The sequence below is a fragment of the Platichthys flesus genome, chromosome 14 (assembly GCF_949316205.1).
Source record: "Platichthys flesus chromosome 14, fPlaFle2.1, whole genome shotgun sequence".
NCBI classification, from domain to species: domain Eukaryota; kingdom Metazoa; phylum Chordata; class Actinopteri; order Pleuronectiformes; family Pleuronectidae; genus Platichthys; species Platichthys flesus.
The window spans coordinates 22000237-22143966 of record NC_084958.1 but is presented as its reverse complement, the minus strand read 5'-3'; the positions used below and the strand labels follow the sequence as shown (position 1 = coordinate 22143966).

Here is a 143730-nt window from a genome sequence, read left to right as displayed (position 1 = left end):
TCACACCACGAAACAAGCACTTTGAGAGAGCATCTTACTTAAGGTTGAGTACATCTCATTTCATCACATCCAAGATAAATCATCCTGTCAAGATCCTCTTGTATTATAGATTATTCATCCTTTATTCAGTGAAACTGTTCTTGATTTGTCTTGGATGGATGATTGATCTGATGTTCTCTGGGAAATGAACCGACCGACCAACGAACTGGGGTGGAAACATAATCTAAATGTTATTCTGAACTTCTGGTAGTTTTTAAGAAACAGTAAAGGATTCAGAACATTACATTCAGGTTTATTTATTGCATTGAATCATGTGTCCAGGACACTGCCTGAAAGAAAACTACTGAAAGTGACACTGCTGCTATCTGAAACTGAACTGTTGAAATAGTAGAACATTTCGGGAGAGTCTTGATTAACCAGCCGTTCTTACACTCTGTTCAAATTACAGAACTCCAGCTAAACTTTAATTCCACCTTCAAATCTCCGTCCTAATAATGTGGCACAATAATTCCTTTTATGTTAATTTCAATGTAATTGCAGCAGCGTCACTGATAACGGTCAGTGACCAAAGAAAAAGTTTAAACATGGAGGCTGCTATTAACGTTTTGTGAGAAGAGCGAGCTCACTGGATTAATTCTCACCGGCGAAAAGGGAAATTGCATGGCAGAGTGAAACTGATGATTATAACCAAAGTCAGATTGTACAGAGGACAGGTGGACGGCTGGAGACAGATACAGGACGAGAGGAAGTGGAGAAATGAAGTTGAGAGAGAGAGAGCGAGAGGGGGAATTCAATAGAGGAAGATGAAAAGTGAGAGGGTTAATATGAGCAGAAGAAAAGAAGGAGCCATTGAGGAGAATGAAAGAGTTGAGTCATTCATCCTCCAGCTTCCTGATAAAAGACCATTCATCTCCAACCACCAGACTATCACGGCTTTTCATTGGCTTCTATTGTCAGACTGAAGCCGTCAGAGCTGCACAGGGATCAGCTTCGTCAGGTTAAAGGCTGAAGAACAGAGTTACACACATTACACAACTCCTGCTGGGTTTTGTCAAATGTCTCCAGGCTATTGAGAGAATAAAAGAGGTTCTGGTTTCCCTCAAAATGGTACGTGGACGTTTACTATGCTGGTTTTCTGGAGGGTAAAGTCAGGATGTCTGTCCACCACTTTAATCCAGATGGAAAGTTCTCATCAGCTTATTGTTCGTTTTCTATGAAATATTGACATTAATGGCTCCAACAACACACGCAAATTACCACAAAAATAATCTCTATAGTCAAAACTACACACAAGCCAAGTGAAAAAGGACAAAATTTGTACCTAATAAGCTAAATATCTCAAAATATACTTATTAAATTCTCCTCCAGATGAAGTGGATATATGCATGGTTTCCAGAGGATAAATCTAAATCAAGTTACTGATCCCCTGGCTTCTCTTCAGCTGTGGATATTTGTTTAGTTTAGATTGAAATGAGTCAACAATTGTTTTCATTACAAACTTCTTTTCTTGAATTCATGCCCCTCTAAGGATGAGCTGTAAACACCGTGAAGGTTTCATCTGCACCATCATCCAGAGCGTTATTACCTTGTTGAGATGATTAATGTCCACAACAGTCTCCTCCATTATCCAGCTCCAGAAGCACATGTTTTATATCATGAGTTACAGCTCTATAATGTGTCGCTGCACTCATCTGAAGTGAATAACATGTTAACGTTCACAGCACCTTGGACGATTCTTCAGATTTCAATAACCACCGGGTCTGAACATGTGTAGAGTTACAGGAGATCCCAGCTACACGCCCGGCTCATTAAACCCAGTGTAGAAGACGCTGTGTAGGTGGAATTCCCAGACTCTGATAAGCTTTGTTCACTCGGTGGGTAAATGAATAGAGAGCAAAGTTGATCCTCAGAGAACCAGAGGATGCCGAGTGATATGAGCAGGAGCAGCGAGAGATGGAAACGAGCGGCAGACGTTCATTTATTCATCACAAGATCAGGAGAATATATGAATATTACAGATGTGCGGTGAATGTTATACGACTTCTTGTGGTGATGAATCAAAGTAATGTAGTTATTGACCATTTTCTGTCACATTGAAATTATGTTCTAATAAATGAATCCTTTGTATTCTATTAATCCTTTAACCTCCGCTCCTCTGGAGACAGCAAAGTTCAAGCCAGTGAGCTCTTACATTCTCTAATGGTCTAGTATCACTGTGACCTCTGACCCCGTCACTTCTCAGTACTGACAGAGTGTCATGTTGGTCATGTTTGAAGTAAATGGATTCATTCTACTACACCTAAAGAGGATCATAAATCAGTAAATCTGCATTTTCAAAAGTGTCATTCATGCTGTTTCAGGCCTGTGAAAGCAAAGAGTCAGATCTGCAAACAAGGGGAGAGACGCCTGGCAGCAAAGAGACGGGAGCTTTAAACTGCAGCGCTCTGCTTTAGTTTCCCAGGTGGAGAGAATCTCTCCCGTCTCTGCCTCCCAGCTGATCTGGGTTTAGATGTCAGGATGAAGCAGCGGAGCCTGGTCCCTGCAGAACGCTCCACAACAAAACATGCTCTTCATTTAGTCAGAGCCTCTCATCAGCAGCCAGCACAGGACTCCCTGCTGAGTTCTCACGCTGGACCAGGAAACTAATTCACATTTATCCTTCTGGCATAAACTCTCAAAACAAATAGCAGCCAAAGAGAAAAAGGGCTGTCTCGTCTCGGGGAAATTGTTTTGATCCTCCGTCTCCTCTGTCACCAGCGAGTTACCTGTCAGTGGAAAACTTTCCTGTTTGTTGTGTTTTGTGTTTTGAGCTCAAACAAAGTTCCTCCTCCACTGGCAGAGGAGCGATTTGGCTCTGCCTTCTCTCTGTTGTCTCTTTCACACGTGAACATCATCACGTCTCTCTGAGTCAAACCTGCTCCTCACCTTCTCTCCTGTTGAGTTTGGCGAAGCCCGGTGCGTGGCTGCTGGACAGCTGGGAGGAGCTCCGGAAGGAGGAGGGCGGCAGGTTGGACACCAGCGCGCTGTCACACACGTCTGTGAACCAATAAGAAAGCAGAAAGAAAATTATTAGAAATGTGCTATTTAAATTCATTTAACCAATCAAAATCACTTGATTCCTCAGTGAAATGTCAAAAATAAATAGACAATCACAACTCTCTAGAATCCCTTATGACATTTCCGTTGTTTTATCTTCAGGTAAAATCACAATCACACAATTTAGCTGAGATGTTTCCAGGACTTTATCATTAAATAAGCCTCCAGAGCTTCTCTTCAGGGGTAAACTCTTCTGCATTCAAATAAGAAACTTGGCTTGCAGAGATTTCATTCCCATCATTGAGAAGGAACACACACACACACACACACACACACACATACAGGCAAACACACTTTAGTATCCACAGATAACCTCACAGGAACACCCATTCAGAGTGAAAGAAACTAATTTAAGTGCCACAGAAGTGCACAAGTGCCACAAAACTAATTCTGAGCGCTGCAGCACCTGGAGGGTCGGAGGAGCAGAACCACAGGAGGAGACTCAGGAGCTATCAGGCTGGAGCATCCTATTATTTTAGCTTCAGTAAACCGGGGGGTGCATTTTGGGTAATTCACATTAGTGAAAAACAAGTGGGTTTATACGGTGAGACAATCATGAGTCATGAAAGCAAACTTTTAGTTCTTCAGAGATCAACAGTGAAAACCACACTGAGGAAATCAGACGCTGCAGGAGATGGATGATTCTCCGTCTCTTTCACCCTCAGTGGAAAACTGTTGAATTGTAAATGAAACCCTCGGACTGGAGATCAGCGATGCTTCCAGATGAAAGCCTCTTATCTCCAAATCATCAGAACTCTGCAGGACCAAAGCTTCAGAGTATTTCAAGTCAGGTTCTCAAAGATTCATGAGACCAAAAGGCTGCGATTTAAAAAAAAGCCTTAAGTGATTTTAAAGCTGCAGTCGGCGCTGTTTTGAAAAATAGAGTCAAGAGAAAAAGAGAATGTGAGAATTTGTACAAATTCCGTCTGAGCTCCAAACCCCTCATCACGTACATGATGGAAAAAACAACATGGAGTCGGCCTGGACATTTTCAGCAACCTTTTTTATAGAATCAAATAACTTGATAAGTAATGCACCAATGGAAAATGACAGAAACCGTCTTTCAGAAGGAGTTAATGTGTATTTTGACTTTGTAGTTGATCCGATCTATTGAGATAGAGCAAGGCAGGTTTATGACCTATGCAGCAGCCAGCCAGCAGGGGGAGATTGAGATGTTCTGGCTTCACTTTTGGAGAGCTGTCACTTTGTCCTCTTTATACAGAGACTCAACCTAAATGGTTCCTGCTGCACCTGTAAAGACATAAACCAGTTTCTGACAATTATTAAAACACAAGCGTCAGAGCGGAGCCTTGTCTGTGAGAAGAAGGTTTAATGTCCCCCAGGTGGAATCAGGTCTCTGAGCTGTAACGTGTTAAATGACTGAACAGTGTAATAATGTCCAGTTTGATGAATGAGCAGTGTGAGTCTCTCTGGATGGATGAATGGAAGCTGTGATCGTGTGGAGTTGTGGAGATGAACGGTGTTTGGACTGGTTCCTACCGGCTGGATACTGACGGGTCGGAGGAAACCTTCACTTTAATGGTTTATGGATGATCGACTGCAATAAAAGCTTCATATATTCCACAAGCTGCCATAATTAACAGTGATGGAGCTGGTTTTAATCGGCTTCTCCTCCACGTTCTCCCAGAGACATGAGTTATAAACAGGAGTTATCACAATGCTCTTTAGTCTTTCTGCAGATATTTCACTTGTTTGTTGAATTTACATCCCACTGAGGAAAGAGAGTTGAATGTGTGTTCAGTGAGAAGCTCTGTGGTCGGCCCAGTGTAATTACATCTCACACAGAAACACACAGAGACTCATGAACATCAGCTCCGTAAATATTCATCATTTTCCTCGGGAGCTGCAAACTCTAAAGTGTGAAGCCTCTCTGTTAATGGATGTTGTTCTCCGCCGCAGAGACAAGAGCCAATTACTGTGATTCACGCCCCCCCCCCCCCCCCCCCCCCCCACACACACACACACACACACACAGCTCTGACAATAGGGCTCCGGCTTCGATTACTCTGTCAACACTAATGTTCTTCATCTCAACATCACCAGGTCTTCATCTGCCTCTGGGATTTTTGTGTAACTTTTCAAACTTGAGCATTTGAACCCGGGTCTTTAACCAGCTGATTAGACAGATTCCACAACAACAGGGTTATTTATCCACAGCCAAATTAACTGGCATGAAATTAAAATTAAGCATTTTTAGATTTTAATCATTAATAAGGCTTCACAAGCTGAAGTGGGATATCTTCGTATAATTACAGTGTTCAAAGGAGTGTGAAATTCTGTCCCCATTTAGGGACCAAGCAGCCGGTTTCCTGCCAAATATCAAGGCAACCAAATACAATATATAGACCAGAGGTGGCAGCCTGCCCTCAGAATGATGGTCTTCTGTATTTTCACTAATGTCTCAGTATTGATTGACTTAAGTTAACATGAAATATAAAATTTAAAGGTATAAATCCTCCTCTTTCACAATGCATTGATTTAAAAAAGTAACTGAGTACTGAGTGATGAACAGTCCCCCCCCCCCCCCCCCCCCCCCCCCCAGCCAAAGGTAGAGGAGCTTCAGCAGTGAACATTAGGAAAATGTAGATGTGGCGACTGTTGCTCAGGCGGTAGAGCTCATTAACTAAAAGGTCGGAGGTTCGATAACAGCCTCCACCGTTCTGCATGCCAAAGTGTCCTTGGGCAAGACACTGAACCCCAAATTGCCCCCCCGACGGCCTCTCAGGCAGTGTGTGATCGAGAAGGAGCTGCACAGGGATGTAGTGTATAAATGGGAATGGGTGAAAATGCAAATGCACTGAAAAGCACAAGAAAAACACGATATGAATACAGAATATTTACCATTTAAACCTTTTCTTGGGTTATTTTGTCCTAACCCAGCTTAGAATGATGAACCTGAGTAGGAGCAGAAGATTTCTCCTTCAACTGAGTCTAATCTCAGAGGTTCTGGAGCAGGTATCATTAAAAAATCTCTTATAGTCAAACTTTAAGTATATTTATAATTAGAAAGTGGTTTTGAGCTTCATACATATTTAATTTTCCTGTTTTAAATGCGATCTGACAACTTGACAATCAGCAGGAGGCCTCTCGGGCTCGGGGCTCCTGTGGAACTCCTCCTGGTCGTATTTATCCCTGCAGGCCTTGGACTGACAGACACTTGCTAGTGTGGATGTTGAGTGAGCCCTCAGCATGAGAAGCAGGTGAATTACAGTTGTCTGAAGAGGAGGAACGAGAGGCTCGGCTCTCCAGTGCAGAGAGCTGTAATTCCCAGAGGTGATTACGTGCGGTGGGAGCGCAACCTCGCTCTGGTAACACTCGACACAGAGAGAGAGAGAGGGAGAGAGAGAAAGAGAGAGAGAGAGAGAGAGAGAAAGTGAGAGAGAGAGAGAGAGAGAGAGAGAGAGAGAGAGAGAGAGAGGGAGCAGCAGGAGTTTAAAAAACACTTTTTTAAGAGTGGGCGTCGCTGCCAGTGTGACCAGTGGAGCACAAACAGACGGCTCCCAGCTAAATGGAGCTAAGTGTTGAAACACCTGCCGGACACTGCAGCCGCTGAACCTCCACACTGACCCTGACTGGGTGGGACCGCTACTGGATATCTAAACTAAACTCATTTATTATCTGACTTTTAAATTTGAATCATAAATTAATCATCAAACTGCAATTCCCAAATAAACGGCACTACTTTGTACTTAAAGACAAGGTGACCTCTGAAAAGTTGGTGCCACACTAGGAAGAGATGAGAGAAAATATTGAATACTTCTCATTTCTACTCTGGTGCGTTACAGCAGCTTTAACTGGTCTTATACTGGCCCGGGAACAAATACACGTTTCCACCTGAGGTGAAAGAACAAATGATGGGAAGTGGCACAAACCTCAGCAGGGCCGGGAAACCGTTATGTGACAAGAAATATCTTTTCATTTCAAATCAAACATCCTTGTGGGCAGCCATTCATCACCTTCCGGCCAATCCATCCATCCATGAAGCACCGGGTGACAAATGGTGAGTTTGACAGCACGGAAAAAAACTCAACACATACACACACCAATGCATTTAATCACCAGTGACACAGCAGACTAATGCCAGAGACAGGGAGGGAGGCCACGGCTCATTCACCTGCATTGTCCACTTCTTTACTGTTCTGCCAAATAACAAAGTGGCCACACCGGAGACCCTGAATACCGATGAGCTCCATCCATCACCTCAACAAACAGCAGCGCACGGGAGGTCCCGCTCTTCAGAGCTCTATAAGCCACTCAAACCCCGAGTTCAGTGATTCTGAGAAGGAGCCCGGCTGAATCACTTCTCCATTCGGAGCACATCGCAGGAGGCCGGATAATGAGGCTGGTTGGTTTTGCACCGGAGAACTAACAATCATCCTCAAGCAGAAACAACCTCAACGTCCATTTTACTAATGTGCAGAGCCGCTGCCTCCAGGTTTGACCCCCGAGGGTTTAAAGCCGGGTCCTGATGTACAGAGAGAGAACATTGAAAATAGAACGATTACACTTTGAGTTCACAGCTTCATTGGCTCAACACGGCTGGTTTTCAGAGAGTCAGAGAGAAGAGATGTGAAATGTTTCTCAGTATTTCTTTGATAAAGTTCACTACATGAAGTCTAATAGGTCGGTTTAGTAAAAGTGAGATAAAGTCCAGTCTGCAGCTGTGATCGATAAAACAACAACAAAAGAAAATACAGCAGATGAAACTCAAACGCTGGTGTAAACAAACGAACCGGTCGATACAGGCGATATGTTTATACATGTGAATCTTGTGTTTGATTATTTTAATAGTTTTAATTTAATTGTTGATTGTTTTCTGTATGTTTGGATGTTCAAAAGAACAATAAGTGGATGGAAGATAATCTGTAATTGTAGTGTTTTTCATTACAAAGCTACAAAGTGCTTGAAGGACTCTGCACTCGTCTCTGCTTCAGCTGCACGTCTCTCCGGCTCGTGGAGACTCTGCTCAGTGAGAGCATGGGCAGTTAGTGACAGCCACTCATTCCATTCATTACTTCAGTCCTTATTTCGTTTTCTTCTTTTAGACAACTTCATTTGATGTCTATCGTGTCGTGAGGAGGATTTCAACAAGCAGCAGCTTATCGACTCTCCCTCTGACCACAATGAACCACAACCCAGAAAGTCCTCATGTCCACTTGCTATGTCTTCACTCTTACACTAAACTCATCCATCCCACGTTTATCCTTTAGGGTCAGAGGATGGAGGCCATGGCAGCGAGAGGCAGGTCACCAGGACTGTCACGGGGCTGACGCTCACACTCACACCTACAGGCATTCATCAGCCTCTCATTAATCTGAGCTGCGTATGTTTGGACTGTGGGAGAAACGAGGAGAACATGCAAATTCCACACTGAACAAGGGAAGAGGTAAAACTCAGAACCTTCTTCCTGCTCAAGCCCGACTTCCTCAGTTACTACACAGTGTGTCAGCTGCTAAAAGTGAAACGCTCAGCTTGTTGTTGATCCGTCAAACACACTCCTGCATGATTTTGATTCATTCTGGCCTTTTAGACATTATCCAGATAGAGAAGCACCAGATAATCAGCTCATTATGTTCGTCACAATCCGTGCATGCAAGAATTCAGCCCACACACAAATCCATACAAGCAGCTTCCTAATGCTCCCGGCGCGCTGCACAGCACTAATGTCGCTGAGGCTCGTCACACCGAGCAGCGATGTGGGCGGCCGAGTGGGACACGGGCATCGACCAATCAAGTGATCAAAACAGCCACGAGCGGCTTCATCACAGCAGCGTTTCAAATCTCTACATCTTCTAAGTGTCAGGTTTAAACACAGACAGGAGGTGAAGTGAGTTTCAAACGCTGCTGAAACCCCAAAACATCCACTTTGAATCACAAAGCCAGAATTATGCAGATTCACAGGCTTCATCCCTCCGACCAGTGGCTCCACAGGGAGACATGCATCATGGAATATCTACTAATCCACCAGCTGCACTAAGTAAATAACCTGAATATATTTGCCTGTAAATGTCTCTCAATAAAGAGCAGCAGGCCACTAAGTCTCCGTAGAGTAAAAACTGCCAAAAAGTATAATTCTGTTCCATCATTCAAATAAAATTGGAGGCATAAGGACATTTGCATCATCCGCACAACTCTGCAAATCTAATTTATTTCAAAAAATGAAAAGCTGAATTAGACACAGGGGATTCATAAAACTCCAAACTCTGCATTGCACCAGGAGAGGAGCTTTTACCACAAACTGTTTTTATGTGTATGAGTCGTAGAGCAGCCAGAGCAACACAGTGCACCTTCTGCTGTGTGTGGTCCTTTGTAAAGGGGCAGTGGGCGGCAGGAGTTGAGTAATTTATCAACACAATAGCTGCTGCATGTGTTGGTGTAAGACCACATGTCCTCTGGGAGTTGTTAGTGTTTTATGACACGGTATCAGTTTGATCTTTTATTGTTCTTAAGATGTTCTCACACTCAAACTCTTCAGTTCCGTTCCAAACGGATTCTGATGTCATTTATTTGTCTGACGTGGAAGCTGTCACTCAAAGTCTGCTGCGAGACGAGAACCTGCACCTCCAGGCTGCGGCTCAGGAGGCAGAACAGATCGGCCATTAATCAGAGGGTTGGTGGTTCGATCCCCAGCTCCTCCAGGCTGCATTTCAAAGTTTACTTGGGCAAGAAACTCAACCTTAAATCACCTGTGACGGCTCTGTTGTTGGAATGTGATTTAATGTATAGAAGCGCTGTGTGACTGTGAAGGGGTCAGTGTGAGTTGTAGTCCACAGCACTTTGAGTGGTCAAAATAAATAATGATCATTTACCACCTACACCTCCAGAAAACAGGGTTTCAGAGCACAGGATGGTGACTTTAGCCAAAATCAAACTGCCATTAAATTCATCTGCTGAAAGATGTTACACAGATGTATGTGTCTGTTGTATACAGTATATTACTGGACCATAAATACTGTTGTTCATAGTCATACTTGGCAGAAGTTTCTTTCTCTAACAGGAACTGCCGTCTCCACAAACAAAGTATCCTCTAGAGATTGAATCAGTTTTTTAAGATAAATTACAGTTTTGGTAAAAGCCATCAGATTTAAGATGGAGTGGTTCTGCAGGAACACAAACCTGACTTCTAGCAAAGTAAATAATTATCATTTGGAGGGACACCAGGAACGCTCCCTTCAGGTCAAAGTTTGATGAATCATCAGTTGTGAAACCTTCAGGTGACTGAGATAGTTCAAGTCAGTGTTTCCTGCAGATTAGATCAATAAGAGAGATTGAGTGAACATGAGTGAAGGAAGGAGCGCAGAACGTTTAAGTAAGACATATATTTAACAGTAGCCATTTGACATGAATCAGTAGGTAAAGATAGGTCCTACCAATCACATTAGTTAAAGCTCTTTCTAAATAGTCGTACAGTGGTGTCGGGGGAACATTGCAAAAAAACACTAAATTAATCTATTGCAAATAAACTTCTCTTCACTTTTTAAAACACGTTAGATGAGAACCTGTCACTGGCTGAGTAGGAAGAAGAGATGTACCTGAGAGATGTTGTTAAAGTGAAGTGAAACGTGTGTCCTGTGAAATGAGGCCAGATGCAACCACTGGAACAGCAAAGCCGTGAAGATCACACCCCCACCTAAGAGAGACACCTTCACTGTAACAGCTGGTCTACAGAGACCACAAATCCTCCCTGTAACAACACACACACACACATCACACACACACACACACACACAACACACGCTCAAACACACGCGGCACCAAAGATAGAAACTAGAGGTTGTGACAAAAGACAATCTCTCTTTCTAAGTGTGTGTGTTTGTGTGTAGCTCAATAAACCACACCAGAAGCCGCAGTCACAGCATCTACTTAGTTTGACTTTACAGCCGTCCTCCCTCAGGAGACATTAGAAGACAAATGCTCCTTTAAAGAAATCTTCTCTGCAGTGAATTTGATGCTCTCCATCTTCCTCTGCCGCTCACACACTCACAGCTCAGCTTTTTACTGAGGCTGGAAACACAAACGCTGCTGAGATTTCTTTAAAAAGCCCAAGAGAAGAGTTTACGTCCTTTAGAAAAGTTGTCGAGACAAGAACAGACACTGAACTTCTGACCTGAGCTGCTGAACCTTCGTAAGCTCTGAATAATTGGGGGTAAAACTCAAAAGAGACCTTAATTAATGCGCAGCTCGGAAACATGGAGCTGATGGTTGGTCACATTCTTCTCAGCACACTCTGAAGAGAGAGATCTCATCCCTGACAGCAGATATCACATACAACTGATAAACCCTCCTCTCCACTGCACCTCCTCCTCAGAAAGCTGCTGGTTCTGGAGATAGTGGTGGTTTGGGAGCAGAGGACTGGTGGTAGCAGTGTTCCAGACCAGTATTACACACATTTGTTCCCTGCCTGCCTCAAATTTAATCTTTCTCTGGAGCCTCGAGGGTTTTTTATCTCTGCAGTGATAATGCACTTCACAGAAATTTCATTTTTTTGTTGTCAGGTTACGGGGGGGGTTAAAATTTATCAGAGTGGCACGATGTGACCGTGGTGATATGACTCCACCCAACCATAACCAACCACCATCATAATATGTATGTAGGGAAAAGTTTGAAGGGATTTACTGAACAGTTTCAAGTGTAGTTTGACATAATTAGTGAAAAACTTCTTTAGTCAACATCTCATTAAAATGTAATTAATATTTTTCAGAAAATAAAAAGCATCAGAGCATCAACTGCAGATCCCCTCCCATGTCAGTGGCCTGTTAAAACATCATAGAGGTTTTTACAATCCTCTGCAGGCCGGCAGGATTCTGCATGAGATCATCATCATCAAATCAAGATCATTAAGTGTAGAGCAGTCTTCTGTGTTGATGGTGTGAAAGAAACAATGGTGTGTTTACCCTCATATTTCATCAAATCAAGCACTTAAATTAAAATATCAATCCATTTAACTTCTTTAATAATTTTACATGGTAATTAAATCTATAAATGTGATTTATTACTCAAATCGTTTTATCCAAATATTGTGATAAAAATCCCCGTAACACTTTCAACTAACTTGTTCTACTACTCTGACACTACGCAGGTCTTTGTATTCACCAGTATGATGCAGTGTCCTCAGCGTCCCTGTAAGCCAGTAAACTGGTTCCACTGCATTTGGGCTGCAGCTTGGAAACAAGCCCCAGGCTTCTCCTCGCAGCACTGACACCAAAGAAGACGGCTCCAGCCAAGAGAGAAAAGATGTTTCTTAAACTTTTAAGTTGGGAAGGACATTAATATTTATACCAGTGCTGTGTTGTAGAAACCCAGAACTACAGGACTCCACAAAGCTGAACATGAACACTCAGAACTTCCTTTCATAGCCAGCGGGGGTGAAATTGTAGAGGCAGTTGAGACTGTCACAGCAGGGGAAACTATTAGCGAGAGACGCTCTCTTATCATCTGTCTCTCCTCCTCTTCCTCGTTCCTCCTCTCACTCTAATCCTCATCTTCTACCTGTCTGTTTCCTTCCCCTCGACCCCCCCCCCCCCCCTTATTTCTGTCCCGGTCTACATTTCATCAAACCTGTCCCCCCCCCCTGTCATCGTCCTCCTCCTCCTCCTCTGTCTCCTGCAGACGGTGGCCCGTGCACAGACAGCAGAGGCAGTGAGGGATAAAATGGGAAGGGAAGTTGAAAATGTCACTGCAGTTGTGAGGAACACAGAGGGAATACTACCAGACAGCCTCCAGACTCCTGACCCCTAAAACTTTATGCCCTCATACTTTATATTCCCCCTCACTCTTCCTCCCTCTCTCCCTCACTGTCCACCCTCCTCCTCCTCCTCCTCGGTTTCACCTCAGAGTGCTTAGCTCTGATTTAGCTCTGTCTTGTTGTGTTGAAATACAGCCTTACCCTTCCGCCTTTAATGGCCACTGACTCTGCTCCGTCCTCCGCTCAAATACAAACCGACCGGCCCTGCTTCTTCTCATCAGCAGCGGCTGCAGACCACCGGAGCACCGGGCGGCACAGCTGTGGTCGCCAGCTTCATAAAGAACACACCGTGGAGGTAACATTAAACTGTGATCAGCATATATCTCCATGTGTGAAGTGGACACCTTAAGAGTCTTGGCTGGACTTCTAGTGATGCAGCAGTTAGAGTTTTATTCACTGATAACCGGCATTAAGAGGGAGAACAGGGCGGAAACGTGAATAAGAAGGTTTTCATTGATGCTAAATGTCTGATGGGGAAGACATGTCATAATAAGCCATTAATCTCAATATATTCCAGACACCCCCTGGTTCTGGAAGTTAAAATCCAGTTAATATTTCATGACTCTCAGCTGGAGAACTCAGATTGGAATGAAACTCTCCCATTTGACTCTTCAGTGGAAACGATTGAGAAGTGTGTCAGAAAATATATCTGCAAAAGTCGAACGGCATATTCCTGGGGAAACAAAAAAACTTTTAGGAAGAGGTCAACTGAAGCCACTGCGGCAGGAGATATCCAATCAGGGAGCTCAGAGTTCTGTTAATATTGAATTCTTAAGATAACTGTTCAGAAAATGGAATCGTGGAATGTCACAAGAAAAATCTGAATGATCAGAGTTTCAACCAAGGAAGAAAATCAGGAACCACTTTTCTCACCGATAAACCCTCAAGAATAAAATCTACTATTTAGAAAGGACGTGTTTCATACATAAGAAAAAATACAATGGACATTTTTATAATAAGAGGTTCACTTCAACGTTTGCAAAACTGCAGCTTAACCAACAAAACATGAGAATTCATGAATCCTCACATTCAGTAGCTGCAACTGTCGCAAAGTTTTGACCCTCCTCAGCACGTGGGCAGAAGTTGTTGTAACTTTAATTGTCCCTCCTGAGATTTAACTGTGTTCATGTTCAGAGGAGATAAACAATAATCAACCCTCATTAACAGACCAGGTAAAAATCAATCGTTATCAGACTGGTGCCACATGGTGTGAAGGTTTGTAAACTGGGAGAACTGCAGAGGAGGATACTTGCTCCTATGGTACCAATGCTCCAGGAGGGAGGAGACAGAGTTTTGATAATGGACAGAATTAGGAGGCATAACTCATTAATAAATAAATATTATCAAATGTTTTACTGTTTCATTTGTCATGTATTTGTTGCCACTTAAAGGTCAAACAGGTTATTATGTGCATCCCTAGTTGCAACTCTTGATACAAGCCGTGTTACACACAGCTTGACACGAGCACATCCATGATCCCCATGTTTCCTTTTTACAACGTAATTCTGGTTTGTTTGGTTTTATTTGGAATAATCGTCTTTGTCTCTGAAGAAAATCAAAGTGTCTCTCCTCTGTGTGGAGAATCTGTCTGGACTGAGGCTGATCTCCACTGTAATAGAGACTGAAAGAGCATGGTGACCTTGGTAACTAATGCAGCCACAGTTGGTAAGTTTAATGCCCCCCCGGTATAATATGGAATTATGGCTGTCATAACCACTCCTGCAAATAGAGTTGTAAGTGTAAAATCCATTTGTTGTGAGAGTTTAGTGCCTGAAAGTGATGGAGTATCACGACCTCTGCAGCAGGGAGCTGATATTTGAGGCAACAACAAGTCATCACTGATGACGACAGCTCCACATGATGGATGTCTTCATATTTTTGGGAGCCCGACTTGTTCCGGGGCCGTGAACAAATACCTCGGGTCCTGATATGGAATGGATGGAGTGCAGTCGTCTGTCAGAGCTTCATTTAACTACCTGTTCCTGGGTTAGTTAACACAGATTCATGACTGCCGGCTGCACGTTAGTTCTGTAACCTTGAATTCATCAGATCCCATTCACGGCTCCACTTCGCCTGCACACATTTCCATAAATGACACTTAGGAAGAAAGATGAAGGGGGACTAATCCTCAGTTTTCCTCATCCTGACTCACGCTGACGGTTCCTCATCATGAATCGTTTGACAGAGTTTCACCACAGAGTCAAACAGAACCGTGATGGCTTTGTTCTCCTCGCTGCAAAAACAACAGATCACAGAACGGTGATAAATCTCCACCAGGCACTTGAAACAGGCTCGTCAGCAACTTATTTACCGGATTAATCCTGGAGGAGATGAGGGATTCTTCATGAGCTCTGATATTTAAACAAGCGCTCCTAATATTCCCCTGGAGCTCCCACATCTTAAATAACCAGCTTATTTCTAAAGGCACCCACTCACATTCATTGGCTGAGTAATAACGCCCCTGACTTTGACATTCAGCCCCCAGCATCTCAGTAATTTACTGTAACTCATATTAAAATCCCCCCACAGCCGGCAGTGGACTAATAATCAAAGCGTTCCTTCAGCACGGAGCGTATGAAGAACCGAACCGTGCAGATCTCACCGCCTCATTAGCTGAGACGCTGGTCACAGAGTTCACGGCAAAGAAAATGTGATTACCTGTCCGTGATGGAGGTTCAGAGTTTAATCACAACAACTGGGCAGCTGCACCGAATTCTACAGAGTTAAGTTGATCTGCTGGGCGGTACATTTTCAGTTCTCCTCTCAGCAGGTTAGGACACTGATAACTTCTATATTTTACTTTTAAAAAACTGTACAAATATAAAGAGATATAGATATATACTCACCTCTATGTATAAAGAATCTGAACTAAAGAAAATACTAAATCTCATCACTGTAACATAATGACTACATCTGATCATTATGGGGTTTACATAATTTTCACTTTACATCAATGGTCAGAAGATTATATTATTTTAATCAAGTCAATGATTCCTAACATGTTGTTAACAAAGACAAAGACATTTAGTTGATGCTTGATAGTCGACCTCTTTAATTATAGAATTTATCATAAATAACTATAAACAAACAGAAAAGCCGAATAACTAGTTTTTTGCATAAAATGTAAATATAAATGCGCATCTTTTCTGCAAAGTTTATTATGTAAAATCAAAGTTTTCACATCAGCAAACAAACAAAACAGATTTTGATGTCTGTGAAACGCTCGTTCGGATGAAGGGGCAGAACTCCTCTCTCAACATCCTTATATAAATATTCTAACTTTCATATCTGTAAAAGTCTGCATAAAAGTCAGGAGGCTACATGGTGAGAATCCAATTACCTCCCTCGCTGTAACCGCGCCCGTCCGTCCAGAACATCTACTGTTTGCAGTTTGGTAATGGACTTTAAACTATAGCCATTCTCCCCTCTTGTCACTATAGGGTGAACAGAGGGCTGGAAAATACAGGTGCAGCCATTAGAGCCAAGATGGAAGGGTTAGGGTTAGGGGAATCAGAAAAAAACAACAGGACGACTAGAAACTTTAAATTAAAGTCTAGAGAAAAACAGGAGAGAGACACTGACACGCAGCCTGGTTTCTCCATTTCACGTGATGAACACATACCAGCCTCATTATCAGGCTTTTACATAATGAGGGTGGGAAAAATCAACGCTAATGAAAAGACGCAGGCAACTAAAGAGCAGAATCTTCAGCAGTGTGGGCATATGTGGGACAACACACAGTCCAGAGACTGTAAATATTTCATCAGTTACACATTTTCCAAGCTTTCAGCACAGTGAGAGAAACAAATGAATAGATACGACCTTAAAGTGCCAAGTCTCAGCTTTAGTCTGAGTTGATTTACATAAGTATTGAAAGAACTGTGTGTGCGAGATGCTTTTTTGTGTATCCTGTTTGTGTGTCGTCAACAAGGTGGTGAAGAAAGGTTGTGTTATTTATTGTGCATAAATGCAGTTAACCCACTGGAGTCTCTGCCATGGTTGGCCTGGTTTCCTGAAACGATTGTATGACCTCAACCCTGTGATGCGTAACAGGATGGGTTCAAATCTCATGTTTTTCAATTGAGCGACCACACACATGCTCAGTGAGAAACACAGGCTCACGCGGTGAAATGGATAAATACTCACAGGAAACGTCCGGTGTTGGATTTGTCATTATGGATTTACGTCTCAACAAAGAGATGTTTAGTCTTTCATGTTCTGTGTCCTATGATGTCATATAGAGCATCGTAAACCTGCGAAGGTTCAGGAGAAACTTTATATTTCACCGTTGAGTTCTGATTTAGTCTTCAACCGTCCACACTTGATTTCAGTGTCTCCATTAAACAGATAAAGCAGTTTGACTTGAATCACGTCTGCGGCTTGGAAGCTGAATTACTGCGAGGCCGGGGAACACAAATATGAAACCTCTCAGGACGTATTTATATCCCTCCTTAAATTTACCCTGATAAACAGCTTTAAGCTCGACCTTGCCCCCGGCGCTGGCACAGCTCCGAGACAAATGACATGTGGAGAGAAAAAGTTGTGAACGATTATTAAGTGAAGTGAGGTAGCAGAGGTGGGCTCGCTGGGGAGGGAACGGGTGAAGGACAACTTATTGGTTCCAGGGAGCTGTGGTTTAATTCTTTTGTTTCTGTTTATGGATTTTTAAATGGCAGAGATTCCTCTGGGTCCAAAAGCTTTCACAACAAAGTGAAGAGTTCTTCAGTTTTAATTTGGCTCAATGCTGCGTCGACTGACAGCACTCCTCAATCATCTGTCCCTTTCAATCCAACCTTGACTGTAATTTAGTTTTTAAAGCAGAATATCGCTCTATCATCTAAAAGGTTTATTCGTCACCTTTAGAAAAAGTCCCTGTTGATCTGATGAGCATTGATTTAACCAAAGTTTGAGTAAATACCAGGGAATCTCACCCGTCCAGTCGTTATCCTTTAAGGGTGAAAGTTCCCTTCACCACTCACTGATCCAGAACTTGTAAATCCAGCTTTGAGGATCATCGTCATCACTACCATGTGACATCAGACACCCGGACAAAGAGAAGTGTCTCCTGTTGAGAGGTGAGTGAGACGTCTTCAATAACTCAGTTCGACCCCCTTCATTTAAAGACTCACACGGAACCATCCATCCCTCACCTTTTAGAAATGAAATCTGACATCATTCAAACCCAGCTGGACGCCTCTTCTGCTCCCAGCGATGATGATTTCCTCGTATTTGATTCATATCTACAGTATATCGTTTTGGGGGTTTGTTTGTTTGACCCACTTCCCCCAATGAGGAACATTAAAGTTTCATCTCTTCACAGCTTTTCTTGCCTCCCAGGGAGAAACACACCAGTTCCTCTCCTTATTGATCCGAACCACAATCCTCCTCCGTCAAGATCACCGGAAGTTTCCATGTTACCACCTCAAGTTCTTACATGTATATGACCTAATTTCTTATATCACAAGCTAAATGTGACTGCAGGACGTAAAGACTCCGTGTATAATGGCTTCAGTAAGAAGATCAATGGACTGAATTAATTGTTTCCTGGGAGAGTTTTATCTCTTTTCCTCTGGGTACAGTGTGGTGCACAACATGCAGGACTGGGAAGTCTCCTTTCCTTTTTAAAGCTGCACAACTCAGCACTTTTAGATTAACAATTGGTCCGATGAATCACAATGTGAGAGGAGTAGCTTCACCACGGTGAGCTCGCAGAGGCTCCTCAGCCCAGTCTCTGCTTCCTCTGAGCATCAATGAACGGTCTATATTCTTTTTTCTTTTGTTTTAGAAAACTTGTCACAGTTAATTCCCCCTCACTGCTTCCGTCAGTGTCACCTCCAGCTGCAGAGGCTCGGAGTACACAAGAGTAAAAACAGACAGAACATAGAGTGTAAAAAAGGATTGGAAGATCCACTTCCTCCTACTTTCAAGAAATCAAGTATCCTACAAACAAAACATTCAAACTTACTTCAGTGTGATAACTTAAATTACAGAAAACACGGTCGAGAAAAAATTATTTGAGCTGCACCTTGACTTTTATTTTTGGCCACGTCCCAACTGTTAACATAGAGGAGACAGGGTTTATGACCTAGCCACAAGGGGGCGTCACTATTGAGAAGCAGTCCTGTCATACATCTTTATATACAGTCTATGCATTAGGTATGACCCTACCCCCCTCCCCCCAACGTACTGAGGCTCTAGTTCGATTCTGACCGTGCTGCATTTCCTTTAATTCTGCTGAAAACAACAACAGCTGCTTTGAGGAGTCGACATTTAGCACACACACACACACACAGACACACACACACACAAACTCATCACAGGAGAAGCAGGAGACCAATTTTACACCAAAGTCTCTTCATCAAAAGACAAGAAGAAGATTTGAGGGAACAGCGTGTAGTGACAGTGTTCTCTCTGCCTTCTCTCTTTCTCTGACTCCACTGGAAGCTCATTACTTCATCATCATCCCTCCACCCACCTCCACCCACAGAAAACAGGCTCCGCAGACAGATCTCCAAAGTGACTGAGTTTAAGTCACAATTGGGAAAAATTATGGTTTAACATTGCAAGAATTCTGAAAACTGGGCCATAATCTGGGGTTCTGCTGAATCGCCAAAAATCAATGTCGTTATGTAGGTTTATTATACAAGCTGACAATCCTGTGTATGTGTGTGTGTGTGTGTGTGGGGGGGGGGGGGGGGGGGGGGGGGGGCTCCAACTTTCTCAGAGTTTACAGTCAAAAGTTCATGAAGCTGTTTCAGCTGCTGGACCTGCGTCTCCGAGCAGACAGACAAGTCAACGCGTCTCTTTACAGGAGCAACAAATCCACCATGACATTCTGTTCCTATACAACATGCACACGGGGGATTACTCTGAAAATAGTTCCCTCTCACCATGCATCAACTCCAGAGCAGAGATATGCATCTTCAACTGGTAACTTACTGGATTCTAAATCCTGGTGGTGTGGCAGGCAAAGTTCAGGAAAATGTTCCGGAGCAAATGAAGTCTTTGTGTTCTCGCTGGTGATTCGATCGACTACAGGTTTGAGGCCCTGTTACATTGCCTTCACTTCCTGGAGCTACAGTCTACATCCATTTTTATATATATAGAATTGTTAGACTCTGAGTTGCTTCTCACGGTGTTGTTTTCGGCTGATGCTTGTTTTTTGGGGGGAATAATTTAAGGGCCAGGATCTTGTTCAAGGACACATCACACAGCAGCTGGGGCTTGAACCACCGGCACTTTGATTAATGGCCAAAACCTTTTCTTCACCTGAGCTGCAGCTGCACAACCCCTGCTTGAATAAAATGTACTGGATCTAGGGAAATATTTCTAACAGACAATCAAAGTAAACTATCACAACAAACAAACTGCTGAAAGCTTTTTCTCTTAAAAAACACCTCACACTCTCTGACACTTAAACAAACCTGCAGCACCAGTAACTGAGGGGTAAATCACTGTTTCACTGCAAAGTACACATTTCCATTTTATTCATTTGGCTGCTACTCTCCGTGTTGCTCTAGTATTTAAAGTTGTTTCACTCGCTGGCTTCCTCGAACCTCATCAAGTCGACTCCATTTACTCACTCACCCGCTCAATGCTCCGGCTAACCAGCCATCAGACCCAGTATTTCCACTCTGCTGTCATTTTGTACCAGTGAGCCGTCTCCAGTGAGGATGGAGACGAGAAGCTGTTTTAAAACCTGCAGCTGAGATTCATCCACGGCTGCAGACTTTACTTATTATGCTGCCGCGGGTTATGGTCCGTGCATGATGAGTGCTGCTGGGTCAGGACGGGCGAGATACACAGAGAGAGAGAGAGAAATACTGAGAGTTTCCATGTAAAGAAATTGATAAAACACTGACTACAACTAAAACAATCATTTTGATGATTGCCAACCTATAATATGATAATACCTGCAGTTTTTGTGTCTTAATTATTAATTTACATATTTCATTCAGATTGAATCATTTTATTTTCCATTTCTTCAACATGGTGAGATAGAGCTTTTCTTTATATATTTTCACAGATTTCCAAGGGAATAATTCATGGATTTTGATGAAAGGAATCTGACATATTTAGGGGGAACTGATTTCTATGAATATGTGCAATTTGTGCAGAGAAGAGAGAGAGAGAGATGCTGCAAACAACGCCCAGCTCTTATTTATTTCATATGACCGTCAAATTCTATTTCAGGAAAATACCGGCTGCTATAAATTCAACAGTTTCAAAGTATAGCACCAAATCCTATTAGCTGAAACCGAATACAACCACCTTCAGATGGAAAGTATTAAACTGCAGGAATGAGCAGCAGGAGAGAGAATCTGGAGAGAGAGAGAGGTGGACAGAAAGGATGAGACTGAAGGAAGAGAAGACCAGGGAAGACAAAGCAGCGGTGCATCAGGAGACATGACATCCAGGTAGAAGACAGATAAAGCAAGAAGGGAGAGAACAATCAAAGAATGAGAAAGGGAGTGTGTTGATGTGTTGGGCGGACAAAGGAGGAGGAAAGAAGCTGGCAGCGAACAGCAGGAAGAGAAAAGAGCAGCGAGGAGAAAGACAAGTCGGGGGGGGGGGGTGAGGACAGAGAGTTATCAGAACATCTGAGTCGGGAGCAGCAGGAAAGAAGAGAAGCAGCTGCAGGAGAGATGTGATCGGAGGGAAGAGAGGAAGAGATTCAGATACGCTGCTGGTGAAGCTGGGGATGTTAAAACACAGAAGTGGAAGAGGAGGAAGGAAGGATGAAGAACAACACATCTCCTGTATCTTCTCTTCACAGTGTTCCTCCTCTTTCCCTCCTTTATATCCACTTATATCTGTCACTCTCAAGGTCGACAGGAAACTCAGAATCCAGCACCGACACAAAAACATGTTGCGTATGATGAGGCCTAGAGTTGCTTTGGATAAATCCTCAATAAAGTAGAATATCAAGATTCCTTCACATGCACATGTAATTTGCCTTGAAAGCAACACTTAGCAGATTCACAAACTTGGAATTAGGAGAATGTTTCCTCGTAATCTACAAAATTAGCGCCGAAAATCTTCGATACACGTGTTGTAGAGTTACTGGCGTCATCAATTATAAACCAATTACCATGATTTTACAGTCAGCTCTAAATAGAAGCTTCTCCTGTGAGCTTGTTAAACTTGCTTCACTTGCAAACTGCACGTTCTATATTTTATGATTAACATTAAATGATTTCAAGGTGTTGTTTAGAAACACAAAAACAACACATTCTGTCTACAGCGTTTTCTGCACATTCTGAATTCAAAGCACATTAACGCACATCCACAGGAAAATCACTTCATCGCTCTGACACGGAGCCCTGACCATGTGTGGCTGCAGGGGGCGCTGCTGCTCAGTGAAAGTTGCATAGCGTTGCTTTAAGTAGCGTCAAGGTTGGAGATCCACAGAATCATTTTTGCACCAGTTTGTTGCAAATCTTCATTGAATCTATATGACATATACATCGGGAGAAGAATTCAGAAGTTTGAAATGACCATGAGGTTTTATAGACAGAACAGTGAAGAAGAGGAGATGTGCGAGGACGAAGAAAGGTGGGAACCAGTCACAGGTTAAAAGAATCACTTGACAGTTTTCTGCAGTCGAGCAACAGCAAAGGCAGGAAAGTCCAGAAAGAGGCTGAAGAAAATAAGACGGGGGACGAGATGATTGCGTCGGGGAAGAGGATGGACGACTTCTGCAATCTCTCTGGATCAGGCACAAGCATATACGTCATCTCCATTTCTCTCCTCACTTTGTCCTGTTTCTCTCCATCTCCGTCTTTCCCTCCCTTCCTCTCCTCCTCCTCCTCCTCTCTAAAGCAGGAGACGGGGACAGCAACGCCCCCACTTCACATTCACACAGGAAAACGATCTGGTGCTTTTGGCACAGAATGCAACAGCAATTACAGAGGAAAGAAAGGAGACCGATTTCTCTTTATCTCCACAAATTCCGGAATCAAACCAACAACCTCTCAGTCCCAAGCCCCACCTCCCCGTCCTCCTCCTCTCACACCTTCACCCTCCTGCTGCTCTCTGGAGGATGAAAACATGGCTCAGGCTTCATTCTGCCCGGAGCACCAAATTAACCAGAAAACACAGAAACAGCAGCGCAGTGAGTCCACTGGATTCCAACAGTGGCCATGAGCAGAATCCTTCAGGAACAGCTGAGACGTTTCACTGGAACATTTAGCTCTGAGGATCAGAAACATCTGGAACCAACACACACTGGATCAACATTTAAAACAGGTATGGACTGTGCGTAAAAGTTGGCTCCAGAGATTACGCAGGCGTAGCATGAGCGTTAATTCTGTATTCAAATGAAATAATGACACCGCTTCACCTCCACTGGCGCGTGACCAGTGCGCATGAACTCCCACAGGAGAGTAATACCTGTGGCTCACTTTGTCTAATTCAACATCACAAGCACAGGGAGCAGCTCCGCGGGTCCGGGGTCTGTGCAGCCCGGACCCGCTGCGTCTCCTCCGGGGGGAAGTAGGAGAGCGCACGGCCACGCATTCTCACCTTCTGCTCCCGTTGTCCCGCACGAGCTGGAGAGAAGCACGAGGACCTGAGAGATAATCCAAGCGAGTGATTTAGTCCACAGATCCATGGTGAAGCGACGGGAGGCTACAGGGGAGAAGAGAGGAGGAGAGAGGAGGAGAGAGGAGAAGAGAAGCCCGGCGGTACCTGGAGGAGAGAGAGAGACAGAGAGAGAGAGACGAGCGACCTCTCCTCATCAGCTCCAAGAGAGATCTGCTCAGAGAGAGAGAGGGAGGGGGAGAGAGGGAGAGAGAGAGAGGGAGAGAGACAGAGGGGGAGAGAGAGAGGGAGGGAGGGAGGGAGATCTGCTCATAGAGAGGGAGAGCGAAAGAGGAAGAGAGAGAGAGGGAGAGAGATGTGAGTTCTCGCCTCTCCAGCTCCGAGATCTGCTCCAAGAGAGGGAGAGATCCCATCAAACACAGAGGAAGAGCGAGAGAGGGAGAGGTGAGTTTGTCACAGCCTCCTCTTCTTCCTCTTCCTCCTCCTCCTCTTCCTCCTCCTCTGCCACCGCTCTTCCTCCTCCCCGTCCTCCTCTTCCTCTGCTTCAGTCTGTCCATGTTCAGTAAAGAGCTGTTTCTAAGATTCTTCATCAGACCAGAATCCTTCAAACACTGAGCTCAACAGTTTCTTAGATTCAATCAATTTATTAATTTAGATCCATTAATTGTTCTCTGGGAAAACGTCTGAGATCACAACATTCTGCACTTACCAAACAGTTTCACCTCCGAGGGAAGTTTAATTGATTTCACTTAATATCTTTGTTTTTGTTTAATCCTTATTTGAAACTGACAGAGATCAATTATAATGTGTGTGTCAGTAAAAAGTGAAACGTGGAAACCAGTTGAGTTTGTTGTGATGTTTGTCAAAGAAAAACCATAAAATTCAAGAAGTTGGAACCAGCCACTGTGAAAATCCTTCAATTTAATAAACAGCTGCAGATGAATCTTCAGTGGAAAGTGTCAAACTTCTCTGTGACCTCATGACCTTCAACCCAAACAGGCTTCTTAAAGGTGCCTGATTACCGACCCCGGTTCAGCTCCGTGGAGCAAGGAGGACGACATCTGTGAGTTCCTGGTCGGGCTGAAAGAAACAGAGCTCCTCAACGTGATAGAAGAGACGTCTGTGCTGCTTTTAGTCTCTATTAAGCCACTTAAGAGGCAGGAAAATCATCCGTGTTGTTCAGTCTTAGTATCATTAATGGAATTAGAGGGTTTTGAAGTCTCCTCAGCTTCACCTGATTGAGCTTCTGAGGCAGATTTGAATCCACAGGAGATCCGGGAAGTGGGACAAAAGAAGTGATCATTACGTAAACAACTTTTTATTTTATTTTTGTCAGTGGGACGAGCTCTTGCTCTATTTCAGAAACATTTTCTGAAGAAGGTTGAGTTCTGAGGAGGAGAAAACGGACATGGACCAAAACAAGATTCAACTAAATGATCTTTTTTTCATGCATCACAATATATTAAACATCATCTAACTTTCTATAAACCTGAATGTGAATATGAATAATCATTCACAAACAATTTTTTGTCCTTTGAATTTATGTTACTTAAAATCTCACAATGCATGTATGACTAAATATACAAATTGCCTAGTTCCAGACGCCTGAATGTTTCACATCCACGTGAAAATAATGACCAGAAAAATCTAAAATGTGTTTTCGTCCACAGATTTATTCAGAACTCATGTTTCCACTCTATTTGGATGGTTAGGGTTAGGGTTAGGGTTTCCCTCGACTCGTGTGCACGTTGCATTTGGCTGTAATTAGAACAGGTGGGTCCAAGCAGCAGGAGGTTCAGACCAATTTGTGGAGCTCAGAGCAGCCTGGAGCTGAGGGGATGGAGCCGCATCCAACACAGCAGGTCGAGCGCTGCATATCAAGTCAATACAGTTACAAGAGAGAAGCTTTGGGTTTGCACGGTCAAGTGAAAGGCCTGAAAACAGAGCTGGGGGGGGGGGGGGTATGATAATAAAAAACCCACTGAGAACACAGACAGCAGGGAATCAGATGATGAAAAAAAACTGTTGAGAGCAAACACAGTAGGGGGGGGAATCAGATAACGCCGAAGCCAGGAGTCTGTGAAACAAGGACTCACACTGTGCACTAACAGTCACACACAACATGAGCGTCACACACCTGCAGCCTGCGGACACGCCGCACACAGAGGGAGCGGCTGACGGGTTACAGGATTCTGAGGCCGGTTTGTGAAAGTGTGAAACTCAACAACAGCCGAAAGTCAAACACAAACAGCGAGAAAGCGTCAGGTTAAATGGAAAACGAGTTCTGAACATATAGATACAGAGAAGAGGGCGGGGGGGGGGGGGGGGGGGTTCTGGATGCTCGACACACTTCTCTCTCTCTCGACCGGCCACTTCTGCACTAGTTCTATATTTTCACTACACAACTATTTTCACTTTTTCAGATAAATGAATATAAAGGCTTCTACATCTTAAAGGTTTGAGTCGGACCCATGAGGACTATACTGGTCCCACAACAAGGTCAGCGTCTGTACTGGAACCACACGATACGTTGCCCCTGAGTTAAATCTGAACCTGGCACGTTGTGTTTGCTTCCCACAGTTTGTTCATATCACTGCACTCTGTTGTTGGAAGGGAACCCGAACACTGAATATTTTTTCAGGTTCATCAGTTGATCAGAGCCGGAGTCCAGATGGCATCGCTCTCTCTCTGAGCCAAATCAACCACACTGAAGTCGTGAAGGGTTCAGAGATTGAATAAACTGTTCAATGCCTCGTCTCATTTGATTAAACACCCATTCACCCCCCCCCAACACCACCACTACCCCTCCCTCGCTCCACAACACGAGGAATTTCTCCTCTGACCTGCCAAGGTATAGCTGCTTCCACAGATCCCCTGTGAGGAAGCGACACGCTACTCCCACGGCACATAGTCATCAATGGAGGGTTTCTTCCTTCCCCATGGCAACTTCTAAAACATCTAAGCTGAGGCTGAAAGGAGATTTAAAAACCAGAGAGGAGAGAAGCATGAGAATGAGCAGGGGGGGGGGGGGGTAGAGGGAGGCTGGTGGAAGAGCGAGTGGAAGCAGAGGGTGAGTGATATCATGGGAATCTAATGAGCTCCAGTTAGAGCCTCCTTTCAGTTAAATTTGGAAAACATGTTCAAAGCATACAAACAAAGAAAGGAGCTTTACTAACTGATCCCAGGTCATTGTGAGATCTTATCATGCATGTTAATATGATAAATTGTCGTGTTGTCACTGTGATTTTAAAACAAATTAGTCTGAATCTTTTTCTTCTAAATTCTGCAAAACACTGAAATCAGGATGGATAAATTCACTCACACACTCAGATTATTTGCACGGACGCCAATTTCAGTTTCTCTGACCCTCTAATTCCTGTCGGCAAATGAAGAGAGAGGTTTTTCCATTTAAACTCTGCCCCCGTGTAAATGTTTGATAAAAGAGGAAACAGTTTCCAGACAGCTCTGTGCACAGAGAGCTGCAGCACATCCCAGGATGCAAAGCACAGCTGGATGAAGGAGATAAAGACGGATGTCGGGCTCAGACTTGCAGAGAACACCTGGTGGTCGGTTCAGAGGGGAGGTCTCTGTGTTCACCGAACCAACTGCACCAAACAGGAAGAGGAACCAAAGAGCAACTGGATTCAAACATGCAGGAGGGAAAACTAGTCTCAGCCCTGATGAGTCAGTTCACTGCTGAATGGTGAAAGTTGCTCCTCATCTTTCTTATTGACAGTATGTTGAATATCGATGCCCGTTGCATTGCATTCTGGGTAGTGATGGTTGGAAAAGATGGGTTTTCTTCTTGATCTGCTTTTAAATAAATATGCATTTAATTCAGATAACACTCAGAGTTACGTATATTTCTGTCATTATTCATTTTAGCTGCATTACCAAGAATACCTCAGAAACTGCTTCTTATCACGTTTCACTCATTCAAATATTTTTTGAAGCCGTTCCCAGTTCCTGTCATTGAAGAGAATTCCGCAGATTTAAACATTAAAGTGTGTTTACAGTTCTACAGAGTGTGTGGATCAGGCTGTAGAAGCCTTCTGCTGGGGCTCCAGAGGAAGTCGTGCAAAGGCTGACAAATCGCCTCCAGTGATGTTCCTCGAGTCGGCGTCACTCGGGTCTAAAGACGATAAGTCTGAAACTGAGAGAGGAAAGAAGAAATTGGGGATGTGGAGTTAAGAAAGAGGAAGAGGAGAAACCTGCTCCTCATCTGCGCCTGAGGCTAGAAGAGCTGCTGCTCGAATAACACAACAGAATCACCAGCCTAACTGTCAGGGGGTTCAGCTGCATTGTGGGTAATGCAAGCGCCAGGTTTTGACAGGGAAGAAGAATGTGTGGAATAAAAAAGACGATATCTCTGCTTGTGCTGCTGCATGAATTCTGAATGCTTTAGAAACAATAATAAATCATAAAAAAGGAGCTCTCCTGTATTTTCTACTGTGTCTATTTTGTTGCTGACATTTTGGAACTAGTGTATTTGATTGATTGATTGACAGCTCGGTGCAGCAGTGAAGGGATCAGAGTTCATAACATCCATAATTCAAGAGCCAATAATCACAAGTTCTGTTTCTGTCGTCGGGAAAAGTTTGTGCAACTCGTGTTTCTGGTGGATTTTTAGAGGTGAAAAGTTTGAAATACAAAACCAGCAAATAGTTGAATATGCTAAATATGAGCTGTTTAGGAAATCAAATATCAAAAATTGCTCACATAAAAAGACCTCAGTTCAATAAATATGATATTTCTCCTCAAGATTCATGAAATATTAGCTTAATTTTTTTATAAAACATACAATTTACCCATCGGTGTCCAAACTGTGCTAACAGCTGTGTGCAGTGTAAATTGTCATTGATTGATATTTATCTATATAAAATCATATATACTTTAAAATCAGGCCCAAAATATTGTGATTTTCTCAGCAGATTAAGCTCAGTGTCATGCAGGAGAAGGAGTGTGTGTGAGTGTGTGTATGAGTGTGTGTGTGTGTGTGTGTGTGTCAGTATATCATATACACTGACTACTGCTTTAATAACCTTCAGAATGCCAGAGGTGGGGCTTTGCCCTGCAGCCTTATCAATAACTCATGGTGGTCGAGGCGCTGACGGCAGCGAGGCTGTGACATCTCACAAGGTCGATTCCAGTTCACCTCAGTAACGTGTGTGTTGGACAATATCTGATAACTTCATCACTGACAAAAGAATTTAAAATAAAAACTTTACTGCTTCACTCCACAACTGAAAACATCGTCTTGTCCTGCTTCCTATACTGAGCAGACCCCAAATGATGCGTCGTCCATCTTTATTTATCACTTTCTCTGACATCATGAGGTTTTTCTTTTTCACTGATTTCTCAAAGTATAAATTATTGATCTCGATGAAAAACAAATCTGACGTATTTAAGAGATATTTATGGAGGAATGAGGTCTACAATGTGTTCTGGTTCTCCATGGTGTGTTTTATTTAGTAGTCTGACATGATAAAGATGATATAAGAACTTATATTAGATGATAAAAGAACTTGACCGGGACAAACACGACTCAACGACTTGTTGAAAACAAATGAAGAGCTCTTAAATTACCTCCTGACATCAATCCTCAGAAGATCAATGATTAATCAAGTCTCCATCTGAACACATTAAATCTCAAATTATGAAATATTAATCAGGGATTCACAAAAAAAAAGAACTAGCAGCCCTGCAATTTAACGACTCTTATAATTACCTCTGCTGTCTGGATCTAATGAACTTTACTAAGAATTAATGACTGAATTTGTCTGCCTTTACTCTCTGCTGGGTGAGAAGGTGAGAGTGTTGGTGAGAGTCTGGTTCACGTTGGTGAATCCAGACCTGACAGATGGTGTGAGACGTCCTCAGGCCGCCGCTCAGAGGACGGACGCAGCGGCAGGTTTCCTCCGAGACGACCGATTCCTGTCTCCGGCAGCTTCACGTCTTTAGAAATAAGACATATCAATATCTGGAGGTATCTGAGTGTAATTGTGACCAGAATCGAAGACTCGCTAATCCATTTTTACTCGTCTATCGTTTTTGTCGTTTTCCAACACAAGGAAATATCAATGTGCCGTGTTACAAAAACATCCGTCTATTCAATCCCAAAAGACAAGAGGAGAAAGAAAGATCAATATAGATCCTGATTGGAAAATGTTCTGTTCAACTTTTCATTTCTTTTTTTATTCTTCTTTTTAAAAAGGTTCATTTCTGACATTCGTGAGCTTCATTTGACAGTTTGTCTAAATGTGAACATCAAAAGATCAAAGGCAACAAAAACAAGGTAAAAGTTTTAAGAATTAAAAAAAATAGGTTTTTACCAACAGGATATTTTATAGAACAGTGTTTTAACAAAAGTAGTACATATTATTCAAGAGAAAAAGTTATTTTGGGACATTTTGGGAAGTAAGTTTTTTCCCCTCTAAAGCAATTAGTGAGCGATTCTTTCACAAAGATCTAATTATTATTATTTTCATGACTGAATAATGAGGAGTTCACCGTTTATGTTTATGTTTTTTATGCAACATTCTTTCCTGGAGTTGTGTTGTCTGATCTCTCACATTGTATTGACTCCTGTCTGATGCTCTAAATATGAAAGTTGTTTTCAAACAACCTGCTTTGGTTCAATAATGGTTAGATAAAGCCTCAAGGTGTTATAATTAATAATTCATGAACCCAGGTCAGAAAGAAAAGATAATCTGACTCTTCCTCTGTTTTATCCTTGAAACGCTGACGTTCAGTTAATTTCACGTTCAGAGAAACTCAGGTGTTGTTGTTGTTTGTTGTTGTTTTGGGACTGAAGATTCAATCAGTCCAGTGATTGGTCGGTTCAACGCTGTCCGTCTCTGTCAGGAATCAACACGATTACAGTCGGATTACACAGCGGCCGGACAGCACCCCCGAAAGTCAATAAGACGTTTAAATAAGAGAGTGGAAACAAGTCACACAGATCATTACATTAAACTGTAAACAGCGTTTCCCATTTTCCTCTGAATCATAACGATTCTTTAATTAGGCTGGAGGCACTTATGAAAAATGGAAGCCATTTAGCAAGTTAATCTACAGAGCGAAGAAATAGTGTTTAGTGTTTACAGGACAAAACAACCATCCACCTGTTATCCTTCCCTCCATCCCTCCATCCCTCCATCCAATTAAAGTCTATATAACTTATCTTTTTAAGGGTCCAAGGGGGCTGGAGCCAAATCAGCTGACATCGGGTGAGAGGAGGGGTTCGCCTTGAACGGGTCGTAAGAATAGACTTTTTATAAAGATGGACACAGCAGGCTGCAGTATAGGTCACGAGTCTCCTCCATGTTAGTTGCTGGGATATGGACCATATTTAAAAATTTTGCTACCACAACTCCATCCCTGATAGCTAGTGCTCAGACTCTGGCCCCAAATGATGTCATCAGGGCAAGATGGCTTCTAATCTGGGATATTTTGGCTTCATTTCTGGATAGTGGGAGGAAATGTAGATGTGTCGTCCATTTTTATTCATATTCTACACCTGCTGGTGTACAGAAGAGAAGCCACGCAGATGAGAGAGGCACCAGCTGCCGTCAGATTCAAACCCAGAACCTGGTGAGGAGACACCACGATGAAATAAAAGAGCAGAAATCTGAACCAGTAGAAACCAGTGCTCCAGATGGATTTTGGGTATTGATCGCAGGTGGAAAGGCTCTGATCATCCTCTTAGTGGTTGGCAGCTCTCTTTTGATTTTAGAGGTATTAATTACACATCCTGCATTTACTCTACTGAGACGTCAGTGATACACATCACATCCATTTACTGCAGTAAGACGATATCCTCACGACTCCATGGCACTGGGCAGTTACTGGAAGACACGTGTGTTTACCTTGAATGAAAGTTTCTATGTCGGCGTTACTCTAAACACAGACGTCTGGGAATCTTTTCAACTTTAAAGATAAAGCATCAAATTCTAATTATGAAAAGGAATTAATCAAGCCGTCAATCAGAGCTCCGTGGACAAATCCAGTGTAAATGAATTCCACCGGAGCTTCACTGTTCTCGTGCATTAATAGTCTCATTAAGGAAAAAGAGAGAAAGGGTTTTCATTAAACCTGAAAATAGCATTTCAATTCAACTCCTTCATTAAAAATGTTTTTGAGAGGAAATTTGTCCGAGAGCAAATCATCCCTTCAAATTACGCAGAGAAAATGAATCACGTCGTTCATAAGTTACTTATGCACCGAAGTTTATCATGGATTGACACGGGTTGCTTCTTTCTTTCAGTCGTGAGTCACTGCTGCCAGTTGATCCTCACTATCAGCACGACTAATGTAGGCTGTAGTGCGGAGAATAAAAAAGAGAGGGCTTTATCCGAAATAGCTCAATTATCCAGAATATTGGCTGGTTAATGTGGTGTGCAGGCAGGGAGGAGGACGGGGGGGGGGGGGGGGGGTCACCAGAGTCAGGGGGAGATGGAATTATTCTGGAGGAATTATTCTCACTGCAGTTTAATTTCAGGCCAAAAATCGTATATTTTGACACTGACTATTTTAAGCAGAAACCTTGAAATAAAGAGAAAGTAAAGAACCTGAGCTGCTGGATAATGAAGGTTGATGAACATGTTCTGTGGAACCAGCTGGATAACTGCGGGCCCCGCCTGCAGCAGAGGCTCCGGACTCGGGAGGATAAGTCTGCTGAGGCCCCCGGAGTCGGCCCCGGAGCCAGGGCTCTGTACGATCACCTGATGAACACCCGGAGGCACAGTGACGAGTCCTGCTTCCTCCAAACACCTGGCAGCCATGATTACAAACAGGAAACAGAACTCAACTGAGAAATCAGACCGGACAATATTTATTTTACATCCATTATCTAAGGGGGGGGGGGGGGCAATCCCAGCTGACACTGGGACACATGAGGGGGGGGATCCACACTACAAGCATCGAGTCTGATAATGGACTTTGTAAAGGAACGTAGTCTACATAAGGTTTTTGATGTGTATCTCATTTGATTTTATGTCAGAGCTGTAAATGTTCTGTTCTTCATTGCTGTGCTTCACCTCTCTGCTCACTTGTCTTGGGTTTGTAAACGTGAAGATCGAGCGACTTCTCTGAACTCTGGTTCATCTCGACTGATTCAGTAACAGCCTCAGAAGTGGAACAGTCTTTTCTTTAAGATAAGAGACGGCAGAAATATGTGAGGGATATAAAATTAGACTTTATCTCGGATCAGGTTATGAGAGGTGGGACAGAGTGACTCGTGAACATTTAAACGTCATCTTGATTTAAACACTTTGCTCAAAATGTTCATTAACCTTCATTCAAGAAGAAAAACAAAACTCAAAGTCTCGCTATTCTTCTCTTTCTCCAACTGGGAGAATTGACCTCTGTGGATCTGAGAACAAGTTACAAATCCATCAGGCTTCTTCTGATTATCTCTGTCTTTTCAAGCAAATAAAGAATCTGACAACTGTCTTGTTTTTTGTTTTTTTTTATAAAAACGAGAAACAGAGTCGGTAAAGCTTGGATATTTTCCTCTGACTTTAGGACAGATATTTCTTTTTTAGAGAGATTTACGAAAACATGATATAAATATTCATCCACAATATCTTAAATACAATTTTCATCAGCACTTGAAATCCAAAAGATGGAGGACGAGGGTGTTTTGACCTTGTCGAGCTGTTGGAGCCGACCTGCATGTTTTGTTCTAATAGACCCCAGGGGGAAAACCAGCTTGGCACTGGTATTAAGCCACAAAATATCCAGGAGCCCAGTTTGAGTCGCCTGGATGACCTGATAAGAGCAAAGGATCCATTTCTCCACTAAAGCGTGAATTGATAGAGATTCGCTCGGCCGCTCAGAGACAGGAAGCTGTGAAACTGCAGCGTCACCTATTTTGTTCTAAAGCCAAGATCACCCAGAGACGCAGGAATCCATTTAGCTGGAAAATCAAAGAGCATCTGTCAGCCCCCCCCCTGTGAAAAACGCTCTCACACCAGATGATGGAGGAAATAGGCACAAGACAACAACTCAAATGAGTCTTTGTTCCTGTAACTGCGTTAAAAACACGTCTTTCTCCACGGATGAAGCAGAAGCTGCTCCAGGTGATACTGGAAAGGTATCATCTGTCTGTGGTTGTAGATGTGCCGATAGGTTTCCAAATGCCTTTGCTGTCGACTTCCCCACTTTGAAGATCCTGAGGAGATTGAGAAGAGACGAGTCCCTGAAGCTGCCATGAGCTGTTCAACATGACAACTGAGCTGTGACTGAGATTTACTGCCACTATCTGCTGCAGGAGGGATTCGCTGCTTTGTGTGTTTGCAGTGGAGGAGCTGTGAATCCTTTAGTTAGTGCATCCAGCTGAAAGGAACTTGCTAATATTCAGAAGTCAGAAGGAACGTCTCATTGAGAATAACACAATAAAATGCATTGGGGCATGTTTGCATGATCCAAAGTTCTGTGTGCAGATTAAGTTATCATACATTATTTATGATTTTACTGCTCTCTGGTTTATTATTCAAATTTCAATTTACAATTATTCTGCCTCAGGGTTTAAAAGTTGTAAGTAGCTGTAGCTGAGAAGGTCTGAAGAGAAGCAGAGACTGAAACGTCACAATAAGTCAAAAATAAATCAGTTTATGTTAACTTGAGACTTATGAATAACTCCTATATGGATATATACTCTGCTTTATCATTGTTTCCCACAGATTTCCTTTATTCATTCCCTTCCATCATAGACTCTAAAGCTATTAAAGCGATTTAATATTTCATTAACTACCGACCGAACCACGCTTCTCCCTCGCAGCTCTTCTGGCTCTCTCTGTGTTTTCATTCACAGATCTTTTGTTTTATTTCATTGCTGTCAGACCGACTTCTTCCCATCTCGCTCTCAACACCCGGCTGCAGCAGTAAAAGCTCGACTCTTGTGGGTGTATCCAGCTGAGAGGCCCTGTGGGGGGGGCTGTGAAGCGTGATATTAGACCCTGAGCTTCGCAGCGGGAGGCTTCAGAGCCTCGACAACCTCAGAGCATCTCCGATCCATCACGGGTGACTGACAGATGCTCTCTCCTGGAACAAAACTCACCCCGACACTGTGAAAGGCTCACGAGCAAGTCGGCGACTGAACCTGCTATCAGGACGGAGCGACTGCAGAGCCCCGGATTAGTGAACGCTTTGAGAACACGGATCAGAAGAGGGGAGCGAGTCCTGCTAATGGGACAGAGGACAGCTCGGGGACTGCAGGTTCAGGCCGAGAGGGAAGATGTTAAGTGAAAGGTCGAGAGCTTAATCCCCCGTAACAGCTCCATCATGGGATTTGACCGAGAGACCGAATCCCTGTCTGGTCAATCGGGTTCACTACACATTAAAATAGACCTTTTATATGTACCTGATGTTTCATCGTCTCTGAACTCTCTGGGAAGGTAGAACAATGATTTAATATATATTTATGGTTCTGAGTTGATGTGAAAGCTTAAAAAAAAACTGTTTCTTATTTTAAATCTTCACCACAGACTGAGTAGTTGTGGCTTCAGACACGTTTTCTGTCCTTACGAGCAAAAAAAAAACAATTAGTGCAGCACGAGTGTCACTGGAATCTGAACTTCACACGATCAATAGCCTCGTCTTGTCCAGGGAACTTCAATTTGCGGATATTATTATACTCAGGGCCACGGATGACATTTTACAGTTTCCACATTATAAGTGCATTAGCTGTGACACACAACCGGCAAAGTGACCCTTTCAAATTAAAATGCAGGATGAGAAAGGTGGTCTCAAGGTTTTTTTGACATCACAGGATGGTTGGAGGCATTTTAATGAAATAAAGCAGTTCTGCTCTACTGGTTCAACCCAGTAAAAAGTACATTATCCATGTAAACATTTGGATGATTATTCATTTCTAATAACCTGCTTCATTCCTCTCGGTAATAACGTTATTTCCTGCTCGTCACTGACTCTAAATGCGTTTAGATCTGCCTCGGGCTACATCCTCCTTTCAGATTAAGATTCTGCTTCCCATGTGAAATTGTCCTCCTCCGGGCTGTCTCCGTCCATCTGTCTTTCTGTTTTTCATCTCTCTCTCTCTCTCTCTCTCTCTCTCTCTTCTCCTCCGTCTCTCACTCTGCTTTCTCTCTGTTTGTAAGTGTCGGACATTTTTCTCTGCAGGGATTCCTCCTGTCACAAACTGACACTTGTTTCCCTTCCAACAATCTCCTGCTGAGAGCGGCGGGGCCGATGAGAGCGAGCTGCGTCTCCTCCCATGTAAACATCCATTACTGAACACAGAGGGAAAGGGGGGGGGGGGGGGGGGGGCATCTGCAGCTGATGTGTTTCTGGTGTCGTCAACAAAACAAACCTTATGAAAGATCTGACCTCAATTTCCACAACAGGTGATGATGTTTCCACACAGCAATTCCATTACAAAGAGCTGCACTGGTTTCCAGCAGCCGCTCATCACAGACAAACACATCGACACCAGTGCTGCAGATGTGAGGCGCCTGTGAAACTCAACCCACAACTTCTGCTACACAATATAATTTGCAAACACTAATTAATTGCATCTTTGTCAGCTGCTCATTCAGATGTAGAATCAGCAGTAAATGTGACTGGATGATATTTAACTATAACAATGCTATTCTCAAAGCAATAAAAGTAATTCCTAATAAAGCTCTGTTAAATATTTCTTTGCCACTAGGGGGCAGAAAAACGCAAAGCTTCTAAAAAGTGTCCCATTTACTAGACAATCACTTATATACAGTTTCCTGCCATGTGGTGGCGACAGTGTATAAAAACTTTGTCATAAAACCGTCTGGTCCTTTTTTAAACTTCAGTCTCACTCTACACAGAATCCTATAGACTCCTCATTTCCCACCAAAGATCAAAAGGTCATCAGACCATTCGGACTAACTGGGCGAGTTACATCGTTTACCAGAGCTCACGACCGTCTCGGTGCTCACCATCAAAATGTGACCAATCATTGGATGATTCAGTAACTTCACGTTTCTTGAATTGTCAAGATGATGACTCCCCCCAGTAAAGGGGGGTTGATTTAAATGCTCTCTGTTTGTCTGTCAGCTGGATTACACAAAAGGTGTTGAACCGATTTTCTTAAAACACAATAGTGTGCACAACTTGGTGCAGCTTGAGTGAACATAAGGGGACAGTCGGGCGTCTGCAGAGGTTTGCTCTCGACTCCAGTTTGGAAGAAGTTCTGTTCTCTACTCTCCAACGATCGTCCTCAGTAATTGCAGCCATGTTTGTTTAGTCCACAGGCTGTTTGATTTGTTGCCTCCAGGAGCTGAACTGCTGAGTGTGGAATTAATGGAGACGCTAATGACCCTGCTGGATCAGAGCGGAGCAGTTGGTGCTTCAGCGGCTGCAGGTTCGAAGGGTTAATGGATTATTTCTGCTTCAGGGGCAAGAGGGAAAGTAACGTGGTGACATGGAAACACGGGAGCCAAGAGGAGATGGGATTTCCTCCTGGTATTTAAACGTTCTCTCTTGTCGCTCCATCTGAAGGTGGAACCTGTAAACACATTTTAAACCACAGCACTGATTCAGCAGATCTATCCATTCATAGCTGAGCTCATTTCTTTTCTGCCAAGTCTAATTAGCTGCTTAATATTCTCTTTTTGTCGCGGTGGAAATAATTAATGCCCTGACCCGACCAAGTAGGAAGAATATCTCTCACTACATCATCAGCGGTTTTTTTCACCCTCTCTTGAGTAAATATTGAACTGACCCGACACTGCTCAGTTGACATTTAGTAGTTAAGGGTCTTTGTGTTCAACAATCAGAATCTAATTAAATGAAAATAAACTCTGGCCCCTTATGAACTCAACGGATAATTACAGTGCCAAGCTAAATTAAACACAGAATGAATTAATGAACTATTTGTTTTTTTTAAAGCTCTGAATTCATCATTCATGAATTAAACTCTGAGATTGTTTCCAACATGACCTGAGATTTTCTTTCCCTCGAGAAGAAAGTCAGAAGTGAGAAAAGGTTTTTTTCTTATACTCTGCATCTCGTGACTGGTAATGTTTTCTTAGCTTCTGGCAGAAGAAACCTTACATACGTACAAGGGAAATGTACACGGCCTTAAATCAGAAGTATCCTTTCCTTTCGTCCGTATTTGTGCAGGTACGAAATAAATGATATGGCGCAGTACCACCATAAAATGTAGGGGGCGATGTGGCATGAAGTTCCAGCAAGGACGATCTTAGGACACGAGGAAGACATTTTCACAACAGAGGAGAGACTTTAACAGCAACGCCAATTAAAACCTTTCCGTACATAATCACAAACATCTCAACTATCGCAAATTGTTTGTTTTTGTTATAAGCGGGTTTGACTCTGTGCTGCCCTCTAGTGGCAGAGAAGGTTACATCGTGTGAAACTGAAGTAAGGTGTTTAAAGAACAGTCAGAGGAGCTTCACTTATCAACAGAAACAACGTCTGTTAAGAGCAGTGACGACGACTCACAGAGATAAATGGTTCAGAGCCTGAAACCGGCCAATTGCAACATGCCAATTATAATAAAACAGAGCAGAGGATTGTGGGTCGCTGGAGTCCAACCAGACATCCCATCAGCAGATCTGGACTGGGCTCAGTCACATCCCACTGCCTGTATAAGTGGGAGTCCTTCTGTGTAATTATCGCCCGTTTGACACAGTCTGAGCGTCTCGTCTGGAATATGAATGAAAGACAGAAAAAAGAAAAGATCAAAGTCTCGTACCTGAAAGAATTATCAACGCCTCGACTCCCACAATTATCTGGTTCGTGGACGCTCGGCTTCCAAACGTCTTCAGGAAGATAATTCACTTTCTTTGAGACGTGGATTCCTGCTGTAAAATCCAACACATCAGCCGGCGTGTCACAGGTTTATAGAGGATATATATATCTATATATATATATTTATATAAATACATCTATATGGCACAAAGCCCAGACTTTCTATTGATGTTTGAAGCTTTTAGTTGTGCAGCTATTAAAAGCTCAATGATTTGTGTGTTTGTGGCTTTTTAATCCTTATTCCACGGGGGATGGATTTCCCAGATCTCAGGCTCGGGTCCAGGCAGTTTGTCGTCACGTCACCGTTCACTGACCTTTGTTACCGTAAAAAATAAAACCAACTTTTTTCAAACATCCTCATTAACCTTGAACGAGCCCTGGTCATTAAGCTACAGACCCCAGGGCACAGACGCTTGATGGGCTCCCGGGCAAGTTTCCTTTTTTATTTATTTATGAATAAATCAGGCGCAGCGTTCAGGGCATGTATAGAACACATTTGATTTCTTGTGGAGAGCAAAGTGCGTCACTGGGAAAGGAAAAGAAACCATTCAAATACAACTGGACTGAAAGGCTTAAAGCATCTTATATTACATGGAAAATAAAGCAGCCGGGGCTTTTAAATACCTGACTGTCTGTCTCCTGCTGCTCCTCCACTGCTCCCCAGGGGGTCGGATCAGAGTCTGTCTCCTCCTCCTCTCTCCTGTTCCTCCATCACTCTCCTCCTTCCTCCTGTTCTGTTTAGGAAAACAGGATGCAAACGTCAAAAGTCAAAGTGAGTCCAACCTAATAATCTTCCATTCTGTGATGTGATGGTTCTATGTTTAAAAACCCAATTAAATACTAGAAAGAAAATTGTTTTTATTTGCTTCTGAAAACAGCCAATAATCACCAGGATGGCCGAGTGGTTAAGGCGTTGCACTCAAGATGCAATGGACTCAAATCCTCGTGGGTTCAAATCCCACTCCTGGTAGAGATGGATTTCCTCGTTGGGAGCTTACACAGGACTGTACCTTAAATTGGATGAAAATACAAAGAGCTGCCCCTTACTCTTTGGCAAGGACAGGATTGAACACAGCGATGACTTCTGGGATTTCAAAAACGTTAGGCTTGTAATTCATCACAACAGATAAAAGCACCTTTCTCCAGCTGTTGCTTTAGTTCACAGACCAAGTGGACATCTTTCAGCGTTTCTTATGATTTGAAGTCAGAAAAGCACAAGTTTCTCTCTCTTGAACAAAGCAGGGAAAGACATTTATTCCACGTGGAATGCAAATAATGTTTATGATTTGAGGGAGGACAGGTCTGGAGATCGTTTATGAGGGAGCGTAACCTTTCCAAGGTTCAAGGTTGAGCCCGGACACTATTTTCTTGTGGTTGTGCAGAGGGAGAAGACGGGAGCATCTAGACGACCTTGCATTTCATTTTGATGAACGTTTTCCTTTAGTCCAAAGTGTTTTGATGTGAATTTTGGGAAGAAACATGTCAATTCATGAGCTTTATCGTTGCAGCCTGAAACGTCCTGGTCCCAAGATGCCTGTTGACGTAAACTGCTTTGTAAATGAATTAAAGATTAAAAACCTAATTTACTTTTTTGGCCACTCTGTGTCTGCTTGAATCTCAGTTCGGAGGTTATAATGTCTCCATTCAGGACAAATCGCAGACCTCAAAAAGACGGAATAGAAATTCACCTCTTTCAAACTGCTTTCAGGTCTGGCCTGCCTGTTCAGGTGCAGTGATGGATTTTCAGCCGAGAGCAAGAGAGGCAGAGAAATAAAGCATTAGCGAACTGAGTGCAAGGTAATGAGAGACAGACACGGTGAGAAGAGAGACGGAGACGTTTGGAAGATTCAGGCATATTTCCTGCAGCGTCCTCCAACATGGACGAGATGAAAGAGTAACAGAGAGAGAGAAGATGGAGGGAGAAGAATACGGGTCGTCTCTGTGGGACACACCGGCCTTCAAGGTGTCTGCGTGGGGACAAAAGACGGAGCAGAGGGGACACTGGGGCTTTGTGTTCAGCAGGTAAATGAGGGATTCCTCAGGGAGATCAGACACAGAAAGCTCATCTATTCCCTCTCTGGCTTCCATCAAGGTCAAATCTCCCCCCCGTCCCGTCCTCAGAGACGCTGCTGACGAGCCCACGAGCAAGGCAGTCATTGTGTCAGAGCAAAAGAGCCAGAGATCCAACCCCAGTCAACAACAGACTGCATTCAGCAGGAAGGACAATAACCAGGAAACCGTGAGGTCATTCTCAACCAATAGGAGACAATACGTATGAGTTTAAAGTTCAATTTAGAAGCTGACTTCTGATCATTTGTGTTTCTATGAGATATACAATATATTCCATCTCTTATTATTATTTATTCCCTATTCATTTCGCTTCTAACTTATTTTGACAAACATCAGGGATCTGCCTATTCCCAGAAAAATAAAGTTACAATATTCCTCAGGTGTAACTTTCTCTTCTGTGTTATTTCCGTTTGTGTTTTCTTGCACCTGTTTTAATGTTATAAAAGTAATTTTAACATCTTATTTAAGTTGTATATTATATATAGATAATTGATAATTGATTTATGTTTCTCAGCTCAGTAATGATGAGTGGTGTCGAAGCTCTACAGCCCTAAAGGAAATGAGTGTTTGACGACAACAGAAATCTTAGTTTTAGTTGAATTTCAGACAATGATCCAAAAAGCCCGATTGGAGGAAGTCGTCAGTTTCTTTCATAAGAACCAGAGGAGTCAGACGATCGGCTCAATCACAGCTTTGATCGATCTTCACCCACAAACTGAACTGTGCTAAATGTCTGAGTCAGAGAGGATCCGAGTCACTGGAGGAGTTTCTTCACATAGAAGTCTGTGATAGGGAAGATTTCCTCTCATCATCATCATCATCATTTCCACACACACAGACTTCACTGCAGCCCTCGATTATGGCTGTGAACTGGAATATTACAGAGTCAGACTGTGAAACATGGACAGTAATGTCTGTTCTATACAGAGCTCTGCTACATCGAGATGATTCACACCTTCAACACAAACCTTCATCACTTTAGACTCTGGCCAACAGTGTCCATTTTTAATGCTTTCAGCTTTTTCATCTTTTCCTGCACAGTGTCAGCTTTTTGGAGGTGAGCTAATAAACCAGGGATCTTGGAAGAGGAAATCATTCTCTCCCACAGAAAAGAGATTAAAAGAGTAAAACACAATGGTGAAACAACCTCAGTCAGGAAGTGATCAGAATAAATCAAATGTTTGCATTGTTTTTCCATAGAGACGTGCAGGATGCCTGTTGTGTTTAATTTAGTGGCAAATTCTGACATTTCCCCTGTGGAGACGTTAACACACAGAATAACATGATGACCTCTGTTCATATCCGCATCTCAAACATAGCCGGCGTACACACAAGCACACACACACACACACACACAAAGACACACACACACACACATGGCTCTGTGGGAGTAGATTTGATTCAGGCTTAATTAATGATTTGATGTCTGTGCTGGGCCGTTGAAAGGAGCTCGGGGGAAAGGAGAATACCAGATGTTTATATGTGATGAATTTTTCCACCTGCTACATGTTAGGAACACAAGCCCCCCCCCTCACACACACACACACACTTTGTCGACCTATAGAAACACACGTGCGTCCTTCTCCAGCAGAATAACAGAGAGAAACTGTTAAAGTATCCTTATAGAGAACACTCTTCTCAATGTTTTACGGTAGCAGTATTGCCCGTTTTATTAGAGGTGTAAAGGTTTCTGTGTATATGACCGATGTTGTCAGTTCCCTTGTTACCTGTTCATGAGACGGATGAAAAGAGCCGGTGCACATGAGAATAAAAAACTTAAACAGACGCTACGCTCATACTTTTTAGTTACACTGCGCGAGTCAAGACAACTTAACAGAAGAGACCAGACGCGCACGAGAAGCAGGTGAGTGCACGTGTGTCCTTTCTGTCGGGATCAGGGACATTTGGTCCTCACACGTTCAACGGACTGAGTCAGAGTTAGAGTTTGTTAGTTTAGTTTAGTTTAGTTTAGTTTAGTATAGTTTAGTTTAGTTTAGTTTAGTTTAGTTTAGTTTAGTTTAGATTAGTTAGTTTAAAGTTTATACTAGTTAGGTTGGGGGCAGTCAAACGCATTATTTGTGTGCTCACTACTATAGAGAGACAAGAGTGTGTTGAGCTCAATCGATTCTTTAAATTATATTTAACGATTGTTTGATATTTACAGTTTATTAATGATTATGTTGAACATATTTATCTGACTCAGAAACTGCAGCTGGGTTTCTGAGAAGTCACGTGACTGAGAGAAAGAGAGAGAGGGAGGAAGGGAGAGAGGAAGGGAGGGGCGGAGAGAGAGAGATAAAGAGAGAGAGAGAGAGAGAGAGAGAGGCAGCAGGAAAAGAGGATAAGATAAAAAGTCCTTTATTAGTCCAACAGTGAGGACAGGAGCAGTTTTACGGCAGCAGAAGACATTACATAAGTAGCAGGACTTGGGTGAAGGGAGATAATGACATAGAACGGGGATGTCCAAACTACGGCCCGCGGGGCCATTTGCGGCCCGCCATCCATTTTCAAGTGGCCCGCCTCCAAAAAAAACTAACAATTTAATAGCACTTAAATGGAACTTAATTATAGCACTATTGTACTTACTATTGTATGTCGCTTTGGATAAAAGCGTCAGCTAAATTAAATGTAATATGATGGACTATGGTCCACTGTAGTGCAGCTGTCCCTCAGAACACCACCACTTGGCGGCGTGAGTGGCCCAGACCTTAGTATTTTTTTCTATATGTGGCCTTCAGGACAAAAAGTTTGGACACCCCTGACATAGAAGAACCAGAGGGAGGGGGTAGGGAGACAGAGTTTATAAACAAACTTGACATTTGATCTCATATATAATAATATCATATATATAGTATGGAAGATATGTATAATTACATGCATGATCAATACAGAAATGCACAAATCAGTCAGCAGGAAGTAGTAAAACTGGATCATCACACTGCTGTGACCAATCCTGCGTGAGACTGTCTTATTAGCATACCGACACACAAAGACAGAAGTAATCAACTTCAATATCCACTCGTTCGTCTCTTTAACGTCAAACATCCTCTCTTTGACCTGACCTCTGACCTTTGTCTTCCAGCCTCACGTTCATCTCACTGACAAACTCCAGGAAACATCATGACCACCGCTGACAGGCTGCTGGAGCAGATGTTCTCCTGGATCGACCAGAGGAGTCGCTGTGCGGACCAACTGGTCAAACTGGCCCAGGAGCTTGAGTCCCTCAGGCAGAAATGCAAAGGCGGTGAATGTGTGGGCAGCTCGGTGGCTGTGGTGGGGGCTGCGTGTGTGATCGGTGCTGGCGTCACCTTCCTCACCGGGGGAGCAGCTGCTCCATTTTTAGGTTTGTTGGGAGGAACATATTTAGGAGCAGGTGCCGTCATCTCTGTGGCCACGAAACTCCTCGAGCACTTCCTGTCCAGCAGCACCATGAAAGACGCAAAGGAAATCGAAGAGAAAAGCAACAAATTAGCAAAAGACATTCAGCGACTGTTCGAGAAACTAAAGTCTGACAAGAAGGAGGCAAACAGTTTCGCCGACCCGGACGATTTGGACAGACACATCCTGACGGACATCATGAGAGCTGTGGCAAGACGAAGTGGAGTGAAGGTGAACATCAACTTCAGAATGATCGCAGACGAGCCGAATTGGTCTACTGGTGGAGGACTACATAACACAAGGTTCGGTCCCGGCCTCAACCTCCCGATTCTGGTGAGCGTGACTGGAGTTTTAGCGTTTTTCACGCTCAAGTCAATCGGGACGAAATCTAAGTTTCTATTTGATAAAGGAAGTCAGCAGCTGATCACGAAAATATCTGTGACTGGAATGAAAACAGTGCTCAAAGGAGGCGGCATGGTGAGATCGTCTTCCTGTACACACACACATTTCTTATTTGATTCTTAATTGATCATCTGATAATTTATCCTTTTTGATCTGTTTCGGTCAATCATCAGCTGGTGGGAGGAGCTATTGGAATGGCGTTTGCGCTTAATGAGGCGATCGACAGCTGGACAGATCTGATCAAGAACAACAATGTGACTGAAGCCAGCCAATCCCTGCGAGACACAGCCGAAGCAATCCGAAAGATCTCGAAGGCCCTGAGGGATCAGTTTAAAGATATGAAGTAAGTGATTCTCAGTTTCTGCTCCTGCAGGTTTGTCTCCTCGGGTAAACAGTTACACGTCCAAACCACTTCTACAACGTGACCTTCACTTCAATTTAATGAGAGGTTAAACAGTTTGACGTTTCTAATATTTACATCTGCAAACTAGGAACCACAGAGCAACACCTTAATGCAGCCTGTTAGCAGCTGTTCCTGACATCTTCCTGACCTGTTCCTGACATGTTCTGCAGGTTCTGTATGTCTGAACAATTGTCTGAGTCTGTGTCTCTGGACATTTTCTGGAACTTTTCCTACAGGTTCTTCGCAAAATGTTCGTCCAGAACCTCTACCAACTTCCCCTGGTGTTAAAGGGGACATATTATGAAAATTCCGCTTTTGTAGTGCTTTTACACGTTAATTTGGGGAACTGGCATGTCTACCGTCCCAAAATCTCTGGAAAATAACAATTCCGCGATTTGCTGTGGTTCCTCTACGCCAGAAACGATACGCTAGAGGGCGTAGAATGGGATTATTACCCGAATAGATGTCATAGCCCCCTCCTCAGCTCAGGGCGTTCCTGTCACGGTGCTCGAGCTCGCTTGGTGCTGTCCTTGGGCTGCCGGCTCCACGTCAGCGGCTTGCTGCTGGTGGACGTGTCGTGTTTGCTCCGGGGACGTGCCGGTGAGGGGACCGTGTCTCTGACGATGAGGCCACTTAGATGTTACGGGTAGCAGCAGCGAGCTAACGCTACCTTGCTGCTAGTTTGTGTTTAAAGTTGCAGCACTTTCTGGAATGGTTGCTTTGTGCACATGTTAACAACAGTATTGCAGGGATATGTGGCACCCCACCTGGGGAGCATCGGACTGGGATGTGGGGGGAGAGATCCCATTTCAGGTCCGGTGTGGAGGAACAATGCTCTTGGAGGCTAACCTGAGTCGTAGCTTCTGTGTGTGTGTGTGTCGCCCCGGTTGAAGCAGCAGGTATAAACACAAAACAGCTGTTTGTGGGGAGCTTTGTTAGAAAACAGCACCAGAACGTGTTCCAGGTCCTGGAACAGAAGTACTAGGCCGCAGTGTTGGAGCAGCAGCCATCAGCCATGCGACACCACCTGGTAGCTAAACTCAACACCTGGGAGCAACAAGCTTGTGACCAGTCAGGTGACTCAAGTCCCTGCAGAGCAACGTCCTGGACACATCCAGCTCGTACGAGTTCCAACACTATCAACACAAAGAGTCCTAACTGCATCGTTGTCAACTAGTCATGTATAAGTGGGTTCAGCCTGGTGCAGTAATACAGCACTGGTACCTACAGCAGATATGCAGCAGGGGGCACTGTTGTTAGACACAGAGCCAGAAGGAAACATGGTCAAACAACCAGATTCAGATGCTCGAATAAAACTAACCCAGAGTAAATAGAAACGTCAAACGTAAAGTAACGCAACAGTAACACAACAATATGTATAAACATCTGTAGCTGCATACGCTTATGGCTAAAACTAGCAACGATACAGTGGACTAGGAAGGCAGATGACAATCAGAGACTTCTTTAAACATCTGATCTCTCTGACACAAATTGACACGGGTTGGAAAAAACATGTCCCCTTCATTAACGGACTAGTTGACTACTTGGTAGGAATAGTCGACACTTACTAAAATGCAGTGATCAGGAATGCCCTTGCTCTTACTACCCACTGATGATGGACAACCATCATCTCAATTCACCGTGCTTAAACAATCCTTTAGACACCAGAACAGCAAACACACATTTGAAAAATCCACTGGGAGTTTCAACTTCCCATTTCAGTGTGTTTGAAGTCGTGCTAACTGGACCTTCTGCTGTTTTGTTCACAGGCAGATGCTCGAGAAGATGGAAGAAGAACAGTGCGAGCAGGCAAAGGTTAAACGCATTATTGAAAACCCAAACAGAAGCTCTGAAGACGAGAGAGAATTATTAAGGTATGCCATTGAAGCATGCCAGATCAAAGAGGTGCAACAATGGCTGAGGGAGAATCAAGGGATGGAGACTTTCATCAAACTTGTGGAGTTGTTTCGATTAATGAAAAATCAAATCATCAAGAAGTCAAACGAGGACGAGTCTAATTACGAAGATATTGAAGTGGACATTATCTTTCTGGCTCACGGAAAGATCACAGAACCCCTGATTCCAGCTTCCTGTCTCCGGTCCTGGTCCAACATCCAAGATGTGCTCCTCTATTCCCCGTGGAACTGTCTCCTCAATGCTGATGCAGCCTACGGCATCGCTACAGGTCTCATGCAGCCTTGGCACAGAAGCTTTACCTGTGCTTCAGGAAGTGGCTGTAAAAATTGTTATGAAGGACACCGGCCCATGAAACCGCCACTTGGCTGGAACTCAATGAAGGAAGCAGGACTGATTCCCAACATCATGGTCAGTACTATCACGGATCCAAAAGATGGTGCATGGACGACTTTTGTCGATCTAACAGCAGAATATGGTACACCACGGAGAGGCCGCATCCTCGTCCCGTTCATCCTTGGTGGTCAGAAGGTAACCATCCCGTTCTACATCGTCACCTGGGTCATGTCTCTGGTGCTGTTTATCTTCGGGATCAAAGCCACCGTCCATCTCGCCGCATGTCTGGGTGATCAATCTACCTGGTGCAAGTTTCCCAGAGAGTTCCTGGAGCATCAGTACTCCTACACTGTCGACGGGACCGTGATGACAGCGCAGTCCATGTGGCCCATCACCCGACCCGACCTGCACAGGAAGCTACGGGCCATGTTCGATTAGACAGACAAAACTTCAACATTATCTGGAGCTGTAAAGTTCTGTTCCAGTGAAAGTTTTGCCCATGCCTCAAGCTGAACTGATTTCCCAGCTTGATACATCTCTGAGTGTTTCAACACGTCGGTATCAACAAACAATCCCATTTTAATCTGATCACTTTGAGAACTTCTCAGTCGATTCTTTTCCCCGCTCGACACAGATGAGTCATGAACGTTAGAAATCATATTTACTGTGATCTAACCCTGAAGTAGGGCGGCTGTGGCTGAGTGGTCGAGTGGATCGTCCTCCAACCAGATGGTCGGCTGATTGGATCAAATGTAATATAATGATGTGGAGGAGTCGGGTGTCCGACATGGTCGCACCTGTAATTGGAAATTATATAATCATACTATACTATGCATTATGAATGCTTATGTAACCACACTTATCTGTGCTTATGCATATCACGTGTGACAAGTTGTCTGTTGGTGACTCACTAGGTGCCGGTCTCTGGGAATCCAGACATCGGAGCCACTGATCACTTTGCTGTCTCCTCCAGTCTTATCTTCTGGGGTGTACTTCGCATTTACACACACACACAATTTACCTTATACGCAAACACATCACCTCTTTTTGTTTGAAAGAGCACAACTGACAATGTTCCGTGGTCTTCCCCAGCTTCACGTCGGCATGCTGTCAGATCGCTTGAACGTCTCTGCCAAAGAATAAACCTGCACTTGAAAGACAATTAGGGTCTTTATTTCAGAAACTGATTTCCTCCACACACCTGAGCAACAGGTCCCTGGTTCAATTCCCAACTGGACGGACCAGCGTTTCATTTCTCTGACCTCAGTCAAATAAACTCAACAGCCAATGCTAGGATCACCTCCAGCAACCAACTCTGTGTCCCTGTGACCTTTTACCACTGAGAATCATCAGTTCATCCGAGTCTAAATGGACATTTGTACCAATTTTGAAAGGATTTTCTGATCTCCTGCCAAAAAGAAATAATTGAAGTAAGTCCCCAAAAAATACCTGTATGTACACGTACACTGTAATCTGATTACTTTCTGGCACGCAGACCCTGACGTATTTGTTTTCAAGCTGAACTGGTCCAATCAGACAGTTGATCAGACACCTGCACGATGAAGAGGTGAGGAAGACGTGCTCGCCACATGTTCACGTGTCACACGGACTCAATCACCTCTGAAACTCAAAAGCAGAATGGAAACACTGTTCTTACCCTGAAGATTAAGATTAAGATCCATTTATTTATCCCAAACACATGCACAGAAATGCACAGACACACTCATGCAGTTTCAGGAATTGTAGCCTCTGCTTTTGACCCATCTGGTGCAGGACACACAGAGCAGTGAGCAGCCATGTACAGTGCCCGGGGAGCAGACGTTGAGGGAGTAAGGTGCCTTGCTCAGGGGCACTAGACAGGGTAGGGAGAATCCTCTTGGATTTTTGGACAGATCAATCCAGGTTCGTCTTTTGTTTTCACTCCATTGAGTTGAACCAGAGTCGAACCAGAGACCTTTTCTGCCCATAGTCCAAGTTTCTGCCACTGGTCCACTAAACCATCAGTAATCACTTATATTGTTATACAATTTAATAATGATCAATTATGAAATCTGTTCAACCAATGAAGATCTGATAATAAACATGAAATTAAAACCATGAACCTGTTTGATCAGTTTACAGCTGAAAAACATGTGTGTTCATTTCATTTGTGTCATTTTACTGGATGTGGACTAACAGGATGCAGTTTCCACTGCAGCTCTGTGAACTTATATATATTTATATATTTAATTAAAACAGTCAGTCCTTTTGTCATTTTTTCTGGATTATTGACTTACAGAGCATTACATTATTATTATTATCAACACAGCTTTAGGTCCTTCACATGTAAACAGCACATTGGCTCAGATCCAAACTCACGTTGATGACGTACCGATCAGGGACGAGAGTGATGAGAGTTTGGTCGTATCACACAGGCCCAATCAGGCTGCAGCTGTTTCCTGCTCTGAGCTGCAGGCGTCCTCAGTCAGTAAAGAAACCAGACAATCACAGACACTTAATGAACACTGCCCGAGAGGACGAATGAAACATGTAACTGATCCAGGTGCAGAACGAGCGAGGGAAGCAAATGTGCCGCGAGGTTTCGTGGAATTAGACGACAAGAGGAGACGGTGGAGCTGAGTGAAGAATCAAACAGAATCCAGGGGAGAGTTAGTCGGACTCATTTGAGTTGAGCCGAGGTTTCTCTTCATCTGCTCCTGAGGTTTATCAGCTTCGATGATACAATGCAGAGACACTTTGATATTTAAGCTCCATATTCAGACAGAGTTGTACAGTTTTCACTGCAGCATGGCCCTTCGCCCTCTGATGACCTTGTTTTCTCTAAACTCAGAGTTAGAGGTCTTGAGTTCAGAGGATTTTCATCTAAATAATGTCATGAATCAGACCCAGAGGAGCAGAACCACTAATGACCTTTATAATGAGAGGCCTGGAGTCCACCTGCCTCTCCTCACCTCCTGCTTTGACCTCTGCCCTTTCACTGTTCATCCTTTTGTCTTCCGCTCTCACTTTCCTTTTTCAACAGATTTATTTCTCTACGTCCTCCAGGCGCTCCGCAGCCTCCTCTCCCGTCTTTCTTTTCATGCTCTTCAATTATTTTCTTATGCGTAAATCTGCTTTGGGGGGTAATTGAAAGAGTGAGAACAAAATATCGGCCTCGAAGGAGAATAAAGAACTTCTCTTTCTCCTCCATTTAAGCTGCTAAGTGGCTGCTTTCATCCAAAGTTACCCCACATACTGGGAGTGTGTACATTTTGTAGAACATGTATTTACACCAGGATGTAACTTCTTCTAACTATTCTTGAACAGACATTCTGGATTCACCTGGTTTGTTGACAAAGGGGTCCGACAAATTGCGTGTGTGTTTGTGTTTAGCGAAAAATTCACGTGACCGAGACAAGCGTCTTGACATGCATAAAGCATGAGTCATAACGGAGAGGATCCGGTCATTTTTCAAAATAAAATACCTTTCGGGAATCAGATAATAAATAAAACAGAAATAATGTAAGTTGTTTATTCTTTCTGTGCGGCAATGTACCACATGACCCACGGCCCGATACCGGTCCACGGCCCGGGGGTTGGGGACCCCTGGTCCTGAGGACATTGTGGGCGGAGCCTCATTGGAAACACCAGTTTCACTTTAACTTTGTCGACCTATAGAACCACACGTACTTCCTTCTCCAGCAGAATAACAGCGAAACATCAGAAGAGACGAGACGCGCACGAGAAGCAGGTAAGTGCGCGTGTGTCCTTCTGTCGGGATCAGGAACATTTTGTCCTCACACGTTCTACGGACTCAGATAGAGTTAGAGTTAGTTTAAAGTTTAGACTAGTTAGGTTCGGGGCAGTCAAACGCATTATTTGTGTGCTCACAACTATAGAGAGACAAGAGTGTGTTGAGCTCATTCGATTCTTTAAATTATAGTTTAAAGATAGTTTTTGAGTCCATTTTATTTATTTAATTGTCCTTGTCTGTGTGAATGAGTGGCTGTTCGAGGGGATATAAATGAAAATGTTTGTAAATTCGTCATAAAGTTTGATATGCACTTGAAACTTCAATAAAAAATATTGTAAAAAAAAGATAGTTTTTGATTGTTTGATATTTACAGTTTATTAATGATTATTCTGAACATATTTGTCTGACTCAGAAACTGCAGCTGAGTTTCTGAGAAGTCACGTGACTCAGAGAAAGAGAGAGAGGGAGGGGCGGAGAGAGAGAGAAAAAACAGAGGGAGGGGGAGGAAGGGGGTAGGGAGACAGAGTTTATAAACAAACTTGACATTTAACCCTGTAAGACCCAAATATAGAAAAACCTAAAAAAAAAATTATTTGACCTTTCAGATCATGTTGTATGAGGCCTTTGATGCAGAAATGAAAGATTTAACGTTTTTAGAGAAATGTTGTTATATTGCAACATTGGGCTTAGTTGGGAGCAGGATTTCTGTATTTGTACACATACTTGTTGTGTGAACAATTCAGAACAACTAAGGGTTCATTTGCAGGGTTGATTGCTTACTTATTCCCATAATGGTATATAACATTAATAATAATCACACATTAGTCATATTTTTATGAAGTCATTTATTAAAATTATTAAAAATATTAAACAAGATAAAACTCTTAAAAAGCGCGTTTTTTCCCTCTTTTTTTCTTTTTATGTCATTGGTCATGAAGACTTTCATTGGTGGTGAAAGTCCCAAAAACAGTCCCTGTTGTCTAAAAAGCAAAGGCGAACATCACACTTTCTGCATTGCGTGTTGGTGCATCCTTTATTGCACTGTCTGCAGCGTCCTCTCCCTGTCTTCCTTGGGAAATTACCAACTAGGTCCTTGCGTACATCCAATGGGAGGTTTGCACATCTCTTGGATGGCCTCTTCTGAGCATTCAGAGGGCTTCCTGATATCCAGACCAGAAAAATCTGTGTTGGGACTGATGAAATCTTTTTTTCAGCCAGCGATACCTGTCACGGGGCATCGTGTGTTTCCTTGTTTTTGGCTCGATGTCCACGTAATTATCAGCTGGACAGACCATGGGTGGTTGGTTTTCTTTGTCCACTTTTTTACAGACATCTTCATCGGAGTCTTCATCACTCTCATCTGTGTCACTGATTTCAATCTCAACCTCACTCTCTCCATTTTGGACCAGGTCAATAACATCCTGCACCGTGTATCGCGGCTCTCTCCTTGCTGGTGGCATTCTGAAAATAAAATATCAATTAATTAACATGAATATATGTTTTATATATTGTAGTACATAACCTGAAGGAATAGATAGGGTGGTGGACCAAGTGCTCAGGGTAGAAATGTTTTCCATGCATACAATACTGTCTGCCTGGTAAGTCGCTTTGGACAAAAGCGTCTGCTAAATTCCCTAAATGTAAATGTAAATGGTTTAATGGCTCAATTATCATAATGAATTAACTTAATGGTTTAATTATCATACTAAAAGGAAAACATGCATCCCCCCACTTACATCCACACCCCACATTCAGGAACATTCCTGTCCCCAGAACTGAATTGTTCCATGGACAAAGTCATGGAATTTTAGGTCAGGCTGATCAAATTAATTACATTTTTTAGAGATAAAACTTTTAAATCAGTCAAATTTGAACAGAACACAACACAAGGGTAGAATGTATACTATCCATGTATAAAGAAAATACTCTGTTTCAGGCAGTGGTGTAGTGGAGGGAACACAACCTGTTTGAGCCCACTGCAACAAGCCAGCTATTTTGACTACCACATTCACCCAGTGTTGTATAATTGCAACAATTATATAATAAGCTCTAAAAGAAATTTGATGCATCTATTCCACACTAACTACATATGTACATGCTCTAGACATTATAATAACAACCAAAAAAAATATAAAAGACATTTTACTTACAGTCATCTGATGAATCCAGTCCAATGAAACCAATAGATGTTGTTCGAAGGAAACCTTGAGAGGTTGTGTGAGTTCATGGCCAGAAGGCATGACTTATAAACAAATGTACGATCCAATAACATTGTGAGACTGAACAATAGGACCCAATGACTATGTAAATGTGGTAAAAAAACAAGAAAAAAAAAGCCAGGTTGTTTTTTAGGATGGTTAAAGGTAACGTTGTAATTTTACAACAAGGGGTGCTACAGGGTTAATCTCAAACGTCTTTATAATATATAATATGGAGGATATGTATAAATAAATGCATGAATATATACAGAAATCCACAAATCAGTAAGCATTGAAAGGCAGAAGTAGTAGAACTGGATCATCACACTGCTGTGACCAATCCTGCGTGAGACTGAGGTTAGGACCGTCTTTCTCATTAGCATTCGGACACAGAAAGACTGAAGTAATCAACTTCAATATCAAGTTGTTCGTCTCTTTAACGTCAAACATCCTCTCTCTGACCCGACTTCTGACCTTTGTCTTCCAGCCTCACGTTCATCTCACTGACAAACTCCAGGAAACATCATGACCACCGCTGACAAGCTGCTGGAGCAGATGTTCTCCTGGATCGACCAGAGGAGTCGCTGTGCGGACCAACTGGTCAAACTGGCCCAGGAGCTTGAGTCCCTCAGGCAGAAATGCAAAGGCGGTGAATGTGTGGGCAGCTCGGTGGCTGTGGTGGGGGCTGCGTGTGTGATCGGCGCCGGCGTCACCTTCCTCACCGGGGGAGCAGCTGCTCCATTTTTAGGTTTGTTGGGAGGAACATATTTAGGAGCAGGTGCCGTCATCTCTGTGGCCACGAAACTCCTCGAGCACTTCCTGTCCAGCAGCACCATGAAAGACGCAAAGGAAATCGAAGAGAAAAGCAACAAATTAGCAAAAGACATTCAGCGACTGTTCGAGAAACTAAAGTCGGAGAAGAAGGAGGCGAACAGATTCGCCGACCCGGACGATTTGGACAGACACATCCTGACGGACATCATGAGAGCTGTGGCAAGACGAAGTGGAGTGAAGGTGAACATCAACTTCAGAATGATCGCAGACGAGCCGAATTGGTCTACTGGTGGAGGACTACATAACACAAGGTTCAGTCCCGGCCTCAACCTCCCGATTCTGGTGAGCGTGACTGGAGTTTTAGCGTTTTTCACGCTCAAGTCAATCGGGACGAAATCTAAGTTTCTATTTGATAAAGGAAGTCAGCAGCTGATCACGAAAATATCTGTGACTGGAATGAAAACAGTGCTCAAAGGAGGCGGCATGGTGAGATCGTCTTCCTGTACACACACACATTTCTTATTTGATTCTTAATTGATCATCTGATAATTTATCCTTTTTGATCTGTTTCGGTCAATCATCAGCTGGTGGGAGGAGCTATTGGAATGGCGTTTGCGCTTAATGAGGCGATCGACAGCTGGACAGATCTGATCAAGAACAACAATGTGACTGAAGCCAGCCAATCCCTGCGAGACACAGCCGAAGCAATCCGAAAGATCTCGAAGGCCCTGAGGGATCAGTTTAAAGATATGAAGTAAGTGATTCTCAGTTTCTGCTCCTGCAGGTTTGTCTCCTCAGGTAAACAGTTACACGTCCAAACTTCTACAACGTGACCTTCACTTCAATTTAATGAGAGGTTAAACAGTTTGACGTTTCTAATATTTACATCTGCAAACTAGGAACCACAGAGCAACACCTTAATGCAGCCTGTTAGCAGCTGTTCCTGACATGTTCCTGACCTGTTCCTGACATGTTCTGCAGGTTCTGTATGTCTGAACAATTGTCTGAGTCTGTGTCTCTGGACATTTTCTGGAACTTTTCCTACAGGTTCTTCGTAAAATGTTCGTCCAGAACCTCTACCCACTTCCCCTGGTGTTAAAGGGAAAATTCCACTTTTGTAGTGCTTCTACACGTTAATTTGGGTATCTGGCATGTCTACCGTCCCAAAATCTCTGGAAAATAACAATTCCGCGATTTGCTGTGGTTCCTCTACGCCAGAAACGATACGCTAGAGGGCGTAGAATGGGATTATTACCCGAATAGATGTCATAGCCCCCTCCTCAGCTCAGGGCGTTCCTGTCACGGTGCTTGTGCTCGCTTGGTGCTCGAGCTCGCTTGGTGCTGTCCTTGGGCTGCCGGCTCCACGTCAGCGGCTTGCTGCTGGTGGACGTGTCGTGTTTGCTCCGGGGACGTGCCGGTGAGGGGACCGTGTCTCTGACGATGACGCCACTTAGATGTTACGGGTAGCAGCAGCGAGCTAACGCTAGCTTGCTGCTAGATTGTGTTTAAAGTTGCAGCACTTTCTGGAATGGTTGCTTTGTGCACATGTTAACAACAGTATTGCAGGGATATGTGGCACCCCACCATGGGAGCATCGGACTGGGATGTGGGGGGAGAGATCCCATTTCAGGTCCGGTGTGGAGGAACAATGCTCTTGGAGGCTAACCTGAGTCGTAGCTTCTGTGTGTGTGTGTGTGTCGCCCCGGTTGAAGCAGCAGGTATAAACACAAAACAGCTGTTTGTGGGGAGCTTTGTTAGAAAACAGCACCAGAACGTGTTCCAGGTCCTGGAACAGAAGTACTAGGCCGCAATGTTGGAGCAGCAGCCATCAGCCATGCGACACCACCTGGTAGCTAAACTCAACACCTGGGAGCAACAAGCTTGTGACCAGTCAGGTGACTCAAGTCCCTGCAGAGCAACGTCCTGGACACATCCAGCTCGTACGAGTTCCAACACTATCAACACAAAGAGTCATAACTGCATCGTTGTCAACTAGTCATGTATAAGTGGGTTCAGCCTGGTGCAGTAATACAGCACTGGTACCTACAGCAGATATGCAGCAGGGGGATCTGTTGTTAGACACAGAGCCAGAAGGAAACATGGTCAAACAACCAGATTCAGATGCTCGAATAAAACTAACCCAGAGTAAATAGAAACGTCAAACGTAAAGTAACGCAACAGTAACACAACAATATGTATAAACATCTGTAGCTGCATACGCTTATGGCTAAAACTAGCAACGATACAGTGGACTAGGAAGGCAGACGACAATCAGAGACTTCTTTAAACATCTGATCTCTATGACACAAATTGACACGAGTTGGAAAAAACATGTCCCCTTCATTAACGGACTAGTTGACTACTTGGTAGGAATAGTCGACACTTACTAAAATGCAGTGATCAGGAATGCCCTTGCTCTTACTACCCACTGATGATGGACAACCATCATCTCAATTCACCGTGCTTAAACAATCCTTTAGACACCAGAACAGTAAACACACATTTGAAAAATCCACTGGGAGTTTCAACTTCCCATTTCAGTGTGTTTGAAGTCGTGCTAACTGGACCTTCTGCTGTTTTATTCACAGGCAGATGCTCGAGAAGATGGAAGAAGAACAGTGCGAGCAGGCAAAGGTTAAACGCATTATTGAAAACCCAAACAGAAGCTCTGAAGACGAGAGAGAATTATTAAGGTATGCCATTGAAGCATGCCAGATCAAAGAGGTGCAACAATGGCTGAGGGAGAATCAAGGGATGGAGACTTTCATCAAACTTGTGGAGTTGTTTCGATTAATGAAAAATCAAATCATCAAGAAGTCAAACGAGGACGAGTCTAATTACGAAGATATTGAAGTGGACATTATCTTTCTGGCTCACGGAATGATCACACAACCCCCGATTCCAGCTTCCTGTCTCCGGTCCTGGTCCAACATCCAAGATGTGCTCCTCTATTCCCCGTGGAACTGTCTCCTCAATGCTGATGCAGCCTACGGCATCGCTACAGGTCTCATGCAGCCTTGGCACAGAAGCTTTATCTGTGCTTCAGGAAGTGGCTGTAAAAATTGTTATGAAGGACACCGGCCCATGAAACCGCCACTTGGCTGGAACTCAATGAAGGAAGCAGGACTGATTCCCAACATCATGGTCAGTACTATCACGGATCCAAAAGATGGTGCATGGACGACTTTTGTCGATCTAACAGCAGAATATGGTACACCGCGGAGAGGCCGCATCCTCGTCCCGTTCATCCTTGGTGGTCAGAAGGTAACCATCCCGTTCTACATCGTCACCTGGGTCATGTCTCTGGTGCTGTTTATCTTCGGGATCAAAGCCACCGTCCATCTCGCCGCCTGTCTGGGTGATCGATCTACCTGGTTGAAGTTTCCCAGAGAGTTCCTGGAGCATCAGTACTCCTACACTGTCGACAACACCGTGATGACAGTGCAGTCCATGTGGCCCATCACCCGACCCGACCTGCACAGGAAGCTACGGGCCATGTTCGATTAGACGGACAAAACTTCAACATTATCTGGAGCTGTAAAGTTCTGTTCCAGTGAAAGTTTTGCCCATGCCTCAAGCTGAACTGATTTCCCAGCTTGATACATCTCTGAGTGTTTCAACACGTCGGTATCAACAAACAATCCCATTTTAATCTGAGAGATGATTTTCAGTACCCGGAATTGTGTTCACGATCAACGATCACTTTGAGAACCACACAATAGATTATTTCCCCCCCTCGACACAGATGAATTATGAATGTTAGAAATCATATTTAATGTGATCTAGCCCTGAAGTAGGGCGGCTGTGGCTGAGTGGTCGAGTGGTCGTCTTCCAACCAGATGGTCGGCTGATTGGATCAATGGATTATAATGATGTGAAGGAGTCGGGTGTCCGACATGGTCGCAACTGTAATTGGAAATTATATAATCTTCCCATACTATGTATTATACATGCTTATGTAACCACACTTATCTGTGTTTATGCATATCATTTGTGACAAGTTGTCTGTTGGTGACTCACTAGGTGCCGGTCTCTGGGAATCTGGACATCGAAGCCACTGATCACTGTGCTGTCTCCTCCAGTCTTATCTTCTGGGGTTTACTTTTACTTTTACATTTTCACTCACACAATTTACCCTATACGCAAACACATCACCTTTATGTTTGAAAGAGCACAACTGACTATGTTTCTTGGATTTCCCCACGTTCGCATGCTGTAAGATCGGTTTGAACGTCGTTGCCAAAAAATAAACGTGCACTTGAAAGACAATTAGGGTCTTTATTTCAGAAAATGATTTCCTCCACACTCCTGAGCAACAGGTCCCTGGTTCAATTCCCGACTGGACGGACCAGCGTTTCATTTCTTTCTTTCATTCAGTTCATCCGAGTCTAAATGGACATTTGTACCAAATCTGAAAGGATTTTCTGATCTCCTGCCAAAACCAAATATTGGAAAAAAGTCCCCCAAAAATCCCTGTATGTGTGCGTACACGGTAATCTGATTACTTTCTGGCTTGTACAGTGCAAGCACCTGGCACCTGGCTTGTACAGTGCAAGGTTAAACACCTGGCCTGTAGGCGAGTATTAATTCCACGAAAGGATCTTTACAAGGCTGAGATCCAGATCACTGACTCTTAAAATTAAAAAAGCCTCACTGACAATTCTTGACAATTTTGTTCCTGGAGCAGATCTGACAGAAGCTGATATCTGAACAGCTTGCTCCTGTACCCTGTGTTGTCACATATAAACGAATGACCCTGGATCTGCAACTGGCAGGAGAGGGTTATGTGTGTGCACTGCTATAGGAAGTTCTTAAAATAATTTTTTTCCAAACTGCCCCCGGTGGCTGGGTGACCAGTGCCTTCTCCACCTCTACGCACCATGACACAACATGGATGTAGACTCTGAAATTGCTGAATAGATCGCCACGGCTCTGATGAAGGATGCTGTGGAGCTGAAGCTGAGGAAGCTGAGGACGATAGAGATGACGATGCGACGATGATGATGATGAGGACGGGTTTGCACTGGATGGGATGACGGTTGAGGGGTACATGAACTCCCCAGTAAGTGGTTCACACCATTAAATGGTGTGAAAAGAGGGATTGTTAGGGTTGATTAATTCTATATAGTGGGGGGTCTTACTGAAACTATTTGCAAATAAAGGGGGGGTGGAAGCATGAGCAGTTTGAGCCAGATATTAGGCCTTTATACAAATCATAACTAAATAACCTTTTCCTTCCTGCTGTGTCCTCTTGAAATTAGAATGTATGTGGGTCACAGTTCTGTTTCGTTCTTTTGGCTTAGTTGTTTCGAATTTCTGTACAAACAGAACATTTTAGCCGATATAGCAGGAACACAATAATACCTTTTCTCCAACAACAACAGTTTGGCCCTCATGGCATCAGCTGTGTCAAGGCCTTGAACGTATCTCCTGTTCACTTCCTTATTCCAAATGCCAAGAGGAGGGACTACGCGTGCACACTTTCGAGGAGGAAGAACCAAGACCTACTGTTATAAAATCTTACAGACGCCAGCTGTTTGATGCGTTCTGCTGTGCTGATTCGTTCTGCTGGGTCTCTGCCTAATCTCTCAGAGCTACACCACACCCCCTCTCACACACTGATAAAGCGTTCCAGTTCCCCAAGCAAGCACACAGACCTTTGGACACACAATAACTGATACAGCCTGAAGTACTAGTGACCTCTCAGAGCTACACCACACCCCGTCTCACACACTGATAAAGATCCTCTCGGCGGGACCTGTGAACCGACGCCAGAGTTTTTTACTTTTATTTCCTATTTTACTATTCATTTTAATCATTTAACAGAGTCCACAGTATTAGAGTTTTATTTTTACCTTTTGTGTTCAATTTTTCTATTCATTTTAATCATTTAACAGAGTCAACAGTGTTAGAGTTTAATTTTGTTTCTTCTGTTTAATTTTCTCTCTGAAATAAATCCACAATATCATGCATGTGTTTTAATTAAATAATAAGGAAAAATTGAACCAAGGCAAAGACCTATCACAGAACAGTCACATGACATCAGAGGTCACTGACCTATCACAGAACAGTCACGTGACATCAGAGGTCACTGACCTATCAGAACAATCACGACCTCATAGGTCAACGACCTATCATAGAACAGTTACGTGTCATCAGAGTTCACTGACCTATCACAGAACGGTCACATGACATCAGAGGTCACTGACCTTTTCTTCAGCCGCAAACGTCTGAAGAAAATCCTTCAGTTCAGTTTTCATGTCGTTGTGTCCTCAAACAAAAAAACACAACAAACAAAATGTGTAAAACTTTTAGTTTATACTTTTAATTTAATTAGTAGTACTGTGTGTTGTTGTGCCCGATGGAAATTTCAACTCGTTTTTTGAATACACAGATCACAAATCATCTCCTGCAGCTCAACACAGTCGGGGACCACACAGCCCAGGTGCTGCAGGTGAGGTCGGTGAGGGTTGACCACCAGGGGGCACTACAACAAGTACACAGCACCATTCAGATTATATAATTAAGAAAGTTTGGACTGTTTTGTTTTGAGTGGAGACGCAGCGAGAGCACAGGACTTAACTCAATCACCTGTGTGATGTCCTGTGTCACAGACTCAGTCCTCACACACCACACACTGAATCATCTCGTCCTCCACCTGGACACAAAACCAGCCAATAAGAGAGACACACACATTCAGTGGAATCCAGAGCTCACGTAGGGTCAGCTGAGGGGGGGTGAGGTCTCACCAGGTGCGGAGCGAGCGACAGAAGCAAAAGTGCGTCGAGGTTTCGTTGAATAAGACGACGAGAGGAGACGGTGGAGCTGAGTGAAGAATCAGACAGAATCCAGGGGGAGTAAGTCCGACTCATTTGAGTTGAGTGGAGGTTTCTGCTCCTGCGATGCCGAGACACTTTGATATTTAATCTCCATATTCAGTTGTAGAGCAGTCAGAGTTGTAGAGCGGCCCTTCTCCCTCTAATGACCTTGTTTTCTCTAAACTCAGAGTCAGACGTCTTGAGTTCAGAGGGATCTTCATCTAAATAATGTCATGAATCAGACCCAGAGGAGCAGAATCACTAATGACCTTTATAAGAGTCCACCTGCCTCTCCTCACCTCCTGCTGTGACCCCTGCCCCTTCACTGTTCGTCCTTTTGTCTTCCAATCTCACTTTCCTTTGCCCACAGATTTATTTCTCGACGACCTCCAGCCACTCCGCAGCCTCCTCTCCCTTTTTTTTTTTTTTAAGCTCTTTAATTATTTTATTATGTGTAAATCTGCTTTGGGGGGAAATTGAAAGATTGAGAATAAAATCGGCCTCGAAGGAGAATAAAGAACTTCTCTTTCTCCACCATTAAAGCTGCTAAGTGGCTGCTTTCATCCAAAGTTTCTCTGCATACTGGGAGTATATACATTTTGTAGAACATGTATTCCCAGCAGGATGTAACCCCCCCCCCAGCAGAATGCCGCGCTTGACACACTGAACTTCTAAGAGTGTGTGTGGCTGCTCAGCTTCCTGCCTGTGGGACGTCAAGGATAAAGAAATGACTTCATGTTCTAAGAAGATAACGCTTTTGTATTATGAGGCAGAAATTTACCCTGTTTAAAAGTTAATAATTAGACTTTAATAAATGGTTAAGATACAATAAACTGAAGGTCTTAAGGTTGACTTTTATTTTGTAAGACTTGCACAGGCACACATTCATGAATACTGAGGGAACATCGTGGGTCAAAGTTCAACACACTTTGATTTGCTTTGACAAGGGAAGAGATGTTTGATTTGCTCTCAATCCACAGACTGGAGGTGAGTGACTCGTCCCTTAGTCCTTTTGCAGGGCTCATTATTTGCAATAATCTGATTTATTTTAAGAATACCGTTTTTCTGGAAACATGAACGGATCTCAGTGCACAAGAGCCATATCTTTTTTTGAAATTGACTTCTCATTGCAGGCAGCAAACTTGCTCCACACCAGTTACAAGCCTTAAAACCTGCTGTGATTCCATCGTCTACCAGTGCCACCAGTGCCACCAGCATGTTGATCTTCCTGCTGCTGAGCGCTCTCTGCTAACAGTAACTCTCCATCAGCAGGGACACCACCATCCAACAGTTCTTCACAGATGTGCTCAACCAACTCTCCATCCACTCAGACTACACCGGGTCTACGTTCAACACTCCACAGCTTCAGGTGATTCACCTTATACCTCATTTATTCAAAGTTACTAGAAACTTTACTCATATATGCTGATTAGTGCACTTTACCACAGAACAATATGGAAGTCTCTGGACACTGATTAAGACTCGAACATTTAGATGGAATAAATTCACCAACATAACAAATTAACAAAGTTCTCTCCAGGAAACTTATTCTGAATTTATAATAAATATATTTATTAAGTCAGCCCTAAAGTAAATTAATTTAAAATAATGGGATCCAAGGTGTTGCATTAGATGCAATTCAACAAATTTAAAAGTACACATTTAAAAATGCAACTGTCTTTCCACACCGGTCCATGAGCCTCTGTCATTTTTGAATGTTCTTTATGTTATAAAAAGGTAAACGACTGTGTTACCACATAACATGTTACAGACATTATATAATACATGCATGACGTCCTGTGCCGTGACCAGCAACACGCCTCAGGCTTCCTTCAGGCCGACAGCAGGTCTGCGTTGCCGTCCTCCCTCTGATCTCCAGAGCCACAGACTCGGTTTCACACAGATTAAAAAGGAGAACCTGCTTTGGACCACGACTACAAGTTCTGACAGTGCAGCGACTCCAGATGAAAGTGATCCTCTGCTCGGAGTATTTGTCTAATTACCCGGAGTCGCAGCGACGCAGAGCTCATATGAATGCAAAGTGTCTCTCAGGAGACTCTAAATCCCGTCAGCGTCTCTTTCCTCAGAGCTCATCTCGTCTTCTTGAGACGCCACGAGCCACAAGGACACCGGTCCACGTCGGCAAGTCACCGACAGAGTCCGACTCCCACAGGACAGAAACACCTCCTGCTGTTGATGCTGTGTTGAAATGACCTTGGACTTGTTGTGCAGGAAGAATCAGGAACAAAGGAAAGAGTCTTGTTTACCTTCAACATTCAGCTGCAGCAGACAGGAAGTCCTCGGAGAGACGGACGTCCACAACATGTCTGGAGACTCTTTCAGATTCAGCCGTCTAGTCCACATTGAGAAGTGTATAATACGTATATTAATATTCATGGCAGGCCACCAGGGTCGAGATAAATGGGAAACACTTAGAGCTATAAGTACAATAAACCCATTTAATATCTATACTGGTTATGGTTTACATGAGGGGCTGGACACACTGGTCAGGTCAGGACCATAAACAACTGTCCATGTTCACATTGTTAAACTGGGCTCCAATGAGCCTGAGCTGCATGTCTTTGGACTGTGGGAGGAAACCAGTGTCCCCACGCAATTACTGGGAGAACATGGAGGCTGCATACAGAAGAGACACTTCTAACTCACAGGAAAACACGTCACAGCCTCGAATCCTGCATTCAGCTTGTGGTTTGAAAGATTAATTTATAATTTTATAAATTACAGCTTAGTGAGTAGTATTGACACTCTGCAGCTCCTTTTATTTCCTCTATATCACCACAGCACTGATGATTACAGAATAGAATAAACTCTTTGCTATTAATACAAATTACTTTAACATGAAAGTGAAAAGGAAGCGACTGTTAAATGATAAAGGAATTAGCTTCTGCCTCATCTCCTTCTGTCCTGAGGAGTAATTATCATCTCCGCTCCGAGAGGCTCGGAGTCATCAGGCCGCTCGGTGCCACTCACTGCGCCCGAGCAAACAGAGAGGAAACCAGTTAGGGAGCTGGGTTCTCTTTTAAAACCACTGATTAAAGCAGACTGGGTTCGACTGAATACATAAAGAGCTCAGAAAGCAACTGTGTGAGGATTTCTTGGCTCACTGGATTAACAGACCTTGAATTATGTATAACTGAGTTATCATTCTTTATCATGCGGTAAAAAGGTAAATCATCATCAGGAGTTGAATTCAGGAGGAGAAACTGGGAATCGACCGGAGGTGAAATGTCTTCTTTGTTGGAAGTGATTTCCCCGTCTTCCGTTCTGTAAAGGACACATTCATCCATCTGCTTCCTGGTTTGTTCCTCAGCTCCTCTTAAAGTTCCTCAGCCTGTGAGAGAAGTTCAGAGTCTCAGTGGGACCAACAGGTGGAGCAACTCCTCTACGCTCACTGGTTTCATTCCCACTGGGACCATCTCCACCAGGAGTCCTTCTCCCTCAGCACTGGGAGCTGCTGCAGATAGTCCAGGGAGCAGCGTGTCCACATGAGGACACTGAGGTGTTGATGTCCGTCTCTGTCCACTGCTCCTGTCGTCTCTTCACAAGCTGCCACATCTTGTCTCCACAGAGACAAAGAGGTAAAACTAATGGGACCATTAAAACCAGTGTGAGCCAACACTTCCTGTCTGACGGCCTCCTGATAGAATCCAGAAGGGACCGGACTCTTCCAAAGGTTTATCGGCAGCAAGCAGCAGCTTCACCACAATCTACACTGGGAACCATTACTGGAAACAGCTTCTGGAAATTTTCATAACTTCCAGTGACTGTCTGTCTGTGTCGCCATCAGCGTCTCTGCTTCTCTTGTCATGTTCCTCTCTCTCCATCCTGCAGCTTTATCCTCAGCTCCAGAGTTAAACCTGTTAACTCACATTACATGGAGGGGAAGATACCCCCCCCCCCCCCCCCTTAACTTCACATTCATCTCCAGGACTGTTGTGCTTCTCTGTGGAAGGATCCAGTTAAACAGTTGATTAGTGATGGAACCTGAGAGGAGAAGCTCTTTTCTTGCAAAGCAGCTCAACGATCACAAACATCTCCAGGTTCTCGTCTCCTCCGTCTTCACAGCCTCAGGCTTCAGGATGGATTCCTTGTTCATCACAGGAGGCGACAATGAATGATCTGAGATCCTGGTAGAAATCATGTTGTTTAAGAATCTTCAACCTGAAACCATCTGTTATTCTCTCTGGTTCCTGATCGACCCAGAACATTTAGTGATGGTGGATTTTACAGATCATGTTTTAACTCTAACAATATTTCCCTCTGGACTAATTCAAACACCTTGATTAAATGAAATCTATGAGTCTGAGTCGAGCTTGATTGAACTGAAGTGACTTTTGGTCCTTTCTAGTTTTATCATGTTCTCCTGTATAAAAAGGATCCAGACGATGACCTCAGATTATTTGTTCACCTTCTTGGAAACAAGTAATTACTCAAACCAATTTATGTGCATTTAATTTGTAATTATTTCATTGATTTTCAGTAACGGCTGCCATGACAGTGTATTGATTTGTGTTTGCTCCATCCGTCCATTATGACCTCAGTGAATGGTTAACTGGCTCTTGGATCCTTGTGTTGGAATGTGCACACCAGCTTAGTTCTGGGATCCAGAACCAGTTAAACAAACAGGAACCGATAACTCAAAATATTCAGGTTCCGAGTATGACGGCGGCAGAGAGGCAGCGGTTACACAAACGACTCCAGGAATCAAAGCATGTGATGTTTTCCACCAGAATGACTGGAGACGTGTGAACTCGTTGGGAGTAATCAGGCAAGACAGTGAAGCTCTGAGTCGACACGGTGGACAAACCTGACTGAGCATGTGACATCACAACGTGCAGCTCCTCCTGAGTCGCTGATCTAACCAAGCATGCTGTGTTAACAGATGCTGTGACGAGCTGCAGGATCGACGTCAGGATTTCATATGAGCTTCAACTTAATAAGTTGTACATTGTGAGATTGTAACAATTGTAATATTTAAAAGCATAAGGGAAAAACACATGTCAAGGAGAACGGGTGGATCTGATGGATGTGTACGGACGCCGCCAACTGACCTGCTTACAATAATCAGAGACAGATTTAGGTATTTGTCGCATTTAAATATAATCAAAATATATAATAAAGAAATCAACAGATAGCAATTTTCAGATTGTATCACAGAAAATAAAATATTCACACGTCCCTCCTGGATGTAACAGCAAAAAAACAAAAACACTTCCTACCCAAGCAATAACGATACAAACAAAATGATTCCCCAAAACCTCAAGTTCATATAAAAACCTCAGTTCATCAGTTTAAACAATCCGTTCTACTCAGTCCGGTCAAGGATATCATATTCATATGTGCAAAAAAGAAGCCATGAGGTTGCATTTTCCACATTTCAAAAATGCAACCTCATTACTAACTCTTTAAAACAGAGACAGAAGCTGCTTTCTGCTGGAGGAGACCAGGTTCAGGGAGGAGACATCAGTTCAGTCTGTGAGAAGAAGCTGTTTTTAATTGATAGGACAGAGTTGCAGCTTGTTCAGGAACCAGGTGTGTGTGTGTGTCTGTGTGTGTGTGTGTATTTGGTGGAAGCAAGGTTTCTCTTTAGCCTCGGGGTGAAGTGCACAACACTCGGACACACAAGTCCACCTGGCTGCTCTGGCATTCAGCTGGTGTCAGGGAAGCGAGAGGTTGTGCCGGAGCTGCCAGCACCAACGTCTGCAGGGAGCGTCATCATCATGCAGGAGGCGAGCAGGAGCAGAAGCAGGAGCAGGAGCAGGAGCAGGAGCAGAAGCAGGAGCAGGAGCAGGAGCAGGAGCAGGAGCAGGAGCAGGAGCAGGAGTCGGACCCTGGCAGCAGATCAGGTGAGTGTGTGTTTGTGTTCAAATTGCAAAAGAGAATGTGATCACCATGCAGGAGTGAGTGTCACAGAGGAGTTGCTGCATGGAGTGTGAAGATGGAAGGGGAGGTCCTCAGAGGGGGTCACACACACTCTAACACATGTCAGTGCAGGTGTGTGTGTAGGTGTGTGTGTGTGTGTGTGTGTGTGTGTGTGTGTGTGTGTGAGTGTGTATGTACCGGTGAGCGTCTAGTCTCTCCATCAGTCCTCACCACCACAGGGCATATTTCATTCAGCTGTTAAATGGAAGATAAATGAAATATTATGAATTGATTAATAAATGTAACACAGAGACAAACGTCTCATGAAGAAAACATACTGACACTTTATCTCATCATCTCTCTTCCTCCTGTCAGTTCAGACCCTGCTCCTCTTCTGCTCCTCATCATCTCCTCATCAGCTTCTGATTTAAACACAGAACATGTGTAGATATACAACATGAGGTTAAAGGTCAGGAGGAGGCTGGCAGGAACACAGGGAGGCTGGACTCATATCTTGCTTTTGGATTCCTGGTGTGTTTCATTATTTATTGTTTTAAGCTCGAAGTTCAGCTCCTGTTAACTGGAATCTGTGTTGAATCTTTAATTTAAACGACAGACAAAACATATATTTTGATGAAATAAAGATAAACCGCTTGTTAAACGAGAGGATTTTCTATTTGTCTCAGTTTCATATTATTGTAAATTGTAATTTATGACTTTATTTTGTTGGTTAAAGGGACGAGACATTACTGTGAGCGCTGAGATAGACTGTGAAAGCTTCAGCCTTGATTCTGTCACAGACAGAAACGAATGGTTCTCAGTGAGAGAACCACTCTGCTTCCTGCAGACCTTCATACATCTAAAGACCCTTCACAAGCACAGATGAGCAATGACACACTAAAGTAAAGAGGAAACCACGATAAGCACAATTCAGTCAGACAACTCACGTTCGATCATGTAATATATTTATTACAACAGATTTAGTGTTTGGCGTCTAGGCTCCAACTTAAATCACTCCCCCATATGATTACACAGGAATGATGGGAGTGATGAGCAAATACTTGTAACCCCCCCTGTTGGAGCCTAAAGGTGGATGCTGGGGTGGTGGAGGGGCTGAAGCAACAGGTAGCAATACTGCAGCAGCACTGTGAGCAAGAGGGGTTGATGGGAAATGTATCTCTGGTTAAATAGACCAGCTGATAAGGTGGGTGTGTATTATAGATGGTTGTGGAGATTGAGGTATGTCACATGGTGTATGTCACATGATTGGCGCAGCGCAGCTCGAGTTGCCCAGATTACAGGCATCTAAAGGTTTGTGTTCTGGTTTCTGCAGCTCAGCCTGTTTTCCAAAGCAGTCTGATATTGATATTTTTAGCTCTTCCTTATCAGCAGGAGCCACAAGGGCAGAGGAGTGGATACTGGGGGGGGGGGGGGGGGGGCTGGGCGCACCTCCACGACAGCCTCTCTGTGGAGGACATGTCAGTGTTAACTGAGCTATCTCCTCATTCTGCAAAGCACAAGTTGGTCTTGAGTTTTACATTTCAGCGGATTCTCATTCAGTCTGTTCGGTGAGGTCAAGGTTCACGACCTCGGACCGGCTGCAGGAAGTTCTCTGCTCCCTCGTCAGCGGCTGGATCGTCCACTCGTACAATTCTAAATGAACGAAAACGATCTCTGCATCTCAACGTTCAGATCTTATCGATTCCTCCCCTCAGCGTTTCGTTCTTCACTGGTTTAAAAACTGAGGAATTCAATCTGTCTCTTCAGTGAGAAATTCTCCAATCAGACAAATATTAACTGATTCTCTTTTCTGAAATGAGATTTGTTACTTTTCTCCCTTTAAAGTGAACTTTAATAGCTTTGTGATTTCAGAGGCTGGTTATATTTAGTATTTTATGACATTTCAATTAATTAGAATAATCCATAATGAACATAACTGGTTGTAAGCCGAGCACCAACATGAGATTTTCCTTGTTTTGCTGAATGTGCATCATTTGGTGAAGCTGAACAAACAGCTCACGTGGATCAAACCACTATCGAGGGATTGTATTCAGGTCAAAGCACCAGAGGAAGAGTTGACCTCGTTTCTAAGGTGCTGCTTTGTAAGTGGAGCAATTTAAAATAGGACAGTCCAGAAATAAATATAAAAAATAAATAAATAAAAGAACCTGCAAGAAAAGCAAAACTCTTTTCTCTCCAGGATGGATGAAGGTTCACGCTGCCGTGCGCCCAGAGCACCTTTAACAGTCACTGGTTTCATGGTTAAATTAATGATTAGAATCAAGATGTCAAAAGTTCATAAACACTTCACTGTGCATCTTATTGCATCAATGAAAACAACTTTCTGAGAAGATCAAGGCCAAAGTTTGGTTGAATAGTTATAATTTAACACCAACATATAATTCTTCTGATAAATCGACTCCAGGCCACAAGGGGGCATTGTCATCGGACTGATCTGCGTTGAGTTAAGTACGAATGTATGAACAAGTATAGAATCACGACAGCTCTCTTGTTCCAGGCCTTTATTCCAGTTTGATAAAGCCAACATCATGTTTCTTTGCAAAGTTACATTCACAATCTTCCATCGACCTGATTCACAGGTTCACCTCCACTTCCCCTTCATCACGTCTCTCTACACGTCCATTAGTGATTTCTCCCTCTTCTCTTATTCTTAACACTCCCGGCAAATGTACTTATATTTACTATTTTATACAATATATCATCGGTTAATCCATTCATACATCTCCCCCCCCCCTCCACATGCACACACATATACACTGTACAAATCCATGGCTGAGGAAAACAACAGCTGAGTTCCGCCGTTTTGTTTTCAAGTTGATGAGCGAGCGCTGCGAGATGATTTGTTCTAGAAGCCGAATGTTGAAGGCGACGTGCAGATATAATACAGAGAGCGGCGAGAACCTCCGGTGTGTTCTGAGGACCCCGGTCCAGGAAACTGGGGGGGGGGGGGGGGGGGGGGAACGGAGCATTTTAAAATAAAAAAAAAAGAACGAGATCAATACAGAAAGAAGCAAAAGTGTTCTTTGAAGTAAAAAGTAAAAAAAAGCCCTCATATCCCTTCCTCTCCTCGGTCGAGCTCCGACTTCTTTCACCTCTTAGTGTTAAAACATGGAAAGCGAAGCAGAGGATGGGTCAATACACTGGTTTTACAGTACGGTGCAAACAGAGTCATGAACCTCCCGTGATGCAGACGTGGCTCGTTGATGCTCGGTCGGCCTGTGCAGTAGTGGAGGAGTGTTTAAGAATCCAGTGTCGGGACAGGAGGTCGTGACCTCTGCAGCTACAGGAGAAAACGAGCTACTTGAAAAAAAAAAAGTGCAAAACCTTTTCTTTTGGTCGCTAGTTAGTTAGATCTTTATTTTGGTTCAGGAGACGGTGGCTTTGGTCCAGAGTTCGTCTTTGTGGAAGTTTGGAGAAGCCAGTGAGCGCAGGTGGGTTTGAGATGAAGATTAAGCCGCTAACCCCCCCCCCCCCCCCGGGCCGGGTGAGGAAGAGCTCTGCGTTTGGGGGAGACACAAATCATGTTCACATAGGCTTTGTCCTCTGGCTTCTTCTGTCTACCGTCCAAAAATGTTCTCATACTCCAGCAGGATCAGCTCCACGATCTGGTTCTGGTAGACCATGTGGACCGCCATGTTCCAGGTCTCGGTCTCAGGGCGCAGCAGCGTGGGGCCGAACACGATGGCCACGCTCTGGGTGGTCATTCGGTTCTCCTCACCGTGGTCGATCACCCTGGAGGGAAGACGGAATATTAAATAACCTTGAGGCTGATAAGCTGGAAACAAGAATTACTCCATCAACCTTTGGGGACACACAAACAGACTGTAATGGTGGTGACAGTCTCAGAGTAGATGAATATTATGGTCTGTTCCTTACGTCCTGAGGTGCTTGAAGAGGACCTGCATGGTGTCGTGGTTCGGCTTTGGCAGCTGTCGGACCAGATCTTTGATGGAGTGGACTCTCTGCTTGTAGTCTGAAATCTCTGCAGCACGAAAATCAAAATATATATCAAATGTCTGAGTGAAGGATCCGAGAGCGCTAACAATCTTTTACCCTTCAATGAAAGGAACCACAGCGTTACAGGTTTTAGAACCTGCTGCAACATGACCAGAGAGAACTGAGAAAAAGAACTGAGGTTTTTCATTTAACCAAAAAGGTAGAATAACTTCAACACCCACATTGCACCAGGCTCAAAAGGCACTGTCCTGCCTCCCCTATAAAAAGGGCTGGACCGGAACTTCTAGTGCTTTTAGAAATGTGAGTGGAAAACATTCTTCAGCCAAACTTAACTTTTTAAAAAGAAAGATTTTGTGGCATCAGCATGGAGAGAAATTAAACTTATACCAGTGACATTGAAAATCAGCAAAGTTCCCATTAAATATCTCCGAGTTTAAATTAATAACACCAGCTCAACATATGAGTCACAGGAAAATCCTGGAGAACAAAATGCTTGTTGAGGTGAATTTCAGTTCAATGCTTGTTTGTGGTTTTGCAACAGTTAATGCTTCTTCTAAGGACCCACTTCTTAACACAGACGGTTAATACAGAGCAAACCCATAAATAAATAAATAAATAAATAAAGTCAGAGGCCCAGGACGTACTGATGGAGTTGACAAAGTCATGGAAGAGCGAGTAGGTGAAGAGCGGCTCCGGCAGCTCTCTGAAGTACATCTTCAAAGCTCCAGTGGTCACATGGATATCCTCCCACTTCCCGTCGGCCAGGTTCACCTTCTCATCTGGACACAAACACACTCTCCAGTCAGACCAGTTCACACCATGACAGGAGAAACCCTCAGAGAAACTAACTCCTCAACATTAATCTCATAATGACTCACTCTCAAAGAGAGAGGAGAAGCAGGGACCCACCGTGATTGACAGCAAAGCGTAGTTTCTGTATGACAGCCAGGTTTCCACTGACTCTGTAGATCCCGTCCACACACAGACCTGCAGGGCAAGATGGGAGGAAAACACCAGTTCAGCCACATGTGCAAATTACTCCCATGTTTTTATTATTTGCTGTGATGATTCCACTAAAACAAGACAAGTGTACATCATGATGTCAGGCGATGGTTTATCTGCCATGACCTCGAGTGCCAGAAAACTAAAGATTAAACGTTAGAAGGAACTCTTTCCTCTGAATACATGTAAAGTGATAAAGTTGCCCACGCACCACTGGTCTCCACGTGGTCGATGCACGTCGTCACGAAGCTCGGCACCGTGCCGTTCTCCCTGTGACACAAACTGGACAAACTGCAGCCGAACACCTGATCTGAAGACGCACAACAACAAACACACGGTCATAAAACAGTTCAGAGTCCTCGGTCGGTGAGTTTCGGACTCAGTCAGAGCGGCACTCCGGTGATGAGCCATATGTAAGGCGGTTGAGTTTTATTTTTTAATGCCAAAGAAGCAGAATTCTCTCAACCCATTCAGTAAAGTTTTTAACACAAAGTTTAAAATCACCAAATAAAAAAATTCATGAAATTCACTGGAAAACAACATCAATAATCCAATAAATGTATAAAAGTAAAATACGATATGATAATAGGTAAAGCCTTTGCGCTCACATATAATTCAGAGTGTGTGAGGGAGATTTTGTTTGTGTGTTTGTGTGTGTGTGTGTGTGTGTGTGTGTGTGTGTGTGTGTGTGTGTGTGTGTCACCTTTGATGTATCCCTTGTCTCTGACGGACTGCAGGGTGGGACGCCGCGTGAGGAACTTCTTCAGCTTGTGTCTGGTCTTCTTGTTGTCGTTGGTGTCCACGATGGAGGAGTTCTTCATGGCTGTGTAGTGGAAAGGAGAAAGCAAATTGGTTTCCAGCAGTCGTGTGAGCGCCCTGGTGTTCATGACGGCTGCTCGATGTTTTGGAGGAATGAAACTGATAAGCAGCTGATTTATGAGGCAGGTTAAGTCGTATGAGGAAGTTGAGACACTTAATCAAACACGTGTAATTCACTGGGAGGTTGTTGTACTTTGATTTTCACTCTTCGATACACACTCTAATTTCTCTTGTACCCTGTTCATCCAACACTTCAGTCTTTCACTCTTTATAACTTACTACCGACTTCACTGAAACGTATGTGTCATGCTTTGTTTTCCTATGCATGTGCTTATGTTTCTGTTAAACCTCAGTTCACATTCAAACAGACCTCTGCCTTTCTTCGAGTCTCTCTGTTCTTTGTCTCCCGTCTCAAAACCAGGAGATTCGGGCAAGTCCTCTTCAATGGCCTCATCAGACTCCCAGGCCTAAGAGGGAGAGACACACACACACACAGGGATATAAAATGTTGGTTGTTAAAATCTGCACCTGCTGCACCTTCGGCCGCCCGTTTGGACTCCCGGGCGCCGGAGGAGGACTCAAGCCTCTGCACGTGGCTCGACCGAAAACAAAAACAGAAATAACATTTAAAGAGTAGCTGCTAGCTCACCTGCTTTAGAGAACTCCTCTTAACTGTTTTCTTCTGTTTCTATTTGTTGATATTTCTAAAAATAGTTCAACAGGTTTGATCTTTTTTACACAAATGATTAATTTTACTGACTAACATTCAGAAACTAGAAGGGCGCTTGGAGACATCCATAAAGGCCGACGCCCTGTTTGTCTTGTCGTATTCAAGAAAGTTACAAATTAAATTCTGGATCTGGAATCTGCTCCAAAATGTATAGAATTCTTCCTCTCAACACGAAGCACGGCTCCACAAAATGTAAATAAATTGGTTCACTGGTTTTGCGTAAACCTGCAGATAAGATGAGCAGCTGATATTCAGTTGACGCTGACTTCATGGACATCTGTTTTAAAATGTGTACGTTCATTAAGAAAGCAAACATGCCAGCAGCACTTAGTAGAAATGTGATGAAGCCTGTTCCACTCCTCCTCTCAACAGGCTGCTCCTCGCTCTACATTCTCCAGCCCTGCAACTACCACTTGGACCGGATTGTTGTGTTTCGAGCTGCACAACAGACGCTTGAGTTGCTGACCTTTCGTTTCCTGAACCAAAACGAACTTGTGCAGGTTTCAGGAGTGAGAGTGAGAGCGTCAGTACTCACATGGGTGCTGATGGTCTCCTGCAGCACTCGGTACCAGTCATTGATGATGGTGTCAGTGTCCCACTGGATCAGCAGATCCGTGCCGTGCCGAGTCTTCAGCTGCAACCGGGAGAGACACACAAAAGACTCAGCTTGAGTAAAAAATAATCAACCACAACTAGATCAAATGTACTCCTTCATGTGTTCTCCATCTGTGTGAGTTTGTGAGATTTGGTTGTGTTGTTGAAAGCAGCTTCGGAAAGATGAAACAGAACCAAAGACTCCTACAGATTGTTTGTCTTTCAGCACTTTCAACTTGTTTAAACAAAAAGTCAAGAAAAATCAAACAATCTGATAAAAAAAAACAAGGAAAAGATCCAAGAGGACATAAACTGGCTGTGAGCTCACTCCCACCTCTACTACGTGCTTCTTGCTGGATTTGTCCTTGGATGCCCATTCCACCGAGCCGCCCCTGAGGTCCACAGTGAACTCAGGTTTGGTCTGACTGCCTCCAAACTGGAGAGAGAGAGAGAGAGAGAGAGAGAAAGAGAGAGAAGAGTCAGAGCAGATCAACACACTGTTCTCATTTGTCTGCATCCCGGACATCACAGTGCAGGTGAGAGAAACTACACTGAAGCTGCACCTTCTCCCGTATAAGCTCTTTCAGCTTCCATCCATGTGCTGGAGCCAGCTGGATAACTCTGTGTCTTTGATTGATGGTGATGTTATCGTGGCGCACTATGTTGTTTCAGGTCTGTTCTTAACTTGAATTCATTGTTAATGTATTTTGAAGCCTTCACTTGTGAGGAGCCGTCATGTCATGTCACTCAACCTTTCTGTTTCTGATTTCAATGACCCTGAATAATCGAGAGCACTTTTCAACCACTGACGTGATGAGAGACATTTTGTTTTCCTGAAAAGAGAAAGTGTTTCTGTCGCTCACCCAACTGCTTCCACCTCCTTTCTCTTTGGCGAACAGCAGCGTGTGTCCTTGCAGCACCGTCCAGGAGGACGTCCAGCTCTTCCTGCAGAGAAAGATCACCAACGTTTTTGAGTGCAGGAAGTAATTATGTCAAAATCAAAATGAGCTTCAAGCAAATAGAGTGTTCATTTGAATAAGATTGGAGTTTATTCAAGGAGGCGGAGCTGCTCACCGTACTTTCTTGCCAAACTCTGTGATCTTGGTCACATTCAGGACGCCACACTTTTCAGACGGCTGCAGAGAAGAGCAAACATTAGATAAGCAGGTGTCACACCAGTGGAAAAACACCACCACCGCAAAACACCCCAGCACCAGAGCGATCCCAGCTGACTGCGCCCACAGGAAAAGCAAGTGACTGAACACGATGGGAGTGAACAGGGACAAGAGAGAAGAAGAGAAGAAACCTGTCTGCGTCAAGCTGCATTCAGCCAGCGATCTTATGCCTTTTAGGATTAAGAAGCAGATTCTAGGGACACACGGATGATAAAGCCAATCAGGAACCTGAACACTTATTTCATTGTCTCTTGAAATCATAAAGCCCCTGTGTGATTTCAACAAACGCAAGCAAAACGCAATCTAACCAAAAATCAGTGTTTCTACACAGACAGTTCAGATTTCCTCTCTGGGTTTCTGCCGTCACACTCGACTTTGCTCTAACCATTTCCACATCATCCAGACCAGTGTGGAAAACCTGCAGCAAGCCGCAAAAACAATGTGTCGCTGCCTCCAATCAGGGACGACATGAAACCCCCCCGCAGGACAGAGCCTGGTGGGCGAGGAAGCGAGGAAGCGAGGAAGCGAGGTTAGGGGTGAGTACTAACAGAGCTGGGGGACTTGGGAGACGAAGGGCAGGAGTCAGAATCAGGAGAGGGGGGCGCGGGCCCCAGAGGAGCGTCCTGGTGAGGAGACAGGAAGGAAAACACAAAACTGTCACATGGGCTAATAAGTGTTAATGAGAAAATGACGGGAGGTTAAGAAGACACACAGAGAGCTCAAACAGTGTGATTGCAATTAACGGTGAGATTACGAAGCTGCCAAGTGTGTCAAGTACCTGTGAGATGTCCAGGAGGCGCACACAGGTTATTAATTAGATGTGGATACAGCAACAGGGTTTGTCAGAAATCTCAGGCGCTGACAAACTATTATATTTCAGGGTTTCTGCAGGTTTCAGTAAGTTTCTATTCAGGATTTAATATGTAACAGATCTTTATTATAATGTGTAATAACAACTGGAACTATGCATCACATCTGCTTCACATGTGGCTTTGTCAGTCTGTCGGCTGTCTGCCCTTGTAATTTGTAATTTTGACTTTTCAAGACCTTACTTTGAACATAATGACTGAAGATCTGTTCTAAGTACGACAGATATGAAGGAATTTGTTTGTAGTTTTCTTACATGATGCTAATATCTGTATCGTTGAGAAAGAACTTTTTAAACTATGCAAACAAAACATTTCTCTAAAAAACTAATTTTAAAGTTAAAAGCAAGTTAAAAGTAGCATTAAAGGAACATTAACATTTTTTAAATCATCTAAATGTATTCAGGTAAAAGCCCAAAAATGAGATTGGTTAATTTTAGACTTTTTAAGACCTTGCAGAAACTCTGTTTTTATTTCACAATATTTCATCACTTGCTTGAAGGCTGCTGTTATCGCTCAACAAGATTGAATTAACCAGGTTTGTGATTGAAGGTCCAATTTCTAAGCAGAGTTATTTAAATGAACAGGCTCGATCAACTCGGGGAATCATGCAAGAAAAAATTGTTTAAAAAGGGAAAATTGGCAGAGTAATTATTTCTTTTTCTGTTTTTCTGATTATCCTGATTATCTTCATGCAAGCTGATTGGCTGCTGGGATTAAAGCACAGGGCACTGATTGGTCGGTGGGACAGACTACTGACTTTGGGTTTGTACGGGTGAAGGTGAAGACGGGCGGAGACTGCCCGGAAACGTCTGGTTTTTAACAGCCGCTGCAACGCAACAAGTCTACAACTGAAACTGTTGACCTTAACAAACACCTTCGCAATGAACACAACAGAAAACAGCTGAACTGTAAAAAGAAAATGTTTTAGGTTCATACACTATAGGAATCGTGAGGCGCCACTGGCAGGTCTGTGCTCTGCAGATCTGGGTGTCCCACCTTGTCGTTGGGCTCCTGGACGTAGGCGCTGTGTCTCCACTTGGTCAGGACGATGGGCTCCATGTTCCTCCTGTCCAGGCTGCGACTTTTAGGAGCATCTCCTGACGGCTGAGGAGGAGAGAGGTTGTACTGGAGGGAGGGAATTAGAATCGCACGCCGTCAGTGAACAAGACCATTAACTTCGGCAAAGGAAATTGTATTAAAAAAGATATGTATCATCAGTTTGTGCCTTATTGTGTCTGAAATCTCTACGATGTGATAACGGGAAATTCATCTAATGAATCACTATCACAAAGTGGAAATCAGCCACTAACAGAAATGTTTATTTTCTTTAGTGTTGATTCCCTTTGTAATAGAGTTTTACCTTTGGCAGCTGCCACTCTGACCTGGAGCCGTCTGCACTGTAGTAATAAGGTCGACCCTGCTCATCAACGTGTTTTAACCACTGGTGACACACGGACAGACAAGAGAGAGCCCAGACTCATTCTGACATCTCAATGGATAACAAACCTACTGGCGAACATGAGGTGTTACAAGCAGTTTGTGGAGCTGTTTTGAATTTCATCTGTCATGCTGTTACAACACTGTTATAAGCAAACACTAGATCCATCACCCCCCCATGCACCGCCAGAAGCCACCACAGTACAGAGGATCAGCCCCGTGCAGCCGGTACCTTCTCGTTTGTGTGGTCGCTCACGTACAGCCGGTGGCCGTACTCGTCCATCTCCTCCGACCAACCACGCGGCGGCGAGCCGTACTGACTGTCTGATTGGCTAGAGTAGGAGCTGAAGCAGGTGTCCTCCGACGACAGAGGCTGAAGTCGACCGATGGAGAGCGAGAGGAACGGAAGGAAAGACGGCGAGAGCGACAGAGGAGTCGTCTGACATTGATGTAAAAAGAGAGAGAGAGAGAGGGAGAGAAAAAAGAGAGAGGGCGTCTTTCACCATGAAGTTATAGAGGAGGAAAAACAAATTTGCCAAGCACACAGAAAATGACAGAAAACCAGAAAACCCATCAAGGAGTAGAAATCACCGACGCTCATGCTTCATTGTGGAGGCTGCAGTGTGAGAGTGACTGCCTTTCACCTGTAGGTGGCAGTGTGGTGCATCCATTTAATGAATCAAACATAATTCCCACAGGATTCAGGCTGGGAAGTCTCAGTGTCTGTGATTGTGTCATTCACAGAGTCAGAACCGTTCTCACTGTTTATATTGACTTGTGCAATTTTCAAATGACAAAAGTCTTTATGTGTTTTTCTCCCACAACAAATTTTCTGATTATAAATCTGGATATCAGACATAAAACTTTAAATCTTTTTCTCTAAAATATATTTTGTCTGACAAATCAAAATTCCCATCACAATCTGTCACCGCCAGCGGAAAACAATTTTGCTGATGTCTACATGTGCAGCTCTTAATCATGAGAAACACACAACACAAACCGAATCCTGGCTTTGATTGTGTGTTTGTCATCTATTTAATATCTGAGTCATTGTCACAGAGGATATGTGAACACATGAGGGTGGGAATTCTTGTAATTCTATACTTGTGAAAACCAGTTTAAGCTCATGGTGACTATGGTTTTGCGAAGTCAGGTCATTTCAGCCGAGTCTGACTGGTTTTGTGCATTTTAACACTTTTTGCTTTTTATTGATTCCTGAGGTGTAATTTGCTCAGGTGTTGATGGTTGTTTATCTATTATTCATATGTTGAATTTGATGTCATGCCTGAAACAGTGGTATCTCTAATAAACTCAGAGATGACGGAGATTCAACTGTATCTTCTGATTATTTATAAGTTTTATGATCAAAGACGAATCATTCTGGCCCTTATGAGACATGATATGAATATCAGTCCCAACAAGTTTGATCATAAGCTCTTCTCATGTGACCACTTGTGACACCACTTCCCCGCTGTATATTCAAAAAGTCACGTACGTCCACCAAAAACTAATCTTGAGGTTTTTACAGTCTCTTTATAGATGTGTCCGATGACCAAGTGTTTTTGTGAGTCGGTGAGTGTGTGTGTGTGTGTGTGTGTGTGTGTGTGTGTGTGTGTGTGTGTCACTCAACTTTGGGTTTCATCTGGTTTCTGCAGCAACTGACCACATGTGTGGAATAACTCGCGCTCTTACTTCCTCTACTGTTAGTATTTACAAACAGTGTGAGCTGGATGGATTACAGCTGGAGGTTTGTTTTTTCGCGAGGCAACTTAAATCAGGATCAAAATTTTCTCAGTGAGATTTTTCCAAATGGCAATGTCACTGGAAGCTCTTCATAAAAACAGGTATAGAGTCATGTGTCTATGTGTGTGTTCTGGTGAACCCTCTCTGCAGTGAATGTACCTCGGAGCTCTCTCCTGCGCTGTGGTTGTCTCCTCCGGAGTTCCCGCTGCCGGCTTCCCTGGCTCGTGGAGGTTTCCAGGTCGTCTCCTTGGTGCCGCGGTGGTAGTAGAAGTGTCGGCCATTCTGGTCCTTGTGGGTCTCCCAGTTGCCCAGAGAGTGGATGGGGGAGCCCGTGGGCAGAGGGGGCAGGCTGGTCTGGGTGATCTTCAGCTCCTGGAGGTTAGTGTAGACAGGCGACTCGGAGCGGCCTTGGCCTGAAGACACCGTCTGATGGAGGGAGAATGACGTATAAAAAGAAAGAGAGAGGGAGAGAGAGAGGTGGATCTGTGAGTCATCTGAGAGTGGATTTAAGTCTGTTATAATATAAATGTATACATGAAATCAGGGAAAAGTTCCTGGAAAGCGTGACGCAAGAAATTTACAGATTTCAAAGTGTTAACCTACAGCTGCAAGTCGATGGACACATTCATCCAAAATAACTTTAAGCACCGCAGGGCTTCAATCAAACACCCCAACACCGTTCACTCGGTGTCTCCACTGAGGTGAAACTGTAGTAAACGACAGAGTGTGTGCAGAGTGTGTGCCAGGCGGGTTAGCGGCAGTGGAACATAGAGGAAACGACTGAAATGTCAACAAAACTTTATGTCGATGAAGCTGACATAACCAGTGTTGACCATGGAGGAGCAGGGAACCTAAAGGATCAGCGCAGGCGGGAAGTCAGTGCTGCTGTTGCGTAACGCAGAGTGGCAGGGACCCGTGTCAGTTAAAAATAAGGAAGTAAAAGTGTCTGTCAAGGTGCATCCTGAACACTGAGAGGAGGGTCTGTGCCGACTCATCTTTACCACACCAGGAGAGAGAATTGTGAAAAATCGGTCCCATCGAAAACAACTGAAAAGCAGAGGGATGGAGAGACTCTCCTCAGAACCTTGACCAGCGTCTGATTCAGTCAATGGACGACCTCTCATGAGTATTTCATGCCGGTGTTACAAAGACGCTGCCTGTCCGTGGAGCCACAGCGCAGACACAGTCATGAATAAAGCCAGCACCCACAGGGCTCTAAACATTGGCTCGGTGAGGTTTTTATTGCAAAGGGATCAATAGGGATGAAATATACAGGAGCTCCGCAAACAGCTGGAGGTGCAGAGGAAAACTGAATAATCAGGCGCATGTTGTTCAATACACATCCACAGCATGACCGGATTACCAAACACACATTATATACACTGATATAAATGTGTAGTATACTTGTAGGATGATTGATAAGGGTTTTTTTGGGCAGATGCCGATATAAATCTGTTCTTCATTTTATATTCTGTAAAATAAACAGTTTTCATATCATGCTAATGCGCAAAACAAGACACAGCTTAAAACTTAACTGGTGCTCAACAATAACAAACGTATAAAACATTACCTCTTGCAGTGAGCAGCTCATAAACATATCGTCCTCTTCATCTATCAAGCTTGCTCTCAAGAAACTTCTCCTCAAACGGATCCTTGCCATTGTCCCGGTTTCATATAGTGTGAGTTTGAGTTGAGCTCGGTCTACGCACGCAGCGCTCAGCCCCGGAGACACTGCACCGTGCTCTTCCTGTACATGTGATTTAGTGCATGGATGTGTCAAAGAGGAAGTCCTCGTCAATCGACGGTTGAAAAGCTGTAATCCCTCAAAACTAGATTTTCCCCTCATGTCTGTCATGCTGTTAATTCAAATACATGGTGAGAAGCTTTTTATTCAATTTCCAGCAAAAAAACAAATAAATCTGATACCCTAAAATGTCAACTTAATTGATATGTTATTGTTTGGTGGATGTACAGTTATATTCTGCTTCAGCGTCATGTAGAGCAAACTTAAAAAAATGTATAAAAACACTTCCACAGACAGAAGGAATATACATTCGATTAAATACTGGCTCTAATTAAGTAAGTAAAAGCTGCACTGCATAGCGATCTCATTAAAAATGCACAGGACATCTTGTAACTCCATTACAGCAGCGGCATGTTCCCGAGCAGCTGGTGTTGGACATCTGGTGTGAACACCCTGATCAATACGGAGCTCAGAAACCAGTGACCCACACTGGGACAGAGGTTGACCTCTTCTCCTGAGGAGGCTGCTCTCTTGGATAGTGCACTGTTCTTCAAGGAAAGGTTGGACCAGGTCGACAAGTGTCACAGTGTGTTGGAGTTTCAGAAAGTCTGTTCATTTGAAATACGGATGGTGACATCATTAAAAGAAAGCTTTGAGCTGACAATCGAGATTTCTGGTTGCAACTCATCATATTTTTTGTTTCCTATTTCAGTCCAGAGGGTTTATGGACAGAGAATATGAAGGGACAGAGAATGACGCTGCCAATTCCTGTCCAAGACCTGCATGCTTTTATCTGCTGCCTGCAGCTCTGCAGCTCTGCACTGGAATAATAATCAACCGGCCCGGTGCTCTTCAGCTGCAGATAAACCACATTAGAAACTGAAAAGAAACAGAGACGGAGAGAAAAGAGAAAAGGGAAAAGGACCCAGGGAACACAGCAGAGCTAATATTAGACGGAAATGTCTGCAGGTGCTTTGGCATCATCCAGTTATATTTAGACGAGGCTGGTGTGAGATTCAAAACACAAACTTCCAGGTAACGTTCGCTGGCTCCTTCACAGATCAGGTTTATGTTGTGGTTTCAAATTTTAGTATGTTTCAGGGGTTATGATGGGTCATAGGATTCAACTTGTCCAAGCAGCATTGAAAACACAACAACAGCCAATGTGCTTATTTCACAGTCAATCAATAGGATTTAACCTTCCTCGTTTGATCTGTGTCATTAATAAATCATCCAAACTAATCAATGCAAGACAGACATGACTCTACGTGGAGGCAGAGCTCCATGTGGACAGTGTCAAACCCTCCATGGCTGAGGGATGGAGCAGGCAGCATGGCCCTTTAGATGGCAGCTTGACAACAAAGTTAGTGAAGTTTGAAGAGGAGCGATTAAGCTAGAGGAGGAGGAGGAGCTCCACACGTTCACCTCCTCTCTCCTCCTCTTTCCTCTCTGACACAGAGGAACCTGCTCTGCCGCATACCACAGAGAGCTGGGCCGTGCAAACACAAAACACTCACGCACGGTATAAACACACAGGAGCAGCTTGATGCCAACCCTTTAAGAACAGCTCGGACTGATGTGCTCACACACGTGTGCAAAGTCACACGTGCACACAAATGCGCTCAAACACACACACAGATAAATCAGCTACTTCTCTACTTCCTTGTTTAATAGGTCATTTAGTTTCACTGGGACAAAGTGCTGTTCGTTCACTCACTCACTCACTCTCACACACACACACACACACACACACACACACACACACACACACACACACACACACACACACACACACACACACACACACACACACACACACACACACACACACACACACACACACACACACACACACACACACACACACACACACACACACACACACACACACACACACACACACACACACACACACACACACACACACACACACACACACACACACACACACACACACACACACACACACGGCTGGAAGCTGTATTGCATAACATGCTTAGGAAATGTTTCTCAATGTTTTCCTCTTTGGCCTAAACCCCAGTGTCGCTGACTGAGGCAGAAATTGATCTTGATTTGATGACTCAGAAAAAACAACACAACACAGAATCACTTGTATTTGTTACTTTGCATCTAGTAAACTGGTAAAAAAAGGTATTTAATATTTTACAGATGAATAGATAATTGATTATATGTTCATATGCATGTGTTGATCATATGTAAATCTGTCAATCGGAAAGTAATCAGTAGTTGGTGCACAGGATGTGGGACGACTAGTGAAACCAGCCATGAGGCGTGACAGACAGGAGGCTGTGATTACATCAGAGACTAGAACACACTGCAGACGTGAGAGGAAACAAGGTGACTAACAGGAAGCTGGTAGTTTCAAATGAACCTGCTGCTTCCTTCCTTCCATTCATCTGTTTTTCTTTTGTCATTCTCACCTTTTCAAACATATCTATACCTCAAGTATTCTGAGTGATGACTGGGTACACAAGGGGGAGGGGGAAAGAAACCTGGAAATCTGTGTTTGCTGTATTTACTGAGAAATAGCAAGGAACCGAACACGACAAAACACAGACATGAGTGAAGTCTGACCCGGAAAAGCTTCAGGCTGATAAAACATATACGTTACAGCGTGGTGGGTCTTTCTGTCCGGTCTAAGGTCATCTCAGTAAATCTGACTGAGATGAATAACAGGGGCAAAGGAAAAACAGCTACAGACAAACCGGCTGCAAGTCAACACAAAAGCTCTTTAAATAGCGGCACCACCCAAAGCAATTACGCAACTTCTGTGCAATTACATTCAACAGGAGAAAAGCGCGGACAATGCCACGCAGCGGTAACACAATGAAAGGCCTGAGGTGAGTCTGTGCTCCGAGTGACCTCATGAAGTCAGGAAGCTTTCAGGCTGCACTGACCACCACAGGACACACACCCATATTTAAATAAGGAGACTGAGCATCAACTAAGCTTCTGAAACATATATTACACTTCAACTTATAATAGATTATTTATTAATGTATTTATTAATTTATAGGGTTTAAACCATGTTTTAAGCTTTGCCAGAGCCCTTGCATTAGAAATTATTCAAATGAATGAGGCTCACTTGGGGCTGAATGTCACATTTCCTACAGTGTATGACTCTCTGTGGGGATTGTGCACAGACGACTGAATTGCGTGACTAAGTGTGCAAAAATAAACACACACAAATGTGGGTGCAAATGAACTTTCCCAGATGTTTGTGTGTGTGGTTTTTGGATTGCAGAGTGAAGGACCATATGCTTGTGAGTCTGGAACAGATGCTGTCTGGATGCTGCTCTGCCTTCACCGCAGGGGGCAAGCGTCATTCCCCACAGACCGGAACGCTATGCGCGGAACCACAGTCGACCTTACTGAACGATGGAACATCTCATTTCACAGGACTGTTGACTTCCAGTCACCCGACAGACATTTCTAACCAGAGAATTCCGTGAGGAGAATTAGTCAGTGTCGTTGAATGACATATTTTCACTCTCTGGGTTTGAGGCTTTGTTCATAGTGACACACGGCTTTTTTTTTTATAAATTCAAAAATTGCTCTGTATAATTATCTCAGAGTCGAATCAGCCTTAGATATAAAATCAGTGATGTGGGAAACACACTATCTGAGCAATGAGGCAGCCACAGCCTTGACCGAATGATTTATCCCCTAATCCCATCTACCTGACTGGTCACAGCTAGTGACGCTAATTCTTCCAGCACAGTGTGTGGCTGGGGGCTGGAGAGGTCTGGTAAGGATAGCTGTTACGTGTGTGTGTGTGTGTGTGTGTGTTTAGTTGATTATGTAATTGCGTTGCAAGGGGACAGGTGTGATCACAGCTCAGGACACATGAGGCAAATTGGATGTGACTCATATGACGATGCTGTGTAACTTTTCCTCCGACTTGGAGGATTAAAATAAGTTGTTTACCGCACGAACACCGTGATATAAACCCTGTTGCTAGCTTAAATCTTTAAAATCAAAGTTAAACAACAGAAGACACACTTTTTACTTTCACCACAGCAGAGCCCGGTGGACAGGAGCTTTCCTGCTGCCCTGTAGTTGTGACCCGCTGACCACATCATAACAATCTAAACCACCAGTGATGGATGTTTACATCACAACGCCTGTTATCTTAATCCAGCTCCGTTGATCCAACACAGCTGAGCAGGATGTAGATATGAAGCCCAGATATGGAGACTCTGTTCATGTCAGAGTCTAAATCCTCCTGCAGGTAGATAAATCTGTTTATACTGAGCTGCACCACACTTTTTAAAGAGAGTGTGCTATGAAAGGAGAAACTTAGAGTAAACAATTTACTTTAGGATTTACGACACCTGATCTACATCTATCCAGGTCCGGCTGATACACCGGCCTGACCAATCACAAGCTAGTCCCAGCTGTCAATCAAGATGTTTCAATCGATTGAAATGATTAAAACTAACTGATAAGGAACAAGAACGCTTGAACAAACATCAGTGGCGTTAAGTTTGGCCTATGTCCGATATGCTAACATGGAGGAGGCAGGGTTTATGACCAGCGCTGCAGCAAGCCACCAGGGGGCGACCTCTTTAGGGGGGTGTCAAGTCGTTTATTTAAGGTTCCTACACATGATGGCTTTCAAGATTATTGGGCTGAAATGTCACTCAAATTTAACAGTTATGACCAACTTTGCAAATTTTCACAACTGTAAACATAAGTGACAATTCTAAGCAACACACTGATAAGTTCCAAAGATAAATTTGATCAAATCTACTTTTATTTTTTAAGAAATAAACTTAATTCGCAAATGAGAAAAAAGAAATGCCCTCTGAGGAGTTCAGACCTTTACAGTGTCTCATTCGGTCGGATCACATTACAACAGACACAGCTTCTCTGTTGAGCAGCTTGACCCAGCTGGGTCCTGTGAATGAGTTAAGACCAAGTCCAGTGGGGGAGGAACAGGACAGAGTATTATTCCTTCACACACAGACAGAGTTCCTCTCAGGCCATCAGTCGGCATGTGTCTGATGTTCATTCATGGACATAAATGAGGCTTCGTGCTCATTAACCAAGAGAAACAAGGACACACACACACGGCCACGGTGCTAAGCTCGGCCCAGTGTGTGCGACAGAGATAAAGGGAGACTCAGCTGGGTGCAGTAATTATCTAAGTAGACTATATTCGTCCAAAAATACCACAGGGCCGCGAGTGAGAACACTGGCTGGAACAAAGTGTCAGGAAACATCTTCAGCCCTCTTTGTAGATCCTCGTCTCAGTTTTTCAACCATAACCTAATACCAAAATAACAACGTCAACTGGGATCAAATAACAACATGTTAGTGTAACGCTTCATTTTATGGGTCTGTAATCTGGTCGTCGTTATAAAAATAATAATTCTGTAAATATTCCAGATCCAATATTTTGCTCTATCTTCTTGGTGAGCTCACCGAAACACAGACAAGAAAATATATAAAACAAATAAAATCCAAGTCCTTCAAAAGAATGGTGAATAATATAAATAGTGAATCCTAAAACCAATGTTAAAATTAATAAAACAATAAAAAGTACAGAAGCAAGTGAAGGACAACAATCAGCAGGAAAAAGCTTCAGTGACGTTTTATTTTGGAATATATTCCAGGTCCTTTCTGTAAAGTATAACTCTCCCAGATGTCAATAACCTTTATTTTTGTTTCCAAAGGCATGTCTCATTACCTATGAATGCAGCGGCCGACCTCCTGGTACCTTTAGCTTGTTTGTGAATCTACAGATGAGAATCTGTAAATTCCTCCTGGACTGATATCAAGAACATGTGCGTCAGGACAACCCTTAGCAACACAAACACAAACACCACGACCAGCATCAGCCTCTCAGCTTCAGGTCATCGCTCACAACGGTTTCTTTCCACTTCTGGACTCATGAAAAGACACATTCTTTTCCCCTCTGCATTAATAATGGCTGTGAGGTCAAACGTGTAGGGGAGAAGTCAAACGCCTGCCGGGCTTCTAGCAGAGGCTGAGTTGAGGGACAGTAGGTTCTGCAAATACAGAATATGAGGACTTGTTTGTTGTTAATACTAAAGTTCTTTCCTTAAATGTATATTATCAGAGGAAATGGTCAAACAGGGAATGGATGAAATGTAGAGGTTGAGTGTGTTCAATGCCCAGAAACAGCTTGTAACTAGAAACACTAGCCGTCATGAACTGGAGCCATAGACAGTGGACCTCATAAATGAGTAGGCGCTGGAAAACAGTGAGTCACGACTGAGACGTGTTACGAGTGGCCTTTTCACTCACACCACAGATCATGGAATTACACAGAAATAATGGGTTTTCTCCAAGTATGAAGAATATATTACATAATAGGGAGAGAATTACGTTTCAAGAGCACCCGCCCTGATGGCATATTGGATTAGATGTTCTTCAGAGAGTAAACAAATATAAATTGACTTAGACAAAAACGGTTTGTTGATTGGGTACATTCTGAAAAAGACGTGTTCTTCTAAAGGCAATCGAATCGAACATATGAAAAATAATTTGCAATCAGACAACAGCTGAAAAACCTTTAAAAGCAGATAAAAGCAACTTAGTCTTCATTTGGGTGTAATTGACTTTCCCCATTAACTTGATCAACTTGATCTAACTTTTTCAGTGGAAAATGAGAGACGCACAGTATTTTGGAGGTCAGTGCAGCCCTGGCCTGATTGGGGTAACTGGGTTACTGACTGGACTTTTATATGGGACATTCTTACTCATGGACCAAGTTGTATTTCAGGTCAACTGAGGTTTTTTATAGAGGCTACAAGCACTTAAAGCTGCTCACTGCACATGATGACGTCTTTCGCCAGCTTGTGATGGCGTCAAAGGATCATGATAGTATAACACAATATTATGAGGTCATTTTGAACATGGCATCAACAGTTCCTCCCAACGCTGGTTAACTTCAAGTTCCTTCACAGCTGCAGCTAAATCTCTTGTATTTCACAGAAGTACAGATTTTCTAATCTGGTGGTTATGACAAAATATAAAGTTGATAATCTGTTTTATTTACAAAGCAAACTTGTATTAAATTTCGATGGTTCCAGCTTTTACAATAAGGTGTTTTATAGCTTTTCTAATTTCATATACTGAAAAATCCATACAGGTTTGAAAATTTCAAATTTTCTGATATTTTTCAAATGGGAGAATAATCAGTAAATTAACAAATGAAGCAAATAACTGTTATTTGATGTTTGACGTATGTGTATGACATCAGAAGTCAACCCCGGATCATATCCAATTGTCTAGAACGAAATGGAAAACACCCACAGAGCTCTGTTTGCCTTCAGGAGCAAAGACCCAAAACACAGCAAAGCCGCCAGTGAACAGAGCGATAACTGCGACACAGGGAAGCTGAGCGGCATCATGCAGCGACGAAATGACAGAGCAATTAGAAGGGCGCAGTTTAATTCAGCTTGACAATGAGCCCAACTCCTCCATCGACAGTCTGTTCACAGGGTCAACCACAGTTCAAGGTAACGGGCTGAGTGAGGAGGAAAGAATGTGCCGGCGAGAGCCAATCGGGGCAAAGATACAACACCTCTTTCAAATTTGATGCTGAGTCAGAAATAGTCTCCTGCACAATCCCCTCAACCCGATTTAACCTGTGCATGATGAAAACTCCCACGACATTGCATGCATTCGTTTTATTGCTCTGTTCTGTTGCATCGAGGCAGATTGGAGTCTCTCTCTCTTTCAGTCCAGGGAGGTTAGGTTGCCTCTTTTGCAGCCGGAGCCTCACTGATCATTTCAAGTTGAAGCACAGGACAGTGCAGAGAGCTAAATTAGTCTGGGATAGGAAATCACATCAGCCAGCTCACTTGTCGCAGTGTCCTGTTTTTTCCTTTGTGCTTGACAGTGGACATGACGTACCATGCTAGCTATTAATACAGTGCTTAAAGAAGAACATGGAAAAATTATATTCATAATTAGATGAACACTCACCAGGTTCACCAGCGACCTCTGTCTCCTCTTTCTCATTAACAGGATTTTGATTGGCTAGTGTCTTCCCTTCGCTTGTTTGACTAAACACTGTTTGATTGGCTGCTGCGTGAGAGGCTGAGCTGTGCTAAACTTCTTCAGTTCTCACGGCAAGAAATGCATCGAACTGGAAATAAAGGAACTGAAATTAGTCAAATTAATACCCCAAGATAACTTGAAGATGTTCCAGGTTTATTGCTGAGGGAGAAAATGAGTTTCTATGTCTGTTACACTTACAGCAGGCATGATGTAAGGTTTCACAGTAGAGGGGCTCATGTGTGAAGTTTATTATTAAACCTCAGCTTATTGAGGACATGTTGCTCAAAGGGGGGGGGGGGGGGGTTGAGAATCCTACCCCCTTGTCAGCCACCTTCAGTGCAATTATACTTCATTCTGTGCTGGTATCCTATAGTTGATAAAGTAAATAAGGAGCATGAGAAAGCTAGCAAACATACTCAATATAATTTAAATATTCCATGGTATTTTGCTCCCAGCGAAATCCTGTTTCGACTCGTCTCTGCAAACCTTAAAGAATGTGGCGTCGTGGGAGAGAAATAAAAAAGGAGGAATACTCTCATTTTTTGTGGCTCCTGCAGCTACAGAGAACAGGACACGTGTCCTTGTCTCCTGACAGATGCATGTCTCAACAGAACAGGAGGAGGAGGGGAGTAAGGAGCAGGTATGAGGAAGACAGAGGCCGGATGAAGGATCCCTCTGATCCCTCGGTTTGTCTGTAGCATGTCAGGACTTCTCCTTTAAAATGACTTCTTGAGCTCAAATACTGAGAAATTGAGTGCAAAGGAAACTAGTGACAGGGAAACCACTAGTGCAATGCAAATACTTTCTTTTAAACAGTTTAATGAGTATTATTCAACTCCAGCACTTCATCTCCATGTCCAAGTATCAATAGAAGATGTTTGGAAAAGTCAGGTTGATAATATAGCTTTAGGGTTATTTAAATGGTCTCGACAAGGCTGCAAGCTTTCAAATACAATATAAGCAGTATGTGATAGAGGCAATTTGTATGAGTAAATAAATATATTCATAACTTTGAGGTGATGTTCTTCTTTAGTAACTCTGTTGGGCTCTGACCTTGATGATGACCTCGTAGATGCTTGTGGATTGTTGCTCTTTTTAACACTTGTCTAATTCCATTACTCTCTGGGAAACACACAAATAAAGAGCTGTTCTGTCTGTTCTGTCTGTGTCCTTCAACTGCAGGGCTGAGTCAGGAAGGGTGATGTTCTTTCACAGCTTCTCTCTGCCTGAGCACATTTTATCTCCTCGACCAAAGTTGATAAAAAAGACAAACGGCTCCGGAGCTGCAGACGTTTGCATATTGCTTAGATTTAGTCTCAACACCTAAACTGATGCCTTCGCTCCTTGAAGCAGAGCAGCAAGGACGAGGCTCAGATCCGGCTCGCATTTTAATATAACAAATTACCGAAACACAGCAGAGGTCCCGTCACAGAGAAGGCTTTGTGCAACTGAAAGATAACAACAAGCATTGTGTGACTTAACTTTGTATTTTGCACGAAAATCAAGCCGTCCTTGAGGGGGTAAAATGCTAGTTTTTGCCTGTTCAGAATACCAGCCATTCACTGGGCCAGAACCTGTATTTCTGGTCTAGAATGCAAATGAACTGAAGCGTGCATCATGTCTCAGACATCACAACAAATCTCAACACGGCACAGAAACCTGCTCAGGTCGAACCAGTTCAACAAGACAAAGGGGGGCTTGCCGAGTCTTCTTTGTGGGATTTGAGTGCATTTTAACAGATGAAGACAATAGCAAAACGCTCTGCAGATGATGTGAAGTGTTATATCTGAGCGAGAGGAAGAGGAGGAAGAAGAAGAAGAAGAGGCAGGCAAGTCTCCTGAAATAATCTAATAATCCCATCTGAAGTGGAATTATCCCAGGGGCACAGTCCACACAGGAAGTTAAGGAGCTTTTATCCTGCAAGAGAGGAGCTGACATTAAACCAAGGAGAGCTGATAGTGTGCTGCCAGTTCCCCAGCAGGACTCTGTCTGCAGGTCCATCCCTTCACTCCGTTTTCTTTGTTCTACTAAAGAATATTTAAATCACTGTGTTGCAGACACAGTGCGTTTTAACACTTATTGCTTCACAGTCTGACAAATAAGCACCAAACCTGTAGAGCTGGGTTTGAACATGCAGGTATGTGGTTAAAAGGTAGAAATGTGCATCTGTTGCGCCACACTGACATCTAACACCACCATGTGAGGAGGTGACGTTTCAGCAAATACATGGCCTTAACATGTCTTAAATTATGTGATTCATGACTAAGTAAATAGAAAGACATTTAGTTTGTCGGTTCAGTCATTCAGAAGACTGTTTGAACTTGTCACGCACAATTAGTCAAATCGGTTCTAAACCCGTTCCTCTTGTGGTCGATACGATGCAATACTCATTATTTCATAATTACATGTTCATATCGACGCCACATATCTAAATCCTCAGCTGCTGAATGAGAACATGAGGTGTTGATATCTAACTTCAACCTTTACCATGACAGTAGTTAAGGGTTGTACTGAGCCCTTGGAGCTCGACTGTGTCCATGAGATCTGATGACGGGATTTAAACATAAAAGTTTATTTCTGATGAAACAGGAGCTTCCGTCTGCATTGCACCGGCCTAGAGCTCAACTTAAGCATGGATCATCCTGTCATTGATCCTCCACCAGTTAATATTACTACCATTCCCACACTGTGTTCTCTATCCCATGACCCCTGCCCTGTGTGATTGCAACTTCACTGTGCCAACCAGGCTGGAACCATACAGGAGATGCAGAGACCCACTGATATCAAACCTTGGACTTGTGACGTGAATAAGAAACCCACTGTAAGCTCCGTGAAGAAAGTAGATCTTTGCAATTGAAGACGTCGACTAAAACCAGCCGACGTCACTTTCTCATTTTGAAAAAAATCCAAGCAATCAGACATTCAAAGACAAAATTAAGCTTGGGTGTGATATGTGTCAGAGCCAGAAACGTGGTGGCACACATAGTAAAAACCAAGAGATCACATTTCCATTAAAACAAGTGTCGCCACGACTGAAACAGCTTGACAGTGATCAGTCATTTTACACAAATATGAAATCATCAATAGGTGTAATTTCCTGTTCGCAGATTAAATACATTTCCTCAAATGATGAAAGTCCCATGAATCAGATCACAACTGCTCTAAACCTAAGAAGAGTAAGAAGATGAAAGTCTTCCCTTGTTGCCCAGTTAATAATCTCTGACTCTCAGCTTCACTGAGAGCAAAGTGCAAACAAAGACGGTTCTTTCTACTGAAAAGTTAGAAATGACAGAGCACACTGTCATCAGGGAGACAGGCATGAGAACACATGGGCTGGGCCACAAGCAAACCTTTATTTACACTGGACCGAGAGATTATATGGTGGAAACGGTTCTCTGTCATTTAGTGGCTGCTTAGATATACATGCTGGTTTGGAAAGAGCTGATCTCACTTTACAAAGAGGAGCATCTGAGCAGCTGCAAACACAAAGAGTCATTTTCTCAGGTTTTAAGAACCATAACCTGTAAGTGATGTCTCTTTAGATGCTCATGTGGAAATGAGATGTACCAAGGTAGAAAAAAGGGACAATAGGGAAAAGGATTTTATCAACTTTGCTATGAATAATGTCACTGCAAAAAATCTTACCTCAAAACACTGGTAGGGACAAAGGACATTTTAAAAATACAAACAAATCTATATATTAATATAGAGCATTCTGTCCCGTCTACCACTCCACTCTCTCTCCGTCCTGTCTCCCATCATTCTCTGCTGCCCTGAGCTCCTCTCACCAGCCAGCTGTCCAAACAAATGTTATGTAGCTGGCGCTTATGTAATGAAGCGCGGCCGGTGCTTAGCGCATCCTCTTAGCCGCCCCGTCGCATGGCATCATCACTTCAAACATCTCAGGACACCCGGCTGAGCCTCCTGTCTCCTCCACCTGATTTCAAGGATACTGTGAAAATGTGCGCGGTGATTCAGCGATCGATGTTATGGATCACTTTGAGCGCTCGGGCTGAACGAATGGATGAGAAACACACATCTGCCCTGAGCTTGTGGACAAAAGCTGCAAAATCAGCTACTGTGTGTGTGAGTGAGTGTGATAGAGAGGGGGGGAGGGAGGGAGGGAGGGAGAGGGACATAGACAGAAACACAGAGATGAGAAAGAATAGACACATAAGCTCTGAGAGCCTGTTTGAGCGAAAGCTTCTGTAGATAACTTCAGAGCTCAAAACTCTGCTTGCATGACTGGGATCAAAATATCAACACGCTTCAGCGCTTCATTTAAACATAATGCTCTTAGATTGAAACAAACACTAAATGCAGCAAAGCCCTCTGCCCTGTGAGCATCTGTGTGGAGAAGAGGTTCCTGCAACCTGCAAAGCTTTGCTATGAAATGGATTTTGCTCGATTATTCACTGGCATCAGTCGCTGCAGTGCCGTTACTTTAATACACCAGAATACATCAAACCGAGGGTTTTGCTGACTCTGCAAAAAATGCACATGAAGTTGCATGAACACATCGACTCCTGAGGCGTCTGGAGTTGATGTTTTTTGTGATAAAGAAGCGTCCTTACCGTCTGGTTGTCGTCTGGGAACATACTGTCCCGTCGCTGAGTTGCCGCTGCAGAGGAAGAAGTCAGACGGGCAGCAGCCGACGATGCAGGGGAGCCTCTGCCTATTCACAAACTCTCTCCCTGACTGACATGTCACTGTGGCAAACCAGATAATGTGACTCAGAAGCCCTGGACGCACACAAACACACACAGTGGCTGATATACTCACACCCACGTTCTTACATAAACAGAGGGCGAGAGAGAGAGAGAACACAGAGTTCTGTGATGCTCGCTCTCCCCGAGCTGCAACAAAACATACAGCTTGACCGGCTCTCCCATAATGCCACTATTTACATCACATAGCACAGGAAGCCCTTGCCGACATAATAACCAACATGTGTGTACTCCTACACACACAACCACACACACACACACAACACAACCACACACACCACATATCCAATTGAAGCTCCCAGAGGGATTAAGAAAAGCTCCATGAAGTGAGGACCAGTGTGCCCCCTGCCCCCCCACACACACACTACTCTTCTTTGTCTCTAATCAAAGAAGTCGTACAGCCACACAGTAACGATTTACACTGGATTATCCCCCATAAGCAACATCAAGGATATTTTTAATATGCTGGCAGTTCTGTTTGTTTTGTTTTTTTTCAAAACCTTCAAAACCTATCTTTTGTCACTCCAGGAAGAGCAATAAACATTATGATCTTCTTCTGATCTTACCTAATAAAGTGGATTTCTGAAATTGAAAACTGAAAGAAGCAAATCTCCACATCTTACTTGTGATTTTTGACACAACTCCCAGTAGCTCTGGATCATCACATGACTGGTAAACAACACCTCTGGGTTTTTATTAATTTGACAGCTGTAGTTCAGAGACATGTGATGATACTAGAGATGCACTAATCTCTTATACTAGATCAAAATCAGACCCATAATGACCTTATGTAGTGGATCATGCACTGGTCATCATGGGAACCAAGCCAAATTCAAAAAACTGGCTTTGTTGGAGTATACTAAAATTGTTTTTCAAATTTTCCAAGTTATTGCAATACGCTGCAAAGATTTAGGCAATAATGGCTTTACCATATTTTTGCAGCAATGTGATGACGTAAGCACAGTGATCACAGAGGTTGTTGATTCCCGAAGTTCAGAGTTGTACTGATGTTGCAGTATAAAAGTACATATTGTGACATTTCCATGTAATGCTGAGATCACACTAAACTTTTAAACAGGATTTTCCACTCAGCAATACAAGTGGTGTTGTCTCACTTAGTTACTGTCTCACCTCGCTGTACATGAGGTGATTGAACACAGCCACGCATATCAATGTGCATCCGTAGCACGTCAGATAAGTAACTTGTTAATCCAGTCATCTACGGACCACTGCAGACACACTCAGCAATTTCTCTATAGTCGTTCCAATGTGTAAACACACACACACACTCACTCACACACACACTCAGTTCTGTTAGGGAGCTGGGAAATCTGCACCCAAGCTGGATCAGTTCATCGGCTGGCAGATAAATCCACTGAGGCTTCCAATCAGAGCTCAGAGTCACTTCAAGTTGGATAAGACTCCCTATCACAAGACAACAAGTCGTGTAGTGGGAAGTGCACGTTGTCTTTGAAAGTTGTGCAATCTGAACATAAGGAAGCTCGTCTTTCTTAAATCAAAGATATTCATCATATTTTAAATTGGAGTTAAAACTGCAGAGCTAAAACAGGAACCAGAGCTGCATCAGAGCTGGAGGAGGAGCAGGTGGATTTGAGATGAAGGAAGAGGACAAAAAGAAAAGAGACAGATAAAGAAAGACAGAGACACAAAGTGAGGGTGTCAAACTCGGCTTTACCCCTGGTCTCTGTTACACAACAGCTAAACACACCGCAAAGGAGTGGGTCATCTGCCAGAGGGCCTGAAGCTCTGTGTGTGTCCCAGGTTGATAACAGTACAGAACAGTACCACAGGCCCTTGAGAGTGCTTCATAGCACCGGTGATGAGCACACGGGCGGACACCACCACAGACTGCAGTGCTGCCCTGAGACTTGAACTCAATGAACTGCTGTTTGCTGAAGGTGATTTTCCTGAAAATGAGACATCTGGGAAGTCCATCTGAGGCTTAAATCCAAAAATACATCTGAATCCACAAAACAAAATGTGCAGCAAAGATTTCGTCTCCATTAATTGGAGCTAATGCATTTTCAAGAAGTGTATTTAAACAAAAAAGTATTAAATAAGTATTTAACCACAAAATGTGAATATACCAGGTTCTCAAAAACAGCAAATGTTCACATTTATTCATCTGAAAGGAAAGTGCATTACGAAAGTCCCCTTGTGCTTTGAGAAACCTGATCTAGCATTGTTTTAACAAAATAATTAAGAAATAAAATACTCCAGACTCACATAGAGGCAAATTATTTTTAGCTGCCATGCTAAACAAAAACTGAATTGTTTCATTGTGTTGATCGCAGTCATCTAGTGACCCAGATGTCAGAAGTGGGTTTGTGGCAGAAGGTCATCGTTTGTAATCCACTCACAATCTGGCAGGAAACATGACGCAGTGAGATAAGATGAGAAACAAAACACACAAACCCAGAACTGTGGTTGTATCAAAAACTCTTTTAGCAATTACTGGAAGGATAAAAAGTCTGGAAAAGTGTGTTAATTGCTTATTTAATTTCAGTGTGACAAACACTCCCCTTCTGTCAACATTAGAGTAGCCCTGAGCTCAGCCTCCCATCTCTCTCATGCTTCTCAGTAGAAGCAGGAAGCTTATGGGTGACTGGTATCTATGGAAAACTACAGCAAAACTAGAAGAGCTCCCTTTCACAGAGCCTTCAGACTCTGTGTGTATGAACACATTTACGTGACTGGGTCTGAAGAACAGAACAGAACATGCTGAGTCTGCACTGGTGTGTGAACGACTGGATTAGTGAGTTCCTTACTTCATGTGGTACATTAGCATGCATGGCTCTGTTCAATCACTTCATGTACGGTAAACTGAGATGTTGTAAAAAACCCACAGGTTCACACTTCCTGTCACACTAAGAAATCAGAGCGATGAGGAATCCTGGGGAGATTCCTCAAAGGGTTTTAGCTGATTACAGCTGTCATAAAGAGCGATGGGAGGCGGGGGGGGGGGGGGGGGGGGGGGGGGTCGGGCTGGTGTGACTGACTGTGACGATGGAACGTGTTGAGGGTACAGAGAGGGAGGTGACTCCTGTGACTCGCCCTGTTCAGACCTGTAGTGTTAACATGCATCTGGGGACATCCAATCAGAGAAGGGACTTAATATAAATGACTAGGTCAGCCGACTCAGTCATCTCTTTAAAGTCCCTTGTAGAGATTTACATTTATCAGAGAGCTTTTGCTGTTGCTCTTTATATTTTTATAATTTTATAAAACAAGGGCACAGCTCTGAGTTTGTCAGGATGGGCTGAGTGAATCCTATGAGGTTGAAAGGGAATACAAAAATTCCAGAACTAATATTCTGTTCTTCCAAATAGCACGCCCTGTGAAGATCCTGAAGGAAGAGAGAAGATGAAGAGCCGAGTGGAGGAGGCCGTGCAGTGAAGCAACAAATTAAAAGACACTGAGACCTTGACAACCATTATATTCAGTGGCTGGAGGGAAACATCTGCTTCAGTGGATTCAGTGTCCAACCCACCGTGGCCCGGGGCTTTAAGACGTTCTCAAAGTAGCAGGCGACATCTCGGGGGGCGACTTCAACATCTTCTCACGAGGGATCGATGGTTCATGGTCTAGAAAAGACCCTCGGTACAAATGTTGAGACGGCTTGTTTCAAACGTGCCCTCCCTTTCATTTTATGATTATGCTGCAGCGCGTCTCATCTGAACTAGAGCCTGATCGATACAGATTTGTATACGGGCCAATGCTGACATATGGATTATAGGTAGCAAAACATAATATACATATATCAGCCAATATATATATATTAAAAGAATTAGCAATTAAATTACTAAGAAGTTGTTTTTCAGATTTGGAGCTGAAACTGGATTCCATATCAGACCAGAATCAAAAAGCGTTGTTTACCTTGATCATGTGTGATTGTTTTAACAGACTGACTGTTGCATGTTGCTCAAATTCAGCTTCTTTTAAAACCTTGACCTAAAGTGAACTAGCAGCAAAGACTCAAGCTCCACACTCAAAGCCACTTCACAGAAAAAGCTCTTAACTTTGAAAAGAAGCAGCTGGAATTAACAGCAGAACTTTGATCACAGAACATTCTCCTTCCTTTGGATTCTTGTTCTCAGGTTTTAACTTCATTTCTTTAAAAAGAATTGCAGAGGAGGGGAAACAGCTCTCTGAACCAGCTCATTAGCTCCGTCACCAACAGGACTAAGTTCATGCAGTTTAATCCAAAGATATATTTGAACAATCGACTTCTTCTGCCTTTAACGCCTCGTTTGTTGAGTAAGTTTCCAGATAAAACTGGACTGTGTGTGAACCACAGTTTAATGAGCTATGACATCATTCTCCATATTGAACTCTCTAGTTCCTCAAAGGCCAGAACCGCTTTAACAAGCTGTTACTGAATGGTGTCATAAGTCGTGTGTCCAAAGTTCACCGTAGAACATTCATGCTCATTGAAAGATTCCATCGTCAAATGAAGTAGAGACAAATGTCTGACGAGGAATGGTTGATGTAACCACAACCACACAATCTAAAAGTTCCAATGAGTGAAGCCCAGAGGAGACTGAACTACTGTTGGGCTAATGGACAATGTCTACATCTATGGCCAATGTCTACAATCATCACAACGTCTACACAAGCATCAAGAAAACACCGTTAAGGAGACTGAACAATCCAAACTGGAAAAGAGGGGGAGCTGGATATCCTTTACGTAATGCAGCTGAGAAACGTGTTACATTACTCAGCAAAACATTCCCTGCATTGCATTCCATTCCATTGCCGACACAACACAGAGGAATCTCACAGGCGTTTGTTGTTTAATTATATGCATTCGTTTACTATATAAACTCCCTGTCCATCCCATTGGTTGACTTTAGACATTGTCATATGCCAATTCATTAGATATCGTACATCCCGACAGTGCCGGCTACTGGAAGTGACCAGTCTCACAAGTGGTGATGAAGTGGGCCCTTAGTCTCAGGTCCAGAGCAGGAGACAGGAGCCTGGTAGGAGCTGTGCAGCTTTACAGACACACTCATCACGGCATGATGATCGTGAACTTATCAGAAGGAGCAAAGCCCTGGAAGCTGCAGACATTAACACACTGCTCTACTTCCAGCAATGAGGCTGCTCCTGTTTTAATGGTCGCTCTGTTCACTTGAGGAAAGAGGTTGAGGTGACACACGAGAAGAGAAAAAGTGAGACCAGAGGATGGAGCAGAAGCAGAGAGTCGTCATGTTTCAGGAAGTCCCGACTCAGCTGTGGTGTTATCAGCGGGCGCACGTTGCCAGGACCGAGTGAAAACAAACAACCAGCCGACGGAAACTAGGACAGTTTCACATCACCAACGCCCACCGTCCGGATCACGTGACCTCGGCAGGACGACGGATCCAGCTGACCAAACAACCAGGAATCAATTGAGGGAAAAAGCAGAGTGTTTACTCGTTCTTCCTGAAATACACTGGATGAGGTGGAGGCGAGGAACAGCCCATCACATCAGGGCACCACAGAGCATTAACACACTCAGGCGTCTTCAGGGCTGCAACATGACTCATTGAAACACAACTCAAAGGAAATGAAGTCAGGAGACGGCATTTCCCCCCCCCCCCGGCTCCCACAATATCTGAAGGAGCAGAGAATCTGGTGCGATCACAGATGCATGAAGTCGTAATATTTCTATATTCTTCTCATTAGAGTTCTCTCCACTAACGAAATGATCACTACATCCATAGCAATGTATGCCAGAGGGATAACAATACAAAATTAACAGCATTATGAAACTTATGAATTGTGTGTTTTAAGAGAAACTCCAAAGATTCAGAAATGACTTCAGATTTCAAACTTTTACATTTGGAGCAGAGGCTTTGTTTAATATTTAGATTTCAGATGGTGCCTTAGACCATTAATGATTAAACAAACGCAGCATAAATCATCAGCACTGTACTTGTCGTCCTATAGAGGTGACACTTAAATGACACTGTGATAAAACGGTGACTAAACTGTTAACCAGGTGTCCTGATATCAACACCAGTGACACCAGTGACCCATGTCCTGTGTGCCTCTGTCATTAACTGGGAAATCCGACGGAGGCAGAACGAGATTGGTGACCAGAGATTTTCTATTTGTTGGGATAAATAAACTTGTGGATCAAATGACTCACGGTAGGAAAAAAAATAAAAATCACACAAAGAGTGTTCTTGCAGACAAAGCTGGACTCTTTGTACACACAACCAAAAACAAGCTTGACTGCTCTGACCCTTCTCCTGCCATTGACACGGCATATAGAGCGGCCAAAGAAGCAGTGGACTGAATGGTTCTTCAGTGCCGAATGTAAAAGTGGATGTGTTCCTTTCAGATGACCTTCAACAAACACATCACACTGAGTCACGGCTACGTCATTGTGTGATTTAGTGTTAGTGAGAGCAAAGACAAATAACAGAGCAGCTGCCCTGCGAACTTTGCCACGCGTGCAAAGAAAAAGACCAAAAAAGGAAAATGTAAGTATCACTAGATATAGATAAGTATTTTATAGATAAATATGAAAATAAAATAAATAACCATATGAAGTACTAGTCTGCGGTTTTAAATGAAGTGAGAAAGTGGAAAGGATTCACGAATGAGCCAGACAGTGAAACGTGTGTGGGAAGAAGACCTGATCACCTTTTTGAGTTTGCCTGTTTTTACCTGGAGATGTTCAGTGGAGGAGCTGCTCAGTTCTTCTCCAGACGAGTCGTTTGTTCGTCTCTCTTCCTCTGCGGAGTCAAAGGGTTGGGTGCCGTCCACGTCCAGCAATACTCTGGGCATATCTGGGGATCGAGCTCGCGAGCGTGGCAGAGTGCTGGAGCTTCCTCTGGGCTTGTGACCTCCACCGTGGACAAGAACGTCGTGCAGAGCTCGGTCGTGATCTGTGAGGGTGGTGGGGGAGGTGGGGGCGTGGCGGTGGGAGCTGTGCCTGCGCTGGCTGAGGGGACTCACCCTTGGCGAGCGCCGAGGGTGAGAGGCGGACTCGTGTCTCAGAAGGTTCTCCGCAGGATGGTTCTGGAGTCCCAGCTCCAGGTTGGTTGGCCTGACCCAGAGGACACCCCTACTTTGAGGAGGGGTGTTGCCGCTGGCGGCAGGAGGATGGGGGACGGGTTTGAGAGGCGGCATGAGAGCTTTGCGGACCTCTCGGACGTACTGAGCAGGTACATAAAAAGATTTAGTCCCCTCCTCTTTTTTCACCTGCCACCAGTCCTCATTGGTCTTCTTGACCAGCATGTAGCAGTCCCCCTGCCGGATGTTGATGAGGCGGTCCTTGGACTTGTACTCGTAGTCATACTCCACCTCGATGTAGACCTCACCTGGGGCAATAGGCAGCTCGGCCATGGCGCCTCCGTCTGTCCACCAGGCAGCTCACCGCAAGAGGATGATGGTTATTACCATGGCTTCATGAGCCGACCTGCAGAGGAACAAAGAAACACTTAACACTAGCTTAAAATGCATATAGCCTCATAGATGAACTACGGGTCTAGTGGATAAATGTTGAAATCAGCGACGACTTTTCTCAATTTAAAGGAAACAGCTTAAAAAGATTAAATAACACGTCGGAAATATGTTTTTTTACTGATTCTTACTGAGTTTTGACTATTTAAAGTGGGATTTTTTTCAAGGCAGCAAAGTTTCTGGTTTTATGATCCATGCTTCACTCACAAGGGTGTGTCAATAAATGATACGCCGCCCTCCCCTCCCCTCTCCTCTCAATACAGAAGTATTTCAGCTGTGTTGTAACACTGATAGGGGGACATAGGGGAAACACTGAGGCTACATTTCAGCTTTAAACCTCATGACTACATTTACACCTGCTGCCCACACTTCATGAAACATTGAAAAGTTTTAGAAACGCTGCTGACCTCTGTTGAGTTTAAAAACCTTCGGGCTGCGTTGTAGTCTGAAAATAAATCTCTGCCTAAACAATATGCTTCCTTGTTTTCAGAACCCACAAACCAAGTGCACGGGAACAGTACGTGATAAGATTTGTTAGGTGTGTTGGTATGAGAGAGGAGTATTACTTACACAGAGATAGATTTCATAGTAATCCTCTAAATGCTGAATGTGAAGTCCAGTCAGAGCAGAGAGATTAGAGAGGAAACATTAATGTGACTCACATGGTTTCCTCACACGACTGTTTCTGTGTGAACCTGAGTAACTGTGGCCTCCCTCTCTCTTCCTGCCTGACAGCGACTCAGGCATGTCTCTGCTGAGCGGAGAGATCAGTGAAACCTCACACATACTTCCCTGCTGGAGTCACATCTGCACACACACACTCACGTGCACTCTGACAACATGAGGCGAGGCTGCAACACACCTTGAGCAACCTGAACTTTGAAGCTTTTCTCCTTTTTTCCCCCCGAGCAAATCGTAAAAGAATGCTCAACTGACCGTGAAAGCCAGAAGCATGTCATATTAAAAGGTGTCTCCTCTCTGTAGTGAACTCGGAGAACAGACGTGGCTTTAACGGTAAGAATCCATCGACCAAACACAGACAAGAAACAGAGAGGCTAAAGTAAAGAAAATGTTATAGTGCGAGTTTTGCCGTTGGGCAGGAATGTGACATGAGGAGGTGCCGTCTCACTCGGCCTCAGGCTACACCTCTGTGCACGAGCTGTTTGGATGGAAAGAGATAGAAGGAGTCGGGGCTGCAGTGCTACCAGTGTTAGCTGGAGCCTCAGTTAGAATCGGCAGCAGTGGTAGAAGGAAGATAAATGCTTCATGTTCTGACAAGTTTAAATGTTCACATCTCACTTTCGAATCTGGTCTCTGTAGTGCGAAGAATTGAGGTTTTAGATTTGTATTCATATTTATATTATCGTGTATTCAAAGTCCTACATGTTATTGGAGGTAGGGTAACTCATGCTAAAAATTGAATGGTCCATAAAACAGCATACTCATAACTACAAACAATATTTATCCCACTAATTTCCCCCCAATCGAACGGAGACTGAACAGGAGGTTTAGTAGTTAGCTGAAGATCTTTAGTGTCCAATTAACAGATTTATCAGTCAACAGAGATCTGATTGGCCAGATAATTAAAACCCTTAAAATAACAAATGCTGAGTCCTCCTCAATCATCCAGATTATTACTGGGAACAACAATGTCTAATAAAACAAGACACAACAAAGCGTCTTTAATAAACCTAAAGTTTATCTCATCTTATTTCCCCAGACATCCCAAACAAAAGAAAATGAGCTTCTACGAACTTCAAACCCCGCCAGGGCAGGAAAGTCCAGACAGTGGTTTTAAAGACATAGTTTCAGTCTGAGCCGCTGCTCTATATGAAGGATATTACAATGTGTGTAGCAGTGAGAGCAGGATATTACACATTCGGTCATAAAGACAGTCATAACAGCCACGCCTCTGAGTCATCACAGAGACACGTTCAGTGAAACTGTAGAAATCAACTTTATGACTCTTTTTTTTCTCATAGAATTATTTATAGATCTTGATGATAAAAGATTTAGGCAATTTTAGGGGACGTGTATGATATATGATTCAAATTAATATGAGGAGTGGGAGAATTCAAATGGGCCTTCCTTTACATCTTCACTGATGCCCCCGGGGAATTAGTCACGGACCTTTAGGGGACTGATATCTGCGAGTGATTCCAATTTGGTGCGGATAACAAGACAAATCTGGACTTAGCGGATTTAAACGTGGGTTCACCAGGGGACGGTTGGGCCTCGGCCGACATATGAGCTCTACTAAGAAAGACACGTAGCCCACGATGACGTCTTCCACCAGAGACACATCTCTGTTCAGAGGCACCAGCCAATCACAAAACTCCCTCAGCTAAATTTAGGGAGAATGATCAATCCTGATGGCTCCACATCCTGATGAACAGTTAAACTGAATCTAATACACAAATCAGTAAAGCTAGAATACTTTTTGTTTAGTATTTTGCAAGAATCCACAATTACAGAAACATGGGCAGTATCATCATTACACACACACCCACACACCCACACACATGAGCTGCACCGTTTTAAAACCACATGATTAATCGTGAAGTCATTTTACTGAGCTGTAACCGTAGAGTGATTTCTGAACTGTAAACCTGGGACAGGCAGCCGTTATCTATCACTTCTGTGGCGGCTCTGCGGCGCTTCCCATTGATTGCCTCGACGGTGGCCGCTCGCCAGAATCCAATTTGTCCCACCACAGTTTCATTATGAACCCAAAATAGTTTTTAGATTTACTCTTCCACCTCTTTCACTTTCAGTGGAGCATCAGCATAGTAAACATCTATTATTAGGTGATAATAAACCACAGCAGCATCTAGATTATTCCTGATACAGTGACCAGAGGGTTAATAACATCACCGTGGATTACCTCTCTCACCAGGTCTACTGGCTGCTCACGCCATCCATTAACCAGATGAAACACCACACAGGCTCAGATACTAATTCACAGTGGAAACACCCGGAGTACAGCGGGCTAATGGAGCATTAGAGCAGGCAATGGGCGTATCATGACAGGAGCTGGCAGCCTTCTTCATTAACCTGTGACCTCCTAATTCAGATGTCTGCCCCGACAGGAGGACTGTTCGCTTTTTTCTTTTTCGATCTAATCCTGGTGCTGAAGAGTCGTGGACTCGAGGGAACAACAGACAACAAACCTGCCGAGCTGCGACTAATAAACGGTTTTACTATCAATTAAGCTGCCAGCTCTTTCCTCGACTACAAGAGGAATTGTTTAGCAAATAAACAAATGGATAGCAGTAAAAAAGTTCATGTTTTACAATGAAAATGTTTTTATTTTCTTAAAAGTTCGATATATTTAGTTATATTTGTGTTTTTATTGTTATTTATAGTTATTAAGAACAAATTATATGGTTAGACTGAAGCCTCAATTACATTTCTTTGTAAAAAGGATTTGATAATGACATTATGAGTTATTAATTATGAATTATCAAAAGAATTACTTGTTTTTCTATTAATAAACTGTAGCTCTGTTAAAAATAAACTTGCATATTAGCCTTTTTCATAATTAGAATTATTTTTGTGCAATTTATTATTATTCATTACTCGTTTTATTCATTTGAAACCAGTTAAGGTTCACTTATTTTTTCATAATCTAGTTAATTCATCTTTCTCCACAACAACAAAACCATTTGCCTCAATCCAAATCATTTCCTAACATTAATATGATTTAAATGAAAAACCCTACAAGTCCACAAATAGCCTACATCCAGTATCGGGACTTGTGGAGACTCTTCTTCAACTGAGAGGGATTTAGAAGGTTAAGGACCTGGGGGCCGTTGTCTCCTTCACTTATCCCTGTCTAGATTAAGTGCGAGCATCAGCACTGCTATTTAGCAGACTGCACAAATCGTCTCTGAGTCCAATCAGCAAAACAAGAGGAAGCACCTTAATCTAATGTGACTGTAATAAGATTTACTGAAGGGCTTGTGGGGTGGATGAGCGGGCCGGAGGAATAAAACCATCCAGGGCCACAGGACATGAAGACCAGGGCCTTGCTTGATGTTTCTGAGAAGGCAAAAGAAACGTCTCCATGACTGCTTGATTTCACATGGTGCTGAACAATCGGCCTTTGTCAGCACATGCAGGAAACACACCCTCCGATGTTTGCATGCCTCAGCAAAACGGAAAAACAGCAGCTAAGATTTTCTCATTGTGAATGCATGAAATGTTGACATGGACAACATGAAGACAAGGAGGCAGCGGCGTCTCTGCAGCCGGTCTCACATGACTCCTGTTAGGACGACTCTCCCCGTCTGATTACGTTCAATGAGTTATATTTATAACAGAGAGAAAACGTCTCTGCCATTGTGGAGTCATTTGAAGAGAAGAAGGGAAATGAGACTAAATTACAAACTTCACTGTCAGCTGTTTGTCTCAGGAAAGATGTGTTGACCTTTAAAAAGTGACCATCGTGAAATCTAAACACAAACAAACAACAACATGACCATGTGACAACTCATATTGATTATCCTGAAGGTTGAGAGCGGGTTTCTGTCATTTGTGTAGCTGCCAAGACACAACTTTACTTTTTGATTCACTCCAAAGATTGTGTGACAACTCCCCAAAAGTAAAGCCAAACCCTCCCCTGGTGGGGGGCTGCGGTACATAAACCCGACTCCTCCATGTTAGTGGATGGGGAGTGGCCAAATCAAAAGTCAAAGTACACGTGGAACAAATTGTTCTCAAATGTGGTTAAATGTTCAAGTGATTTCTCAGGGAGGTATTAGCTTCATTCTTCAGCACCAGGCATCTTTTTCTAAATGAAGAGAAGAGAAATGACACATCCCACTGGACACTTGAGTATCATTAACTGGTGAAGAGGGTGGAAACCAGCAGCTGGACAGGGACATGCTGTACATTTTAAAACAGAGTGAATGTGGGACTCAAGCAGAATCATGGGAGTTCTGCTCCGTGACCTTCACTTGCAGTCAAACCAAATATAGGCCCACGTTGCCCTGCTGCAGCTCTGGATTCAGCACGGCCTGTCCCAGTTAGACGCCTCTCACCACAACTTCCCCTCGAAACCCCCCCCCCCCCCCCCCCCACCACTGCCGTCACGACCGCAGTGTGTCACACTCCAACAAACCGCAGCTCATCTAAATTGGGTTTTCATGAGCGAGGGAGGAGAGAAGCACTCGTTGGGCGGCAGGCAGGTCAGCGACTGTCTGACTGAGAGGAGGAGGCCGAGGGAACTTCTATTCAATATATCAACACATATCATAAACTCCACACACCCACACACTCAAGTTGTACCACCCAAGCAGGGGGAAGGTTTTGAGATGTGATCCAAATTATCCATTACACTATTAATGATCAAACTTGGAGATGCGATTAATATTTAACATACTATTTTAATGGCATAACTAATTTTATAAAATGTCCCAAAACATACGACTAAAACCACCACAGTTGTCAGAAGCACAGACTGGGGCCTTTAAATGTCTTAATGTTTCCAAACAGGTCGAATCCACAATAATCTAATTATCGACCCTGATTAATGCAAAGCTGTAGTTGTGATAGTTAAGAGATTTATTATATAAAGTGAGAGTTCAGCCTAATCCACAGCATCTGTATCATAACTGATTTCAACTGTTGTCAAATTACAAACTGACATTTGAGGATTTCTGCCGCATGACAGCTCGATGCTGACACACGGGCCTCGAGACGATATCATCACAAAGGCTCAAAATGTATATATAGAGTTATGGATATATCGTTGATACACTGTACAAGTAGCTCTACCTCAGATTTATAAAGTATTTAGCTGTTTATCAAGTTTTTTGTCCCTGACACTAAAGAGTTTAACAACACGTTCTTGACTCAGGAGCAAACACACAAGTCGTCAAACTAAAGAAAAGTGACTTTCATTAAAGGAAGCCATCACCTCACGATGTCTTCCAGCCACTTCCAGGTGGAACCGGGATATAAACACGCCTCCGTCAGGTGAGAGCCCAGATACCAGCTCTCACTCCCTGAAGGGATTCAGTTCGAATCCCCCTGGTGCTGGTTCCTCTTCCACTTCATCCAACTTTCATAGAAGCTGAACAAACTCTTGTTTCCACCTCTAACTCTGTGTTCCGTGCACTTCTCGTTGGGGGGGGGGCTAACGCTAGCTAGCTGATTAGCCGCGCGGCTCCGACATTCCTGAGTATCGGAGCCGCGCCGCACCTTCACCCACCTTCTCTCCGGGAGGGAGCCGCTCCGCCGGGAGAGGAGAGCCCAGCCGCCGCGGCTCGTCGGTCAAACTCCCCGGAAACTTCTCCGTGGAGCGTCCACCGAGTCCCCTCCCCTCTCCTCTCCTCTCTCCTGGGGTGAGTTCGTGCGGGGCTCCGGTTCTCCGGTGCTCGGTGCTCCGGTGTAGTGATCCGCTCCAGCCGCTGCTCGCTCCCGTCACCTCGCGTCCTCGCTCCCGCTCCCACAACTTCAGCAACTACCTTCGCACACAGATCGTCCGCTGACACGATGGATCACGCGAAGTTGTTCTTAACCAATAGGAAAAAAACTCTGGAGCAGCGTAATGTTTGTTTTGTTTTTTTTAGGTGAGCGGTAAAACCAATCAGAGTGACTCCTCCTGTCTAACTTGTCGACTCTATGGTCCGAGCCCGCAGGTGTTCGGGACGCAAACTGGGAAACAGCGCCCCCTGGTTGTAACGAAGCGAAGACGCAACTACGCTAAAAATAGACCAAAATAAGCAAGCCAAATAAATCGAATAAGGACAGACATAATAATCGCTGCTATACACAATATTCTTTAAAACCACCTATTAATATTTATCAACGTTAGTTCAGAATATTTATATATCATCGTGCATTTGAAATATATATTTTTATTTCAGTATTACATCTATTTATTTTGTAGATACATATTTTATCCGATTACCGATAAGTGTTGATTTGTTTACCTTATGTTTCTTTTGACTCATTCAACATAGTTGTCTTTATTTAGTATTTAAATCATTTTTTAAGCATTTCCACAGTACCACAACCCAGAAGTTGTTTTAATGACTTCTAGTTGATTTTTTAAAGAATGAGTTAATTCTAAATCTAAGAGTAACCAAACCTTTAATCAGTCTGTGATCTGTTCATAAATGCTGCCTACTCAAATAGTTCCCAGATTAAAATGGCTCCTTAAATGACTGTTTGTTTCATGACCACAAAACAATTTTAGAAAATCCCTATTGAGCACAAAAAGAAGAAGAAGTGGGGAGAGTTTTGTCATAATTATTTAATCACACATACATTTACATCATGCAGTCAATCCAAAACTGTGATCTCATTAACTTCCCATCTCTGTCCATGTCAGAGCCCTTCTACTTGTGCCCCAGTTCTCCAGGAATGATCCAGTACCTTGTCCACTGATGGAGCCTCAAAACTTTAAAAATTCACCAACTATTACACAGTAATAAAAAAAAGAAAAAAAAAGAGAAGAATCGGATACACTTTTGTTTTTGTCTGGTTTCTTTAAAATTTAGAATCAATGCAAAATTCAATTTAATTTAGCAACACACCACAAATATGCTCTGCTGCTTTTATTTACGAATCCCCCCCCCCCATATTTGATAGCAAGTTTTGGTGAGAGGTCAAAGGTTAAAGGTTTTGAGGTCCATGCTGCTGCTGCTTTACTAAATCTAATAGATTTACAGAGGGAATAAAAGCATCTGGATAGACAACAACCACTGTCCTGTCCCGTGGGAGCTCCTCCTCCGGGCAGCTTCTCCAGAGTCATTATCAATACGTTTTTAATTATCTGCTGTCAACAAAGTTTTATCCCCTTTCAGGACTTTGGAAACCAGTTAAATATTCAATGTGGAGTGTTTCTCTGAGGGCAGATATCATGAAGAAGTGCTATTAAACCCAACTCTCTTGTTACAGAGAGACTACAGGTTTCAGTCGGACGTCTCACTAGAGAAAGACCAACTCCCGTCCCCCCGTCCCCCTTTTCCAGCTGGATCAGCCACAAACATCCTTTTTCCAATAAAAGGTTTCTTTAATGTGTTTGTTTACAAAGTCATGATCTCAATTTAAATACACAATAAAATACTGGGTAGTAAATGTTTATGATCTTACATAAGAGTTTGTTGCCCAGAACGTGAATTTTATCATTGATTGTTAAATCCTGTTTTCAGCTTGAGAAAGACAAATGAAATGAGCCCTCACACTTGGAGCTAGTGGGGGTGGAGCCAGCGGAGAAGAGGGGCGGGACTTTGACTTCCATGTCAGGATCACCGCCGCTGACACACCCTCATCACAACCCGCCGGTCTGACTGATATACAGTGTATTTTACAGTATATTGCACTTGCACAAGATGTTAGTGTTCTCATGCTGGGAGGTGGGGGGGAAGGGGGGTTACAATCACGACAAGATGTTTTCGCCAATGCACTGGAGCTTCACGAGGTTTCAAAGGAAAAGATAAAAGCTGTGTTGGAAATCAAAACGAAAAAATATCAAGAACACTAAAAAAAATAAAACACGACAAAAACGACAGAACACAAAATAAATCCTACACCCCCGACGAACTAGATTCAGTTAAATAAACCCTTCCTCCAGATTATGACAGAAAGTTGTTGTGCAATTATAGACCCTGCTCTCCTGACTGGCTGATCAGCGGCACGGGTCTGTCCCATCGACTCACCGACTAACTGACAGACTGACTGACTGACACGCCCCCCCCGCTCCCCTTTCGAATATGCATCTACACGATCTATGAACAATGAAAAGATACAGTACATTAAACCCAGCAACACACGGTACTTTCTGCAAATGTACAACCAAAAGGGGCCACGCACAGTTGACGGGTCCACGGTCTATGAAGAGACAACACGTTTGAATCGCACGCGCCTCTTGTGGTGAGGGGAAGACAGAGAATGAAATATGAGGCACCCTTGAGAAGACATCATGATACGGCAGGTGTCAAACAGCTCCTGATAGGTCATGTTTTTAAAAACTGGTGAAACAAACATGGAGAGTGAAGGGAGATGAGTGAGTGACAGGGACCCAGCGAGGACAGGACGAGCATTGTGTGTTATCTCAGTCTACACACGCCTGCAGTCTATGTGCTCCGATGTGCAGAGATATAAATATGCAGCAGTAAAAACAGTACATTAAGCTACGTAGCATAGGCCGTCCTAGGAGGTGGGAGTTTCAGTTAATGGGATCATTCTCCTCTTTCTTTTCTACATTCTTTAAATCCTTCTCATGAAGCCACCGAGAGCGAGTATAGGTTTTTTCATTTTAACTTGATGATAAAAACAAGTTGGCCTCCACAGGTATTTAGTTAAATACATCTACAGTACACTGTCGCACGTCTTGGCTTATTTGTTTTTTTTAATTATCATTAGTCATATATTTTTTTAAATCCTTCTTTTCAGCCGTTCCCAGATGATCGTCCAGTTCTCTCTCCAGGGAGGCTTGTGCAGCAGTGACAATTTTACATCTGTACAACATGTGGACAGAACAGTCGTGCTCGACGCCATCTAGTCAATTCAAAGACCGCACGGTTTTGTTTTTGGTGGTTTTTGTCTTTTTTTTTTTATACCTTAAAGAAGCATGTAAAATCTAGCCAGAGAAAAAGTGTGGTTAACAACCAATAACAGTTATGATGAAATGTACAGAGGTTAGCCTATAGGGTCAAGCCAGTTCTCTTGGTAGGGTCTCCTTTTTTTATATATATATTTTAGGTGATGCTACCGTTACATTCAGCTTGGCACAGTGCAGAACTACTCGCACTACAACGACGGATGACAACAGACTGTGCAAATCAAAACACGAGACCGAAGAGACACATTTTGAGACGCGTGCACGTGGTTTCGCTCGCCCGCTCTCTCTCTCTCTCTGTCTCTGCTGGCTGCGCCCAAGACTGCGTTTGGTTTCGGTGGATGAGAAGAATATTATCTTACCTTTTAGTAAATTAAAACTCGTCTGTTCTCTTTTTTATCATATCAAGTAAGAGAAAAAGAATCGTGGTGGGAAAGTAGGGGGAGGTGGTGGTGAGGGAGGGAGGGAGGAAAGGGAGGGTGGGGGGGGGGGGCAGGAGCTGTACAGGCCAGGAATATTTATATATATATATTTATAATTCAGAAACTCCTTCTTGGCTCCACAGCAGTGACGAGGAGCCAGTTCGCTGTAATGGAATGACCGAGGGGTGAGCGAGGGGCGTGATATTGTCTTCTTCTGTGGTATTGTCCTTCTGTCCCGCCGCTCTTCAGCTGCAGAGAAACGGAAACGACGCCATTAGCTTAAAATACCTCCCGCTCCCACTGCTGCTATAAACCCACAGCTCATACATTTATACTGGTTTTTAAAATCCTCTTTGCAACAGAATATAATGAAGAGTTTTCATTAGAACATCGAACAGAACTTACTTCTTGTCTGGTTTCCCGCTGCCTCCTCCCCTGATGGACACCGACTGGCTGTTCTGGTAGAAGCTTCCTCCGCTGCGGTTGATGTTGGGGTGAGTGGGAGACGCCACTGGCTGCTGCCCGGGTCGGATGGGTTTGGCTGAGGAGGAGATGGAGAACAAACTGAGGATTAATAAACCCATACCAAGGCAGACTTGAGATATGATTCAACTGCAACATCAGGATATGTCAAGTGCTCAAGGATTCCATCAAGCTGTGGTTCTCCCTACTCACCGATCTGGGCAGAGTGTCCCCTCCTCGCCATGTTCTTGGCTCTAACGGCCTCCTTGATGCGGTCCACCTCCTGCTGGTAGCGCTTGCGGTCGCGGGCGGCGTTCTCCTTGGCCTCCTTCAGTGCAGACTCAAGGGCCTTGACCCGCTCAGCCGTAGCACGAAGACGCTTTTCCAGTTTCGGAAGCTCACAGCGGAGGTCTGCATTATCACGTACCAGCTGCAAGGAAGTTCAAATCGCCACTCAGAATCATGGAAGGGCTTTTTCGATGAGCTTTACAGGTATATACGGAAGAACGAGTTGAGGTCGGGGATAATCTCTGGCTGCAGGTGGGACTCCTACCTGTTTGTGAACCTTGGTGAGCTGCTCAAGATTGTTCTCAAGAAAGGAGATTTTCTGTTTCTGTGCAGCACTCCCACCTGTGTCGTCCGAGTCCATCTCAGCGCTCTGCACGACAAAAACAACACAATTATTACACACAAAGACAGAAGGAGGACGTGATCGAACACAGTTCTGCTTTCTGTGCCGTTTATCACAGAGTTTTTACATCTTTACTCTACGATTGACAGAGAACTTAAGAAATCATAATTCACCTTCTTCACTCTAGTGGCCAGATCCTGGACAAAGAGTTTCCTCAGGTTGTGCAGAGTCTGCAGCTCCTTGGCCTGGACAAGATCAGAACAGGTCAAATTTAACTTTATGTGGATTCAGATTTATAAGACAAAGACACTTAATGAGATTGTTCTTTATAGTTAAACCAAAAAAAAAGTCATGAAAACATTAAATGAAGTGGATCAACTCACCACTGTCTCTTCCAGACCCTTCAGGTCCTGCCTTGCCTGCTCCCGTCTGTCCTGCATCACCCTGAACAACAACAACAATAACATTTAAACACAAAATCTAAATCACAGTGGATTAAATTACTTTTGACTATTTATCTTAAATGATGATGAATGGCTTCACTTTTATTGTACTCAACCCCAGAACTCAATCATATTAGATCCACACAGTGAAACATACGTGAGCTCATGCAGCTTGCGGCTCTTCTCCTGGTCGGTGGACTTCAGTTTCTCGTGTTCAGCTCGGAGCCTCTCCTGTTCCAGCATGATCTTCTGGTTCAGACTGGAAGAAACGAAATACAGCACGATTACAAAAGATGAGGCTGTGTTTAATTTTTACTTATTAACTAATTTAAAATACATTAAATTAAGGAATATTGTTTTCACTGTGGTTTTAAATGCCCCTCCGTCTGTCCCTTGACCAGGGAAGCACTGACTCACTACCAAACCACAACAACAACAACAACAGCAGCAGCAGCAGAGTGCTTGAAGTTACAGACACAAAATGAATTCTTACTCCTGCAGCTCAGTGATCAGTCTCTCTTTGTTTTCCAGCTCATCTCTCAGGCTGCTGATCTGTTTCTGGTGAGCTTCACGGTGGGAGTGGATCTGTTTGTCCACCGCTTCCTGAGCACACAACACAAAAAATACACTTACATCTGGTTCAGCTGAATAAAATACATGAGACGATGAAAGGTGGGTGCTGGGATTTGGCGTCACAGTGTTATCACAGTTGATTTCTGGTTATATGTGTTTAAAGGAATGGAGGGACAAACCTTGACTTCATTGGCTGACTGGATCTCATTCTCTTTCTCCATAGCATTGAGTTTCTCTGTAAAATAGAATAATGTCATGAGATTGGACTAAAGGAACAAACCCAGTGATGTGAATTTTTACTGAACCCTAAGAATATGAAATCCCAGTAAGGATGGCCTATTGTTTATACTTCAGACTGATCTAATCGGACTCATTGAGTTAAGTTATAAAATCCTTTGATCTTACTTTTGTCTGACTCATTCAAGAGGAAGAGATCGAGCACACACGTGGAAATAGCGCTGCAGACAACTCAAGAATCTAAAGGAGCCAAACTTAGAATGTGGCGGACAACATACCCTGAGCGCTGAGCTTGACAAATTCTTCATTGAGTGAGTCCACGTTCTCCTCCAGCTGCCTCTTCTTCTGCTCCACGTTCTGCAGGTACTCGGTCAGCGACTTGATTTTAGCCTCATGCTGGAGACACAAAGACGATACACACATGTTTATACACAAGCGGATTCAGACGCTAAGTTATTCTTCCCGTGCACTCGGGTGTAAAACCAATGTTTGTGCGTAGTTGATTCAATCGTACCTGGGAGATGCGCAACTGGCAGACGGCCAGCTCCTTCTCATTCTCGTCCATCTTTATGTTGCTATCTGACTGAGTGCTCTCCAGCTGCTTGCAGCGTTTCACCATGGTCTTCACTTCACTCTTCATCTTACTGATGTAGAGACGAGCCACTGTGAACTCCTCGTCTATCAGGCCGCTGCCGCCCTCGTGTTGCTAGACAGGCCAAAGAGAAAAGTTAGGGCATAAAGAGGAAGGAGGGAAAAGAGGGAGAGCAACCAAAAACCAATAAGAAAGTAAAGCTGGATTGTGGGATGCTGAAGAGGAAACCTAAATGTCCTCATGCATACTGTGTTACTATGGCAGCAGTGCAGTGAAACCACCTCAGTACCTTGATGTCGTTGCTGCCCACAGCGATACCGATCTCCGCTAAATCTTTGAGCAATGACGACATCATCTCAGTCACCCTCTTCTTCTGGTGGTTGGACATCTCCTTCAGCTTCTGGAGCTCAGAGTCCAGGGATGACAGGATGGACTGAAGGAAAAGACAGGATTTAAATATCGATTCCTCCACTAGTTTTAAAATAATTCATAAAGATCAGTTTCCTCGTTTAAATTAAAACACATTCTGTACTGAAATTCTCAGAGGCAGTTAATAAAATCTCAATAGCTGCAGCCTCCTCCTGGCCGTGCTCTTATCTCTCGCCCGCCTCACCGATTTCTGGCTGAGCTCTTCGTTGATGGCCTCAAACTCCTTGGTCTTATCCTCCACCTCCTGGCTCTTCTGGTCATAGTTGACAGCCAGCTCCTCCAGAGCCTGCAGCACCTCCTTCACCTCCTCCTTGGAGGCCTCGTTCTCCGCCTGCAAGCGGTTCAGCTCGGCCTGCAGGTTCTCATGATCACGGCGAGAGGAAGACAGAAGCTGCATGTTGGGGAGAGAAGTGTTATTATGTGTATTACATGCACGTGTTCAAATGTATAAAAGCTGCAGCATTCAGTCAGTGTTGATTACAAGATTTAGGAATTATCAATTTGCATTTTCATTAGGGCTTTTATCAACATAGGGCTTGTTTTGGGTAGTTTGCAACTGATGGATGCAAAAAGCTATAAAACCAGGGATTTAGTTCTGCATGTGTATTCATTAGTAATGTAATGTTGTGTTAAGAGTTATGAGATAATAATCAATGGAAAATCAGCAGAAAATATGAATTTCATAGTAATGGTGACTAACTCTGAACAAAACAGCATGGCTGAAATAATTTAAATATGTACTCATGACTTGACATCTGACAGCTTCATGTGCAAAGTGTTTCCACAGCTCTGAGACGAGACGACCCCCCCCCCCACACACACACACATGTTGGACATCCAGTACTCACCTCGTCCTGGTCCAGCATCTGCTGCTTCAGCTTCTCAGCCAGCTGGCTCTGCTGGTTGATCTCCTCATCCTGTAACACACAAAGACACACACTCACATTAGCATTGACACTAAGCACCGCAGGTCTCATGGTAGATTGAAATCATCAAGGCCTTGGAGGAAATACAGACAACCATGTTGATTTATATATATATATTAGGAATATTAATATTTGTCCATGATCTCTCTTTGAGGGCTTGGGAACCCACTGAGCAGGTGATCACATCACAGCTTTGACTAAGCATCTGCCCATAGATGTTTCAGACATCTGGACATTCTCTGGACTTTTCTACATATGAAGAGCACAGCAGGAGATTGTCCGAGTCAGATGTGTTCAGAACGGGAAAAGACCTGGAACATTCAGGCATGAGACGGCGTCTGGGCAGAGCGTTCAGGAGGCAGGACATTACTTATAAATTCCACTGAGGAAGTCAAGGTTCTTTGTTTAAAGCACGTAGACACTGACGACGCCCTTACAGCAAAAGGCTCAAGAATATCATTGTTGTCATGACATTTATATAAACTTCCAGTTTTGTATCCATCACATGTTAGAAGCGTCATCAATAGGCCAACTCGTTCTTTGTATATTTTCCAGACAGTTTCCAGCTGTATTCTCACATGGGCTCGCTCAGGCAGGAAAGGTTGGCAGGGAAAAGTTCTGGAAAATCTCTTGGGCAACTGACTCAGACATTTGGGTACAGCCCCATCCAGAGTTCAGTGCGTTTCTGAAAGCAGCTCATGACTCAGTAACTGGGGAACATGGGCTCAACAAGGAAACATCCATTCCTCACCTTATCATCCAGCTGTTTGTAAAGCTTGGCCAGCTCAGCCTCACACTTGTCCTTCTCCACGTCGGTGAGGCGGACCCCGGGCACGGTGGGCGTGGAAGCCGGCTTGTCGTTGATTACGTTGTCCAGGGCCAGAACCTCAGCGTTGGCCTTCTCCTTATCGAACTGCTCCTCCACTGGCACACTCTCGCCTGGGGTGGGAGATCACAGATCATGCTCAGTATATGTGGATGGTCTTGTGCATAAAAAGCTTAGTTTGTGCCACCAAAGAAAATGTCCACTTTAGTACAGACTCAGACTATTAGATGAGTCTGTGGAGGGTCAGAGATGAAACCTCCTCACCATTCCTCCAGCGGTTGAGCTCGTTCTCCAGCCAGGTGACGGTGCTCCTCAGGGTCTGGTTCTTTGCCTTTTCCCTCTCATACTTCTGCTTCCACTGCTCTGCCGTCAGCTCAATGTTCACAATCACAGTGTTCTTGATAGTCTTTGCTCTGGATGGAGTAAACACGAGAAGTTTACCAAGTTTGGCCTTTAATAACTTGTCTACAAAATGCATGGAGGAAAGGGACCTCAATTTAAATTTCTTCAGGACAGACAAAGAAAACTACAAAACGCAGTGAAACATCTTGTTTCTTTGTACTGGCCTACTAACCTTTGCCCAAACATGAGAGTTGATTTTGTTTCGCTCTCATTATAGGAGGAGGGCGAGGCGCAGATAACAATGGTGGTTCGACAGTTACCGCCCAGCGAGTCCTGCAGGATACGGGTCATCTTGCTGTCTCGGTATGGGATGTAGGCCTGGCAATTACACACACATATATACAGGAAATGAGACAAACGCACTACACACACTAAATTGTACTGTGATGGGCTCTGTGATTATTCAGAAAATGGGAAGTTTGATCCAAACTTTTTATTTAATATGTAAATAGTTGAGCGATAGCACACTGGACCATACTAACACACATGAATATTCAGTATTATTGATACATGTAGCTGAGCTGGAGCAGTCTGCTGTAATTCTTTAGAGACCACAACCCTCAGTTGGGACGTCTCTGTACAATATCTCATTTGTTTTAGACCATCAGAAATATATATATATATATATATATGGTCTAAAACAAATGAGATATTGTACAGAGACGTATACATATATATATGTCAATGTCAATGTATATATATATGTATATATATATATATACATATATATATACATTGACAGCTGTCCGGCCCCAGGTTGTTTACAGAGCCAAGGGGAAGTAGAACAGACCAATCATTGATCAAAGTGAAAAGTGTGTAATTGCTATGAAACCGCAAAAGCAAAACATTGCTCAGAGGAAAGTTTTTATCTGCTAAAGTTATTTCCGCAGCAAAAGGAGCCACAGATAGTTAAAGAAACGGAACTTTCACAGTAAGATAACAGACAGATACTGGTGTTCCAGATAGACACCTCGCTCGGGGCTGTGCAGCTGATAAACAGAACAGACATCACTTCTGTCGGCTAACCGTCAGGTCTGCCATTTTAAAACGCTATGAAACCAATCCACCTGAGGTCATAGCTGATCCAGCACTTGCTGAGCTGACTAAGGTAGATTATAATGCCTGAAACAGATTTTGGCTCATTATGATCAGAAGTAAAGATTAGAACCAGCGGCTGTGTTGTAGTAACCGCAATGATCTCGTAATGCAATTCACCTTTTCTTTCAGGGCAAATTGCATAAAACCAAAACCCACAGAAGCACAACACAATATATTGAACAAATTGTTGGTAAGTGTCAGTTGAAGTGGTGTCACTGACCGTTCCTTCAGCCAGAGCGGAAATGACGTTTCCCAGGGACGACAGGGACTTGTTGATGTTCTTGGCTTCATCCAGCACGGCTCCTTCTGCTCCTGTTTTACTGACCTGAAAGATCAGTTTTGTTTTTTCAGTTTTGTGTCCTTCACGTGTTGGAAACTCCGTTCACATGCGGTGAACTCTCCAGACAAAATCACAGACAACAAACTCAGTAAAATCCATTGCAACTCAAAGATTCAGATGAACCAAGAGTAATCTGAGCTCTGAGCCTGGCCCATACCGAAATACCAGCAGACAATAAAAAGGGAAATGGTTCAACCACAAATGCAGATTACACTAGTAGTAAAACTACTCATGGACTAGATTGAATAAGCCAAAATGTTTAGGAGATGGTTTTACTTTGGTTTGATTCTCTGTACCTTTTCACTTCCAGCCAGATCCACCAGGTAGAGTTTGCCACTGAGCTTGTGCTCCGTCTGAGTGTTCTCCTGTTTGACGTTTATCAGGAAGATGCTGTGACTCCTGGAGCTGTGCTCGTTCATGTCTGCAAGAGGAGAAATGCATGTGGTCACAATCTAAAACTCCAGTCTGTGGTGTTATAACAACATATATGTGGCTAAGAATAAAATGGCATCTTACTTGTCACTGCTACATGTCGGTTAGATTTGCCTTCATCAATTGTGTCCATCACCTCCTCCGGGCTACAGACAAATCTCTCAGTGCAGCCCTTAAATAAACAGCCAGAACATTAGGTTAGATAATTGGCCTAATTAAACAGGTTTGACAGGTAATATTAAAATGTGAAAGGAGGTTAGTGCTCACCTTGACGTAGGGTACTCTGTTTTTGTCTTCATGCACTGACAAATTGGTCTTTGACACTGGAAAGAAGAGGAAAACGTGTCAGAGACACACACAGAACGTAAGAAGTGTCGATTTTCTTAAGAAGTTGAAGGTGAGCTTAAGATATTGTGATTACAAACGTCCTCCTGGGAGCTTGAAATATCTAATGCAGCCTTTGCTTCCTTTCCTCCAGCCAGTTTTACTGTAGATGACCCCCGGTCAACACATTTCAAATGGACCTGGACTTCCAGTATAAATCCATTTCCTATCAGGAAATAACTTCACTGAAATCCCTCCACTCTGGCCGGTTTTAAGGATTTGAAATTTAAATGCGAGGTTCATGTCCCTTGAAATAAAGCTGTTATCTAATCGGGAGGAAGCAGTGCGAAGTCTTTGCATTGAATTAAGTGTACAAATAAATTAGTTTTCAGCAAAATTGCAGTAGTTTGTAAAACAAGTTTGAGATATTGAGTATTATGGCAAGTATTAAAATCAAAATATAAGGACTAGGTAAACGTTTTCTTTTTTAAATGTAAAAAGGATTTTTTAACAATTAACTGCGTTCTGGATACAGATACGCTTTTCTCCAGATATAAAGCGGCTTGTTCTGTCACATCCATTTCTAGCGTGGTGTGCAATATGCAGATATGAGAGGTTCAGTGATGGCTCCACTGTCACAGCTACCTACCATCCAAAAGGTCCCGGATCTTGTCTAAGTAGATTTCAAAATATGAAACCTGTAAATAAAGAAACAGCCTCATTATTTGCAAATTAGACAATGTGGCCGTACCCAACATGAACCAAACAATGATTTCATATTTGAATCCACACTCAGCTTACTTTGATATGAAACTCCAGGTTTTCGTCCATGGAATAGATGTAGTTGAAAATGTCTTGAACTATCCTGGGGATGATGCCCATCCCGTCTGTGTCATGGAGGTTCCCCTGCACACGAGGGCAAACGGATGTAATGTTATGATGTCACACAAGCAATTATATTCAAATGCTACTCTATATATGCATTTCATTTGAAAATCAACACCAGTTCTTAGGGGCAAGCCTTACCTCCATGGTGTGTGTTTTACCAGATGACGTCTGTCCATATGCAAAAATAGTTCCATTGTATCCGTCCAGAACATCTAAAAAACACCACATCCAACATGTTGAGGAAGTATTCAAAGGTTCTAAAGAAGACTGAGGTGATGTTTCATGTGTCTCTATGTAGTAAGTCATGGGTGTAAACAATAATAAACACAGCGAGTCCTCACCTTTAACAATCTTCTGGGCGCAGGCGTTGTACACTTGTTCCTGTGATGTGTTCGATCCCATCACTCGGTCGAACGCGTAGGGTTTACCCTGAAAGACACACAGGAAGAAGAATGAGTGACGGCTGCAATATCAAAACAAGACCCAGTGTTGCGTAAGTTTATTAAAAATACTCTTTGACAGGTTGTGTAAACAGATTGGAATGTATTACTTCCTCCCACAAATGTGTTTGGTATGAATGAGATGTGTCTCCTGAGAGAAATCGTGAGGCAGAGAGGAACCTGAAACAATCTCCTCTCTGTAAGAATTACAAATAGATTTGAGTAGAGAGATTATCTAAATAAATTTGACTGAGGAGTCAAATCATTTGTACTAGATTATTATGAGACACATATAAGGCTTTCTAAGGACTACAATTAAGATTATTAAATGTCACACTTTTGAAGACCCAGTTAAAACCATGAAGTATAAGTACATAGTCTGTTTTTCCTCCTAAACGCCCCATACTCAATTCATCATGTGCTATAGTTGCGCCATTCTTGTTCACCTATAAAAATCAATATCCCTGTCCTGGTATTCAGACTTCCCTCCAACAATCTCAACACAGCTTTTATAACGAACTCAACCAGACCTGGAGCTTTTATCACTTGCTAAATAGCCTCTTCAAAGAATCTGACTGTAGCTGGTGGTGATATCCTATGAGCGTGCCAAAACTTCAAAGGACGACTCCCGTCAAAAAGCAATCAATAGCTGGACTTAAGACGGCAACCGCAGGGTACTAAAAGTGATGTTATATGCAATTCTGAGGTTCAACTGAGATGGCAGGCAATCTTTGGATGTTTGAAGTCCCAGCTGACTCATCTCCAGCCCGATGGGTGGGGTCCTCGCTGTGAGGTTTTAGGAGTTTAGGAACGAGACAGACCATGCGACACGCTGGGTTGTGAAAACACACAGTTAACTTCAGGTTCAGTGTTTACACCTGTAATAGCAAGAGAATGTTGACAAGCAGCTGGTGTCACCATGAAGACGCCACTTATGGGTGTTTAGTCTCACGTGTAAACACATCTGTACCTGAAGGTGAACCCCCCACAGTCTGACTTTGAAAGCTACAGGAACTTAAGCAGTGGGAGAATAATTTGAGGTACTACAGCTGAGACTCCTCCTCCTGTCTTTAAACCCCCCCCTTCAACAGACGGTCACATCTACAGCTCAGTGCAACACAGACCAGCAACATCATCATAAGACGTTGATACACTCGCTACATCCCGTCAATCAACCCGGGCAAAAACAAGAGCCACTATCGTGCCGGCCAGACGCTGTCTCAAACAAAAGCCCAGTTTAGAATCCTCGTTGTTACTGCTGCGACTGGCCTCGTTACCTACACTTCCCTCTAATGGGATTCCTGCTGAAAATATAATTACAGTGAATTGCATAGTTAGAGTATTCATAAGTGCTTTGTCATGTCAGCGCCGTCCATGGCTACGTTAGGATACTGCCAATGAAAAGCTTTTCCTCTGTGCAAGGTTAAAGCATCCACATAAGGCTTGTTGTATGTTGCATTCAATCTAATTGGGTTCGTATTTATAGGCAAAATAAGTCTTATTATATCTATCTGTTAGTTACTTCCGGGGGACACAGCTGGCCGGAAAAAGCCAGGTGTCGATTGCTGCTGTGTTATTGTTTGAATCCACGAGGAGCATTTTCAATTATCTCTGTAATCCCTTTCTTCCCTTTGTCCTCTCACGCACATCCACCACTAGAGTATATAATAGTAGCCAGGAGCATCCCAGGCTGCTATAGGCAAATACAAGATGTGGCAGCAGAGGATGGGAAAATGACGCGATCTCGTCGGTGCACAACTGACAGGGAGGTAACAGACGCATGAATAATTCACCTGCTCCACACACAGACTGAGCCGGTTACAACACCGATTCCACCTCATCTGATGACATAGATCTCTGATGTTGAGGACTCATTGATAATGCTTCATGAAAAGCAGGATCACTGAGGCGGTGAAGCAGCAGTCTGGTCAGCTTCCGACACCAGCTGAGGGATGAGGCACCAGTGCCAAGGCGGCAGTACCAGTAAGAGAGTCCACGCCCCAGATAATTTGTAAATGGATAGAAAATATGAGCAAAGTGACTCAATAATCGTGGACAAGATCATCTGAACAGCAAAGTACATCACCGTAATAATTACCCTCCCCACCCGGAGAGAATGCCCAGCCGCCGGCCAACTGCCTGCTCTGATTGGTCAAACAGCTGGTTACCAGGAGAGGAACCACAGGGGGATTACCCATGAGGCCTGAGCTGCTGCTTATGGGCACTGGAAGGGTTGTACCTCTCTGAGCAGATGCACCGGCAGAGGCCACAGGGCTCCGGGCTGCAACACTTGTGGCTCTCACAATGTGCAGTGGTATTTCAGCACCGTGACCGACTGGCATTCTGAGCTGGGCAGGGCCGTGCCGTGCCAGAGGGGCGCAGACGACACGCCTGCTATCAGCCGAAGCCCTGAAGTCATTGCACCGCAAACCCATTCAAGTCTTCACCACAGCAACACTAGTCTTCTTCTGTTATTCATGACAGAGAATGAATAGTCCTGTTGTGTTCTCAACTCAGCACCTCAGCAAGTAGTTTGAAAAGAGGATGTGATTCATGTCCATTCGCCACCTCATTGCCCTGTAAGCTCGTTTCACAGGAGGTGTTTGCATGGGTGTGCAGAGTATGAGGACACCAAAGTCCACAAGGAGACGGACAGTGTCTTGCGAAGGGAAAGTAATGTTTAACCACGATTTATTTAGTTCACGTGATACACCACTGACTTCTGCACGTATAGCATGTGCCAACTTGATTCTTAAATCACTTCTTCTTCAGTCATAAAGCAGATGAAAAGGCCAAACCTTCTACTTTTGTTCGTGACTTTCCAACCTGCTGTACCGATACGCTGCAGAGACGTGAGCCCAAGTTGTGTCAACAGGGTTTTTTTGAAGACATAGTGGACAGGCCTATGATGACAAGGCACGGAGAGCAGGTCATTTTACAAACTGACCTCAGAGCAAATACCTTGTGGGTTCAGTAAAGTGGAGGCATGGCATTAGTGAAGGCATTTCCTTCTTTTGTCAAAGTTGAACTTGTGCCCATGTTATCATCCCTATCCAGCGCTGGAGGGGCTGTGTCATTAAATGGGGCCAATTACACCACGGGAATCGAACTTTTTCGTTTAGGTCCAAACTGGAAGTCCTGGTTAGAAGGAAGCTGGACGTTGTGTAGATGCACGTGTTGGGTTATTACCGGTTAAATGTCACTGAAGGGCAACACCTCCTGCAACACCTCCACTAATAGCATATTTACAATGTGTGATTCCTGATGTTTAATCCAAGTATTTGTTGTTTTCTAATGACTGAGAAGTGACTCCTCGGTCTGCTGGTCCTATAGCCAGCTGGTCAGCTAGCTACTGTTAGCTTTAATTAAGCTACAGTATTAAAAACTAGCCCACCTAGCCAAGGCCGGCTAATCTGTCAACTACCAGCTGGCCTAGCCTGCTAGCCCACAGAGAGCTAGCCACTTCTGAATCAAAGCCTGCTAACTTAACACTGACTGTTCATATTTAAAAACACATGTCACGTTAATATGTGAGGAGATTAATTCATGTGATCGTGATAAAGATTTTAAAAAAGCGTGCGGGCGGGTGGAGGCTAACGCTGGCGACATTTTTAGTTTAACCCGTGCCAGTGTCTGTGTGTGTGGCTTTGTTGAATGACAGCTCGTTAGCCGTGACAGGGCAACTGCGAACTGTGACATTTTACTGTAATTTAAACTTTATATGTGCACACGAGGGATTGAACGCTGCTGGAGTCGGGTTATTAATATATAAATATGAAGGTATAGTGAGTTATGTGGCTGGATGTGAGGGAGACGCCAGCGGCAGCGGCGGCGGACAGGTCAGCCCCGTGCTAACGCTAGCTAACAAGCTAAGGTGCTAGCCGCCGGAGCTGCAGGACAATCGGGGAAAAGGCGACGTTCTGCCCGGGAGACGTTCGCACGAGACGCCCGGGAATTAAACCACTCACCGCGATCACCACGGTCTCGTCCCCCGGGAACTTGGGGATGAACCGGTCGCCTCTGGTCACCTCGGAGCTGTTCAGGGGCCTAAAGCGACACATCACTTTGATGGTGCACTCCGCCGGGTCGGCCATCTTCCGCGGTCCACGAAGGGAAATTCACCGATACGATATAAAAAGTGTGTCCTGGATCCCAGGAGCGGCCGTGCGGGGGCGAGCAGGGAGGCCGGGCCCCTCTGTCCCGAGCGCGGGGTCCGGGGGAGATCGATCAGGATCCGCCGGGTGCTGAACACGGGTCGTTGTTTTCCTCTCAGGCGGTTCCTCCTCCTGTTAGGAAGCCATGACACCGGTGGATCAGCGGCTGTGGCCACCTCACCCGCCCGATGCTGAGGATCAGCATGACGTCAGCCCGGCGCTCCCCTCTCCTCCTGCTGCTACAGTCCTCAACACATATCATTATATAAACCAAACATTATATACACACAAATATCACAATGAGTTGTTATAGACAAATCTTCAACATGTATTAATATCATGATATAAATCAAACATTATATATATTCACACAAATATCACCATGAGTTGTTATAGACAAATCTTCAACATGTATAAATGTCATTATATAAATCAAACATTATATATAAACACAAAGTGTTTTTATGCACAATGTATTCATATTATTATATATCATATAGATAGATAGACAGATGGATGTATAAATATATCCATGTATTACCAATTATAAATCAATCATTATATAAACAAAGACATGTTGTGTGGACAAGCTTGGTTAAGCCCATAAAAAAAACACTTCCAACTCCAGATCCCATGGGATCAAATCTGCTTCACTGAATTACTGGAAAATATGAGGTTAAACACAAGAGGAGTCCAAGTTTCCATTACATGTGCAACCGTAAAGAAAAACGGTGTCTCTATTGTTACACTTAAAAATGAAGTGATGCAAGCGGACACAGTTTAAGACGCGACACAGTGTGGAAGACATGATTTGTCCATGAGGCTTTACTGGGACCTTGAGGAAAATATTATCAACATTGGAGCGGTGGTCACGCCCAAATGAGGATATAAGTGTAGCCTGTGAGTCAGCTGTCTTTAAGGCTGCTCTGCTGTGGAGCTGCAGCTGTGAGACCTGCTACATCCAAATACATAATGTCTGACCTCACTCCACAGATGCTATAATGGTGCAAAAAGCAAACCACAAGTGGCTCAACACATTGGCTGGCCACTCCCCGAAACACAGAGGGATATCCTTTTTCAGTGCTCACGGCACTTAGATACCAGTTCTACTGGCCCACTTGTGTGTTCAGAGGGTGTGGAACTCAGACCTCCTTGTTCCTGCTCAGCATTGTGGGTCTGGTATAAAAGAAGGAAACAGAAATATGAGCTGGTTATGTTTTCACCCCTATCAATCTGTTTGTTTGTTTTTAAGCCGGATTACGCCAAAAAAAAAACACCAAACAGATTTACACAAAACCATTGAAATTGGTGAGGATCCAGGAATGTTACTTACTTTTTTTAACATTGTAAGTAATACATTAATCTTGATGAAGACAATCAGGCACATTTAGGGATATGAGATACAAGATATGATATCGATGTTTGTTTGTCCATAACCGTATCTGAGCTCAATATGTTATATGGTGATAAAGTGGACAACCGGCCTCTGCGGAGGTACATGCTCTCCGAGTGTCGCTCATGTTCTTGCTTTGGAATGAGAGTCCACACTGAATCATTAACTGATGATACTGAGCTGTTTATTTCAGACCCCCACTCCACACCCACACATACCTGAATCCTAACTGTGTAACAAAGGGCTCAGCATCAATCTAAGCCTATTAGTTGACAGCTGTGTCTTGGTTATTATGGTCTTGTATAGCGTGTTGATGTACTTTCATTGTTACTGCATCGGGCTGCAGGCATGGATTTGTTTTGAGGAGACAAACACGTTCATCTACACCGTGTGTAGAGCTTGATCAGTGTTTACAAGAAGGAAGAAGGAAAACAGGAAAAGCTTTTTTTTAATTCAAATCATTCACTTTCCACCAAGAAGGTCTGAAAAAGTGTTATCATTCGATAGATTATACTAGAAAGCCTTTGTAGTCATTGTGTTGTAGAAAATACAATATAATGAGGAATATTACTCCTGGTTGGTGCATTAAAGGGAATCAAAAGTTGGATTTTAATCAAAGAAAATTGAAAAACAAACAAATACACAAACACTGAACATGCAAAATATACAAATAAAGTTCCTCGAGGTTCATTAAAACAAAGCCCCCTACTCTGTGACTCCATGAGCTCGAGCTGTCGACAGCTTTTATATATATATTATTCAATTTAAATACATTTACATGATGATGGTTTTTCTTTACTGGTGTTCGACATGGTGTTGGTTTTTCCAGGACCAGCTACACGCCGGAGAGAAAATGTTTCAGGTTGTTTGTCGGCTCCTTTCTCGTGAACAGGATAACTGGATAAACTCAAAGATAAACTGATTAAATATTGGTGGTCAAAAACCTTCAATATCGTATCTAAACTTTAGGTTATTACCAGTTAAATGCCACTGAGGGGCCTCACCTCCTCTAACACCTATAGACTTTAGTTTAGTGAGTTGAAAGACTGGTTTGTTCTTCTGAAAAGAATGTTGGTACTATGTACACACACTAGCTGTCAATTAGAGAAAGTGAGATCTGCAAAAACTCAGAACAGCAGTCGTCCCTGACGCCAGCATCAAGCTGCACGACCGAGAGATGAACAGAGAAAAGAGGAAACTGGGGAATCAGAGGGACGATGGAGACAGAGGACAGTGGGCCAGCAAAGCAGAATATCTTCTGGTCGTTGCTGGAAATGTGGTCGGTTTGGGAAACGTCTGGAGGTTTCCTTACCTCTGCTACAAGAACGGTGGAGGTGAATAAATACGCGATGCAACTGTGAATTTATTTTTTTGTGTCGATGAGAGTTGAGTCAGTTTCACGACCACATGTCTCTGTGTCGACTGCAGGAGCCTTCCTGGTGCCCTACTGCCTGTTAGCTGTGGTGTGTGGGATACCTCTGTTTCTACTGGAGACTGCGATGGGTCAGTACACACAGGAGGGATTCATCACCTGCTGGAGGAAACTGTGTCCTCTGGCCCAAGGTGAGTTCACATCAAATGCAACACAGCATTAAAACCATCAATAAAGCTAAATTTGCTCTCACGTGGTTGATCTTTTCTCCAGGGATTGGATATGGATATTTCATGATGAAGCTTTATGACTTCAGCTACGTCCTGGTCCAAGTCTGGGCCATTTTCTACCTGGTGTTCTCGTTCAGATCTGAGCTCCCGTGGGCCAACTGTGACAACCACTGGAACACAGGTTCATTCAGACTTCATTTTTAACATAAACCTTTGTCATTTGTGTAATATATGATGTAGAGGGAAGTTAGGTAAACTGGGTCATCAGGTAATGTGTTACACCCACATTTACAATGTTGGAATTCAGGCTTTTAGCCAAGCGGCCTCTTCAAACCAGAGGTAGGAGCAGGGGGTGGACCCTAACAGAGTGACACTGCATGCCCAGCTACACCTGCGTCCTGCACCATTGGACTTTGCTAGCTGTCAATCACACAGTTTCCCGCACTAATGCATGCAGAGCTTTATTTCGAAGTTTGTTCCTCCTTCTGGTGTGTTTATGAAAAGAAGATCTAACACGTTGATTTAATGTGTTAGAAGACATCACAGTCATTTGTCCCAGATTACCTGAATTCCCCCGTGGAGATGACCACCATCATTGTTATAACATATTTCATGACAGAGATTCCTCTCACATTTAACAAGATGAAATCCTTCTCTGTTCCCAGCTGACTGTGTCGGTCTTGAGTTTTACAATTCATCGAATGTGACGGGAAATCTGAACCACACCTCCTCTTCTGCAACTGAGTTCTGGGAGTGAGTCTCTGATCGATCACTAATCACTTCTTCACTTCTCATGCTCTGACAACAATTCTCTGCTGTTTCAATGTTAGACGGTTGGATTTACCCCAAGGTCATAATCAAATATTTGGAAATGTTTTTGCTCTTATTTTCTGTTCTGGGCAGAGGACATGCATGTCTGTTTCCAGGGCTGAATGAGAATATGACCTAATACATTAGAGAAAAAACGTTCATATGAGATCGATAATTATCACGATTGACAAATCATTATTTCTTTCAATCTTACAGATGCACTCTTTTCTCTTTAAGGGCAGAGAAAGAATCTGAAGCAGAACACTGAAACTAATTATGTGTTATTCCTCCTCACCATGCTTACACAATGTATCAGAAATATACCAACATACATTAACTTTTGTAGTATTGCTAATTACAAAAATGATTTAGTGATAATTATTATTGTTAAATAATCACCCAACCTTACATGTTACTGTCAGCTAAAGCTCTCAGCTCTACTCTTGCAGTTGGTGAGGTTTTCTTTGAAATTTTTGATTTATTGGTAACTGGACAGTTGATAGAACCATGTTCTTGGATGGGACGGAGCCCAATGAGGACTTAAAAAAGTTATAAATCAACCAAATATGCATGTTATTGGTATTTAACCACCTTCCCTTGTGGTCAGACGGCGGGTGCTGGGCATGTCTGGAGGGATCGAGGAGCTGGGCAGCGTCAGATGGGAGCTGGCTCTGTGTCTTCTCGTCAGCTGGGTGTTCTGCTACTTCAGTATCTGGAAAGGCATCAGATCCTCTGGGAAGGTCAGTGGCAATATTTTTGTTAGATGTTTTAAAACCGAAAGAATGATTCCAGACGATATTTCAAAATGTGCGTCTCTGTTCAGGTTGCATACTTCACAGCTACGTTCCCCTACTTGATGCTCTTCATCCTGCTCATCAGAGGCCTGACCCTCCCTGGAGCTTGGGATGGGATCTACTATTACCTGTATCCAGATGTGAAGAAGCTGGCTAACCTTGAGGTTTGTATTTGACTTGTATTGTTTTGAATTTCTTGTATCCATACGTGTTTTGTGATTGTACAAACAGTCGAGTTACAGAAGTGGGTTTTCACAGGTGTGGCTAGAGGCAGGATCTCAGATATTCTTCTCCTACAGCCTGACGATAGGGACTCTCAATGTCCTGGGCAGCTACTGTAACTACAACAACAACTGTTACAAGTAGGTCAGACAGCACATGCACTCTCTCCTGTAGTGAGATTAAAAGTAGGTTTTGCCCTCGTGCATATTCTCATAATTGTGTTTGTCTGAGCAACAACAACAGGAATGGCCTCTTTGTGTGTTTGCCCCCTGCAGGGATTGTTTTTGGCTCTGTCTGCTGAACAGTGCGACCAGTTTTGTTTCTGGTTTTGTCGTCTTCTCTGTTCTTGGCTTCATGGCTCAGAAACAGGGCGTGACCGTTGACAAAGTGGCCGGATCAGGTAACACAACTTTTACAACGGGCCAAAACTTCAGTCCAACTAAGAGCCGGTCTCACTACGTTCAGACTTCCTGATCAGTGTAGACAGAATCATTCACTTGAAGAAGAAGAAGAGGAAGCAGCTGCAGTCTTCACCTCCGACAATATAGACGTTCATTTGGTGCATCTGATCTAGTAGAATAAAATAGAATCCTTTTATTGTCAGTGCACAGTATGCAATTGAATAAAGCAGCAATCCTTAATGTGCATAATATAACTAGAAAATAAATAACATCATAAAGTGTATATATGATGTAGAAGGCATTTTTAAATATCAAAACAGTGTGGCAGATCATTTAGCAAATAAAATGTATATTTTACATTACAGTATTCTGCCTGAAGGTGCTGATGCCGGTTGTAACACTATTGATTTTCATTGGCAACATAATTAACAAAACGAAAAGACTCATTAATTTTCCACATTTAAACATAAGGACTGCTACTCCCTGCATCGAGACAAGTCCACGTTTAAGTATCGCCTCTCTCCTCGTTTCCTTCTGAACCACAGGTCCAGGTTTGGCCTTCATCGCCTACCCACAAGCCACAGCCATGATGCCTTTGCCACAGCTGTGGACTGTCTGCTTCTTCCTGATGCTCATCCTGTTGACTGTCGACACACACGTGAGATTGCTGGACTCCCCCTGAATAAGTTGACACACACTTCAGAGTCAGAAACAGGAATCCTAGCGTGAGCTCGCTTCGTTCTCTCCCCACAGTTTGTGACGGTGGAGAGCGTCATCACCTCGGTGAGCGACTTGTTCCCGAAGCTGTTTCACGCTCGAGGGAGACACGAGGTCTTTGTCCTCGTCATCTGTTTGTCCTTCTTCCTCCTACATCTGACCCTTGTCACTGAGGTAGAGAAGATATTGACGTTAAAAGATGGTTTCACTTTAAAACATGTTTATTATAAATGTTTCTCCAACATTTCATCTTTGTTCCACAGGGAGGCATTTACGTATTCCAGCTGATCGATTATTACGGCTGCACCAGAGCCTGCCAGGACTTCATGGCTGTAGCCCAGTGCCTGGCTATGGCCTGGATATTTGGTGAGTCAAAATCCCAGCAAAATCCCAGCAATGTTGTCAAGCATACAATATAAGGAAAATAGAAGAGGGCCCAGAATGCTTCCTTGTGGTACTCCATGATCAGAAGAGCTTTTACTACCTTCAGTAGTTTGAATATATTGAGGTTATTCAGATGAACATATAACGGTTGAAAACAGAGTTAGAAAGAAATAGAGGCTTGATTATAATATCTGAAGTGAACCAAGTGAGCAAGTCGGACTTTGTAAATTCAGGTTCAGCTGTTTTAAACAGTTTCCGCGAATATAAATGCCAGTTGCTCCATGCTTGTTTACCTTATATAATATCTATTGATCTATTGATCTGTCTTTTGCAGTTTGATTTAGTGTGTGTGTGTATGTCCTAAATGAAGCGTGTGAACTTCCCTCAGGTGCTGACCGCTTCAATGACGCCATCAAGGACATGACAGGACAGAGGCCGTTCATTTTCTTCAAGCTGTGCTGGAAATACATCGTTCCTCTGCTGTCACTGGTGAGTCCGAGAAGTATCAGGAAGTATCTCCTGATTGGCTGCTGGCTTCAGCTTCAGCAGTTTCTCTTTGCTCAGAGAATTTGAATATGTGCTCCAGTATCTCTGCAGAAAAGCTTAACTTGCATGCAAATTTGTACATTTCAGTTTAATCACAATACACATATTCAGCTGTGTTATTATTGTTTTATGTAAAGCACATCCCTGTTCTTCACAGATTTCCTTCATCCTGTACATGGTGGATTACAAACAACTGAAGGTTAACGACAGCTACATCTACCCTGACTGGGCGTACTCACTGGGATGGGCCATGACCCTGTCCTCTGTCCTCATGGTGCCTCTGTGGGCAGCTGGACTGATGTGTGTCACACCTGGAAGCTTCACACAGGTGAGAGTTCACTGGGGAGGTTTGGTTCAGATGACACCGGAGAAAAATACAACAATTATCTAAAAACTTCAACAAAGAGCTAAAAGTTTTGGACAATGACTGAGAAACTCCACCAAACCATCCATAAATCTAATTATGCTACGATTTGTTGATTACTTGTGTCGCCAAAAAGTGAAGCAGGAGTCAGAGGGGATTCGGGTCCATGCAGATGTTCAGATCTTCTCAGGTGTTCTGTGGTAAAGTCTTTTGGAAACTCGCTCTTCTTTTTCTTTTGTTCCCAGCGTTTGTCGGTGCTCTGCCGTCCGGCTGAAGCTCCAAGCCGCCAGACTGAAGGTGGAAAACTGAGTGAGGATGAGGTGACTGTTGAACTGAGGTCATCTGCTGCCACAACTTAATAAAGAGCTGTGTGTGTCAGCTGAACACTGAGGGAACACTAAGATTTTATTGTTTTCATTTCAATTAAAAAGTCGATTTGAAGTGTTCAAGTGTTTTGGTCGATAACAGAAACTCATACTGGTCTTAAAATATGATTGGAAGACGTGATCGTAAGCTCTGAAGACGGGTTAGGGATATTTCCTTTTTTATATAGATTCAATAATTAAAATGTCACCCAGGAGACTGCAAATATCTGTCAAGGCCCCTTATGAAACCAGTAGATCTGGATTTTTATTTAGATCTGCACCAAATTCAACAAACTGATACAGATAAGATCCACAAGATCTCTGAGAAAATCAACTTAAATGTTACAAACACATCTCATCTAACATGAGAGGAAGTGAAAACATGTCTGGATCCGCCGCTGACTGAGATCTGCACCTTGACCCATATCACACCCTTCCACCAGGTGACATGGAAATCTGACCAGTAGCTTAGACATAATCCTACTATTAAACATACAAACAAACAAACAAACAGACAACTACACTCTACTGAACTAAACCTACATTCTGCAGAAAATAGTTTGACAATGACATTTCTCCCTGAACCGAACTTCTTATATTAGAAATATTGTGTTGTTTATTTTGAGACAGGACATGTGTTTAGTTTCCATCAATATTTATTAAGTCGGCCTCATATTCACATTTTAAACTGATCGTGGCAAAATTTAAAAACCTTAAACGTTTGTCATCCTGAACTGGACATGTCCAGGTGATGTGATTCAGTCGAGAGTCAGTTGAGATCCTGAGTCTGTGCTCGTTTTGTCTTTGTTGTTTCTGACTCCGTTTCCTCTCATTTCTTTTGGAAAAATCCCATAATGGAGGCTTGTTTCGATCCTTTGTTTGCGTTTGCGGTTGTTTTCTTCTGACTCTTCTTCTGGTCCTCTCTGCTGGGAGCTGGGAGCTTTGCTGGGACGAGATTCTTCGCGGGTTGTTTTCCGGCCTGGAAGTCGTCTTCGGCCTCAGAGTACGACTCGCTCTCGTAGCCTTTCTCTGTCACTGGGGAGGAAATAACACAAAAACAGATTTAATAAACGAGACCAAAATCAACCAAAGTCATAAACCTGCAGGCGAGTGAAATTTACTCAGGTTCTGTGTCTTATTTTGTTTTAATGGTAAATTTTGTCATTTATTGTACCGACTGTTAATCCGTATGAAAAACAAATGTCATATTGGACTTGATTGGTTTTACTGAACTTTATATTAAAAAGGTGTTTGCTGTATTTTGTTGAATCAAACTCATACACACATGCAAACATAACAGACCTTTAAAAGCAACTAAATACCCCAGGTGTCCATAGAATTAAGGTTGAAAAACATACTTATTAATTACAATTAATGGACTAGATTTAGTTAACACAGTAATTGTTTAATTAATCATCTATTTTCTTTAATATGGATCTTTGTTTAATTTGAAGAATCTATAACAGTTAACTGAAAACTCATTTTAAAATTGTCACTGTCATTTTCAGTGTTTTATGAACCAAACGATGATGAGTATTTATCAGATGAATCACCTCACTGAGATAACATAGCAAAGACATAAATAAAACATTCTGTTTTGCTTGTTCTTCAACAAATTTAATCTAATTTTAAGACATTAAGAATTTATAAACTTAATTTCCCTGGGACTTTCTTGGAATGAAGAGTATCTCAAACACATGAATGGATTGGTGTCGTACCCATGCACCCTTCTTCGTCGAGGAAGGTTTGAGATTTCAGGACTCGTCTCCTCTTCCTTATTTTCGTTCCAGGGAGACTCGGCTTTAAAAAAACAAACAAACAAAACATGAACATTAACAATCCAGTGTTAAACACAGAGAAAAGACTATCGACTTGATAAACAATCTTAAAAACGTACACGTGAATGTGAAACAGCCTCGACCTCCGGTTTAGGAGGTGGCGACAGTTCTTCGGTTTCCATCGGCTGTGGAGAATCTGGAATGACTGGACATGACATTACAAATTATTTTCCTGAAATTTTACTTGAAAAGAAAAAAAATTATTGCCCCTTTTCACAATTTGTCTCTTTCAAGATCTTGAATAATCTGACTTACAATATACAATATAAATAAACTCATCAGTTTTCCTGTCAGGACTATTTTTGACTTGAATTGTTCAATGACTTTTTGACAGGACATTACAGAAATAAGAACGAGGTGGAAGTTGAGATCTCACCGTCTTCATCGCTGCTGTCTGGTTCAGGTTTCTTGATCCTTCGCCTCTTTTTCTTCTCCATTTTCTCCTCCTCGCTGTCCGAATCCTCAATTCGCTTGGTTTTGCTTTAAAAATAAATTAAAAGCCATTTTTGACCACGAAGAACAAATACTTTACATTTCTACATGAAAGACGTTTCTTAACATCGTTTCTTTATTTTCATTATTCCACAGATATACCTCAAGAAAATTTAAACAAACACAAACCTCCTGGAGTCTTTCTTAACGTCTTTTTTCAGGTCTTTTTTTACATCTTTCTTTACGTCTATCTTCACGTCTTTCTTCGTGTCTTTCTTCACGTCTTTCGGCGGTGACTGTGCAGCAGCTTTTTGTTTTTCTTCAGGCTGTGAACTCTGAGGTCGCAGCTCGGCTCCGCAGGTCGACTGAGCAGCAGCTGCTTCTTCCTCCTTCACAGCTTTGTCTGGTTTCTCTGAAGAAAACAGGGACATAGAATTAATGTCTTGTGAAACCTGAACCTCCATCAGGACTTGGGATTCCTTTTTTTATTAGAATAAGTGAATTAAAAGTGGAGTAAAAAGCCAAGATAGATTATATATGTGTACATCCCGCTGAATATTACTCACTTGCCGTCTGACTCCCGAAGAAGTTTGACATGGGATTTGCTTTTGCAGCTGGTTTGCTTTTGGAGGCGACAACCTGAAATTTAAAACACAATCATAAACCTTGATTTAAATACTTCTCCCCTCTGGTTGATTCGTTTTTGGAGATATATAAATATTAACACCGAAGGAAACAAAGCCATACCGCAGGAGCCTCTTCTTTCTCTTCCGACTTCACCTCTTTGTCCTGGTTCTTGGAAGTGGTTTTATTACCAAACATTCCCATGATGCCCTTTGGTGGTTTGGTGGAGGCTTTTGAAGCCGGAGCAGCCTCTCCGTTCTGGCCAGGTTGTTTTGCCACCGGCTCTGGTGTGGGAGCACGTTGTATTTCTCTGGTCTGCTCCAGAGGAGACGTGGGCTGTGCACTGCTGCAGCGGATCGCACTGTATCTGCAGATCCAGAGAGAGGAAAGAGTCAACTACCTATCGGCACCAGTCCTAAAGGAGCTGGGCCACTAATTCACTGACTATTTGTAAAACACACAATTCGTCAAACTATGTCCAGACTGTCCCTGCCTTTCAAGAGACAACTTGATGAACGTACTTGCTGCAGTTCTGGAAGTTGTCCTTCACAGCATCGTAGTCCACACTGTACAGGGGGCCGCTGTCCTTCAGGAGAGCTTTCTGGACACTGTAGACATGGACACTGACGATCAGGCTCATCTTGGCTTTAACGTCTGTAGAAACAACAACAACAACAACAACAACAGGTTAGACACTTACCAGCCCCTGAATAACCGTAATGGAAACAGATATCCTGACTCATGCTCTTGTGGTATAAGTTCACAAGATCATAGTTACTCATCATACGTTTGCTGGAAATGGTCTCATTCTACTTATCCCGCATCAGGTCTAAAAGCAGAAGAGTAAATACCAAACACAGCTGCAGGAAACAATCTCTACACACCTTCCAGTTTGTCCTCTCTGACAACGGACACCTTGTGGCTCTGCAAAACAAACACAGCATCAATAAAAACGATGGTTTCTTATTTCCTGTAAAGATGAAAACAACGTGACTCACTGCTTGTCCGTTGTCCACGAACTTCCCCGACACGAGATAGGTGGCGTGGAGCTGAGCTGAACTCTCCTTCCTCTTGTGATCCAGGTAGTGGAAGAGCATTCTGAAGACAAAGAACACGTGGGATGTTAAATATACATATAAATCATCGTAATTAGTTTTTATATCAACAGCCTTCAGGGGATGAGGAGGGACACTCACTGTTTTGCTGTGTTGACGTGAACTCCCAGTGTCAGACTGAGCCATTTATAAGTCACCTGGTGAACACAGAACAACTCTGATGAGCACATTATTAGGGACACCAGGAGGAAACACTTTAGGTTGAATATGTGACAGAGCAGTTATCTCCTGGTGAAACAGGCACGATGTGTCCCGAGTGTCTGAAACAACTGAGATTTAGTACAAATTAAGATGTATTATCGAGATGATTCTAGAGCCGAATTGCTCAAAACAAACATACGAATGTTATAAAGTTTTATTTTAAACCGCTCTCACACATAAATTGGTGTAAAAATACAAGCAAACGTTAAATAGGGAGTTTAGTGAACGCAATTCAAGAACAGCCCACATGCCGGTGGACGTCACGTCACGTCGGCTCCTGCTCACGCGCGTCTACGCGACGGAAGAAGAAGAAGAAGAATTCACTCACGATCTTGTTGTGGTCGTTGACATATTCGTCGATATTGTCTAAATACAGCTCGTCCATCTTTCCACCGTTAAACGGGAAAAGAGTTCCCTGGTTTCACTGCGCGGGAAGTCTGTTTACTTCCTGTTAAATGTCACGTGACTGTTCCCTGTTTCCGGCGTGGAAAGCCTCGCCCTCTACAGGTTACCAGGGGGAACAGCAGTTGTTTAAATTACTGGTGATGCTCATTTATTATCAATACTAATATTAATTATAATATTAGAATAGTATTAATGAGATGTACAGTGTTTTCTTTATGAAATCTGCTATACAAAAACAGTTAGATTGATTGATTGATTGATTGTTTTGATTGTCTTTTAAATAGAGAAACTAACTGGCCAGGAAATGGCCAGTTAGGACAGTAGCAATTATTACCAAACCAAATGTATATGAGTTTTAAAATGATAATGAGCTGTAGTGACGTGTTCGCCCATCAGGAGTCAGTGAGGGAGAATCTGGGGTTTGTTAATAAGTGTTAGATGATGGAGCAGAGTGAAAGCTGCTGCCCTTTCAACCTCAACGTGTTGTTAATCAATCAGAGGTGAATTCACCCCGTCCAATTTGTGGCTGAAGCAATAATGGAAAATCAACCGTTTGTTCCAGTGAATCAGAAATCAAGCTAGTCAACTTCTCATAGTTTTACAGACGGAGGTCTCGGCTGTGCTTTCCAGATCTGATCATGATCCATCTCCCACCGATTTAAAATCTTTAAGCCTCGTTTAAGAAGCTGCAGATAAACACCGTGCAACAATTTGCTCCTTTTGCAAATTAGAACCAAATCCCATTGAAGCAAAGGCCAAGATAACATTTTACACTTCAAGCAAAAGTATTTCTCCCAGAAATGAATCAGATTTGATGTCTGATCTGGGTTGAACCTTGATAATAAGTTATTTTATCCCTCATATCATAAGAGGGCAAATGCAAAGTATCTTTTCATGTTTCCCCCGCTGTGCCCTGGCCTCAGATATCACAGTTTGATTCCCCTGCTGCACCAGATCCACACAGAGATACGGGTTTAGGGAAATGCATAAGGAATGTGTCAGATATCTCTCTGCGGACGCGTTCCAGGGACCTCAGCGCTCCGCCAGGCTTCAGAATTGCCTCTGCTGAAAACTCTGATTAGTTTTTACGATTTCAAAAGCTCCAAATGCCAGATGCTCCGAGGGGCAGTTATCTGCTTAGAGCCAGAGCTGCCGACCTCCTCAGCCGTGTGGCGGCAGGCCCGCCACCCATCACGGCACTCAGGGAACCGGACATGTGTGAAATCACATAGAGATCAGATACAGAACCACAGCAGACGAGTGACGTGTGGTGCAGCCTCCTGCAGACGCTCAGACTCTTCCTCATGTCAGCGACCACACGTTGACATGTCTCAGACCACAGACCAGCACAGCTGATGAGATTCGTTCCTTCTGGTAAACACAAGCTGAGCGGATTGTTGTCCTAGGACACGATGTTAGATGTGAGTTGGAATCGTCTTCTCTGCCGGTTGGGAGACACAGATTCAAGTCTCCTTCAATACAGCAGGATGTTCATTTTGTAAATAATGATCCTATTTAGAGTCATATTGTCAAAAAATCACAATTCGAGTTTGGTCGCCATCTGATTGACAGCTATTACCGACCAATGGGTGCAGGTGTAGGTGGGTGTGCAGCATCCGCCAGCTCTCAGTCAGGCTCCACCCCCTGCTCCTCCAAATATGGTTACAAAATGACAAGATGGCCCTGAACACGATTTAGAGGCTTCAATAGGGCAAATAACAAACCAGTGGGTGACATCACAGTGGGTTGACAATGGGACCAGTTAATTTAGAACATAGGAAGAAAGCTCCGGTTAAACAGAGAATACATTTCTCTATAACACGTGAATAAAGTTGTCATTAACAACCTCGGTATCCTTCGGGGGCTGAGCTCATTCCAGTAAACTCTGGTCTCTCCCAGTCTGATCCAGTGACCTTGCAACCATCAGCCTCATTTACAAACCACTTGCCTTCCTCCAATCTGAATAATATCAGCCCGGATGACACCGACTCAACTCTTCATATGATGAGAAAATTCTTCTATTAGCATTGAAATGACACGGTAGCTTTCAGCGCTCCTCCAGGGAGAGGCTGCGGCGGCCGCGCCCCAGGCCCAGTGTCAGGCTCCGTCAGGGGGGACAATCATTAGCCGCTTCCCCCCCGAGGAGCTTTTCCCCCTCAGCATCCGTTCCACTTCAGCCTCAGCCCTTTGTGGCTCCCCCTGATAAGGCCGAACTAATATCTACTGAGTCCGTGGCTGCTCGGGAGATGATAAACACAGGCTGAGCTGCCGGCCACTCCATCAGCACAATAGCAGCCGGATTCTCTCCCCCGGGCTGTTGTCATGTACAATAGAGACGAGTGTATGCACGGCTGAGAACCTGCAGGCGCCTGAAACAAAACACGAGACAGTGAAAAGGTGACAGATTGACTTACTGGTCACAATGGCTGTGGCATAAATACAATGTGATGGTTTCCAACCCCGGCTGCAGCCACGGTCCAGCCTGAACAAATGTCCTCGGCAAAGATAATAAATCTGTGTTTTCAGATTATTCATCCTCCTGAACAACAGGAGCTGAAAATCAAATAGCCACAGAAATACCTGCAGAGTCAATCTGTCACAAGTCACAGAATGAAAGTCGGATTATAAATCACGCAACAGGTTTTTGCTTCTTGATTTCTCAGAGGGGAAATACATCCGTCCTGCACATGGAGAAACACTTAATATAATCTTTTATGTTTTTAAAGCTTTGTTTGTAGCTGTTAAAATCTGCACCAACATTCTTTGTTATTTCTGGAAATTAAAAGTGTCAGCGAGGACGAACAGATCTGAAAAATCCATTGGAGAAGTTTTTGGGAATTAAAACCTGAAGCGTTGAGAAATATTAAAGATTCCTGAAGCGACAAAACATGGAGCGGAATCCGATGCAGGGGTTTGTGAGAAGATGTGGTTTCACTCACGTCCTCCTGTCATCACGCTTCTCGGTCTGCAAACTGCTCCACTTATGTGTGTGATTCATACATTCAAACAAAAAGCCCATAAGCATTTTAACAACAACGTTTACCAAGAAGATTGAATTTTGTGTTTTCTTTCCAAATAGCAGATCCACTTTCAGAAGAATAATAATTTAAAATGTGCTCAGACTCACACCCGCGTTTTCATTTCAGCACCAAACTACTCGGCTGACATGACAGATTTAAAAACCACCGAGGCAAAAAGGCTGGAGCTTTTTCTTTGTGTTTTAAACTGGATCACTGATGATTTCTCTTTTCTTACAAATAGCCGACACGTTCATTTTAAATCGTGTGTTTTCCAATGAGTTTTCAAGTGTTATAAACAATGTGCTGCCAGTATACCTTTAACATGTTGTCAAGTTAAGAAGAAGCAAAACACGTTTGAGTCATATCAGTTTTTTTCACACAAGTTCACACATGTGATCAGCATCCTTTTTAAATACATTAGAAACACGTCTGATCAGCAGTTGGTGTTTGTGGTGATTCTAAACTGAATTTAAAAAAATGATCATCACCCATTTCTCTCGTCTTCCTCCGCCCTAACACACGGTTGGAGGAAGATGTCCTGAATGATTAATGCAGCGAGAAAATTGATAATTGACATGAACAATAGAAACTTAAACACACAGTAAGTTAGCTGCTGTCAGATCAGATTAGTTGAATCCTGCAGGAACCAGAGCGACGTCTCTGCACTGAGCTGCTGCCACTGTTCTGCAGGATGCTCTATAAATAATTCGAAATTACAGCCAGTTAACTCGAATGCGATGTGCACAATTTGAATATTCATTTTCTGAGAGGGTTATTAGACTAAATTGACCCTGACTAAACCGAGCCCGGGTCTTTGAAATTCATGGTCTCAGCGCTGGCTTTAATAAATGGTAATTTAATGCTTAGCGCGGCTCCGCTCTCCGTCTTCGCTAACTGAAACTTACTTCACCGTGAAATCCGGTGACCTCTGATTCATTAGCCGAGTCTCCATTAGTGTGTGTGTGTGTGTGTGTCTGTGTGTGTGTGTGTGTGTCATTCAGCCCAGTGGTTGTAAATACCCTCGATGGTAGCTCCTGCTTTCTGGAGGCTTTTGTTCCTGGAGTGACGAGCTTCATTTCAAACCACAGCCTGGATATGAAGTCTAATTTCTTCACCTTCAAAGTTTTTCTCGCTAATTTCTTTCAAAGTGAATAAAACACGTTTTCCTTCTCTCACTGATACGTCTTTATCCACTTTTCCAATTATTCTTTAAAGTGATTACAGGCCAATATAGAGAGTTTAACATTAAAATTGTCTATTTCTGATTCAGTAAGTTTTATCTGTTTATACCAGTTTGACTCTGCTGCAGTTTCGGAGCAACAGTTTTCTTTTCGCTGTGTTTCTACTGTCACAGTCGCAGGGCTCCAGTGGACTCATTAAACTAAGTGGCTGCAAAATGTCAAGAAGGCCGGTCCACTCCCCTAATATGAGCCTGTCAGAGAGAGGAGGAAGAGGAGGAGAAGGAGGAGGAGGAGAAGGAGGAGGAGGAGGAGGAAGGTACAGGATAGTAGTAGGAACAGGCGCTGGGAAATTAATGTTGAGAATAATAAAAGGAATTAAGAATAAATCAAAGCACTAACTTTAACTAAAGCCTCTATTAATAATACCTGCATTTGTTTTAATCTGAAATAGCTGATTGGGAATATTTGGTAATATTTTTTGCTATAAAGCAGCATCGCACAAAAATAACCGGAGGGATCATCACAAAAGGTGAAGGAAGTGGTGAATTCAATTTCGGTGCTGATCAGGGTCAGAGCTATTCTCAAAAGGCTACCATCCCTCCCTCCCCCCCCCCCGCCCGATGCCTGACCCTCATACTCTTCCGTCGGAGGAACATGTGAAAATATGAGCATAGTTTTTTTGCTGAGACCTTAATTCATTTTGGTTCAGTTTTAGGAACATGCTGTAACACCCAGAAGACTCTGAGGTAATTGAATTCCTAATATCAGTAGGACCTGTGACTCTAAGATAGATAGATAGATGGATGGATAGATAGATAGATAGATACATAGATAGATGGATGGATGGATAGATATATAGACAGATAGATAGATAGATAGATAGATAGATAGATAGATAGATAGATAGATAGATAGATACATAGATAGATAGATACATAGATACATAGATAGATACATAGATAGATGAATAGAAAAACTGAACTGTAGATCAGTTTAAAAGATTGAGAAGTCATTAAACACCAGAGTTTATCTCTAATGTTCAGCAGGAAACTCCTTAAATATGAAGAATTCTAAACAGAGCCCAAGGTGGATGGATCCAGAGTAACACCAGGACGAACCTGTGGAGCCTCGAGGCAGATCTGTGGCTTTGCTTTTGCTTTATTGTTTTTTAAAGACGCAGTTGAAGCTCATATGAAATCCTGACGTCGATCCTGCAGCTCGTCACAGCATCTGTTAACACAGCATGCTTGGTTAGATCAGCGACTCAGGAGGAGCTGCAGGTTGTGATGTCACATGCTCAGTCAGGTTTGTCCACCGTGTCGACTCAGAGCTTCACTGTCTTGCCTGATTACTCCCAACGAGTTCACACGTCTCCAGTCATTCTGGTGGAAAACATCACACGCTTTGATTCCTGGAGTCGTTTGTGTAACCGCTGCCTCTCTGCCACCGTCAGACTCGGACCTGAATATTTTGAGTTATCGGTTCCTGTTTGTTTAACTGGTTCTGGATCCCAGAACTAAGCTGGTGTGCACATTCCAACACAAGGATCCAAGAGACAGTTAACCATTCACTGAGGTCATAATGGACGGGTGGAGCAAACACAAATCAATACACTGTCATGGAAGCCGTTACTAAAAATCAATGAGATAGTTACAAATTAAATGCACATAAACTGGTTTGAGTAATTACTTGTTTCCATGAAGGTGAACAAAGAATCTGAGTTATCTTTCTGTCCATGTAATGTGAGTTAACAGGTTTAACTCTGGAGCTGAGGATAAAGCTGCAGGATGGAGAGAGAGAAACATGACAAGAGAAGCAGAGACGCTGATGGCGACACAGACAGACAGTCACTGGAAGTTATGTAAATTTCCAGAAGCTGTTTCCAGTAATGGTTCCCAGTGTAGATTGTGGTGAAGCTGCTGCTTGCTGCTGATAAACCTTTGGAAGAGTCCGGTCCCTTCTGGATTCTATCAGGAGGCCGTCAGACAGGAAGTGTTGGCTCACACTGGTTTTAATGGTCCCATTAGTTTTACCTCTTTGTCTCTGTGGAGACAAGATGTGGCAGCTTGTGAAGAGACGACAGGAGCAGTGGACAGAGACGGACATCAACACCTCAGTGTCCTCAATGGTCCCAGTGGGAATGAAACCAGTGAGCGTAGAGGAGATGCTCCACCTGTTGGTCCCTCTGAGACTCTGAACTTCTCTCACAGCCTGATCCCTGGTTGTCTCAAGTTTTAGCACTAAAACATTGAATGGAGAAATTTATTTTTAGTATTATGGAGGACAAAAGACTCTTTATTTATGAGTTGGTGGAGACCAAAAAAAGTGGTGACCAGAAAACTAAATTTAAATCTATAAATATAATCACACTTCAAAGGTTAATCTTGAAGCTCACAAACATGTTTGCAGATCAACTCAAAAATGTAAATATTTCAAGTTTCTGAATGACGAAGCCGACTCTTTGTGTTTTGAGTCAATTGGTCCTTGAAACCTTTCCAGTCGAGTGGAACGATCATTTCCTCAAGTGTCATCAAACCAAACAGTAAAGTCTGGAAGTTATCAAGAGGAAGACTGAATCTAGTTCTGAGATGAGACTCGAGACGTTTCGACCTCTGATGATCTTCTTCAGTTCAGGACGTCAACAGAGTCGTGTGCTTCTGCGTCAGGACGATAAATACTTGAGAATCTCGTGAATCATCAGTGAGAATGCATCACTTCCCCCAAATGTCTGACTTTGTCTTGTTTCGGATCAAGTTTGATGATTTCCACCTCTGATTGACTTTCAAAGACAAATAATCCAGTCACTCGCTTCATGTATTTACTTCCAAGACATAACATTTTACTATTCTTCATTAAAATGTCTAAAAACAACTGAACCTAGTTTACATATTTAGTTGACTTGTGAACTTACATTAACCATAATGTGGAGAAATTCACCAATTAACACAAGGCAGAGATTGTGATGGAAAGTTATGCACAATTATTAATTGACTAGTATGTATTTGATAGTTTTGAATCAAAACGTCCTCACCATCAATCTCATCCTCAGCTATTCTGCTTTAATCAGAGGTTTTAATAATAATAATCGTATTATTCTCTCGGATACTTCGGCTGCTGCAGAGTTTTGAACGTCTGCTGCAGACTCACCTTCCTCCCGTGACTTTGTAACCACACACTGACGTCACTGGGAAAACGGCTCAGCCACGAAAATACCAAATAATAAACCAGCAGCTTTGCTCCTGAAGAGAAAACGTCCAAACAGTCGAGTGAACACTTGTGGATGATCGGTTCTCTGAGGATCTGCCGCAGCTGAATAATTATAGAAACAAAAATCCTCTGGTATTATAACTGGAATTCAAACTCCGAGGTAATTTCATCAGAGCGAGAACAACAGGAGGTGTTTGTGTCCCGTGGGAGATTTGTTCGGTGACGCTCGAGGTCGACAGGCGTCCTTGGCGTGGACCCAGTTTCTGATTAGTTAAATCTTTATGTTCAGTGTATTTTTCAGTCCAAAGCAGTTTCTTCATGTCAATGTGCAGCAGAATGAAACCGGGCCTGTGGCTCTGGAGGACAGAGGGAGGACGGAAACATGTCCCGGACCGGCTGTCTGCCTGGAGGAAGCCCGAGGCGGGATCCTGTTCACAGCAGGGGACAATCATTATCTCATCATTAGGTAATGTACAACAAAACAT

The 143730-nt window shown here is 43.3% G+C and overlaps 7 protein-coding genes and 1 non-coding gene across 19 annotated transcripts in view; 4 read left to right on the top strand and 4 right to left on the bottom strand.

The window, feature by feature from the left end:
• LOC133968964 (contactin-associated protein-like 4) overlaps positions 1-23560 on the bottom strand; it is a gene marked incomplete in the record, with an annotated part of 68633 nt that extends 45073 nt beyond the window's left edge. The window contains 2 exon segments of the mRNA XM_062405239.1: positions 2926-3036; positions 23387-23560. Coding sequence (XP_062261223.1) covers positions 2926-3036; positions 23387-23474 — 199 coding nt within the window.
• A 15500-nt stretch (positions 23561-39060) lies between these two features.
• On the top strand, positions 39061-39143 carry trnal-caa (transfer RNA leucine (anticodon CAA)). The gene has a single exon. It is a non-coding gene; the product is annotated as a tRNA-Leu (tRNA).
• Positions 39144-41972: 2829 nt separating this feature from the next.
• Positions 41973-48775, top strand: LOC133968142 (uncharacterized). The gene is made up of 4 exons (XM_062403998.1): positions 41973-42107; positions 43326-44098; positions 44197-44366; positions 46196-48775. The coding sequence occupies exons 2-4, from the start codon at positions 43364-43366 to the stop codon at positions 47112-47114; spliced, it is 1824 nt and encodes a 607-aa protein (XP_062259982.1). The 5' UTR covers positions 41973-42107; positions 43326-43363; the 3' UTR covers positions 47115-48775.
• Positions 48776-50289: 1514 nt separating this feature from the next.
• On the top strand, positions 50290-57650 carry LOC133968141 (uncharacterized). Its single transcript, XM_062403997.1, has 4 exons — positions 50290-50406; positions 53095-53867; positions 53966-54135; positions 55970-57650. Exons 2-4 carry the CDS (start codon positions 53133-53135, stop codon positions 56886-56888), a joined length of 1824 nt encoding a protein of 607 aa, XP_062259981.1. The 5' UTR covers positions 50290-50406; positions 53095-53132; the 3' UTR covers positions 56889-57650.
• Positions 57651-68589: 10939 nt separating this feature from the next.
• LOC133968148 (rho GTPase-activating protein 12-like) lies at positions 68590-106898 on the bottom strand. Of its 12 annotated transcripts, none has more exons than XM_062404005.1 (19): positions 106649-106898; positions 99637-100390; positions 78589-78855; positions 76919-77125; positions 76610-76690; positions 76186-76374; positions 76007-76075; positions 74929-75003; positions 74280-74341; positions 74069-74150; positions 73540-73641; positions 73147-73245; positions 72252-72348; positions 71766-71885; positions 71274-71372; positions 70970-71047; positions 70705-70839; positions 69980-70085; positions 68590-69835 (listed from the first exon to the last, which is right to left on the bottom strand). In XM_062404005.1, exons 2-19 carry the CDS (start codon positions 100315-100317, stop codon positions 69661-69663), a joined length of 2724 nt encoding a protein of 907 aa, XP_062259989.1. In that variant the 5' UTR covers positions 100318-100390; positions 106649-106898; the 3' UTR covers positions 68590-69660. The 12 variants fall into 12 exon arrangements, with proteins under 12 accessions (XP_062259989.1, XP_062259990.1, XP_062259992.1 ...); XM_062404006.1 differs by having other exon boundaries at positions 76246-76374; positions 106649-106897; XM_062404008.1 differs by lacking the exon at positions 74929-75003.
• Positions 106899-107676: 778 nt separating this feature from the next.
• On the bottom strand, positions 107677-123793 carry LOC133968143 (kinesin-1 heavy chain). The gene is made up of 26 exons (XM_062403999.1): positions 123439-123793; positions 119372-119459; positions 119169-119242; positions 118944-119048; positions 118792-118840; positions 118086-118141; positions 117903-117990; positions 117683-117807; positions 117267-117371; positions 116121-116266; positions 115811-115959; positions 115472-115659; positions 114643-114711; positions 113979-114185; positions 113655-113798; positions 113288-113479; positions 113052-113169; positions 112716-112771; positions 112457-112566; positions 112121-112222; positions 111904-111964; positions 111694-111765; positions 111443-111547; positions 111103-111319; positions 110833-110968; positions 107677-110676 (listed from the first exon to the last, which is right to left on the bottom strand). Exons 1-26 carry the CDS (start codon positions 123562-123564, stop codon positions 110673-110675), a joined length of 2892 nt encoding a protein of 963 aa, XP_062259983.1. The 5' UTR covers positions 123565-123793; the 3' UTR covers positions 107677-110672.
• A 2386-nt stretch (positions 123794-126179) lies between these two features.
• LOC133968144 (sodium- and chloride-dependent betaine transporter-like) lies at positions 126180-131216 on the top strand. The gene is made up of 14 exons (XM_062404000.1): positions 126180-126351; positions 126446-126580; positions 126663-126800; positions 127285-127372; positions 128037-128169; positions 128253-128387; positions 128482-128585; positions 128721-128845; positions 129392-129504; positions 129600-129737; positions 129827-129929; positions 130336-130436; positions 130651-130821; positions 131103-131216. Exons 1-14 carry the CDS (start codon positions 126195-126197, stop codon positions 131214-131216), a joined length of 1755 nt encoding a protein of 584 aa, XP_062259984.1. The 5' UTR covers positions 126180-126194.
• A 246-nt stretch (positions 131217-131462) lies between these two features.
• On the bottom strand, positions 131463-135900 carry pold3 (polymerase (DNA-directed), delta 3, accessory subunit). Its single transcript, XM_062405183.1, has 12 exons — positions 135761-135900; positions 135313-135368; positions 135115-135214; positions 135001-135040; positions 134638-134770; positions 134240-134483; positions 134059-134131; positions 133682-133904; positions 133437-133540; positions 133120-133205; positions 132941-133022; positions 131463-132257 (listed from the first exon to the last, which is right to left on the bottom strand). Exons 1-12 carry the CDS (start codon positions 135815-135817, stop codon positions 132052-132054), a joined length of 1404 nt encoding a protein of 467 aa, XP_062261167.1. The 5' UTR covers positions 135818-135900; the 3' UTR covers positions 131463-132051.
• Between the last annotated feature and the right edge of the window lie 7830 nt (positions 135901-143730).

Coding starts and splice junctions, on each gene's coding strand:
- LOC133968142 (XM_062403998.1), top strand. CDS start 43,364: ATGACCACCGCTGACAGGCTGCTGGAGCAGATGTTCTCCTGGATCGAC. Junction 44,099..44,196: donor TGCTCAAAGGAGGCGGCATG/GTGAGATCGTCT, acceptor GTCAATCATCAG/CTGGTGGGAGGAGCTATTGG. Junction 44,367..46,195: donor GATCAGTTTAAAGATATGAA/GTAAGTGATTCT, acceptor TTTTGTTCACAG/GCAGATGCTCGAGAAGATGG.
- LOC133968141 (XM_062403997.1), top strand. CDS start 53,133: ATGACCACCGCTGACAAGCTGCTGGAGCAGATGTTCTCCTGGATCGAC. Junction 53,868..53,965: donor TGCTCAAAGGAGGCGGCATG/GTGAGATCGTCT, acceptor GTCAATCATCAG/CTGGTGGGAGGAGCTATTGG. Junction 54,136..55,969: donor GATCAGTTTAAAGATATGAA/GTAAGTGATTCT, acceptor TTTTATTCACAG/GCAGATGCTCGAGAAGATGG.
- LOC133968148 (XM_062404005.1), bottom strand. CDS start 100,317: ATGGCCGAGCTGCCTATTGCCCCAGGTGAGGTCTACATCGAGGTGGAG. Junction 74,151..74,279: donor GAGTTTGGCAAGAAAGTACG/GTGAGCAGCTCC, acceptor CTTTCTCTGCAG/GAAGAGCTGGACGTCCTCCT. Junction 73,246..73,539: donor GCAAGAAGCACGTAGTAGAG/GTGGGAGTGAGC, acceptor TCCCGGTTGCAG/CTGAAGACTCGGCACGGCAC.
- LOC133968143 (XM_062403999.1), bottom strand. CDS start 123,564: ATGGCCGACCCGGCGGAGTGCACCATCAAAGTGATGTGTCGCTTTAGG. Junction 114,712..115,471: donor ACAAACAGCTGGATGATAAG/GTGAGGAATGGA, acceptor TGTGTGTTACAG/GATGAGGAGATCAACCAGCA. Junction 111,320..111,442: donor TCACCAAGGTTCACAAACAG/GTAGGAGTCCCA, acceptor ACTTCCTTGCAG/CTGGTACGTGATAATGCAGA.
- LOC133968144 (XM_062404000.1), top strand. CDS start 126,195: ATGAACAGAGAAAAGAGGAAACTGGGGAATCAGAGGGACGATGGAGAC. Junction 127,373..128,036: donor TCTGCAACTGAGTTCTGGGA/GTGAGTCTCTGA, acceptor CCTTGTGGTCAG/ACGGCGGGTGCTGGGCATGT. Junction 129,505..129,599: donor TGTTGACTGTCGACACACAC/GTGAGATTGCTG, acceptor CTCTCCCCACAG/TTTGTGACGGTGGAGAGCGT.
- pold3 (XM_062405183.1), bottom strand. CDS start 135,817: ATGGACGAGCTGTATTTAGACAATATCGACGAATATGTCAACGACCAC. Junction 135,369..135,760: donor TCAACGACCACAACAAGATC/GTGAGTGAATTC, acceptor TGTGTTCACCAG/GTGACTTATAAATGGCTCAG. Junction 134,771..135,000: donor CAGAGAGGACAAACTGGAAG/GTGTGTAGAGAT, acceptor TTGTTTCTACAG/ACGTTAAAGCCAAGATGAGC.